General features: G+C 40.6%; 1 protein-coding gene across 1 annotated transcript; it reads right to left on the bottom strand.

Annotated features, from left to right (window-relative positions):
* Window positions 1-48,407: 48,407 nt before the first annotated feature.
* Window positions 48,408-94,151, bottom strand: MDFIC2 (MyoD family inhibitor domain containing 2). The gene is made up of 5 exons (XM_030501846.1): window positions 94,064-94,151; window positions 67,541-67,579; window positions 58,779-58,847; window positions 53,572-53,793; window positions 48,408-48,667 (listed from the first exon to the last, which is right to left on the bottom strand). The coding sequence occupies exons 1-5, from the start codon at window positions 94,149-94,151 to the stop codon at window positions 48,408-48,410; spliced, it is 678 nt and encodes a 225-aa protein (XP_030357706.1).
* Between the last annotated feature and the right edge of the window lie 12,138 nt (window positions 94,152-106,289).

The raw sequence follows: 106,289 nt of genomic DNA, 5'->3' as shown, positions 1-106,289 counted from the left end.
TCCATACATTGGCTAGCCATTATTGTGGTGAATTGCTATAATGGCTTCAGACTTGACATTCACCGCCACGTTGGAAGGTATGCATCTTGCTGACGTATCATCATCGTTATCATGGATAAAGTGCAAGAAGATACTCGTCTTCATTAAATTTTCTATTAGACCATTGATAATTAATACATATCTCATGTTTCATCTCGAGTCGTTTTTCTGGGGAGTGTTGCTGTTAAGCGACTCAGGGCTAGAGCTTTTTGGCTTGAAATCCCTGCCTTGTGTGCATGATCTAATTTATTGACAATGCTCTGCAAACTCACAGGCTTAAGGAGAGCTCAATTTTGGATAAATCTTCAAGAAAAACAGTTAAGGATTTAAGCGTTTTATTATTTTTTCTGGGCTCACAAAACCTTTTCTCTCCCAGCTCCCACACTTGCATCATTTTGTGTCATGCTCTGGAGGGCTCAGCGGAGTTCTCACATCCCTCTGGCTGGCTTTTCACCCAGAGGTTAATGTGCAAACATTGGTGAACTCATCAGGAGCCCTTCCAAGGGATCCTAGAGGGGCTTGTATACTATCGCTTGGACTGCTGGTGAACAGTTTGTTGCAGCTCCTACCTAAAGTGTAAAATAACAAACTTTAGTTAATTTGAAACATGAACTGCAGCTGGCACTGGGGCTATAACCAGTGTTCTCACTTTCTCTTTAGAAAGACAAAGGGCTGATCTGGCTGCTGAGGCTGAACTCGCTTTCCCTGTCTGGAGATGCTTGCAGGTTAGCACCAAAAGGCACTGGCAGGGCATTGCAGGAAGCTGAAGTTCATTGCCCTGGTACAGGGTGTTTTTGGGAAGAAGATCTTTCAGCCAGCAAGGGTCATGCTGTGACTTTCGCAAGCTTCAAATTAACTTTAAAAACAAAACATAGACAGGAAAAAAAAAACCCACCCAGACTAAAAAAAAAAAAAATAAAAACAATCTCTTAACTAAGTAGCCTTCAGTGTTTAGACTAGAGCTTGTCTCGCTGGGATCTGTTTGCCTCGAGGCTCTGCCTTTGAAAGGCTGAGCAGGCACAGCAGAGGAGTGAGTTTTCCGGCAAGGATGACGTGGGGCTTGGACCGTGTTTGTAGGTATGGCCATGTGCATGTGTGGACCCCGGCTCTGCCTCTTGTTGGCCTGAAGAGGCTGGTGGAAGAGGCTGTCTCCCACTCTGTGATACAGGAGAGGCTCAAGACTAAGCAGCCTAAGAGAGTAGGGCAGTCGCTGCCAAGTCTCCGGGGTTACAGGTGGACACCCTCATGGCACTTTTGGTTTGCATGGCATCCTCACTGACCAAAGAAATGAATCCTGGAGGATCGCAGGTGCCAGGAAGGAAATGCCTCTCCTGAATTAGGTGTGAGCTGGCCTGTCTCCTTCACACGACTGTATTCAGGGCTTCATCCATCCAAGGGCTCTGGCAATGGCATTGTGGCTCTTCATGGTCTGCCCTGTAATTTCCTGGAGGAAAAATTCCATTCAGAGGCAGGGCTGACCATACAGAGGTGCTTCTGTCTGATAGGACTAAGCTCTGCATTTGGGTTGTGATTTGTGCTTTGCTCCATGGCAGTGGCTCCCTGGGTGCTGGGTGCAGGATCGCATCCTGCCTGGTGCAGAAGGGGATGGTCATTGCTGTAGTCGTGGGGTCTCTTCTGGGCAAAACAGCCCTGAAGCAACTGGAAGAAGCAATTTCCCCTTGTAAGGGAAAAGCAAAGCTCAAAATGGATGCCCCATCCCTGGCAGCGTTCAAGGCCAGGCTGGACGGGGCTTGGAGCAACCTGGTCTAGTGGAAGGTGTCCCTGCCCGTGGCAGGGGGTTGGAACTGGATGAGCTTTAAGGTTTCTTCCAACCCAAACCATTCTATGATTGCATGATCCGATGATTCTGTGATTCAAGAGAGATGCAAAAAAAGCCTTTTCCCCCTCTAAGCACAGAAGACCTGAGGAAAAGGGAGGGGGGAAAAAAAAAGGAAACAATTTGGAAAACCGCATTTTTCCGAGGATTGCGGGTGTAGCTGTGAAACGGCAGCAGCTGTGTGTAGTGAGGTTGTTGAGGGCAGCATGTAGCGCTCAGCTGCGGGGAGATGCGGTGCGATGCGGTGCGGACGCGCAGGGCCGGCCGCGGGCGGAGGCGCCGTTCCCGGCGGTACCTCTAGGAGGAAACCTCAACCTGTGTTGTGTCTGCGGGAGCCGGGCTTCCCGGCGCTGCCGCTCAACTTTCCCATCGCAGCTAAGTTCGTACTTTTGATATTTCTAAGTTTTTTTCCTTTTTTCCTTTTCTTTTTTTTTTTTAAACATTTATGTAGAACACCACATAATTGCAGAAAAGATAATAGTCACATACCCTAGGGCTTGGTGTACACTTATGTTAAAAGTACAGCTTTTATTGGCAACTAAAGTAATAACCTTTCCATGTCAAATTGCTTTAAATTAAACTTAAAAAAAAAAAAAATATGCTGGCTGATACCCACACTTAGTAATTGTCAAACATTAGCATAATGTGGAATACTAAAGCTGCTTAAATCTTGGGTTTAAAAATAATTATTTACTTAGGTAAATTCTCTATTCAAAAGCATAATATTAGATTTTTTTTTAGCACAGCCTCCTCCATGTAGATGTTAAAATGCAGACCTAAGCTTGACATGGAAGTGGGACTGAACGTTATTGTGGCCTCTGAGAGGAAAAGAGGCGATTTTATACCTTTGGCTCATACATCCATCATTGGTTACCCTGAAAGAAAGGTTTTGAGGTGACACCTCTGAAGCCATAGGTGGTATGGGTGACATCTGGGGACCCCAGACCAATGACCTGGAATACCTGCACTCTGCAGCTCTGAAGTGCACACACAATTTTTCTCATGCTGGAGGACACCTGGGAGGTAGATGTCTCCAGTATGTGGGTGTGCAAAGCCAAGGGCAGCAGGGCAGAAAGGTTTTTCATTCAGGTGAGTTTTACCTGTTTCAGCACAGAACTGGGGCAAATGCACGGGGGGAACCAGTTAAATTTCCATTGTGAAGCAGGAGAGGAAACTCTGCGCTGTGAGATGTGGCTTTTGGGGCTCTCTACTGCACCTGGAGGAAACTGGACCTACCAGATGCAGTGAGGACACAAGTCCTCGTGGTTTTCTGCTTTTTGGGAGGCCCCAGCTCTGGCGTGTCCTGCTGAGGACTTCTATCCCTCTGGTAGGGCTTCCCTGTGGAGGCCACCACAGCACTGTGCGTTCTCCAGAAACATGCTATGTTTTGCTGGAAGTTCACCAAAACCCATTTTGGAACATTTTCTTAAAGAAATCAGCAGTCCCCTTAGGGCGAAAGGTTTTGTGGCAAATTCCTGCACCTTTGGCTAGCAAAGTAGAAAGGGATTGCCTTTCCCACTCCTTGAGGGAGCAAGAAGCTCTGGGCGGCTCTCGCTGCCTTTCTGGCCAGCCGATGGGGGAACAGAAGGGAGAGGTAGCACCTGGGAACAAGAGGTTTATAATCTTCAAGAGAGACTTAAAACAGTTGTTGGGAGGGGAAAAGAAAGAAGCTGAGGACTGAAAATTGGATACCTTTCCCAGCCTTTCCTAATACCATATGTGTTTTATGCTGTGATTATGAATCTGATTATATATTAATTTCCACACTGTTTTAATTCTTTAAAGAGGGAAGGAAAATACATGCTCTTCCTTGGAGAACCCCAATGCAGTCTTACAGCATATGCCTTCTCACCAGAACAGGTTGAAATTCTTCAAAACTCTCAGATCACAGTGAGTGTTTGCTGCTAGATTTTCACCTACCCTGTGCCTTTTCTCCATTCAGTGCCTCTTTCCTCTTTCTCTACAGCTCTCCCTTCCCCACCTGCCCTATCTGACCTCTGCTGCCAGCACTGCTGCTGTTGCCCCATCGCACCAAGGCAAATAGAGAAGGGCGGAAAGAGACCAAGCAGAGTACGTTGACAGTGCACATGTGCTACCCAGAAATACCTCTCAATACCCAGGCCTGGATTTTACTTGCTCCATCACAATCCATGAAGCTTCTGGTACCAGGACTTCACTGGTGATAGCAAATGCAGGAAGACTTTTGTTCATGGGTGAGTACAAGCAATCCCCACCTCAGTCCCTTCCCATCTGAATACGTGAACATGTTCTTGAATCCAGGGCTGGCCTGAAAATATACCCAGGCATAAGGAAAAGCTGTAGATCCCATTCCTAATTTTATTAGAGTCCTTTCCCGAAATGGGGCTCAATGAGGACTAATTCAGTCCTTGCTGGCTTGGGTGTGGGGACAATATGCCCTCCCCTGGAAGATGTCCTTTGGGACACAACCCCACACTGCAGCTTCAAATGCTTTCTGCCATGCTTTATTTGCTCTCCTTTCACCAGCATAGCATGCTGTGTGCAGACACAGTTTGTGTCTTTAGGAAGCCTCATTAATTCACAAGATACATATTCTTTTTGCCTGACAGTTTGTAACAGCTTCTTAAATGTGTAAACTAGCATTTTCAGATTTGTATTAGAATACCGACAAATAGATTTGTGTTTCCATAGGCTACTTCCTATGTCTGGACAGACTACTGACACTACCTTACATGTACAGTTGTGGCATAAATGATATGTTAACACATGAGAGAAGCCATTCATTTGAAACTGTTCAGGATGATTAAGGGCTTTAATTACAGCCCTGATTAAAACAAGGCTTTTGGTAAATAGCAAAATGGCAAAAACGGTGCTATTCCATTACAAACCTCTCTTGATGACAGTGTGGTTTGTCTCTGTTACTTCTCTTATTGCCATATCACTCACCCAATTCTGATGTTCAAATCCCACCTAAGAAATGCTAACAGGCTTTACTTCAACGCTTACCTGTGAATAAGGTGTTGGAACTGTTGATTTACTTTTGATATGCTGCACAGTGCCTGTGCTGGAACAGATGAAATAGTTGTGGGTCTAGGTTCACTACCATATATTACTTATTCCAGATCTGAGGTAGATGTACTCACCATCTTGAACGAAACCATGTTAATGCCTTTCAACAGGATTTCTCAGGGCAGTATGATCATCTGGGAGATCAGTTTTGTCCCCTTTTACAGGGGACTGTTGCCTCTGGTGGCAGAAATGCTGGTTATATTTAGAGCCTCCAAGCAGTACGACGCAGAACACAAGCTTCAATGAACTTCAGCATCTCTCTGCCCAAGCATTTTACGTGCTCCTTAATCTTCTACATAAGGGTTTTTCTTTATTTCTAATTTGAAATGGATCTTTCAATGCAGAAATGTTGAGAAGTCTCTTCTGAATGATAGAAATGGCTTGAGTGGGTCGCAAATGCTGGGAAGTTGTCCTCACTCCTTCTCTCCTCTTATACTTCCTAGAGTTAGTCTAGTGGTCCTGAATGAAGAAGCAAATGTTCCCTCTTCCGAAGCTCCTCATAAATGTGCTTGCAGTTAATATGAGTCCTTTTATATTCTCTCCCTTCAAATTCTTTGGATTAAAACAAATACCGTCTGGTTCTTTTAGCTCTTTTGATTATATATTCAGAACTATTGTGTATCCTGGAAAATGAGTTCTTTTCAGTTTTCACTTTTCTTGACAACAAGCTGAAAAATTTCCCCAAATGAAAATTTTCTGCAAAAGTCTTGGTTTGTTCCAAGACCCATTTTTCAAATAAGTAACGTTTTGATGAAAAAATGCCAACCTGTTCTACTTAACAACTGTTCGTAGAACTGACGAGAGAAAAACAAGGAATTGGAGAAAAAAATTACCGAGTCTTTTATGTAGAGTTAATCTTTGAATATTCCTGTTGTTTCAGTAACAGACAAGATGTTGGTACAAGTAGATGAATATTTAAACATTAGAGTTGACACTGACTTATCTTCTCGATAGCATATTGATCGCATTCTTTCTATAGAGATTATTATGGACTTCCCATAGAGTCAGTGAGCATCTCAATGAAGTCATAGCCTGGATGTTTATGTAGGTATTTCCTTAGAGGTTGCTTATACAATCTATGCACAAAATAAGCTCTCACAAATGCACCTCAAGTGTAAAACCAGTGCATATTTCTGCCTTTTTATCGCCGCTAGCATGTGTGATTAAGTAGAAAGGTTGGCACTGTGATGCAGTCTTAGCTTAGTATCTGTTATTCATTGCATTTAAAATGACCAATAGTTTTTCTCTTTACCAAAGCATATGGTAGCTGATTTAGGCTGTCTTCCCTATGGAAATGGATGTTTTTCAGGCATTAACATTGTGCCTGAGAAATGAGAAACCCAGCTCTTCCCATGGACACCTGTAAATCTGTGCCCATGGCTTCGGCAAGTCTCTGAAGTGTGTTGTGCTCACAAGGGTACCCCAACACACCCAAGGGACCACAGTCAGAGAGCTGGCTGCTGCCCCTGACACCAGGTGAGAGGATGACTGCCAGGCGGCTGTCACTGCTGCGGAATTTAGCAGTGATAGAAGTATGCTGCTTGGATTAATACAGGATCTGTGTTGTGTTAGTGGCACCAAATGAATTTTGCAGTGGATGGAGATGTATGGAAAGAGGGTTTTAAAATGAAAAACATGTTTAGTGCAGTAGAATATATGTTAGTGTCTTTCAAGAGAACTTTAAAAAAAATGAACAGTACTAGGAAGGAAAAACATAAGTACATAATAAATTATGACTCAGAGAAAAACTCACGTTGCCTTTAAGAGGAAGGCAGGATTTAATTTTCACTGTAGTTAAGAAATGCCTCTCACTGACATGAAGAGGAGAGGCAAAGAACACTGATCTGTGGGATAGTTTTTAATGTCATTAATATTTAAACTGGACAGTAGGTTTGGCATTATTCTTATAAATAGCTGCTTTTTGCAAGTCTTGCAGAGTCATATAAGTGCTCCAAGACTTTAAAAATCTTCAAAGAATAATTTGTCAGTCTTGCAGTTCCCAGCTTACGACTATCTCTGCACACCTGGATGAAGAAGAATGTCATGCAGGCAAGAGGATGTATTCTAAAAGGTGTTCAGGCCAGTAGCAGTTTTGGGTTGTTGAAACTGTTTTGGGTTGTTGAAATTATTTTTGCATGGAAGATGCCCCCATCTAGGTTGGAGGTTGTCAGTTCTTGGGGAGGTGGGCATCTCTCCATCAGTGCTCTGGAGAACAAGCAGGTGGGTTTTCTGAAGCTAGGCAGCATGGACATCCTTGGCCTGTAGAAATGTCTCCTTGCTGATGCCCTGTGCTGAGCATCATCAAAAAATGATATTGGAAACCAACTATTCCCCAGGGCATTTTTGTGCTTCTCTGAGGCATCAGCTTTGGGCAATAGGAGAGACTTCATGTCATGGGATTGCTCTAAATATAGTTAGCCAAATTATCATGCTTGGCTGGCTTCCATACAGGCATTTTTAGGTTTCAATCCATGTAGGTTTGCCCCTAATTCGAGCTCCAGCCTTGAATGAACCCTAGATGTGGAGTCAAACTGGAGATGTATGGTACAATTTTTGATAATACAAGGACCTGAAATTTGGACAGTGCCAGAATAAGTGCATATATCGATCCAGGGTTGTTTTAAATTAAACTGGGTTCGCTTAAAATATTCATGAACTGGAAGGGGTCAGTTAAAAGCTTCAAGCTGTGAGATTTATAACAGACTTTATCAAAGCAGATGCGTTTTGCATCATTTCTAACTTTTGACTGGTGAGAAGTTTAGATTTTTTTATAAATACATATACATTTTCTCTAGCAAATGTGTGTGTATATTTATATATATATATAATTTTTTTTCGAATACATCCCCATATGCACCCTCACTCTCAGAACATTTTGCTTTTACTCTCCCTGCGTTTCAGTAACTTGCCTCAGCTGTGCGCAGTGTTGCCTTCCAAATGCAATGCATCATAAAATCATGATGGTTTGCCAAGCAAAAGAGGGCATTGAGCTTCTTTATGAAGAGGATATTTTTGCAAACTGGACCTCATGTATATCCCAGCGGAATTTTCTGATGCTTCCATATTACTCCTATACAAAACTTTTAGAGAGTTATAGATCAGACATCAAAGCCAGTAATTAAAGTCCAACTTAGTCTTCTTCAATACCTGTCTATCCTTTTCATTAGAGAGCAGAGACATACCTTTCCTCTCCTATAACAGTCAGTTTAATGACCAGCCATCACTGCTTCTGCTTCTCAGCTTTCAAACCTTCTTGGTTGGAGAATATTGCTTATACTGCTACGTGCATCATTAGGTGTACATCATGTTAAGACCCATATACATAGCTAGGTATTACAAAATGTTTGCACACATACAATCATGTGCAAAAAGAAGTTACCAGGCGAACAGTTTGTTTTTGTGGTTGGAGCCTGGATGCCAGCAGTGGACATGGGTGTTGAAACTGCACTGGTACCCATTTACCGAGAGTAGTCACAAGGGACTGGGCATTTCTGAAATGTTAAAGCAAGCCTCGTCTCTTTAAGGGAAGCAATTTTTTATTCAAGCATATTTTGAAAGCTCACAGGGTGAAATAAACCTAAAGAGGGTGTGCATAGTACTGAGGTTTGATACTGGCAGTCATGGCATTGCTGCAGTCTGCATCACTATTTGTATCTGCTTTACTGTACCACTGTATACACTCCACACACGTCCTGATCCTGCAGAGTCTGCTCTCCTCTGCTCATGCTACCCGTGAACAACCTAATTAAAACAATAAGCATGAGAATGCAGCACAATTCTCTTGGCAAACACATGTCCCTGGTATTTTGGTAGTTTTGTTTGGGTTTTTTTCTGTATTTGGTTGGGTTTTTTGTGGGGTTTTTTTGTGGGGGATTGGGGGATTTTTTGGTGTTTGTTGTTGTTGTTTGGATTCTTTTGGTTTTTTGGGTGCTGGCAGAACCTCACTTTGATGACTGTAGCCAGGCACCCAGATGCTTCATCTGGTTTTGAGTCTGAAGAAGCCTCTGAGATGCATGGAAAGAGGAAAAACCCGCCCATAGCCAAGTGCTGGACCTTGTTGCTAGTACTGCTTCAGTGTCTTATGGAAGAAAAGCCATCCTGGGAAGGCAGTGCAGGTTTGGTAGACCTGATGTCACATACTGGAAGGATCTGGCTGTGTAAAGATCCCACAGACCACTTTTAGCTTTGGGAATGGGGCTGGGTAAACCCCATGCAATGCATCACTACAGTGTTACCTGCACTGGTCTCAGGAGGTGCATGATGCTCTGTGAAGACCCTGGGTCTCTCTACTTGAGGAGCCAAGAGAGCCTTTATCACCAGCAGATGAGAGCTCATGCAGGGTACAGCTGAGGAGTTTTCATTAGTTTGTGGCTTCTGCCTTAATGAGATCTGATTTAATGTCCTCAAGAGCACGGAAGATCCTGGAGCTCTTGCGGGGATGATGGGCCTTTGCAAAGATCTGGCTCCTCACTGCGATTCAAGCCTTAGAGGGGTAATTATGCCACAACTGACTCACAAGCAAGAGAAAGCTTGTAGGCTTTCAGCTGTCTTTAATTTTACATTAGACAAAAAGCAATAAAGAACTTGTTTTCTGTAATCTATGGCTTTAACTTTGAATAGCAGGTGGTAAATGTTCCAACAAATATGTATATATATATCAAATCTGTGAGTGCCCAAATATTTACATCTTCAGCCAAACAAAGGCTGGAGACTCACGTTGCCTGAGGGGAAGATTGTTTTAGAAGAACAGGTTGAAAGGAAATCAAGAATGGGAATTACAAATTTTCTTTCAGAGATGAATGGTTGTGGTAGGGAGGAATCACATTCCTGGTAGATCGCTGGCTTATCTCTCTAAGCCGGCTTGTAACAAGGGGTGTCCTGTTGTCTTTTTTGCCATGGTCTTGGTTCTTTGAGTACTGTGCACATCTGAAGTCTGTACAAGAAGCACACCAACAGTAGTGAAAGCTTGAGCCGGCTTTCCCAGCATGGGCTGTCAAGCTGGTTGTATGACAAGGGTATACGATCTGTAGCTAGATATATGGATCTGTGTTAGATGGCAACACTAGTAAGTCTATCAGTTCTCCATTGCTAGGGTGGGACTCAGTAAGAATATCAGTGGATTTATGGTGGTCCACAAGCCCCAAAATTCTGAGAACTCTAACAATTGTAATGTAAAACCCAACAACAGGGAGATACAAGCTTTTTGGTTTCCACCCTGGTCTGCCATTTCAAAATCTAAGAATGGATAAAATCATGATGTGTTTACCAGATGGCTGTTGAGAGAGCTAGAACTTCTCTGGATAGTGGAATCTTGCAAGGTTGTAGGCTTCAAGGACTTTCTGTTGCACTTGAGCAAATTGGGAAAATATGAGTAACCATCAGTTTTTAATTTCCCATATTTTAGTGCTCCCCTTACGTTTTGAGTCAGGGAGACCAGAAGATCGTAGTTGATCTCTACTATCCCACTTCTTTTGCATGCCCTTTTCTTTAGGGTGAACAATCCCGAGTCATTTCCAGCTCTTCATATAAGGATCTTTCCACGGCTTTGATTATTCTATCACTTGCCTATGAAATACTTCTGAAGTAACACTAGCGTATAACACAGCAGTTCTGGTCCATACACTGGAATTATAATTCACCAAGTTTTATGGTTTCTACTCCCAAAGACTGTGCATCAATATGTGAACTTCAGTTGGACTTACAGACCTCAGAAATGTAATGCAATGGTGTATTTTACCACTGGAAAACTCCCTGTTTTTTTCAGATAGTGTTGCATGTCTCTGTTTCTAGACTATTGTCAGCAGAGCACAAAAATGTTGTGTGTCTGTGCACTAGTGGGAAGTCTTAATCTTCTGGAAGATATTCTAGAGTGTCAATAAAAATACTCTTAGTACATAAGACACAAGGGCTAAAGACTTCTTTTGAACTTTGCTTGTGGGCTATTTACAACAAGCTGGAACCAGATTTGCAGTGCACTGCCTGAGCAGTGTCAAAACCAAGGCAAGGCCAGGATAAACGCCAGGACAAACAGGTATACTTTGTGATGCTTTTGATGTATTCAGTGACAGATGCAGAAGCTTGGGCTTTTGAATGGCTATGTGTCGCCTGTCAGGAGCTGCAGATAGATTTAGGCCTTCTTTAAAGAATTATGGAAATGCAGGCAGGTGCAGTGCTTTAAAGAAGAAGGAGAAAAAATGTTGTGCCTCCTCCCATTGTGGCTGATGCAGACATTCCTATCCATTACCAACACTTAAATCTCTCTCATCCAGACTTCTACCATATACGATCTCCTTTGCTGCTACATAGTTTAGTCTTGGACTAGATGTTCTTATTCAAGGCTCTTCTTGTTCTATCTTGAAATACGTATTTATCTGTGAAATTTTACCATCCTTTCTCCAGTAGAGATGGAGATTTTTGTGGCAACTTAGTGTAGTGGTCTAAAGGCTTTCTGGCTGAACGCTTCGTAACAATGTCCAAACCTCATTTTCTTCCTCCAGCTCCTTCCCTTCCTTCCATACTTGCAAGAATAGTTATGGCTGGAGTTAGATGTTACTCACCCATTTCCAAACAGGAATAGTTGACACAACATTTAACAGTACTGATACCTGGTGCTTCTTGACCAGTATGGCTGAGGGAAAGTATTAGTGATGGAGACATAAAAGTAGGAGTTTGCATTGTACAAAAATAAACTTGGACATCATTTACAGGCCATGTCACATGGGCAGGACTCTGCATAGCTTAGTAGAATAGTAGATGGAAAAATGAAATGACTAATTGTATATATCTGAAGCACAGTAAGTAGAAAATAACTGTGAAGTTAAAGGGACTCTTTTTTTTTTTTTTTAATTAGATTCTGATGTATCTGTAACTTCATGAAACGAAAGATAGAAACATTCTGGAATTCAGCTTTTCAGTTTGTTATATTTTACCATATGATTGAGTTTAAACGTATTGATGTATTGGATATGTTTTTCCATTTAAAAAGCTCTTGTAAATGAACTATTTATTTACATGAAAGAAAAGGATTCCCAGTGCAGCCCACAATACTTTTCCCTCCAAGCCTGCCTTGAAAGAAGGTTGCCTTTTCATATTTGGCTCTAGCTTTCAATGTTCTCAAAATTAGAAAAAAGTATTCTTTAAACTAAAGAAAACATATATATCAGTATTTCTGGCTGAATGAATGAGCACTTCCCCTGAATAGACTTATTTGAATGGCTACTCAGTGTTTTGTTAGAAAAGTATATTAAAAAGTTGAAACAGGCTGCTGGATAAAGGTGAGGGATAGAAACAAAATCTAAAATGTGTCCTGTGAAAAAAAAGAGCCCGTTATCCAAGAAGATCTTGGTAAAACTTTAAATGGAAAAGTGACACTCATCAAATGATTTCTATATCATCTGCACTGAATAATTTACTTTTGGGTGAGATTCACTAACATCATTGCAGAGGAAGTGTAATTGAAAATTATGAAAGCTATATCTTTATTGTGTATTACAGCACATGCCTTTGATATGGCGTTATGTCTGCCACAGCGGGAAGTGTTTTTCAGAAAAAAGTAAAATCTCAGGGACAGACTCTTGCTGGTGTAAATCAGTGTTACTCTACTGAGAGCATCCCATGTGAGCAAGCTTCCGCCTCTACACTCAGAGACCCATATCTCTGTAATCACATGCACAAATTACTGATTAATGCCAGAGAAAGTTTACATGGGCAGAGCTGAAGAAGAGCTCTGCTATTTTGTTTACAATGGACAGCTCCAGTGTGATTTTAAAATTCTCACGTCTTCTGCTCAAAGTTTATATGTTTTCTCCAAGTGCGATTTAAGTAAATCTTGTTAACAATCACTATATAATACCACAGGTCCCCGTGGCACTGCGTACATCCTCAATCTAAGCAGCCTGTTATATGAGGCCTTGACCATGCGCTGGCTTTGATACCACAGACCCTTCAGCTTCAAAAGGTGCTTCAGAAGTAGGAGTCCGAGTAGGGGCCGATCTGAACACAGAACTGATGAAGATATGCTGGCTTGCTAAATGTCTTTTACAGCATACATGGCAAGTCCAATGCACTTTTTTAATTCCTCCAAGAGTATCTGAATGGCTAAGGCCCCATCCCCAGGTGATTTATAGAAACCCACCCCTTGCCAAGGGCTGGCAAAAGGGGGCAATGCTGGTTTAAGGCTCTTAAATAATGTTTGAGCAAAGTGTTTTAGCCTGGCTGTGTGTGCTGGGGTGAGCTCTGGCTGGGCAGAGCCCCAGTGCCCCAGGAGAACGACCACCAGCCACTCCAAACTCAGCCGTTTCCCAGATGACTTGTGCTGGTGGAGAAAGTCTGCCCAAAGTAGAACACCATGAGTGACATTAGCATTCGGAGAGCATCTGTTCAGCCATCCCCAGTTAGCGTATGACTGTCAAACTGAGACACACGTCTATTCCCAATCCAACTCCTTAACCCCTGCTTTGCCTAACCCACTGCCACATCTCCCAGGGCCGTTTCTCATGAGAGAGGCAGGCCAGTGCTCTGTTCATCGGTAGGCACATGAATTAATTATGAAGGCCTGAGTAGCTTATTAGCAAGTATCTTGCTTGCCAGTGCAAAGAAAGTGTGCATGAACCCCCTCTGGACAGTTCTTTGATGTACCCTATATATGCCTTTCTTGGACATGTGCCCTATCCTGTTCAGAGACATGGTTTTACTCTGCTGGAAAGAGAGGTAGAAATGTTGGCAGCCTCAGTAGCTAGGAGGTATTAACCATCGTGAGTGAAAACATAGGTGTGGTACAAGGAGCTAGACCCAGTGAAGTGCATATTTTTTCCTGATTTCTTCAGGTGAACCTTGGCTAAAAAAGGTCAACAACCACCCTGGTAGTCTGCATGAAACAGTGCCTGAAATAGCCCAGGATGCAGAATAGCACACCAGCATCTCCAGGATTTACTGGTACTTTTCCACAAAGGGAAATGGCACAAAGCAGTTTTTTACATGGGTTTCCATGACTCCTTAGTGAAACTTCCATGTCCGTCTCTGACAGAAAGCCTCATCTGTCCTGCCCTCCCAAAGTATGTGTCTGCAGGTGAGTAGAATTTGAAAGTTAATCAAGACTTGCATAGTACTTCTGAGCTCTTTTTGCAGCAATTGCCTCTTTGGAAGAAAGGACAGTATTTTTGTTACTTTCAAAGAGAGACTGATGGAAAAAAACTTGTCTTACTGGCTCTGTGCTGGAGATATCTCCAGACTCTGCACTATTAAACAGTCACCATTTGCCAAGAGATACCATACAGTAACCATGTGTTTTGTGGTGTTACCCGCCAGGAAGTGCTGGTTCTCACAAGGAGCTCAGTGCAGGACAAAGAACCATGATCCAGAAAGGCTTTTGGCTTGTAATATCCTTTCAATGGCAGTCACTGCCAGTCCTGTGAGATATGTATCACCCTAGTTCACATCATCATAACACGTGCTTCATCTCTAGGCGAGCAAGGATGTTTGATTAGAGGCTGGCCTTGTGGTTGAGTATTGGATTGAAACCCTGGGGGCTGCAGATTAGACCGTCCAAAGGCCACCTTCTGTGACCTTGGGCAAATGCCTTAATTCCTCTGCTCATGTGGCCATCCGCATCCTACCCAGATGTTTGGGGAGTTTCTGGTATACTTGTGCCTTGATCTTGTTTTAAGCTCTTGTGGTGCAACTCTAACATGAATATCAGGATTTACCAAGATGAATCATGTGCTTTGCTTCTGTTTTAAATGAAAGAGATTTTGAACTTTCTGTGAGTTCATTTGATTATTACCACAGAATGGTTTTTAATCAAGTTTGCTACTTAAAACTTTGCAGGCAATTAGGTAGGTTTGCTCAACAATGACAAATTATTGTTTTCCAAAACTTGGGAAACATGCTACTGTGCTTATATTGCAGTCCCTGAACTGTTAAAAAACCACATTCTTATAGGTGTTTTAAATGTAATGCATTTTCTGATACCATTTATAAATGTCCAGTGGATAGAATTTTATTATTTTTTTTAATTTCCTTCATCTGATCTAGGTCTTTGATAAATACTACAGACAAACTGAGTGCTGTAGGATCAATCTTGACAGTTCTTCAATAAAAGGCTGTGTGGTTCTTCGTCAGTGTCTTCCTTTCAGTGACAGCTGCTTTGTTCTTTTTCAGTCAGATTTTCTAGTTAACACATCAAAAGTGTATCTGTGTACATGAAGTACTGAGAAAACAGTTCAAAGAGGCAGGAGATTCACTTTTAACTCTTCACTGCATCTCCTTGCACTTGTCACAGAAGATAGCTTATATAGAAAGCTTCAGAACAGGGTGAGGAGTTCACCAAAGAGCACTGTGAAGTACAGCACATGTGGATTAGTCTTAAAACACAAATTGGTCAGTCAATCCACTTACCATCCCAAATTAGCTTTCTTTCATGCCAAGCTATTAAGTGATAAGAAGTTTTCAGGTTTAGGCAGCAAAAGCCTCTCATTGGACACAGATAAAGCCATATGCCTGATCAAGTGCTGAAGTTCTGTCTGATGGTTCTTGCTGTGGCGTCAATACCTCAAAACTAATTAAACTGAGTTCAGTGTTCAGTTTAAACTCATTTCTTTGGAGGATTGCCATTAACTTCGAAACTAAGGTAAATAGTAAGGACAAGCAACTGCTTTGAATATCACTTCTCTTAACTCTTGTAGCTGAAAACTTATTTCTGACTATATTTTTAATTGCCCATGCTTCATCCACCAGCTCAGCAACATAGCACACAACTTGGAATGCTTTCATGCTTCCTTACAGCTATTAAGCATTGCTCAGGTAAGAAGCCAGGTCAGCACACCAAAGTGCTAGCTCAGGAGAGCATATTACAAGCATCACCTCCTAGTCTGAGCAAGGTTTCAAACCTGTGCTAAAATCTGGTAATGTTAAGCCTTACAGGAAGGTCTATTTTTGAGTGCTTGTCCTCCTGAGCTATCTCCTCAACAAGACCAAGGAAAATGGTTGTGATTAGCAGTGATGTAAGCTTTCTCCAGGATTTCTATTAGCCTTACAGCACTACAGCAGTCACAGTTACGAACTGTTGCTTGTACCCCCAGGTAGCCTTGGCTAGCTGGAGAGCCTGTTTGGATGTGGGGCTTCAGTGGAGGCAGCATGACTGCTGTCAATAGCTGGGGAGCAAGTGCATTCCCTCCCAGCTTGAGCTTCTCTTTTCTCTTTTTATTTTTTCCTTCATTTGTCTTATTTCACGGTTTCTTTCTTGTTTTAATTGCACAGCAGTCCGGAGCATCCATGTGCCTCCATAACCAAAAGCTACACTCCACTTCTTAAGCTCTGGTGGGAGGCAAGAGGAGATCTCATTATCTCAGCAGTGCCAAGATGCAGGAGGTGAGCAGTGACCTTGTCCTTCCCTCCTTCCATTCTTTACCCAGTGCTACTCCAACCCTTGTGTGGTCTACGTCTGCAGGTACAGCATCTGGCAGTGAAGTTTCCTGTGTTATCCAGACCTTGCCTGTGAAGCGTAAGTTGTTAAAGGCACACAGGACCTGTATTTGTTCAGAGGCGGCTGTGTTCTCCTTAAGTCAGCACTACCCATCAGCTCACACTGACACGTCCTCTGTTTGACTTCTGCAGATAATGGAGACCAGAAATACACATCTTCCTGGAACGAGCCCCACCAGACAAGCTCTCCTCAGGCTGCCATTGTTGTACCCTCCTGCGGTATGTACAGCCTCAGACATGAGGCGACAGAGCATGTGGGAAGATAACATCAAAGCCAATGCTTGTAACAGACCCTTCCTCTGGTCCTGTCATCTCAGGAGTGGGCTGGATACCCCGGTGGCAAAATCACCGCATTTCCACAGAAGGGGATTTGTACAATCTGGGGATGTTGTGTAGCAATCCTGGTAGAAACCATCAAAGGGAGGACAGCTGGTTACAGGAACAGATAAGGAGGTATGTACCACAGAATGAGGATTCTTCCAAGAAAACAAGGGGGAGCTGGTGATTTATGTGTGGTGGAAATTAGTCATCATTAAAACAGATGAGTTAGAGGAATGAGAAGGGGAGCTCAGTCCTAGGGTAGACTCCTGGGAGGTGGAGAATGAGTCCAGCAGACGTTCTCCAGGAGAAATACAAAACTATGCTAGGTTTCTCTTGGGTACAAAGGAAGCAGAAACATGTGCTTCTGGACTGTAGCACATGGGAACTTCCAATTGCTCTGCAAACACCAGTGAACAAAGCAGCATTGCTTGGCAAGAATCTTGGTCTCTGTTTCTGCCCCTTTTTAGAGCTGTAAATGAGGAGGCATCATTGGAGTGATTGGAAAATAGAGATGGACACATCTGGAATTTTGTGTGGACATGCGTTGGTTAGAGAGGATGAGTAACACAGTGAAAATGGGTATCATTAAAGTCAAGAGGTAAAGAAAACGCTAATGAATGGGAGCCTCTAGTACAGAGGATATGTTTTCCATTAAAGAGATAATTTCTGACGTAATGTTTCTGGAATGCATTCTAGTAGGTGACCAGTAATCATTATTTTGGGAAAAATAGACTTTTCTCTCTCATCTATACTGTATCATCAAATGTTACATGAAATTTGCCTAAACCCAACAAAATAAAAAGTACTACAAGTATAATTTAGGGTGGAAAATTAGGCATTGAGCAGGTGTTATAACTGGAACTGTTAAATATTAAAACCACCCAATAGAATGCTTCCTTCGGGTAGCTGGATATATGTTTATGTATATTTGTTTTGCAGAAAGGTGGCTTTGCAGCTAGCTGGTGAAGGAGGCAGAGTATAGGACAGCTCCCTCCCAGAGAAGGTGTGTTGGTGCATGAGAGAGGTGCTGGAGCAACCAGGTCTATCACTTTGTCCTCTCCTGATCGTTCCTGTGGGATCACGTTTCCAAAACACTGGACATTGTGCAGCAAGTTTGCATCTCCTTCGTTGGTTTCTTGCACTTCCGCCCCTGTCTTCCCTTCCTCACACTGCATCAGCTGAGCTAGAAAATCTTCAGTGCTGGCCCCATTTTAGCCAAATTCCTGAATTCTTTTTCCATGCTGGAAAACATCAGTGGGAATAGTCCCAGTAATTTCAGTCCTCTGCCATCAACTGGCAGTAGTGAGTGAAGGATCTGGAAAAATGTGTTTTATATACTGTCAGCCAGGTAGAAAGGTGGCAAAAGGAGTGCATTAAAAAAAATCTGCATTTATTTGTCAATATCAGAGTGTGCACTGTCAGTAACCTCTGGCTTACATTGTTTTATCATGTCAATATTTCATTCTACGGCTGACTAATGGGAATGGCTATTAGCAGTGTTGATGTAGTTTGAAAATAGCAATCCATATTTTATGGACCAGAAAGAGACCAAGCCTTTACCTTAGACCTTAGCAAGCATAAAAAGGGAGATAATGTAAATGAAATTTACCTTCTCATTTCCATCTTCTCCCAATTAGTTCATAATTCACATATTGTCCATCTGCTTTCATGCTTTGAATGTGCTTACACAAATTAAAATATCCTGAGGAGGTCTGTTGAAAATTCAACCTTTTCTAGCTTGAGGTAACACAGACAGCTATGTCTCAGACTGAAAGCCTTACTAAATCACAGCTGTCCTTTATACTGTGGGCTAGGCAGTATTTTGAATGATTTACTTAAGTTAGTAGATAAGTATATGGACCATTGCTGTGGGGTCTCTTGGCAGGGAGGAACAGGAGACTGACTCCGCAAGGTCTCAGTCACTGACCATAATATCTATGACCACAACTAGCCTTGGTGCAGATGGAATAGTTAAATTGTGAATGCACATGACCCAGACCTTACTGTGGGGGAATACATGATGGACTGATCTATAATGGGCTTGGCTTGAACCCTGGCCTCAGCACCCGCCTGGTCTGAAATCCAGGGCTGCAAGCACAGACTCTTCCCCTTAGTGCTTGCTGCAGCACTGGACCTGCTCATGCTGCTCCATCCCCTCTGCTCAGAACATGGGTGGCAGATGAACTGTGCCAGTCCCTGAGCACAAGCAGAAGCTTGCACGAAGATATCAGGAGGAAGCACAGTCTTTTGACCCAGTGGGATGCAGAATTGGAGCTGTACAATTCATGGACAAGTACGCCCTTGGCTATGACCCTAACTGAAGCTGAGACAGGAATACAAGAGAGCCGTAACATATTGCATATTGTATTGGATGGAAAGTCCTCCTGCGGTGGATGGGACTCTGTAAGTTCCATGAACACTAGGTTTAAAGACACTGGCCCTGTTTACCTGCCTGGGTATCCAAATATATTAAACAGTTGTGTGCCTAGCATAGCTCTGCCTGAAATCCCAGTTCCTTGTACCCAAAATGCAGCTCCCCTTTACCTTCAAGGCCAGGAGGAGGCAGACGATCTCTGCTGTGAATCTAACACATGCTGTGGAGGGGCCAAGAAAAAAACCTATTAGGCTGTAATCGTCAATCTAACCTGCTCTAGACCTTCATGAAGTTGAGTCTATGACATTAAAGAGAGAAGACTAATGAAAATTGCAAATGGCCTGTGAATAGCCTGACTCTGAAAAGCTGCCATAATGCGGTTTTACACAGGCCAACTTTAATAGTTAGGTTACTTTAATAGTAACCTAATGGTGGAGCTAGAAATTAAATAGATTGTGTGTTAATTAGGTATTGGTTAATGCTATTATTTCACTTCATTATTCCATATTCCACCCCTGAAAACTGGAAATCCACCCTTGTGCTGAGAGGCTGAAGTTCTCCCAGGCAGCGCAGACCTGAAGAAGATCCTATACATGTATCACTCACACCCTGCTGAAGCTTTCGATGTGCTACATAAGCACATTTACTCAGTGAGAACAGCTGGAATAACACACCTGAACTTTGCTACTTCAACAATTAGCAGCATATTATTAGTACATTATGAACTTGTTTCTCAGAAAAAAAATAATCTCCCCAAGCTAGAAGATTATCAGTAAAGTATTTAGAGAAGGTGATGGGAAGCTTTCATCAAGACATCCCATTAAGGTGTTTTACATTTCTTACCTTGGCCTTTATTGTCCTCATTACACAGTATGCATTATTTATTAAAAATGCTGTCCACACAGCAGTTGGAAGCAAATTGCCCTTTAAGCTAAGTGTTAATGAACAAGTGTGAAAACTTCCTGAGAAGGGGAAGATTTGGAAATCCAGTGCTCAGCCTGCTGCATCCTAGAGAGCCAGATGTTCTGTCAAAGGTCATTGTACAGTTATGGACATGATGTCAACACTTCATGTGAATGCAGTGCACGGTCAGTGCTGAGGTAAGCTTGCTGAAAAGAGTGGTAAAGTAGCTTAAACTAGTGAAAGCTGATTTTATCCCAAGGTTTCTTAAAACTTCTTTGTTATTTGTGTTCCCCTTTGGATCAAGGCACTAAACATACGTGACATTTTCTTTTGGCACAGTCATTGATGATCCAGCAGTGGGCGAGAGTTACACTACATTGTGGCAATAGTCAATTGTAGAATGAAAAAGAGAGGAATATAAAAGATAATTAGGTTAAAAAAAAAGTCTAATGTATTTGAGTCACCATTATAGGTGCTTAAAAATTACATAATTTTCCAGTGGGATTTTGAAAAAAAATCCATATTTTCTCCCCCTCCCCTCCCCTCCCCCCCCCCAATTCAGGTATTTTTTATTGTGCTGGTTATGAACAAAACTTGTTTCTGTTTTCTTTTTTTTTCTTTCTTTGGTAGTCATGTCATGTTTAAGAGCCTACACTTTCAGAAACAATTGGCATGCCTTCACCTGTCCTTTGGGACATTTTATTAGCTCCTGATTTACAATGAACCCAAGCCTTTGCTCTCTGGCAATCAATTCTCTTGGGCAGCCACCCAAAAAGAGCAACTAACCCAGCAATCATTTTCTGAGATTCAGAGCAATGTGCAGTTCATACCATCAACTGTGATAGGATGGACTTTAGCATTCCCCTAATGACTGCGTGGAGGTGCTGGATCCCCCCAGGAAGTAACATGGGGTCCCACACAAGGAGACAGGACTTTATGAGTTCACTGACATGATTCTTCACCCCTCTGGGATCTTATCCAGTCTGAACACTTGCGGATGTAGGTTTACAGGGTAGGCAGATGGCATTATTTTCTCCCTTGACTGTTTTACTGTTAGCCTCACTTAAGCATTGTGTCCTATGGAATCTATGTGACTGGAGTCTATATCCTTCCTAAAATTTATAAAAACATCCTCTGCATACTTTAAACTTTTAGTACCATGACACTTGCCCAGTTAATTTTCAGTTTCGTCTTTGTTACTCCTGTCTTAACGTTTCCCAGCCCCTGCCCTGACACAGCTATAAATCCTCTGATTCAAAGTCTGTGCTATTAGAGACCAACAGCAGCTCATCCGAGCAAGAAGGGAAGAACCCGGTCTTCAGTAATTAATGTAGGAAGCATCAGATCATACAAGACCCCAGGCTATGGAGGCCTAATTTTGTAAGTAAAAATGACCTGTAAGAGCTGCCCTGGAGCTACATGCAGTAATCTTTACAGTAGGTCAAACCAAAAAAGCAGGCCAAACGAAACGCCTCCTCCTTGCTCATGTTCTTTACAGGCTGGCGCATGTCTTATATTTTAAGACATTTCAAGCACTTTCTGCTCTAATTATGTACAATGGTCTCTTCCTCCCACCTCTCTTTTAAAATAATTTGCTAAGATCTTTCTTTCAGGGATGTCTTTTGGCAATGGGCTTTGTCAGCTGCCTACTGTGCAGCATTTCTGTTTTATTCCAAACTAGTGTTGCTCTATTAACACAACAATATTGCTTTTCCTCCCTCTCAACTAACTGGGTTGGAATGCTGCTGGAAAAGCATCCTCATCATTGAGTGAGGTTTAAAAGCATATGATTTAGTCTAGGAAATTCGAATGGAAATATTTTAGGGCAATGTTTTCACTTTTCTGGTAGATAAAATGAAATGGGAAGTGTTAGCTTGGAGAACAGAGCGCAAATCGAGCATTTGATCAACACAGACAAATTATTACCACTCCAGTTCAGTGAAACAGAAATCATAAGTTGGGTCTTCTTTTGGTTTTGTTTTGTTTTTCTTTATAAGGAAATTTTAAATACGAATTTGTAATCCAATTTTTACTGGCCTCGGTTTCTTCAAAATATATAGTTTCCAAATCTGAATTCAAACATTTATGCAGTAGCACATATTCCTGTTATAGCTAATATAAGTAATATATTTATCTTTCAAAGCAGCAATATTTTTTCACTCAACCTTGACTTGTAGGTTGAAATATGCGGATAGGAAGTGGTGTTATCTTGAAGTTGTTGACACTTATTTCTATGTACAAATCAAGATAATTCAAACTGCCCTTTTAAGAGGTAGCATTTTTATTTCTGTATTCCAGCTGATCAAGCAGATTATGACGGTTTATTGTCAGTTTTCATTTTTCTTCCTTGAATTAGACACATTTCCATGCTTACCTTCCAAAATGAGGAAGTGAATTTCCAGAGCTGGTGGAACTGGTGAGAAAAAGTTTAATGATAGATTATACATTTCTGTGTAAAAATCCAGGATAAGATTTTCATATACGTGAAGCATCATTGCTTGCATCATTTGCACACTTTAAGGGGCATATGATGGCTATATGTTTAGAAGAGCATGAGAGGGATTTAGGGTAACTGAGACTCTTGTCCTTATCTCTGAGTAGGTGGAAACATCTGTTTCTGTAGCACATTTTTGATAGATCCCTGACATATTCTTGTCTAGTACTAAATCCAGTGCAGTTACAGCTGTTTAGTCCTGCCGAGGAAGTGATCCCAAGACCCTTCCAGTTCTTACTTCTTGTGTTTCTAATCCTCAGCTTTGCTTTGGCACTGAATTTTATTTTCTTCAGACAGAATCCCTAGATGCAAGAAGTTTTACTTTATTGTCCTAGTGCTCAAGGGATGACTTCTCCCCTCAAGAAGCCTTTCCTCTATCAGTTTTTCTTCCTTTTCTTTGTTTTTCAGACAGTTGTATAGCAAAAGCAGCTGGCAATGAAGTATTTATTCCCCTCTGGAATAGGCCACTTGTGCCTGCATTGGCATCTTATTCAATGAGCCCCTGCCAGGGCCCATGAGTTCACTGCCTGGGGAAGGGACAGGTCAGTGCTACAGCAGATGAATAGCTGGGTATGTGAGGGGGAAACATGCCACATGGCACCTTTCTCCTGGGAAGCAGTTTTGTCCTCTTTTGGGAATGGCAATGTTGGTTTCCTTACATCCTGCTGAGGAGGTTTGAGCCGGCTCTGGGAAACAGCATTATCAGCTCCTAAAGGGGTTCCAAAATTGATCCTTGGCCTTATTGTCCCAGTAACAGAATACATATAAAGTCTCATTTTCTGAGGTGCTGGTTTGTAGAGGCAGCTGCCACTGGTTTTCACTGAAGTTTTGAGTCTTTATCCCACCAGTTAGTCCAAAAAGAATTTCATGGGCTGCAGACTCTGTAGTTGCACCTTAATCACTGTATCTTAAGCTTTTTGTCCAGGAGGACAGCAGGGGAATAGTCCTCCATTCTGCCTTCTCAAAAAGGAAAGTCTCTCATAAACCAGAATTGCAAAAGAACTATGATTCTGCCAATAAAATGGCTTTTGGGATGACAATGGAAAAAGTTAAAAAAACTTGAAGTTGAGAGAAAAGCTTAATACAGTTGCACTGGCTTTGCATATACTTTGAATGAGCCATCACTGTGTCAATCAAGTGTCTAAGATCGAGCAATCTCACAACGTCAATGCAAGCTCTGTGAAAAAATCAATGACTGAGTTCCTATTAATATTTGGAATTTCTATTTTCTTAGCCTCTTAACACTATTTTCATATCTTTTGAATATTCAATAATGCATGTGAGAAATATTGCTGCTCTTCTGCAGTCTTGTTTTCTGCATTAGAAGTTGTGCGACAGTAACGGTTTTTTATGAACCCACTTGCTGTCTCCTTTTTGCACAAGGATGCCTTGAAAAGATCTCTGATCAGCTCTGTGCACATATACTAAAAGAACAAAATGTTCCCTATGTGATGAAACTCCCTGTGGTTTCTGAACTTGTCATCACTGCCTCTTGCTTGCTTTGGCCTAGCAGAAGAAGCCAAGCAACTTTGGACCGATTTGCAAAGGCTGGAGTGTTGGTGCAGGCAGACTTCTTTCTGCTCCTGCACAGACGACAGCCCTGACCTAAATGCCTGCAAGAACTTAATGCATAAACCCAATCACCTGGAATTATCTGACTTCTCCCATAATTTTGTAAACTATAAGGGGACTTATCAATGGCTTTAAAATCATTATCCAATGCCCCATTAATTCTCCCTGCAGCTGAGTTATAAGATGGGAAATAAGAGTCGGCGAGCAGAGAATATCATTCCTCGGCGTGGTATAGCCACCTACTGTACCAAGAGAGCAGAAGGTGAAGCAACAGCGGGTTTCTGGAGATAATGTCTGCACATCAGCATTAGGCAATAATGGAGAATGTATTTCTCATCCTTCTTCTTCCCCAGACAGCTAGAGGTGATATATCTTTTGGCACTGTCAGCCTAATCTAGGTCAGTCCCATTGTCAGGCTCCTCAAATAGTACCTGTCCACAGTTAAAATTTATGTTGGAAAAGCATTAATGCAAGCTTTTAATAAGATGAAGAATTTAACAGTATGCTGTTATCTGGAGATGATAAATTTTATATACAGGAGACATTTAATTAGCTTTGGAATAGTCAAAGTGGTTCATGCACAGGCAGGCATAGCTGTACCTCTACTCCTTCCCTCTTGTAATTACAGACAGCAAATGCAAAGCACATATTAACTTTTCTGGTGGCTGAGCTGCTTTGCGTAGACCTTCATACACACTGCTGCTCAAATATAAATTAGCCCTTGCAAAGCACGCCTGGTGGATAAATAAAAAGGAGGAAAAGGACTTCTTGAAGCTTTGCTGTTAGGTACCCGTACCAAGGGAGAAGGTACCAAGCTGCACGACCTGTGAATGGCTCGGGTCTGCAGGGAGGATGATGACCCAAAGAGGTGGGTGCGATGCTCCAGCTTCATTCAAGGCCTTCCCTGCACTCGGGCTCACCTCTACTGCCAAACCTTTCTCAGATATCACTTGATGTTGTGGGCCCAGTGGGAATGCAGGGAGCTGGGTTGTGCCCACCCTTGGGGAACCCTCCATTTCCTCCTGTTCAATCTGTTTCAGAGTAATGATGTTCAGGCACCTGTCAGAAGTGAGTGGGTCACCTCCCTCCTGCCTGAGGGATGCTCTAGAGTCAACAATGTGGGTGAAGTTAATGACACCGTTGACTGGAGTTACTGTTGATGATTCTGTGCAGGTCATTACAAACAACACTTCAGCTGATCCTGTTTCTCTCTCAGCCCTCATCTCTTTCTTTCTGTGCGTGCCAGAGCCTGTCAGGAAAACACACATTTCACTGCCGTGTGCCTCTGGAGACTCCATGCAGAGCAGTGGCCAAGGACGTCCTTGAAACCCTGCGAGCCTTTCTGCTCTTCAGGTACAGCACATTCAAAGTCTTTACTTTGGATTATGGCTCACCTGTGCACCCAAGTGTAAGTCCACAAGAGTAAGAAGGTTGCAGGAGTATGGTGCTAAATGATACTATGCTTGGTTTCTCCTCCCTTACCTTTTTCTGCTCAGGAGGTGGTAGATACTTTTTGCTAACAAAATGACATTTCTTTGAGCCATGTTCAGCCTGCTCACCCCATGTGCATAGCCCAGGTGCCAGGGCGCTCTGTGCCACCATGGATGGGGTCACGTCTGTCAGATGATGCCTTAGAGACTATTCCATTGGAACCCTATAGCAGTGTGACAGCCAAGGCAAGCACAGCTCTGCTGTGACCTTTGTCTTTGGACAGCTTCCTGAGAAGACTTTAAACACTCTGCGGGAAGAACTTATTTGGTTTTTCATGCCAAAACAAGTTTTAAGGATTGGTGATAAACAGCAAGTCTGCTTCAGAGGAGTCACATTTATTAATGCATAGCAATGAAATAGCTGTGAAAAGAAAAGTCAGGAAAAATGCTTTAGTCTTCTCATAATGATGATACATCTGAGGTTAAATAGACAAACATGTTTTATAAATACAGTCTTCAAGGCTATTAAGGCTTTTCTCCTGGCTGAAAAGATACAAGAAATCACCATAAACTAACTAAATTTAAACGTCTTCTGTTCGAAAAAACAGTTCACTATTAATAAGTTGTTGAATAACAGGCATTTAAAGAAAGACATAACTATGATATTAAATAGATAAATGTAAAATAATCTGTGTGCATTTAAATGTGAAGATCACATTAGGAGTAGAAAATTACAAAAATTTAAATACTGTAGGAGGTTGTTATGTAGGTAGTCTATAAAAAACAGGCAATTTGGAATTCCTCTAAAGAACATAAACCCTAGATAGAGCTGCTAGTTACTTTGATAAAGACAGGTCTCAAGCTGAAGGTTTGATGTTTAAAACCCCCAAAAGGTGTCTGATCTATCTTTTTCTAAGGGATTACATAAGATAAAAGCTTGCACTGTAAGTCCCTATTTTAAGAAACAGAGTTGCTAGGAAGTTGCTAATACGGAAAGGCTAATTGTGCGTGCAATGAAAGTACCACTCCATTCACAAAATAAAGTGCTAACGTTTTAATAAGGGTTGAAAATTGTCTGCTCAGGACCTGTTGGAGGATATATGTCACTCAGGGGCTGCTGCCTCATCCCCCCAGCACTGTGGCTGCTTCTAGTCCAGCTTTAGCACCAGGATGTCCCATGGACATCATGGAAGTGCTGTTGTCACTTATAGTGATGTTGAGGGAGTAAGAGGGTGACATATCTAGGATTTGTACAGTTCAGTCTTCCCAAACTGTTCACATCTCAATTACTTCTTTCTGTTATTCAGTTCATCCTGTTTTCTTCCCGTTCCAGCCTCCAGTTTCTCCCCCAGACTTCCCATTTGCCTGCATCAAATAGCTTGTTTGCCCTGGGATATTGCCTCTTTCAGATGTTGGGATGCAGATGTCCAAGATACAATGCAGTTGCTCAACACTTCCTTTGCTGTCAGTGAAATGAGGCTTGCACCTCTCATTTAAGACACATTTCACATCTTAAAAGGGTTGCATCCCCTTTTGGTTGTGCCTACCTCTTTCTGTGGATTAGAAGTGTAGACCTGGACTGCTAATTTAAGCATTGCAATTGGTTGAATTTCTACAGTTTGGTGATCTTATTTGAAGTTTCGGGGGCTGAATCCAAAGCTGTGATATGTCACTCCACCATTGGATTTGCTGATTTATGTGAGCTAGATCCAGGAGGAGACATGTATTTTAATGTGCAATGTAGGAAAAGAGCGCTGAGCACCACCAAGACAGTGGGGACCCTATACCCAGCACTACCACTTGGCCTCGTGGCACAGGGTGGACTCCTCTCCTTTCCTCTCCTCTTCCTGGTCTGATGAAGGCATCTCACTCATACCATGCAGTCATGCGTTCCCACCCATGGCATTTCAAGTGCTCATTTTAATCATCAAGGTCTTGTATTCCTGGCTATGCAGCAAGTTATGTCTTTGTATAAGAACCTGTACCAGTATTAGGAACCAGATCCTCAGCTGATGTGAATCAGCATCACTTCATTAATGTAGCTACCCTGGTGCTATCAGTGTAGCTGGGCTGATTTACAGCAGGTGAGCTACTTTTTATTAAAACGTTCTTGATCTGTAAAATAAAGTTGCGAATAAGATGATGGTGACAGAAGGGGATAACCTGCTTTGTAGTACCTCGTTCGCTAACATTATAAATGATATGGAAATTCAGTTGATGTTTTGCCTTAAAAATATTAGTTAAATCATTGTGTCAACACATATTTTTTAATACACATCCTCCCTGTCAGATTTTACACTTAATCTTGGAGTCTATAGACAGCTCAAGAGCATCACTTTCTGCAGTGACTACTGCATCAAGGTCTCCTTTGCTGTTACATTCAGCTTGCATCTGTTTAAACACAAGGTAGGAGATAAATGATAGTGCGAAGCTTAAACATACATCATCAGGACTCTGATGTGAGGCTCTGGAAATGGCAGGCCAGATGGTGTAACACAAAACTCAGACATCACAGTTTGCCATGCCGTGCTCCAGTCCACCATACTAAAAATGGACTTCCCTGTGCACTTAGTCAATCATCTCTCTGGTGACCAGAAAGCAGGGGTCAAAACTAGAGGTGTCATGAAACAAAGGTTGTGGTCCTGCTCGGCAGCTGTTCAGCTCTCCAAATCTGGACATCGTCCTTGCTAGCTACAGAGATGAAATTAATAGTGGAAGGAGAGGATTCCAGATGATATTACAGGGTCAGAACAATCACTCTAACTTTTTATTTTTATTAACATAAAAGAAAATGTGTTTGCTAATCTTGTAGAAAAAAGTCAAGAATATAAACACCCATCTGGAATAATGTAGTATTAAAGAACTGGGTTTTTTGGAGGACATCAGAAAGATCAATACATACATAAGTTCCTGTGATGTTTGCTCTATGGAAACTATGTAAACACCATCCAGAGAAAAAAGTTAGCAACTACCTCACTTTATTTATGGGAGAAGAGTTAATCAGATAGAAGAGAGGAGTGGCAGAGCCAGAAGATACTGATTTGGATGAAAGGTTTTGACATTAATTTTGATTTATGATATACAACTGCATTTGAAATATGGCCACACTTCACATTTTTTACATGCTGACCTGAAGGCTATATTTAGCAACTAGTCCTGCTGCTGTACAGGACTCAAGATTGTATATAAGCAACTGTTAGGAGTAATTGTAGCTCATATTCATAATCATCAAATTAATCAATGTATCAATCAAAATTGATTTTATTTTACCAATTATTGATTAATAATCAAAGTATTTATATTTGGAGGACAGTTCATCACTTGAGTTTTCTGTGTGTGCAATTTCAGTGCAACCTGACAGTTTAATTCTTTTGAAATAATTTGAAAGCAGCCCTCAGTAAGGGTCCTTTGCTCCACTTGTAGCAGTGCAAACGCTGCAATAACACAGTAGTGAACTGAGTTTTCTGGTGCTAAAGGCAAGCAAGGAAAAGAAAAGAACCGCAGCTTGCATCAGCAGATCAAACACCTCACAAACCCACTGAATTTGAAATGTTGCTCCTAGTTATCAGAAGAATGTTTGTTATATTATGCAGGGCAGGTTTGTTTGCTAAACTCTGCCAACTGGGGAAAAACATTGTATGCGGAATTTGTTTTGATTTAGCAAGGTAAGTTATTCCTTGCACTGATACACTTGACTTTGCAGTAGAAGAAAAGGTTTCTTCACTCATAAAATGCTCATCCCTATGACATTTTGTTTTATCAAGCAGCAACTTCGGCTTGTGTGTGAAGAGTGGAAAAGATTCAAGTAAAACATACTATCATTTTTTTAAATTTGCTTCGATTTACTATTCTTTCTCTATTTTCAAACTGCCCTGAGCACAGATAGGGCTGAGTAAGAGGCCAATCACAGAATCATAGAGTCATAGAATAGTTAGGGTTGGAAAGGACCTTAAGATCATCTAGTTCCAACCCCCCTGCCATGGGCAGGGACACCTTGCCCTAAACCATGTGGTCCAAGGCTCTGTCCAACCTGGCCTTGAACACCGCCAGGGATGTACTTTAAAGCTCGTTTACCAACACTGATCTGTGCACTATGAAATCCAGTTTAACCTGAAATCGGACTACAAGAAACTTTAATAATTTCCCTACTATCTCCATGCAGAGGTTATACTTGCTCAGCTGGGTACGTTCTTTCAACAACGTGATGGATACACTGGCACAGACTAATGCTGTCCCACTTCAAACAGATTCAGAGTTGTTTCCTGAATACAGGTAAGTGGAACTGGTTTTAATTCTTTACTTTACAAGGAATAGACGATTATTTGTTGTCTAAAAAGAGATTTTTGGAAGCACATGTTGACAGTACAGTTATTGGAGTAGGCCAGCAAATGTAGAATCAGCCTGCTTTGGAAGTGTAGAGTTAAGCTGAATTTTATTTACGGGAGCAAAACACCACAAGCCCATTGGTATTTTATAGAGCTTTGTTTTGATAGATTATTGATTTTGGCTACAGGGGATATAGCCCCTGTTGAGAAAGCACCAAACTCGCACTGAATAAAATTGTCAAAAGCCTTAAAACCAGTACTGAGGGACTGGCTAGCTCTAACTGCAGTGCTTCAAATGGAGTGGGGAAGATATGCCTTATTGCCTTCAGACCTCTGGAAACAGTTATGTGTATTAAATACTGGAATAACTTGATATTTTAAAAGCTTATATGCTCATCCAAGTAAAATGGGTTTAGAAGACTGCTGGGAGTTTCATTATTTTATGACTAAATCGATACCCAGATTTATGTCTTTTGGACATAGAAACTTGAATTTAATTGAGAAAATGGATCTAATGAGGATAGACTTTTTTTATGCAGGTGCCCTTGTTTAAAAACACACATGCACACAATTCTATACCACATGGAAAAAAAAAGGAGCAGCTTAGTTTTAAGGGTTGAATATACCCACTCAAGAGGGTAACACCTCTAAAATACTGAGGAACAGACGACGACAGAGAAATGGTGGTATTTCTGAACACCTGAGAAACCAAAGAACTTCTTTTTTTTCTCCTGAATATGAAATTAATTCGTTAACACAGAAATGCATATTGTTTTCCAACCTATCAGTGAAAGTAATGGCCACATGGCAATAACCTGACCATCAAAATCAGCGCTACTACTGATTCAAGTGCAGCATCAGTATTTATTTCCTACTTTCCCATTCTCTGGCAAATGTGTGATATTTATGGTATGCTTTTTCTAATACAAGCTATTATCTATAGTGAAGAAAATCAGAAGGAATCTGTATTTAATATATTTAGCTGAATTCTGTTCCCTGTACGGAATCAATTTTAAAAAAAGCCCCAGACAAGTATGTATGCATGTGCTTAATTTTATTCCCATCTTCAAGACCAACTTTAGACCACATGCTTTGCCAAATCGAAAGCAAAATGCAGAGTAACCCCATTGACTTCAGTGAAATAACTTGTGATTCAGTCCAATATATTTGTCTCAGTATGTGTTTCATTGGCTATAATAGGCAGAAACTATTTATGACACAAATTTCCTGGACTTTTACAGGCACAGTTAGCGCTCTGAAGGGCAGAAGAAAACTAGTAGGAAAAGCTAACAAGTATAGAAACATAGATGGAGAAGTCATTAACATTTCATTTCTTCTATACATATACTCACACACACACACAAATGACTCTCCGCTGGGAACGTACACATCTTGAAAATTTAAATTACACACTGAGAATAGGTTTATGTTGCAATGTACTGCAAGAAATTTTCAAGTTTATAGTTGGCAAGAAATTAGCATTTACTATATAGAGAGACAACATGATGGAGTATATTTTGCTTTTTATGCTAAACTTCCATTGATTGCCATGGGAATATTCTGTGTGGAAAGGCGGTAGGAGCTGTGCCTTTAACAGTAAACAACAGTGATAGTCAGTGATGTTTCTGTCTGCACTGAAATAAAGTGCTAATAAAAAAAATCTGTGTTCTTATTGTTTAAAAGCCACCGTCGGTAGAGTTTTGTTTTCCCTACTGACTTGAACAGTAAACTTCTGTAAACAAAGTCTGACGTGCCTATTTTATTAAATGTAATTTAAACGAGCACTCTGAAAAAAACCCCAAAGACGCCTTCAGTGAAAAGATGCAAGGGATGGGAATCAGAAAGTCTCAGACAGCACTGCTTTTCCCATGTAATTTCAGGCATAGTCGTTGAGTTTTCTATTCCTTGCAGAAATATCATGGAGCCACGTTCACATGAGGTGCTTGGGACAGGGTGAGGACAAGTTGTGATGGTGCTCGGCATCATGCTCACCAGAGCTGCTGTGGTTGTGGGTCCCATGCTTTTGTGAGCTGTACCCAAACCCCTGCAACACCTCCCAGCAGATCAGGAGACTAAGCAAGAGCTGCACATTTCTCCAGTGCCTCCTCCCTCCCTCTGAACTCTCCTGCATACCAGTCAATGTCTATTTTCCTTCCAATGCCAGCCAGGAATTTTAATGACTGTTAATGTGATTTATGCATAGGCTTCAAGGATAACACAGACCCTGCAGTGGCACACGGTGTCTACTCCACCTATCCAGCCAAACGGACCAAACATCACTTTTATTGGGCAGTCAGATTTGTCCCTGAAATTAATGGCAGATTGGGGTGCAGGTATAAGCCTGCACATAGCGTGCAGAGCATCGACTGCAGCAGATAATGACGGGGAGAGGAGCCAGCAGTGTGCCTCTGCTGCTCTCAGGATCATGTCTAGGGAAACACTCCATGGTCCAGGCTGGCCGGAGCATCCGCAATTGTGCAGCTGCAGATACTTCTGTAAATAGCTCCCAATAAAAATAAGTCTCCAGAATGAATAACTGCAGGCTGTACACTTTGTATCTATTACTGCTCACTGTGCTGATAGAAATTCCCCGGCAAGTCTGTCTTGTTTTATTCAGGCGAGCAGATTTCTATTGGAGTTAAGGGCATGACCGTCATGTACAGTGAGTGGGATTTGTGCATTGCTTTGCCCCGAGTAATCTTATAGGGAAGTGACTCCTGTGACGAGCCTATCGGATGTCCTGCACAACGCAAACTGTATAATATTGTCCTGTGACTCCTGAGTGAAGTCTGACTGTTGCTAACTAATTCTGCAAGTGGCGTGCTCAGGAGGAATTAGCTGCTTTTTAAAAATAGATTACTTCCCATCACATTCCAGTATTTTTACTGAGTGTTTTTCGCACGAATTTTCTGTCTCACTGATACCAACATTTCTGAAGATTTATTTTTTTTTTTTTATAAACAACATATGATTAAAAAAAAAGAAACCCTGAAAGAAAATCTGTACAGATAGTGCCAGGAACTGTGGAGCACTGGAAGTAGGAACACTTTTCTGCATTGATGCAGGTTCAAAATGGATCCTATTTTCCTGAAATGTGTGCATGAAGGAGGAACACAGACTGAAATCACTGTAATGGCTATCAATATCTTTCAGGTCAGTTGTGCCCATAAGATGTGCTGCAAGGACCAGTTCAGCATCTTCATGTCAGGGACAGTTCTGAGGCAGAGAGCAGCACTGTCCAGCAAGGGCACATCTCTGTGCAGGGGATACAGGACCAGACCAAAGCTTAAACTTCTGCCATAACATCACCTTAATGAACCCACTCACAGCCTTTCTTAGAGTGGTAATAGGATGTAAAATATACATTGGAAGACAAAGGATACATTTTTGGCTGTTAGTAGCAGTTTGTAATGGGATAGTCAGCATGACTCGAATGGTCCCATCCTTCTCACCCCTACAAAGAATACCCAAGAGAGGGCAATTCATTTGGCCTCTCTTCAGAGAAGAAGGAGTCTTTCAGCATCGTGATTAAATCTACCCAAACTGCTTAAAAAAGAGTCTGCACTTTCATGCTAGAGCAATTTGCATTAGGTTTTTGCCAAGATGTCTTTTTTTTTTTTCAGGCGTGTTTTTTTGCTTTATTCTGTACATGAATAGAGTCCAGGTAAAATATTTTTAATTCATTTCAGGCTGGATTAGTTATTGGAAAAAAAGAGATATTTTTTTTCCTTGTTGTTACTTGATTTAATTAGTGCTCTGTTTTTAAAGTGGCAAGCCAAGTTTTGCCAAGTCTGGCTCTCTGACTCATGCTAACAGGGTTTTATAGCCCCACCTGCATCTGAGAGAAGGAAAAAAGCCCCAAAGCTTTATTTTTAACTCCATGTACATACCTCGTCCATTCCATTACAACACACAAATCCCAGTTCACACTGTCCATGGGGCACTGGTGAGCCATGGGGTCTGCAGGATACCACTGCTGCAGGCAGGGACGGTGCAGGCACACACAGGCACACAGGATGCTCACTGTTGTACCTTGTTTGCTATAGACTGTGTGCAAACGACCTTGAGGGACAGAGAGCTTTTAATTTTGTATTGTTAATATTCTTCTTCTCTTATAGGAATTTGTGCCTCTGCATCCCTCCAGCGGTTGAGTACCATGCAAGTGGATCCGGGGCTGCCTGCAGTGGGTGACCGAAAATCTCTCTTATTTACCCAACCTCCACATGAGGTCTGTGAATAGAAAACACGTAACTGTGATTCTTTTGGCTTTATCTTTTTTCCTTTTCTTTTTCCTCTTTTCCTACTTTCTTTTCCCTTTCTTAAGCCAAAGGCCCATGGCTGAAGCTGTGCTCTGCACTCCTGGATTATGTGGAGATGTTGATGGAGGCTGCGGGGCTGAGCATGTGAATGTGCATGTGTGTGCAGAGCTGGCCCCAGCTGACAGCCCCCTTCCCACCTCACAGACCCCGAGGCAGGTCTCCCTCTGTTGGCTAGCCTGGAAAATTGGTACGAACCTTTAATCCACTTGGAAAAATCTCATATTTACCATTGCTGAGGCTTTTTGCAGGATGGGGACTGTCATGGTGAGTCTCTACAGTTCAAAAAGGTTTTGAGTAAAAAAGGTTTTTTTCTTTTTTAATTAGGAAAACTGTCCAGGTTTTGACATTTTAAAATTTTCCTTTTGCTTTAAAATTTTGATTTTTTTATTCTTTGTGCTCACAATAATCGAAATTCTGTAAGGTAAAATCTTCTTTTTTATGAAATTAAGATTTCAAAATGAAATGAGTGATTTGCTTTAACTCTGCTTTTTTCCCAAAGGTCAGCTCAAAAATGATTGAATTTTTTTTAATGTCTCCTTTCTTTATCCTGAACAGAGGCAGAAATGAACACCGAGATGTCACAACCTCTGACAAGTCGGGACAACTCCATCTTCCCAGGCTCTGCACTGAACAATCCTCCTGTGAAGGTGTTTGGGTCTCCTCTCATCCTCCCTCCCTCTGTGGGTACAAAACCTCCATGCTGGAGGATGGGGGATGGAGATGAGTGCTCCCAGAGGTGGCTGATTTCCTCCTCCTGTACCTCTCAGGGCCAGGATAACCTGGCATGGGGGTTGCTCGTCAGCTCTCCCACCACCTTGCCTCATTCCATTGGCCTGCGAGGGTCCTGATCCCATTCTTCCCAATGCCGCTGGCAACCTCCCCGCTGGCTTTGGCAGGAACAGGCCTTTCGCTGTTGATTTTTTGCCTGTCAATCAGTTACTTTGACATCTAAATGTCAAATGACACCACATGGCATTTTCTTTTTCTTTTCTTTCTTTTTTTTTTTTCTTTGCTTGTAATTTAATTGCAAGCACAAAATGGTGGGTGCAGCGCGAAGGGTTTTGAGAGAATGTATCATTAGCAAATTCAATTAGCTGGCACTTGTTCTTGCTGGCATGGAGGGCTCTGACGGTGCCAGGGAGGCTGCTGCCATGCAGAGGGGGCCACGGCGGAGCAGCAGCTCTCCCAGGCTTTCTGCCTCACCTTTTCTTCCTATCCTTTGGGAGCAGGAGATCTGTCCTTCCTAAACAGCTCAGGAGAAGAGCCTGTGCAGTCAAATTCTTCCTCTGCAACGATAATAATACAAGGGTCTGTCCTGCTTCCAGGAATTGTCTTACTGTACCAGCAAATCAGCATTTCTTCAATTGTAACATCATTCCTGGAAATAGTGTTACATGACATGCCCTCGCTGCCTGTCTCGTTGTGAATGAGAATACAGCAAAGCTCATGTTTTCCATTGTTGAAATACTAGCATAAATCTTTCACTAATGCACTGCTGTCTTTTATTATAACAGTCACTGCAGCATAGAAAAGTACGTCAAATCTCTCCTTGTTGGTACAGTCAGTTGTTGGCATCGCCCTGACATGTTGTTTCTTTCCTTAAAATGGCTTTGTAAAGGGACTAAAATGAGTTGCTCAGCCTCTGGCAGCACCTTTGCGTGTTTTGACAAATCTGAGGCTTCAATGTTGTACGTAAGAAGGTTCAAAACAGTGGGAAAACAGAGTTCTAATGATAGGTTTTGACAAAAGTCAGCCCCATGTCAGAAGTGGCGGTCCCGGATCTCATTATTGGGGCAGATTCTGCTCTGGTGCCTGGATAGCGAGAGGGAGGTGATGTGAGGGGTGAGGGCAGGCTCCTGGGGAGGGATGTCCCTTTGGTGGTGGGGTGGCTGGGAGCATCCATCCTGTGCCTTCAGGATGCTTGTGCATCCTCTGCAACACGCATGGATGAGTCCTCCCCGGCAGCAGTCAGCAGAGACCCTCACTCCAATGTGTGGATGACAGCTTGCAGGAGCAGACGATAAGGCACAGCTGTGCTTAAGTCAAAATCAGCTGTCCTTTGCAAAGGATAGATTTAGGTTGACCTATGAGAGCAGCAATTTGGGACCTGCCTTTGCCTCTGTTTTCTAATGGGAGGCTAAGGTCGCTCGGAGATATGAAGGTACCTTTGTGCTTTATGCTTCCCCTTCAAAACAGTATTTCTGTTGTGTTGGAAGGGGACCTAACAGTTGGAGACTTGAGGCTGGTTAAGCAAATAGTTATATAGAGAAATAGTAAAGCCACACTGAAGGAGTCAATGACTGGCCACCTGAACCCTGTATCCCTCTGTTTGTGCCTTCTCCCATCATTTCTCTTGTGTTGATTTTGTTGCCTTCATATGTTGTAAGCTCTTCAAACAGGCTTATGCCTTCTTGGATGTCTGTGTGGCCCCTGTGGCTTTTGAATGCTTCCCCAGTTGAAGAAATCACTCTTTTTCATGATGAAAGGCTTCAACGCAGCTTCCAGCAGCACCAGGAGCTGGGCCTGCCCTGCTGCCAGGGGCAGGGCTGCTGAGGCAAAAGGACCCGGTGCTTCACCCCAGGCTGACAGGACCAGCCAGTGGGGAATGACCATGAGTAAAGGAAACAAAACACAGAGGGAGGGAAAGTTAACTGGGGTAAAGCCTGTTCATCTGCAAAGTGCTTATCCTCACCACCCTTCCTCTGACCAGTGCTTGGCTGGTGCCTTGCTGTCTCCATTGCTCCACGTGCAGTACAGGGAGCTCCCGTCACCATTCCAGCCAGTACACTGGCTTTTCCCTACTGCTTAAAAATCGCTGTATTTAAAACTGTTTCTTCTCTCTCTGCAACAGGTGAATGCAGCTCCTTTCAAATAAGCAAAGGGCACAGCCTGATGCAGCTCTCCCCTTGGTTCACTTTCTCTCCAAGCTTTGCTTCTTCTGGGCAAGAAGGAACTTCTTACCTCTAAGACCCTCCTCCTACACTCTGGATTGGGAAAAGCTGCTTCTCCTGAAGGCAAAGATTCTTGCTAGGTGTGGAGAATGGCTTGTCTCATAGGTCCCTACAGTAGTGTGGGCAGCAATGCCAAACTGCTGCAAAGCTCCAGTCCTCTTCAAAATGAGGCTAGCTCATATCCTGTGTTTTCCTGTTTCTCTGCTTCTTGGTTTTCAAACTACGTAATTCAGAAGTGGATGTCCCTTCAGTGCCCAAGACAGCTGTGTAAAGGACACATTAACATTTTTTCCAGATGGGGAAACTGAGGCACGAGTCATGTGTGTGTCAGCAGGATTGCAAATAGATTCTGTAGCAGGACTGGAATTAAATTGTGCCTCAGATGAAAGTTTTCTCCCTTAGGGCATCAGACAGCCTAATCTCATCTCCTTGAGATGCAGCCATCTCAAAACTACTGCAGTTCATTGGGAGGACAAGCTCTGCTCCAGCCCTTCTCCAAGGGCACTGGCAGAAGGGAGATCCCTGCCTCCCAGGACTGCTTCTGATGCCCCCTGCAAAAGACTGCAGAGCATTTGGCATAGATGCAAACAAGCAGAAAGTGTTTGGCAAAGCTCCTTGGCATTTTTTGTTTCTTTTTTTCCTACTCTGCACAAGATGTTTTACAGCCTTTGTGAGCCCATGTAGATGCTGGTTTCTGACATGTGGAGTGCTTGAGAATGCAGGCTGTTGCTGAAGCCTTGGGAGAGCAGCTGGCCTTTAAACCCAGCTTTATAGGAAGGAAACCTCTCTGGTCCCGCTGGAGGGAGGTACAATCTTGTGACACTTAGTGGAGATACATCAGGTTTCGTTTGGTCAAAGGGAGAGTATTTCCAAGGAAACAAGAGGGGTTTAGGAGTGTTCCAAAGCCAAGGCAAGGCAAAAAATTTTCAGTCCAATTGTCTGTCTTTCCCAGGCTAGTTTTATGAGGAGGCCCTAAGATGTGAAAGAGGAGTGATCTTGTTCAGCCCGAAAAATAAAATTAACACCAGTATGAAAAGGACCGAAGCCCAGAGAACCTCAAGTGTCTTATGTATTTTTAATTGAAGGATGCAAAGGCTCAGCCCAAGATGTAACTGAGGTCCATTTGGAATAATGTATTTCGTACTTTCCTATGAGAAGAAAGTAGAGTAAGATCCCTTTGGATTGAGGCAAGCCCTTTTTAAGTGCAATAAAGGAGAAAAGGGATGTTCTTTCTCTTCCTTCGCTTGCAGCACTTTATACCCCGTTCTAGGTCTTTTCCCCTCAGTCCTGTGATTTCTCTTTTAGGCAGGTAACTCCATCCTCACAAGTCAGACTGCCCTTCCTTTTCTTTCTGTTTCAGTGCTTAGCACCATTACAGTTCCCAGACAAAGTTCAACAAAAAACTGTATCCCACTAGCCAGGAACAAGCCTGGATTTTACCACCTCCTTCCTTGAAACTGATGCTCATGTTTCTGTTTCTTGCCAGCAACTTTGAAGTTCATTTTGAGTCTCTGTACGTTTGTTTTGTGCCTTGTGTGCATTTTGATCCCCTCTCTTTCTCTCTCCCACTCCAGCCCTGCACACCAGCTCACCCTCTTGCTGTTGGCATCCCTGGTACATTACCTCTGGAGTTTCAGAGGGGTTGTTAGAGAGCACTGAATGACAAAACCTGGCTAACCTGGGTTGTAATGGATGGCTGCAGCATCTGCCAGCAGTGGCTGCTGTAGGTAAACCAGAGCACTGACATTTATACCACTTAAGTTGCCTCACTTTCCTGAGTGAATCTCCATAGAGTTGTTTCTCTAGGTGTGACTGTTTAGAGTACAGTCCTCCCTGTAAGTTAGATATTCCGCAATAAAATAGACTTCAGCAACTTCATTACTATATATAAAGTTTCCCTCAAACCTTTTTCGAACGAAGTCCTGTCTCCTCCCTAGGAAGCATCTGCTTCCCATTGCCAAATTCTTCTGCGTTCCTGTCCCTTTGGTCGTGTTTTCTCTGAATCCTTTAAAAAATGTGCATTTTGGCTGCGCGGTCATGCCAAGGAGTGTGAGAGTTTGCACATTTCAAGCAAGGATTGGCCCGTCTCGAATTGGTGCATCCAGAGAACCTGTCACAAGTTCCTTGAAGCACTTCTGCCTTCTGTTGTGCTGGCACTGAGCTGACGGGCGCTCATTTTGCATGTCTCGGCTCTGCTCTTGGCTGGTGAGGATATTTGCAAGGCTGGATATTTCTGGTTCTACTCCACAGAAGCCTTAAATGGAGTATTTGCTGTGCCCTGCCTTACAAAAAGGAGCCTAGTAATAAAACTTTGAAGGCTCCTGCTCAAAACCCTCATGTCAGACCTGCCTGGGTGGTGGTATGTCTCTCTCCCTGTTTGCTGATGGAGTTTCTGAATTTTTTGGCTGTCACCGCACTCCCTTAGCTCCCCTGCAGAACTTCTCCCTTTGCCTTACCAATGGGTTTCATAGGGTTTATTAATGCCACTTCTTCTTATACCGTTCAAGTCATCTTCTACACATGGATTCAAAGATTTGGAAGTGGCTTGAAAGGCAGTTCAAACCATGTGCTCTTGTGCAGGTCTGCGCTGATGCTGTTCCTTACACCCTGAAACACCCCATAGGGCTGACAGCAGAAAGTGCTTATGGTCTCAAACTCAAGAGTAGGTCCTTTTCCATGAAATGATGTCTTTGGAGCCTTAAAAGCTACATTTCTGCTCAGCCCCTTAGGACTTTCCCTTCTAGTGGTGGCAGTAGGAGCCTGTGCTGACCGATCAGCAAACACCAGCAGCTGTATAGATCAGTATCATGCAGAATGAGCCACATCCCTTGAGGTTACCAAACTTGAGGTGATAGCATATGGATGCAGGTCTATCATCTGCCTCATCTGTCAGTGGTGACTTAATTATCTGGCACCTAGAATCCTCTTACTGCCCAAACAGAAGTAAGAGGAATGACTGATTTAAAACCTCCTTTCTCCAAGTAGATGCCGATCTTGGGTTGCCAGGTAATTTTAATGGTGCCTTCTGACCTTAAGGGGGATGAATCTAAGCTAAATATCAGACATTTGGATCTCAGCAAAGTTCAGATTTCCAAAATGAAGAAATACAAATAGCTAGAAAGGCGATGCTGTGCCTTCTCTGGATGGCTGAACAAGTGCCATTAGCGCTTGAGTGTATTCCCAACTAGATATAAAAGGAATCAGGAGTGTTAAGGAAAAACAGAGTAAAGTGAATGCCTATTACAGCTGTCGCAATAGGAAAGTTGCAACATTTGCTTGTAGGAAAAGATGCAGAAGCACACAGAGTACCTGTTAGTGTGAGCGAAGCCAGACTTGGGCAGGATTTCAAGTGTTACAGACACAATCCTGAAGGCTATATGCAGAGCAGCGTGACTTTTCCATGATGTTGGTTAAGAAGACGTGCCATTGCAAATTCTTTCTTTTCTTTTTTTCTTTTTCTTTTTTTTTTCTTCTTTTAAGGCTGCTTAAATTTTCTTGGGCCTTTATAGATTAGACACAGTTTAGGAGTGTTCAGTATGCTGGGGGACTGAACCGAGGGAACAGAGTCTTTGTCTGTGTTATAAGCACAGCTTGTCCCTTGTCCCCTGCCCCCCACTGCAGATTATATTTCTAGCTGGGAAGTAAAGTTCTCGGAAGAAAAAAATCCACCCTTGTTCCCTTTGTTCTGCTTTCCTGTTTGCCGGATGTATAGTCTTATACTTCTCCCTCTTTTGTCTTTAAAATTAGGAGTTCTCTGAGTCAGAAATAGTCTCCTCCCATGCCTATAAAACACTGGTTGTGACAGAGCCATTACAGACAAAGACTGGGGGGGTTTATTCCACCAGATATTCTGGAGTTTGGGGAAAAATACCATTTCGGATAGATGTTAGAAAATGAAAGAACTCGTGTAGAAGGATTGTCAAAGAAAATTAATTCTTAAAAAAACAAATAAATGTAAGGTTTCTGTTCTAGTTCTTATTTTAATGAAATGGAACAGATGGTCGACCTGAATCTCAAGGACTTCCCAGGCTCCCAGACAAGTTCCTGGGTCATTCTTCTTTCTGTGGGCTGCAAAAGCCCCATGAAGCCCTCCATGGAAATGAGCAGTTCCCAGCACTGCCTTGCCTGTGATGCTGCAAGGTCTGCTTTAGCGAATGATCACTCTGACATGAACAACAGTGTTACTGGAAAATTTCTGCTTAACTTTAGCTCTAATAATTATTCATCTTCTAAAGGTGTTAACAAATAACATTGGTTCTGGCTTTGTCTTAAGGAGGTATCAACCACAATTACTCTTTGCCCACTCTCCATCCTTTCTTGCTTCTTGGAACATAGAGGCATTGCTATAAACATCTGTGAGTCTAAATGTGGATTTCTACATACACATAGATACTCAAGTGCACAAATGGACATTTTGTCACATCATACCATAATGTGTCATATAACTTCATATGATGTTGCATGTCTCCAATGAGAAGACACAATCTTCCACCCTTATTAATCAAAGTGAAGCATCAAAGGTTAACTTCTTTCTGTCTGAAATTTGCACGGAATATGTTAGATCTGACTTTACTGTGCCATGATAAACTTTGCTTAGTGTATCTCGTATAAAGGTAAAATACATTTTCCATGACTTCAACCTTTGTGGATCAGTGCTATGCTAAGGGCAATTAGATTTAACATCCCTGGAAGCTCCAAAGGCATTTTAAAGGACTCGCTCTTTTGTTCCAACTCTAGTGCTCAGAGAGGCTGAGACATTTTTGGAATAGGTTTTGATGGACTTACATGAAAATTTATATGACTAAGAATTGGATTTGTTCCTCTGGAATATTATGGATTATTTTTATGTTGGAATTACATAAGTGTGCAGAGCTGCATACAGTTGGCTTAATGCAGCTAAAAATATATCTCCTGATTTCCATTTGGAAAGGTAGCTGGATTTTTCCAGCTTCCCCTCTCAGTGGTGACTTTATAGTGTGTATGGGTTATAGATTATAGGAAAAATTGAAACACATACTAAAATCAAGGGGTTTAAAATGAATTAATATTTGATTATATCTTTGAGACGATTAATATTGATGCATGTCCTTCTCCACTCCTCATTTTGAACTGTATTGAAATCCCTTACAAATGAAACTTATTTCAGCAAGACCATCTGGATGTAAATGAGGACAGGAGTGGGCAGAGTGTGATAAGGCAGAAATCTCCAGGAGCTGGGGCAAAGGCCCACTGGTGCTTGTCCTGCTTTCCTACTGTGGCTCAAGTGCCTCTAGCACAGCAGAAATCACAAAGATTACCATGACTGTTGTAGGGAGCCATTGAAGATCACTAGCTAGTAACAACCGCCATCAGTTACATTACCCAAAGTTATCCCATCTCTTTCTGCTTCTTAGTCCTTTACCTATCCCTCTCTATAGTAGACTTTTTAGGACACTATACTATCAAAAAAACACTTAATGGAGAGAGATTTTTCTGCTATATTTTTGATGAAAAGGCTCTTGAAGTGCAGGGTGAGCTCTCTTGTTCCAAAAGACAACAGATTAGAAAAGCGTGGTCCCTTTATTGTAAACAATTGACCATCCCATCTAACATCAGCCTTCGGCATCTTTTGGTTCACTCAACACATTACAACACACCCTAAAGGTTTTTAGGACCTGAAACTGTGGTTCTGTGGGCAGTTTTGCTGTTTCCTGAGTAGAAGAGCTTGTGTGTATGATGACTGTATCAAGTGATAAGGCACATTGTCTCTCTGAGGGGATGAATGATGCAAATATACTGCAATAAAGATGAAAAAAGGGTGTCCCTGGAAATGAACTGCACACTTGTTATTTACCTAGAACAAGTACAGTGTAAAATTGAGAAGTTAATAGGGTGCTTCCATCAGGTTTTTAAATGCTGTGTAAGATGGAATATGTTTCACAGCATAAAACCAACATTCTACTTTTGTTTTCCTTCTTCTGTCCCTACCCAGTATGTTTTCTAAAATGGACATGTCACTTTGGGTGTATAATCTCATCATGTTTAGATTTGATTTAAATCCTGTCTTTTCTCAGCTGTGCTTGCTAATGGAATCACTCATGCTTTTTATACAGTTGATCTAATAATATTTTCTTCACTGCTCTCTGGCATTATTTTTTACCTATAGAAATCATGACAAAACTGGCAATATAAATTGAGTCTGCATTTTAATGATATTAATGGTGATTTTCTTTTGCTCTTGCATAAGGTGGGTTTTTATTTTCCTCTTTTTGTGCCATGGTCATTTTAATGTACTGTGGCATGAGCATGTGAATGACTTTTCAGTTGCAAGATTCTGTAAGAAGGAAGCAGACTTTCCCAATACACTTTGTCACTTAAACTGCCATCAACAGAATGTCCATCAGACATCTTCATTTTTTGCTTTTTATGTTATTAGTAAGATGGTCTAGTGGCCTGTGAACTGGCCACTCTCAATGCAAAGAGAATGGGGGCTCATCACTGAAAGCACCAGGTCAGGGACTTTCACCATTTTCTGATTTGTTGATTTCTTATATTTCAAATGGGAATTGATGAATAGACAATTTTTATTTAGTGACAATAGATCATTTTTTTTTTCTTGGATATAGCCAGAAAGAAGACAAATAATATACTGTAACACCTACTGGTTCTGTTTCATTTTATACTTGCACAACTTCTATCATTACTTTAATGGGTGTGGAGGCTGAGAGGCAAAATGAGCGTGTCCCTTAAGATTGAGTTTTCTCCTTATTTTAAAGGAGATACGAGATGCCAGCTGCTACCTCAGGAGAGTGAAGCCCTTTATAGAGGCAGCAGATGCAATTCAGCATTGCTCTATTGTGCTTCAACTTTGACCATGGAAGAGCTAGCTCTTGGGACAGAAAGTGCTCTGCTTCTACTCAGACCTTGGCACTTTTCCTAAAGGTACCGATTATAATGGTGTTTTTTGTGATATGGGCACACATCCATTATGAATTGGCTTGCACCCACCAACTCATTTTGTGCAGGCCATGGAACATGCATCAGATGGCAACAATTCCCATTGATGTGCAATGTTAGGGAAGTCTAGATTGTTACCAGCAGAACAATGAGCTCCATAGAACTGTTCCATTGTGCAATTATATGAAGTATGCTAAGAGAAAGTGCAGTTTCTCAATAATTCCCTCCTTTTTTTTTTTTTTCCCAAACCACAGGAATGATAGATTATTAATCATGATTAATACTCAGTTAGTTACTGTGAATTATAGGGGAGCGGTGCCTGGAAATCCCAGTCTGTTTGGTAAACTTCTTTTCTTGCATAATAGGAAACTTTCTTTGCATTTAAGACACCTAATATATGTCTTGACATAGATGAAGATTAAAGCAACGAAACCACCCATTTCATGTAATTAAAAGAAAAATTTAATGGATACGTACATTCTTAGTCCATTACTACTGAACATTTTTTGGTACTGTACAAGCATAACAATATGAGAAATACAATTGCAAACATCTTAATTGTTCCCATATTTTGCTTTCTTCCTGAGAACCAAACTTCTAGAGCTCAGCTTAGCACTCATCCTGAATCCCTAAGCACTGGAGTTAAGGCAGAGCTGTATGTCATCTTGACATTTGGAAGATATTGGTCATTCTGGTTGTGATTGCTTAAGAGAGTATGAATTAAAATGCACTAGGAAGCAGAGGAAAGTCAAAGGAGGTAACGTAATATGCTCCATCCCTGTATTTGGGGGTGTACATGGGCTATTTTTTGTCAGCCCTATATCTAAAGTGACTCATAATGTGCATGGAGTGTAAGGCACCAGAACAACATTATGGAAGGGCTCATGTTCAGTCGGAGAATTTAATTTCCTTTGACATAACTGGTCTTTAAACTTTTGGAAGCACCCTGAGGCCATTCACATTCAGTCCTGTGTGTGCAGTACAATATTTAGCAAATGACAATTTCTGCTGCAAAGAGTTTATGTCCTAATCTGTCCTGTGTCCTGAGAACCCAGTGAAAGGAGGTAAAGAGACATTTTCTTCTCAAGGATGAGACTGCTGGGTCGTTTCCAAGAGGAGATCCTTAGAGAGCATCCCATGGTCCCTTCCTGTAAAAGGTAGCAATGTAGCTCTTAGTTATGATCTCCGTCTCTCTCTTCCCCCAGCCAATCTGTCAGCGCATTTATGGTGCTGAGGAGAGGCGTCGTGTCGGAGTGATGTTCCCGTTTGCAAAATGGTAACTTCTATTTGTTGTTCTGGGGAGCTGGTTTCACACGCTGCGGAGCTGACATCTCTCCGGGAGCACAGCTGAGTCCAACATGTTCAGAACAGCCATCCACCCAAACGCCTCCTACTCAAGTGCTCAGACCTTCCTTCCTTCCCGATGAATAGAAAATACAGAGACAGACTTGAATTGTTCCAAATTATTTCTGTTTCACTGGAATGTCTACCCATGTTCAAATCTGATAAGTGGGTATTTATCTGGCCCAGGAAGTCAGTTTAGTGTGGGAATAGGATGGCTTTACAAAGAGGAAACCAAGTTTCTGCAACAGTTAATGGAAAGGTCTGACTGACTTTCTCTGGAGTCAATGTATTAAAGGGTTCCTGTGTGCCATGAAAATGCAATGTTGCAATCGATGATTTTATGACAGAAAACAAAATCATCATAAGCTCTGCTTCTACTACATTGTATGGAGTAACATGCTTTTCAAGGCTTCATTGCTCATACAGAAGGCCTCTCAAAATGTACTTCCTAAAACAGGAAACCGAGCAATGTGCCATTGTACACTTTAAGCAAGGAGATATTGCTGCATTATTTAGAATACCATCATTCCCTACCACAGCAGCTCTCAATATATCCCACTGAGTGATTCCATTCGTATTGTTGGGACATCCTGTCTAGCCATGTGGCTATGGCCGCAACCATTGTAATTCTGTTTTTGACCTGATCCATGCCCTAGAGTAGACATGACCTCAGTTTGCCAACCTATGGATTACAACATGGGAAAAAGCTCTTTTGAATAATGGTTCCTAGGAAAAAAGTTGAAAAAAACCCCAACCAAACCCCCAAACGTTTATGCCAGTATTGCTTAATTCAGCTTCATAGCTATTACATGGAGACCTCACTTGCCGTGGGTGATCCCAGTATGGTCAGTGTTTATTATTTTGCAGCCTCAGAGGTGGAACAAGACATTCTGGCTTGCAAGACAAGTTACCCATCTCTGTGTCCCTCACTGGCAGCATTTTGAGGTATGCCACTCTCTGGTTTCCTCTGTTAGGCTCCTTCCAGCCATTGCATGTGAAATCTGCCCTTTTGGACAGCAGTATCAAGAGCAAGGACTGCCAATGTGCATGTCTATTGGTATTTCTCTAAGAAACGGTATGTGGGGCAGATATCTCCCTTATCTGACTCTTAAATGCTTTGGGTCAGTGTCTTTATTCCTACATGCCCAGTTGCCACTCTGTTGAGGACAAGCTATGGTGGAAAGTGGAATGATCCAAGCCTCTGTGGCCGAAGAAGTTGCACTGAGAGTTTAGTTGTGAGGCTCACTATTTGGAGACTTCATGTCAAAAATCTGTGGGCGAGTACAAACCGGAGCATTAAAATTCAGCAGGGTGTGCAAAAACAGGTCTTCTGGGATAGGAATGTTTAGTGCTGTTTGGGGCTACGTCCAGACCCAGATGATCAGCTAGCACAGGTGTGGCAATTAAGGATTAATGACTTTGTTCCTTCAGGTGACTACAACTCATAATGTGATATCTCAATTAAAAGGAACCCTCTTTACTCCCCATCGATGTTCTGGAAGGAGCACAGAAACAAGGTGTGCTGGGCTTCTCACTGCATTTCTAAGGTTTGTTGTCCTTGGGTCACTAAGCTTTGTAAGATACCTGTACAAAGATCATCCACAGTTCTACCTACTTCTTATTTCCTGATTTTTTTGAAAAAATGAATTTTCCAGAACTAGGGGAAAAAAAAAGGAAATTCACACAAATTTCTGTTTCCATTAAATATTTGTGTGTTAGGAATACAGATTTGAAACTCAGATTATTAAACAGATTATTATTGTTTAATAATCATGGCTTTAATGATTTCAGCAATGCTGAGTATCCCACCATCTCATTCAGGATTCTTGTTTGGGATTCCCCAGGCACTTCTGCACTGAGATCATTGGGGTTTGCAGAGAAGTTTCAGTGCCTATACAAAGCAAACACTGTCTTTGATGTTAGTCTACAAATACCTAATGTGAGCAACCAACTCTGTGTCTTCCTCTGTGCTTAATACGTGCATTCTGCACCCTCAGGCAGCTGAATTTACATGCTTTTGTTGTCATATGTGTAATGTGCAATATGTATTTCCTTTTTATTAATCAGACCTGCCATCAGAAAAGAGATAGAGGGAGTTTGAAAGCACAGCCAGGATAGATACTGTCATTTTGCAATCTTTTGTGCACAGGTGGAGATGCCTGTTTCCACTAGAATGGGTGGCAATATTCTGCTGCTTGCAGAAATCTTACAAATGAAAACCAGGCAAAGGAGTTACTGGCTATCCGCGGGGTAATTCTCCTCTGGAAGTGTGCAGTCAATTCCCATTTAGGCTAATTACACTTAAGGAGCCCTTTCCTATAACTAATGAACAATAGGCATAACCTGTTATTACATAACCATAGGCACGCACATTAATACACTGTCGAATTGCACTACCCTGTTAAAATGCTTCCTCTACAAAATTCACTGGAGATTTTTAGAGACATTTGCTGTAATTACCGCTAGCATGGTTTCTAATTCATTTAATTTTCTTTTCTACCTAAACTGAGCATATAAGTGTGTTTTAAGCGATTGAATAAATAAATTTTTAATTATAAAATGATGCTATATCATACATTATTAATAATAACCAACAATGTGTAATATATGTTTAGGTACGAATCCATTAGGAAGATGAACTAATATATATCAGTCCTAAAATAATGTCCTAATTTGTCCTGTGTTTATGAATGGGGAAATCCATGTTTAAAGCAATTAGAGGTTTATAAAAGCCTTGGATTGACAGTGGGTAAAGCATTGAGCACGCTTGGCACTTAGGAATTCTGTTGTTGTCTACGGCAATGTAGAAGACCCTTTTTGCCCTTTATTGGTTTCAGCAGTTTGTGAAATCACACAACCAGGATGCTACAGATATACAGACCTTCAGAGTGAGAGCAGCATGATGCACATAGTCCTGATTGGCAAACACTCTGGTTATTATTGTTATCTCTAAAAAAACCCAACGAACCCTCCTTTGTACTCTGTCAGTTTACTTTCAGGTAGTTTTGAGGGATTTTGTCAATTATTTCCCTATTAGCGATAGCAGACTTCAGAAATCTCCATGGCAAGTTCCAGGCATTCACCAGTCTCATGGCAGGACTCAAAAAGACTGCAATCAATGTCACAGTCACAGTTGCAGTCATTGTTGGCGTGGTCTTCATTGGAGGTCTGGTAGTATCTATTGGATGGACAACAGGTATCTGTCAGCCAATGTTCACAGGTATCAGGCAGCATTATAAGAAAGTCCCAAAATTGGCAGAACAAGCAGGCCAGGATAAGTGTCGCACATTCATCTAAGAGAAAGGAAAAGCAGCAAGACATAAGAAAAAGGGCGTGCTTGATTACCTAGGCTTAGGCTAGTGGGACTACACAGAAATGAGATGTGAGGCAGCACACAGGGTAGACAAAAAATACAGTGATGACAAGTACTTCCATTGAGTCAAATGAAAGGATTTATTTTCTATGTCGTTTGTCTGGAAAAACAACAGTGGCATAAAATTGATTTGAATGAAAGTATTCTGTGGCAGTGAAGTTCAGAGGAACAAGTACTCTGACCAACTTTATGGTTGGACTTGATGTTCTTAAAGGCCTTTTCCTGCCTACATGATTCTATGGCTCTAGATTCTTAAAGTGGGCTATAAATTTCAGTACAGGAGTGACCTGCATGTGCAGGGATGCTCTGCAGGGGCGTTTGCAGCCTTGCAGGAGTGCAGAAGTGCTGCTGTTTTGTGGTGCCACATGTGCTACCTGACCAGTTGTCCTGGTTTCAGCTGGGAGAGAGTTAATTTGCTTCCTAGTAGCTGGTACAGTGCTGTGTTTTGGATTTAGTATGAGAAAAATGTTGATAACACACCGATGTTTTTAGTTGTTGCTAAGTAGTGTTTATACCAAGTCAAGGACTTTTCAGCTTCTCATGCCCTGCCAGAAAGAAGGCTGGAGGGGCACAAGAAGTTGGGAAGGGACACAGCTGGGACAGCTGACCCCAACTGACCCAGGGATATTCCAAACCGTATGACATCATGCTCAGTATATAAATGAGGGGGAAAGCTAGCTGGGGCTGCTGCTCGGGGACCGGCTGGACATCGGCCAGCCAGTGGTGAGCAATTGCATTGTGCATCACTAGTTATGTATATTCTAATGCTTTTATCATTATTATTATTTTTTTTCTTTTCTATCCTGTTACACTGTCTTTGTCTTAACCCACGAGTTTTCTCAGTTTTACTCTTCCAATTCTCTCCCCCATTCTGCTGTGTGGTGTTTAGTTGCTAGCTGGGGTTAAACCAGGACGCTAATGCACATGACACTGGAGTTTACTTTCTTTTCACAAAAATTTGCAATTAAAGATAATAATCACTGGGATGGTCATGTTATTCTAGGAAGGAAAAAAAAAAAAATCAGCAGAAAAAACCCCAAACAACTTTTAGGGGCATTTTTGCCTGCACACAGCATGCAGAACTGAATCCTTCTTATTTAAACATTTAAAATTTCTGTGCTGTAAGTCTGTTCCAGTCTGGATCAATCCTTGCTGGAAGTCAGTGCGCAAAAACCCAAAGCTTTTGTGGAGAGTGGGTCGGGCCCTCATGTTTCTAATGACATGAGTATCGTCTACATGACAGGTAGGTTGCCTAGCCAAAGACAGGGAGGAGAAGCAAGTCAGGAGAAGAGCATTTACAGTGGGCAGCGTGCTGACCGATTCTCAGCCCGGAGTCCTTCCACTTCTTCACCAAAGTGGGTTTCTCACCTCTTCATTCACAGACTTGTGAATTTTTGAAAGGAGAGAAAAGTTTGGAAACCAGAATCATCCTGGATGTGTGTCTAGAGCCAGTAAATATTCCTGAAAACTTGCTCACTGTGACAAAAACTTTGTGTTATATTTGTTCCCCTCAAAAATCAACTAATTAACTCCCAACCGTTCGAATTACAGCATCTGGGGAAGCTGCCTCCGGGTGCAGCAGGGCTCGGAGCAGGTGTGAGATTCTGACTGTGTGAATCCAGTTGGAGTGCAAAGACCCAGACCTTTCAATTTGTGTTTTTTTTCCCTTCTTGTTTTTGGAAAGGAAAAATGCCTTCAACAATATGAATGCCTTTTCATTGGTTCTTTCAGGAAAGCATATGGTTATAACCACATTTCTTGCCCTAGGATGACTAACTGTGAACTCATTCAACTGCATTGGTTCTGTTGTGGCATTTTCTATCTCACGTAACATAAAGTTCACTGCCAGGAACTTTCCAGAATTAAGCTTTTTTTTTTTTTTTTCTTTTGAAGAAAGCTTTCTTCATGAAAAACAAAATTAAAAAATCATTCCAGCTTCTTCATATATATATAAAAAAGAAGCAGTGAAAGCAGGTAGCAAGAATAAATAGCAGGTGGTTGAACTTGTTTCTAAGTAGCATATCATCACCAATGTTATCAGTTTTAATACTTATTTAAATATGTCAGAATCTATTTAAGTTCAGACAAGCACAACTAACTTCTAAGTCAGTTCTGTAGAATAAGAATGACTAGATTTTGGTGATACTTAGTAAATTCATGCTTATATTTTTTCCTAACTAAATGAACTGAAATGATTATAAAATTGAAACATTTAATAAGGTGATACTGCTGCATTTAATTGTATGAAATTTACACTGTAGAAAATGTAATCATTTTACCCAGTAGTCCTTGGTGTAATTAAGACTATTCTTCTTGGATATCTTATGTTTATGACATTTCCTTCCTATACATAGGTGTGAGGGATGAAACTCAAAATTATATATCAGTTAAGGATCTTTCAATATGTTTTCCCTCTCCAAAGATCTGTTTTCTAATAACATATTTTTCTCCTGAGTGTATTAACCATAATGGTGCTTATGTAATCTGAAGAGAATAGATCTGATTCGTAGGGCTTCATCCAGGAAAGAGAGCACACAAAAAGCACAAGATTTTAATAATAAAGTAATGTTTCAGCACAGAGTCTGTGATGTGCAGTAAAGATGCTTTTAAACTCCCATCAGAGCACACACCATGAACTGTGATAATGGATGTAACACATTTCGAAAAATCTGCATGTGCGAGGCTTTTTTGTCCTGTTTTAAGTGGGGTAATGTATATAAATAATAGATATTAGCAATTAAACATCCGTTCCTATGCATTCATTTATATATTTGAAAATAAATTAGCCACAAACTGCATAAAAGAAGATGCAATCTCCTGTTTTCTCTCGGTTTTCCCTGCTGTTTGTGAAACGGCATTACTGCATTTATCTCAGTGAGAACAATGACCTCAGCTCTCATTCTCTACATTAGTAGATTAATTAGCACAAAAGAAGAACTTCTAATAATTTTGCTTGCCTGCCTCATCTCTCAGTTTTCCTGCTCTTATTTGATGGCTGTCAGCTTACCCTCTGCTCATGCAGAGGATGCCCTGAACAAACCTGGCCCAAAGCTCACTGAACCCAGGATGGTCACCCTTGGTGAATCTGTGAGCTTTGGATCTGCTCCTCTCTGAGTGCAGAGAACAAAATAATTGCAGATTTCTTTAGCTATCTCTCTGCCTTCAGAGGTTTTCCATGCACCAGCAAACAGGATTTGGCCTCGTGTATGGGAACAAGCAGTAACTTGTCAGAGTAGAGTGAGCAGAGTATGCAGTGACAACCACAAATCTGGCTTCCTTTGGTTTCCTTGGCTTCCTTCCAGCCTTTAACATTATTAATTGAGCACAGATTGTTTGGGGTTTTTTTGTTAATTTCCTTCACTTTTAGCTTTTTTAAGGAGTATGAAATCTGTTATTTGCATCACATGGTACACACCTGTGTGCTAGTAATGGTTGAGGGCCTGATCAGATAGTCAGCAAACTGAGAAAATCGTGAGTGTCTGGACTAGAAGACAAGTTCCCTAATTGAAATAAATATTTCAGATCCTTCACTGAAATTAAATGTATTCTAATAGATGTATCAGAGACATCCCTTTTATTACAGGATCAGTAATATAATAGAGATGGTAATGGTTCCTGGAGAGCATGGTGGTTTATTGTGATGATCTGTATTTAGAAATTCTTTATTTAGGAATTGTTAAATGGTATACATGATAAATCCCAACTCCATTGGGTATAACACACTAATCCATTATTGTAAAAGGCACACATAAAAAACTTCAAAAACGCTTCGCAGAAGCCGCTTTTATCACATCCACTGGAATAACCAGGAATAGCTGGTTCCTAGCGTAAATCCACTAAAATCAAGGCTGTTATACAATTTAGCTTAACAGGAGTCATGCCCGTTGGTCTGTAATGACTGTCCACAGCCCATTCTACTCCTTAACTCTTGGTTATACTCTTGTTTCTGAAACTCTTTCAAAAAATAGTGCAGGTATTGAGCTCTGACTTGTGCTTTTACATGATAAAACAGGTCAGCTCCTTTACAGAAAGGTAAGACAGCTCTGATCATTAGCCCCAGAGCACATTATGTTTTAGCAATGTTGATTTGTGAAAATGCACTTGAACTATTTCGTGTCTGCTGCAGTTATGGTTTGTAATTACCTTTCACAGTGCTTTGTTTTCAAATATGCTTTTTCAAAATGCAGAGCATACTGAACTAACTAGAAGTCCTATCCATATGTATCCACCTGGTCCAGTCATCAGAGTTTTCTGCAGAAGCAGGGCAGATTATGAAGAGAGCTCCTCGTCATGACTCATGTGAGTTTTGCAGTGTAGTCAGCAGAGGGAGGATTTGGTGATGGGTCAGCAGAATAGCAGGGTTGCATGTAATGGTCCATACAAGAACTGCATGTACAAGTCTGTAGAAGTAATATGCTGACCACCAAATGCAGTATCTGTTCAGCAACCACAGCAGCTGCTGTACTACCAATGGCAAAAGCAACAACTTCTGCTATTGGGGAGAAATGTGTCCATCTGTTTATCTGATACAGACACTAGTACCTCTGTGTAAACACTCATTACAAAAGTACAAATGCACTGTTGCTCAATTGGCTTTAAGCTCCTCTTCTATGACTTTAATATCACTGATAATTGAAAGTCCTCTTCTGCAGATTCTCATCAATCACAAAAATGTTGCAGGGCAACTTAGTGCTGCTTTTGGCTATGTTCTTGAACCTCTTGTTCAGCACGTAAGCAATTATTTCAAGCTAGATAGACAAAGTGCTTTTGCAATGGGCATTATTTAGACATCAGCTTAAATGTGATCTGTTTTATAAAACATACCGTCGCTGTCTCTCTGATGTACTGATGCGTCATCTTCAATGTAAGCGAATTCTGTGCATTTCTCCAGGGAAGCAATGGACGATGTGCTCGCATTTGAGAATTTCTTCTCATTTTTGGTAACCTTTGATGAAGTGTCTGTGATGCTGAATTCTGTGACAGAACTCATAACCATGCCTTTCATAGGCTTTTCATCTGTATGTTTTTCATTTGCAAGCTGGTTATCTGGTGGGATTAGGGAAAAAAAGAAAAGACTTGTTTGTGATACTAAGACAGAGATCTGAAAGAACAACATAGGCAGAATCTCCAAGCCTACAGTTGTTTACTTCCAAGGCCTAACCTTACTTACCTAAGGATTTCAGTCTCTTTATGCAAGTAAAGTTAATTCATAGCATAGGTATTTGTGAACTTGCATTCTATGGTTTTCTTTTAATCCCAGTGGATTTAGAGGCAAAGTAATAATTCACTTCCACTGGGTAGGATCAGGTTGGAGAGAGAACAGAACTATTGCCTCAGTTGACATCTCTTTTGAGTGTGATATCCTAACTTCAGTTTGCGATATGAAAGAAGGCAAAACAATTATCTTGTTATTTTTCAACAGCAGCTCTGTTTCCCTAAATTTACAGCCAACAGTGTGCGTGTAGGTGGTACCTAGATGCAGATGTGCCAGCACTCCATGGCTCATAAGCTTGTAGCAAAGAACGCCAGATGGTCTCTGTTTAACATCCAGATTCATTATTTCGTAACTTCATCCACACTTGTGTTGCTGGCCTGGAAGTCAACTAGAAGATGGGATACTTCACATGCTGTCAGCGTGCCAGAGAGGCAGCTCGAAAACCAGATGGAGAGCTTAATTTTAAGCCCCAACTAGGGGAAAGGTTAAGAAGAGTTCTGAGCTCAATTTATTCTTGAAGAACTTCTCAGGCACAGATAAACACGAACTGATATATAGTTTCACTTACTCTCTGAAGTGATCAAGAGGCCAAGAAACACAGTCATTCTCTCTATGGGTGGGATGAGAAAACCTCTTCAGTTCTTATCTACAGCTGATTAACTCCTGTACCTCACACCAAGCACAGCCTCACTTTTTATCTTAGTTAAATCTTGTGATATGCTTCCTCTTGAGCTATGTACAGAAAATCAATCTTTACAAACATCTCAGTTTTGCAAACATTATTTTCTGAGAGGAATAGCAAGTGCTCTAAGATAGTTAGTGTGCTCTCTCCTGCAAGGAGCCAGAAGAGAGACCCTGAATCTCTCTTGTTTTTCAGGTATCTTTGAACCCTGATATATATTAAAGGAAAGCCAAGAAAAGAGAGTTAGAGAGTGAAATCTTGATGATACTGCAGTTATGTCCTTAGTATCCTTGATGGGAAAAGGAGGAAACGTCGATGAGACGGGTGGATTCCAAGATAGGTGAAAAAACACTGCGATCATGGGGCTCATAGTGGGGGGAGGCGAGGATTTGAGGTTTAACTGGTGTCCAGTGAAGACCACCAAGATAGTGAGGGGTCTTGGGGCATATGATCTACCAGGAGAGGCTGAGGGCACTAGGCTTGGTTGGCCTGGAGAAGAGAAGGCAAAGAGCGATGCTGGGTGCTGTCTTCCACTTCATAGCCAGGGTAGTGGAGAAACCAGACCCCGGCTCTTTCCAGCAGTGCAGAGAAGTAAAAGGACAAGAGGCTGCTGTCATAAGCTGTGCCCAGGGCAACTGGGATTGCATTGCATTTTGTATGGGTACAAAATCTTCATCATGGTAAGTATAAAGTACCTGGGCAGCCCCCAGCAAGGCTGAGGGAGTGTGGAGAGCTCAGCTGGGTACAGATCCCAGTAACTGCTCTTTCTGCAGTTAGCCATGCTTTGAATCAAAGGCCAGATGAGGTCCCTTCCAAGCAAATTTCTTTATAATTTTTATGATTCTATTTACTTACACAGTGAGTCAGCAATTCATTTAAATTTTTACTCATAGTCAGATTTCATGCCGTTTTAGATCATCTTCGTGTGGTGAAATATGTAGAAGCAGAAAAGCTGCTTAAAAGTTAGCAGAGTAAGATCTTGGGAGAGGATAATAAGAAATACTAAGCTATCATATTCATTTTAACTTGAAATCACTGCTTTAAAAATGTGCATTGGCAGAGGTTTGGGCTTGAATTTGAACTTGTAATACTGACAAAGTCTACTATGAGGGAAATGTGTATCTTCCCTGTCCTGGAGACTTTACAGGTTGGCCTTAGGCAGAGAACGACCAGTGAGATAAAGAAGTGGAAGGAAGGAAATGGTAAGACAGCAGTGGCACAGAGAGGGGTCTTAGAAACTTATACCTGTCAGGTTTTGTTAACATTACGATGAAGGAAAGCCACAGGCAAGACTTGAGAACAGCAGGAGAAGAGGTGGTTGCTCTGGGTGTGAACCAGCAGTGCAAAGCGCAGTGGTGCTTACCTGCAGATTGTACACTGGGTTGTAGGAAACCAGCATCCTGGGCAAGCTAAGTCTGATTTTACCCATTTGTGATAACTTGTTGATGATTTTCCCCCCAGAGTAAGTAAATGCAGCTTTTTTCCACCCACTCCCCCTTCTTGACCATCCTTTTGAGACCAAAATGAAAATTCATGTATTTCGGATGTACTTACATGCACAGTAACCACTGTGTGTTTTCCAGTGTTTCTAAGTCAATGACGTACCACAATTTTTCCTGCACTTTCATTCACCAACATAGTGTCTCCAAGAAAAGTTGTGCTAATTGAAGTAGCAGAGCTCTGGAGGAAGCAATGTCCTATTTACGCATTGGATTTGTTTGATAATAATTGATTTGTGAGCCCAAAAGACACATACCCCACCTGTTATTCAGGTGCCAATCTTACAAATGGATCTTGCTTGTCCAGGTTGAGAGCTACGCACAGGCTGAGCAGTTGAATACAACAGATCAGATTGAAAGGCCTAGGCAAGAATGACGATTTCTGTAATTTTCCACTTTCAAAATTGGCCCAAAGGTCTAAACTGGATATATTTTAAATTACAATGTATCTGTTGATTTCCCCATTTCTGCAACAATACAATGGCCCACAGAATGCATTTAAGCATTCAACAAACGAGACTGAAAAAAAATCAGACAGAAGAAATCAGTAAATGCCAGACTAACATTTACTGTATCCACTGACTTCTACTATTCATGCTTCCAGTCAATTTTTATTCTTGAAGTGCTGTTGAAGAGAAATCAAAACCAGAAATAGAAAGGCATAGACATAACCTGAATTTTTCAATACAGCACCATCAAACAAAAGGGTAACAAAAGCTGTCATTCAAGGACTCTTCTGTTTGTTAAAGCATACTACATCTTTGAAAATACAGTACATTTTAGTGTCAGACTCTTAGTTTGAAAAGCTCCCTTTCAGTAATGTTATACTTGTCTTGCACAGCTAGATCAAGTCTTCATGCAATCACTGTAACAACCAACTTGCTATGACAAGCGAGATCCTTGCTTCCAGAAAACAGTGCGATAGAGGCTAAAGCAGTGTACAATTATAGGTCTCCGTTTCATTTTTATGCAATTACCTTCAGTTCAGCTGTGGGTCCATCTACATTATGTCTTTTATCAATTTTATGTTTGCACAAAGTGTCTAAAGAAATAAAAATTATGCTAGACGAGCATTAAGAAAAGGTAGTTAGCACTTTTTTTTCCTTTTATAGTTTGTTTCTGCATGGAACATGTAGGTTGAGGGTTTGAAACAAATAAATGGAGCAAAATAGGATTTAAGAATATATTATGCACAACTGATATTATTTAAGATTACTGCTAAATGAGAATGTAAACCAAAAAATATTAAATTAGAATCAGAGATGGGCAGAGGGTCAAACTTTGTTACTGTCATTTAAGAGCCTGTGTTCAGCTCCAGCTATGCACAAATATCTGTGTTTGTAACATGTAAAAACCATCCGCTGAAGTGAATTAGAAAGGAAAAAGACGTGTATCATGATGAAGAAAGCTCAGATTATTCAGTGTTAGACTGTTAGGCAAAAGCAACTAGAGGTAAACCCCCACAATGTGCCATTTTTAAATGGTATCATGAAGTAGCAGCTTTCTCATACAGGGAAGCTGGGGCTTGCCCTGGCTGTTGCAGTAGGACTGGGATCATTCACCCATGTTTGTATTAAAGATAGAGATAGTCTCAAGACTCACATTAAATTCTATTTTTTTTTAGTTGGATGACTCAGGTGGCTGACTACAGAGTCTAAATTCATGAAAGCACAAAGTAAATCACTTACTTTCCACTGATGCCTGCCTCAGATCCCTCTGGTTAATAGTGAGGAGCAGTGATATGAGGACCGGTATTTACAGTAGGGCCCCTGACCTCTGTTTCTCTTCATTGGCTTAGGCACAAACCAGGGTCTTGCAGCCCTTGAGAATAGGAGACTAGAGTTTCCTAGCAAACTTTTGAAAGTAGCTTTTATATAGTGGCATATAAGAGCTCTAAGTCTGGTTTTGGCAAGGAACGGGGGATGAGAGGTGCTCTGTTCTGCTGAAAGGGGACTGCAGCAACATAGATAATGCTAAAGATCTGTTCAGAGCAACTAGTTAGGGAGAGTTGCCACTAAAAGAGAACTGGTTTATCACCCTATGTAGGGCTCATGGGCATCTTAGAAGCAAAGGAGAAGGGAGCCTGTGGCTGTACTTGCTGGTGTCATTTGTTCCAAATCCATCCTGGCACCTCAGTGGCAAGGAGTCCCAAGGTCTAATGGTGAACTGTGGAAAACTCTAGCAGCCTAGAATGTGTAACTTGTTCATTTCAGCGTGAGCCATCTTCATGTAGCAGTGCAGTGGAAGAACCAAAGGAATGCCTGGCTGATCTCCCTGCCATTCGTTATCCCATGCACTGCTGTCGCTACCTGTCTATTTAATATATCACATAGCCATCACTGAAAGACCTGTGTGCCATGCCCATTCAGTCCTAAGATGAAGCAGGCAGAGCTACATCAGACCTGATGGATGATAACTTGTAAGTATAAAGGCTTGAACTGAACTCATTTGGTTTGAAAATGAAACCCAAACCCCAGGTTTCAATAGCCATGTTTCAAAGAAGAAAAAGTGAAAAGAAAACCAAAAAAATTTTTCTTGACACTCTAAAGGACACAATTGTCTCCCAGCAGCAATGTGAAGGGATGTCACGGTTATCTCTGCATGGTGTGAAACATGCATGGGGCCAGCATCTTACCTGGCTGGTCCTCGCTGCTCGGAGTCACCCCAGGGAGCACCGGGAGAGGCAGGGAGCTGGTGCAGCTGTCTTGGTTGGAAGAACAAAACAACATTGCAGAGAGACACTGTAAATAAGTGTGGTTTGGCATGTGTATCACCCCCAGACACTTCATCATTGACTTCAAGAGTTGTTGCTTTATGGGTGCAAATAGAAACAAGTGTGACTCCTGGCAGATAGAAGTCACATGGGATGGTGCACTGTTTCTGTTACCCTCTGTCTTATTTCCGGAAAAGAAGCCAAAAGTAAAACAAAGTCCTAAGAAAGTTTCATCTGAGAAGAGGGGAAGAGGATCACTGGCAAACACAGAAGTTCCTGTTTCAGGTAGGTACAGAAAATGTGAGAGCTGGGAGGTCTGTGATGAAATGTGGGGCATTATCCACACCCAAACACCACAGAAAGCTTAGATGAGGTTCCCAAATCATCAGCAAAAGAGGAGAGAGGAAATTGCAGCCCAAGCTCCAACTTCTGTGGCTTAGCCACCTTGACAGACAAGATGCCCAAGGTCCTCATGGAGGCAAGCCCAGGTCCTCACATGGTTGCTGAGCTCCTGCACTTCTGCTGTGCTTGCCAGGCCATCCACTCCATGCATAGGGTTGGAGGCTTAAACCTTCCTTCTGTGTCCCAAGGTCAGGGAGGCAAAGTAGGAGGGGCTGTAGGACTATCCCTGCAGCTAGTGCAGCGGATGGAGCAAACTCCATGAGAACTGCTCTCATCCGCATAGGAGAGGCCAGAGGGAGAGTGGGCGTCACAGCCGACCTGAAGCAAGCTGCCCTAGGCTAATATATCATGGATGCTTTCATAGTTTCGTGCCCATTACGTTTTGCTGAGCTCAGGCATAAGGATACAGGGGATTTAGAGACTTTATTTTTGTCGTAAGGAAACAGGAAATAGTACACAAGACTATAAATATATATTTGGCTTCATATGACATCATGAACTTGTGCAAGTGCTTCTCTTCTGATTTATGATGATGGACTGCTAATTCACAGGAGCTTTGGGTTTATTTTCTTTTGCTGTTGCAGTAACAAATCTAATGGTGCAATCCCGGGAGGGGGTATTTTATCAATAGTGAATTTTTGACCTCATTGCATGCATTTTAACTTTATGAATTAGTGACCCAGCTGACTGTAAAGCCTTCTATATGCTTATTATAAATCTATCACAGGACTGGCAAAAAATTTTGGCCCAGATCCTAAACTCTGACAAGCATGTGTTGATGGACTGCATAGCAAACACTTCCACTAATATTTCTCACTAATTATACCATATATTAAGAAAAATGAATGAAGCCAATGTTTATACGCAGCTTTAACTGCTTTTGATATAAGAAAGAAACAAAATCCCTAATAAATTTTCACCTTCAACATTTCTATTCATTATGATTTTTACCATGATGAATGAAGTTAGAACTGGAGAGGGAGGGGGTTCATCTTGAAATCTGTTCAGTGAATGACTGAATTTACTTCCCTTCCCCAACTTGTGTTGAGGAAGGAGGGAACAGATGGACACAGGAAGAAGAGGGAGGCAAGTGCGGAACGAAGGAGATGGGTGAGGAACAGATGGAGTCGGGGGAAAGTGAAGAGGAGAGTCAGCAAGGATGGTAGGAAAGTTTTCCACTTGACCTTGAGTCAAAATGAAGATTTGCATACACCACGGGGAAGCTAGATTTGGGGATGCAGCCTTTTTCCTGCCTGTGACACTTCTGCCTCAAAGTCCTGTGGGCCATCCCAGCAGTCCAGTCCATCCCATGGGGATGTGCAGAGCCAGAATGGAGGTTTTCTCAAGAGTATGGCTGCTGCAGAAGGGTGCCTGCACTTTGCTTAAGTCCCATAATGGTAATGTCGGGGGAGAAATGTGTGCAAATGAAGTACCCAAAATGTGTCGGGACGTGGTAAGTCTAACTGGCATCCCAGCCAACCCAGAAATTGAAGCTTATGGTTTTGAAGAGGTATCCTACGCCCTGTTTGTTAGGATCCAATAGCCAAAATACTCAAAGTGATTTATGATTTTACCTGCTTAAACTAAGACATTTGAGATAGCCTGACTTTCACGAATATGCTGAGCATCTGTGCTTTGAGGTGTATTGAATTATATAGCCCAAATCACTAGTAAGTCCTGGAAAATCTTGATTATATTCTTAATTCTATTAAATTGCCTGCGTATAGTCCATTGATTCTGGCTTTGCTAGCTGAAGAATGGGAGAGGTGAAAGTTAAATATTGGCCATGTGTGTCATTCCCTTTGAAGAAAATGGGAGCCATGTGCACTCACCTAGCAGCAAAGTTTGGCCCCAACTATGATTTCACAGCTGGGCCCTAACTTCAGGAATGCCAAAGCACTAAATGACTCAATTGGAGTAATCTGATCAATGCTGTATTTTCACTGTGGATTTAAATTGCACACACAGCAAGAGCAGAGTTAGTTTCCTTCTCTCTCAAAATCACTTTTCTCTGCAGATTTGATAGCATAAATATGAAGTTTTGCTCTCATCACAGGAATAAGTGAAATGGCAGAAAGCGTGTGTCAAATAAAATGCACAACATTATGTCCTTTTTACTTTTTGGAGGATGTTTAAGAAAATGGCTTCATTAATTTTGACTGAATAAACGGTTCCTTTAAGGGATTTCAATAGGTGACATGAAAAATGTTAATACGAATGATCAAGACAATGGAGGTTAAAACTGTTTTGAAAATATGTTTCTTTTATAGATCTCAGCTGTTGGAAGAGTTACAGAATAAATATACGGTAGTGCTGACATTCAGTGCTGTTTCATCTTAGCAAAAGAGTTTTTAATAAAGACAATTCTTTTCCAGGAATGCTTTCTGTAGCCAGTCTTCAAAAAGAGGTTTTCCCCCCTCCTAGTTTAATAAAATCAAAGTAATTTATGTCATATTGATATGTCGATATGTTTTTCAATAAACTTTTTCACAGAGATTTTTTTCTTTAAATTCTCTTCACTTTAAAAATTATAATTATATGTCTTCCTCCCACTTTGAAAATGGCACAAGGTGCTCATTTGCAGAGCTCTACTGTTCAAATCTTCACTGAGAATAGAAATGTCATGACTCAGTTAACAATGCTTTATTATTCACATTGATCTTTTTTTATAGTGTTCTTTATCTCAAAAACATTGTAAATCAGATATCTTCCTCCCACTCTTTTGTTCATTTGCAAATTTTTATTATTCTACTTTAAGAAAGCAATGGAGTGTCAAGAGTCAGTGTATATTGTTTATGTTCTTTTTGCTTTAAAATTACTTTTAACTATAAAAAGTAAGATGTACAGCAGAAAAAAAAAAAACCAACTCTGGGTTTATGGATACTTGAAAAAGAATTGAAAGGATCGGTGTGAATTTTGTGTTGTCACTTACTTCCACTTTAGAGTTGCAATGGACTTTGCAAAAAGTGGGACCAAACACTTTATGAAAAGGTTTTCATGTGCTAATTCTAAAGTCCCTATTGCATCAGACATCATCATCTGCATTAGACACTGCATATAATTCATGCTCTCAATGAACACAATAGCAAAATTCACAAGTGCTTTTGTAGCATGTTCAGTGGATGTTAGGTTTACAGGTGCCTGTCCAGAGACCTGCACTCCCCATTGCTCCGTGTCAGACCTTGACGCCTCGTCCTCGGGAGCCCTTCGCTGATAAGCACCAAGATAAATCACCAGATTTCCACAGGAACATCACAGCTTTGGTATCAAGTGTTAACTGCAGCAGAAACATAACCTCATCTGGTCAACAGGCAATGCAATCACTGAAATCTATGGGTCAGGTGCAGGATATGACTGTGCATCCTCTGGGAAATCCACACTGGAGCCCCCGTGGTTTGTTTCTAGGTCACATCTTCCAAATTCTCCTTCACCCACTAGTTTCTTTCCTCAAAGTTTTTATTCAGGTCTGTATTTCTGTCCTGTCTGTTGTGACTGTATGAAATGGCCTCCATGAAATAAATTCACTGTAGTAATTGGGGTTAGTCCAGAGAGCAGCAGGCTCCCATGGCATTTCACATATTGCTTGCTGACAGGTAAATTTTTTATCTTTTGCCTGTTTTGAATTAATTTCCTCCAGGGCATCCTGGCACCCTGTTGTTACTCCAGCAGCTCTTAAAAGAGATCATCCTCTCTGGATTTCTGAAGTTGAATTTAAGGCCCAGATTGGATTTTTGGATGTCTCAGGTGGTGTGGCAGCTCTATCACATGAGACAACCCTGAAAAGCTTTTGTAAAGAAAAATAAAGTTCCATATTCTTTTGTTTCTTTCTTTCTGATTCAAATCTGCACTCTCCTGACATTTTGTTAAGAGATAATTAAACTCAAAAAAAGTAATTCTCAAACTGAACCTGAACTGACAACACACAGCCCTGTCCTCCCTCCTCCAAGTGGAAAGCTAAGCATCTGTTTTTATCAATGTCAGTAGGCCACTTCAGCCACCACAGAGCTGTGCCAGTCCCTGTCTCCTCCCTGGCTGTGGGGATTTGGGATGCACAACCCCACACAGAGCTGCTGGGACTGCATGGACACCTTGCACCATGTGCTGAGGCAGGTCCATCTCAACACTCACAGGCAGCTGCTTGTTGTAGTGCAGCGATAACTCAAACCTCTCAAATTTTCTTTATCCCTCACTACAGAGTGTGAAGCTGGAGATGCATTTTGATGCATTATCTTTCCTGATTTGATTGTGTTGTTTTCAAATTAAAGAAAAAACAAACCTTATTATTATTATTATTATTATAGTCCTTGCCTCGACAGCCCTGCCACATTAATTCAGTCTTCCTTCCTCTCACAGTTAATTGCTCACCCCATCACTGAGTTAAGACTGTCTGCCAATATGATCATTTCAGAAACAAAATCCTAATCAGAACGGAGTAGCCAGAAGCGGACAGGGCTTTATGTAAGATGCTGGCACAGTAACTGATGGTAGGTCTCACCCATGGACAGGCTTGTGTGTGTAATTCCTCACTGCTCAGTTTGGGAATTTTATAGGTAATGTAAACCAGAAAATACTGAGTTTATTACAAAAGAATTTTTTTTCCACATAAAACTCTCTCATTAAATTTGGAAGGCACTTAAAATTCTGTTTTATTTTTGGTAAGTACTATCTATTGAAAAGTGAAAATATCAGAGGGATCACTAGGCAGAATTTGTGAACTTTCCAATGAAAAGACAGCACAATGTCTTCCTTTCATGTTCCAAGGTCTTTGGCAATTGTGCTACTTTCTGACTGACACTGAAGTTATGCCAAGAGTTTATTCCCAAAGCAGGTATTACACATGGTTATGGTCACAAATATATCCTTGCACAGCATTAATGCCAGAGGAGCTCTGAGGCTGTCAGAATTTTGATTTGGTGGGGGGAAACACCATCAAAACCACATATATTCTTAAAATATGTCCAAACATTTTAAACGCTGTCAAATAGAGCTGCAAATCACAGAAGATGCAGCATTTCTCATAGATGGTCCTTAAAGCTCTACTCGTGGTAAATTGGCATATGATAATGTATGACTGCAAAACCTCATGTCTTCTAATAAGTTATGAAAGCTTTTCTTTGATCCAAATCCAACGATGAGTGGCAATCTGTGAATCTTACATCTTCTAGAGACCTTTCAAATAAACACTTCGATTTTTTAATCTCTCCTCTGCATGCCATACTGGAACACAACTGTGAGCTGGACTTGTCCTCTATAGCAAACATTAGGAATCTTATTACCATCTGAGCACCACCCGAGGTGCAGCTGAGCAGCCTTTGCTGGACCTTGATGGGAAACCATTTATTTAGCTCTGCAAGGGCCTGATCCAGTATCACCAGACATCAACGAAAAGACTTCCAGGGAGCTCAGCAGATCAGGCTCCAAACCAACCCGCAATAACCTCCAATACGGTAGCCTTCTCTGGGTTTCTTTGCTCTTTTTCTCAAAAAGTCATAGACAAAGCAATCAGCAATATCTGAAGCAGAAGATGTATCATGCTATACATCTTTTCACAAAATATTTCTTTTTTCCCAGGGGACACCAAAGATGCAGAACATCTATTCTGGGGGCACACAGATGACATCCACTGTTTCTTGATTACGTAACAAGTACTTTTAGGACAGTGTAGTCCTGCCAGCTCTGGCAAAGGCAAGCATGGTAACTGTTCTGCTCACAGTATTAAATACACTTTTCTTGCTGTGCAGTGGAAGGATGTGTTTAAACTCACAGTCTATCACTATTCCTGGATAGTGTAGGAGAGTCCAGGAACACTCAAGATGTCTTTTCCTGTGTATATTAACTTGTTCAGAACAAAATAGTGTTCTTAGAAAACATGAATCTTATGGCAGAAGAAAGTTTCTTTCATGACTGTGCTACAAACGCTTCCAAACCGCTGCTTGTTCATTTGAGTGCATGAAATATTAGGTTCAGCCTGCTCACAAGCACAAACACTTAATTTCTTCTCACCGTGGCACCTTCACTGTGGTCATTTCCACCTGGTTTTGTGATGCTGGCAAGCGCAGTACTAGCACAATGTCTTCATTGTATGAACTTTCAGAGGAGAGCTGCAGAGTTCCTGCAACCTCAGTGAAACACCAGCCTCTCCCCAGCGTTGGCTGTTTGTCCTGCTTTGCAAAGAACTGCACTCCCAAGGAGTTGTGCTAGTGTCTGATGTGAACGGCGGAGGTTTCAGGTGTTGCTAGATGGTTGGTCAACACATTCCCACCTGTCTGTGGACCATGCACAAGGATCAGAGGGTTGGTTGGGCAACCTTCAGCACCCTGGGCTCACCAAAGCCCTAGAAGCGTCCTGGGCACGAGGGCAGGTGAGAGCTCAATCCTTTCCTCAACACTTCCTCACATCGAAACTTTCACTGAAGCCCTTGCTCAAGGCTTAGGTATATAACCCTTTCCAAGCAAGGAGGTCACAGCCCAGGCCCTGAGAGGAAAAACTGGGTGTCAGCGAAATGGAAGAGGTGCCACTGTTTTAACAGAGATTAGGCAAAATCTAGCCCCCATTAATCCTTCAGAGCAGGGCCTCTGGTTTGTTCTTTTTTGCAATCTATTCTGTATTCAAAGCAAGTACATTTTTTCTGTCACTATACCACTATTGTTAACAACTATAAATGTATTAAAAACACAGGGGCATTTTAGTATGTGTATTGTGCATAAGAAATATTGTTACATGACAAGCTCCAATTGGCAAGTGAAAAGAGGTTTTATTGAAGGAAATAGCAGTAGCAAACAGTGAACTATGCAGAATAATGGTAATTGTTCCTTTAACATTGGCAGCGCTCGTTCACTTAATATGACTGCTCCTCTGTCTCTGCCTCATCCAGACCCAGAGGACCTGTTAGACAAGCAGGCAGCCACCTCTCTCTGGGATCAAGCTGTCAATGCAAACTTGCTTTCTTTCTATTTCTTGAAGCTAAGCTATACCCCCAGAGCTCCCAAAGCTTTTCCTGAGTGAAAGCTTTAAAAAAGCTCCATTCTAAATTACATCACACGAGCTGTTCTCTTCAGACTGACAGAACAAAAGCAGGAGGGGTGGGGGGGGGAAATGCCAAAAGTACCATCTGAATGACTTCTGAGTTGCATGGAATGATTTACCTCCTCATGCTTTATCAGAGCAGACTAATGTTGTCTACCTTGCCTACCAAAGCCCCAGTTTTGGTAGCAAGAGAAACTAGCAGAGAAAGTTTGCATGGTGTGTGTTTGCAATACAAATAAATGCAGAGCTGTTGGGTGCAGGCTTTTTGCTTGCAACAACAGGGTCTTGGGCGCCCCATGAAGAAAGGTCATAACGGGGGCATGGTGGTTTCTAAACTTTCATAGGTGATGTGGCCTCTAACACAGCCAGCTCACCATTACTGGAAGAGCCCAACCTGTGAATGCTGCACAGCGGGTTGGATGCACTCATCTTCTAATCAATGACATCTCAGTTAGTGGTCATGGTGAGGACTGCTGAGGGCCACTACCAACGTCCAAGAAGTTCCTCAGATTGGCTTCAGCTGGCTCCAATTAAAGGTCATCAATCAGAAGTCAAGGGAGCAGATAAGCATTACCCACCTCCACTGTGGCTGAGTGGGAAGCAGATAAATTGGTGCCTCTCCCCCTTCTAGAGGCTTCCAGGTAGCACAGATTGGTTTGAGGGCCCTCACTTGGGGAAAACAGCCCCAGCTGCAAAGGGAGGGGCCCATGGGCCGTCCACCTTCTTCAGAGGATAAATACAGGTAAGAGAAAGAGAAGAAAGTCATGGATGATCTCTAGGTAAGGTGTGGAACCAGCAGCCTTTGTAAGGTGGTTAGGTGTCAGTTTAGGGGGTGCATGATCCCAAAGTAATCTACTGAAATCCTAAAAACTGAGTCAGGCAGGTTTTGTGTGCCTCATAAGCTGACCCTTTTGGGGGTCTTACTCAATTTTGAGAAGAATATGGTCATGGGGTTAGGAGTTTGTTATCCCCATACTCAAAAGCTTGCAGGCTTAGCTCACAGCACTTCTAGGCTTGTTCTTCTGTTTTGAGTAAACCTTAAAATGTCTAAGCCATTAATACAAATAATAGTCCCATTTTAAAGATGGGCTGAAACAGATGATGAGTCAGTATTAAGGCAAAGAATGTTGCTCACATCTCCCATGGAGTTAGAATAATAGAGTTAATTTTCTTGCATGAAATGTACCACTTCAGTAGCTGCACAGATGTAGTGTCATGCCTTACAGGGCAGTGCGGGGAGAAGGTAGGGGACTTACCTGAGTCTCCAAGGGGCTGTAGGATGGGGCTGTCCGGTTCTGGAAAACAAGAATGGGAAAGGAAGGCTTCACTAAGCAGGAAAAGATTCTCAGCTGGTGAGATGGCTTTGTTATCCCCCATAGGTGCTGGTGTTGTTATCAAAGCAAAGAGAAAAGTGACCAGGGCTGGAGTCTTAATCTCCTGATTGGCTTCACAAGTATAGATAAAACATCTCTTAGTAGAAGCTGGGAGATACCCCTTCCCTTTAAGGATCCCGTGTCCTCTGGCCTCTCACTGAGATGACTTTTTTTTTTTTTTTTTTTTCCCAGGGGACACAGTTTTCATATGATCAACACAACTTGTTTTACCCAGAGGAGCAGAGACCTGACTCACTAATGCTGTGTTCATCCCTGAACTTCTGAGTGAGTAAACTTTGTTTTATGTTCTTTCTTTTTGGTGGCTCATGTCTGAGTTGTCTTCATGCATCTGACCAGTGAAATGGCTCTGCCTTGATCCATAAGGCACCATCCTAATGCCTATTAAAGCTGAGGGAAATATTTAGCTTCAAGACATACATTTATCTGGTGGTGTATCTGCTTCCTATGCCAAACCATGAATGTCTTAATTAGTCAAAATATGCATTAAAATGATCACAACTGAGGAAAACACTGGTAATGAACCTGAATACAGACCTCATTGCTGTGTGCTTTGCAACATCCCTGTCCCTGCCAATGGTACATATGAAGATGCTGGACTTTCAGTTTTTGAAGCTAACAGAACAAGTTATTAAACATAACCACTGTAATACATGTAGTTTAGTTTACTGAACCATGGTTTTAGGATGTGGTGGAGGTTCAAGTTCAGCACATCTGTCTTTATTTTTCTGTTTCAGCATGGCAATGTTTCCTATGCTTTTAGGTATATTAAGGTTTTGCACTGCCTTTCGCCACCATGGTTATCTGAGTATCTCAAAATCAGTAATGATGGCAAAGTAAAAACTTCATGGCATTTACAGCACTGTGCATTTCTCCTCTCCTTGGAGGGGAAGACATAGATCTTACCTAAATGACTGAGTACTTGGGTGACATTGTGATCCCACTGGATGTGGGATTTTTTGCCACACAGGGGTCATGCAAAGAAATAATGTTCTGCAGTTTTTTCAGTACATCTGGATCTGAATGCAAATGGAGATTTACACAGTAGGCACAAGTTGTGCTTGTAATAGTGGCAACTAGAAGCTTGTTTGCTTATAAAATGAGGAAATTATCATCTGGAAATAGTTTTCAGACAACAGACAGGGTGCCATGGACTTATTTCTATGCTCCTGATTCAAGCGTAGCTGGCCTTTCAGCAGAAGAGCAGTGAACGCCTCGTGGCATGGGGGACAAGTGTGTTTGTAGGTGAGGGCTTTTTTCTCTTCACACTACACCACAAGCAAGATCTGGAGTGCCTGGAGCACTGTGTGGCTGAGAAGGGATCAATTTGCTTATGCCACCATGCACACCACCCTCTGCCTCTACCCTGCAATGATTGGCACACTGTAGTGCTCTGGTAGGCTGCTAGCTACATGCTTTAGGGTCATACATTGTGAGTTACTTGTTCTCATCTGGACCAAGGTCCAGAAAGTTTACTTAGAAATTTGTAGATGGCTTCTGTCCTTTTTCTTGTACAAGTATGTGTAAGTGAAACTTTATGCTTTCTTTGAGCTTTACTAAAAAGAGAACAGAAATTTATGCCTTTTTCCATGTGTTTATTTCAAGCCACGATTTTTCTGGGAAGTGTGATTTGTTTGCGTGTTTCCATAACAAATTAAAATGGTTAAGGCTGCATCTCTGACAACCTCTTTCTAAGTAGTTTCAAATAGTTTACTTAAAGAGGGATTATTTCATCTGCCACAGAATATGAGGCAGCTCTGAGGTAGTGTCCAGCTTACACAGGACAAGTCCCCTGAATGCTAACTTAAGGCAGGAAAATTAAAGTCCCATAGACAGTAGGATACCAAGAGCACGTAGTAATAATTTGGAGAGTGTGCTGCATCTGAAGAGAAAAAGAAACTTTTTGGCTTTTCCTTTCCTGATGTTACCGGAAAGACTGGGGAAGGCTAGAAACACCAACTGCCTATTGGAGGTGGTGATGCTTAAATCCTGCCTGTCCCTCAATCAGTGCTTGCTCTAACCACTTAATTCTTCTTCGCCTCAATCCCCTTTAAAGTGGGGACATGTATAGTTCCTAATCATATATGATTGTTTCTGTGCTGAATTCAGGTCTGTAAGTTAATATGCACTCTGTAAATGCAATTGTCAATGTCTTATGGTCACCTTCAGCTTCAGGAAAAGTCTTAAATGTTCATGCAGCAAACTTCTACAGCTGTTACAGCTTTAGAAGTTGTTAGTAGCTACACTAGTAGCTACAGCAGGAGGGTCAAACTTTGAAGATTGTAGTTTCTTTCCAGCCTATAGGTTTCCCCCCTTACCATGTCTGTTTTCTGCTCTTGCCAGTACCTTGCCTTCTGTTTAAAGGCATTATGCCTTTAAAAGTAATACCAATTACTTTTTTACAATGCCTTTAAAAGTAATACCAATTACAAAAAGTAATACCAAATAAAGCTAAAGATCCTGGTTATAACAAGCAAGTTGTTTATTTTTCAATCAGAGCACATGCTTATTCCAGGTTTGGCATGAAGAATCTGTGTATGTGTCTGATTAGGGCACACTAAGCTGATCATTTGTTAGTGCATTACATACATATTTGCTTTCAGTTATACAATTTACTGGGATGTTGGTTACAAGCATTGATAATCCAATTTTCATTTGTTTGGAGGTGGTGGAAATATCAACAGTGGGAAATAAGGCTGTTGCCATGTGTGTTGAATTGTGGTTTGGTAGCAGCTGTTGTCTTGTAGTTAAGTGGCCATCAAAACCTTTTTCGGGGTGGTAATAAATTAAAACAAATCTTCAGAAAATATCAGTTTTCAAAGCATAAAGAAAGATGCAGCAATTATTGTGACACAGGTTTGCAGTCTGTTTCTGATTATCCTTTTGGCTGGAGAGTCAGGGTTTCTAATTGTAAGGTTAAGGAATCCTTTTTATCTATCTCTTGCCTCCTAATCCTATGCTAGACAGTATTGTTTTCTGTGCCTTTTGTCTTCTGGGGAAGGAGACAATCTCTGGCTCATGCGAACATCTTGTTAAAGTCTGCTGAGGATTAGGGGGTGTGACAGTTTTCTTGCTGAGCCTTTTTATTGGGGATTTTTATGCCTGCTTTTCTGGGAGGTCTTTGAAATGTCTTTTATGTAGCAATCATTTCACTCTTTCTTTGTTGCCTCAAATGTTGAGGCTGTACTCTTCTCATCTGTTCCTGTTTATATTCCATACTAGCTGGTCACAACAGTTTAGCTTGAAACTATCATCATGCCGTGTGCTTCTGAACCGCAGGAGTGTTGCAAACTGCTCTAGGACAACTGCGAATTTGAGCTTTATTTTAGGGCATCTGAAGCTTTAGCATGGTTGCTTAGTATGAAATACAGTTAAAGAGGTTCCAGATGAAAAACGGTAATCTAGGAGTTGGACATTTCAAGTTTCCACGTCTAGGTATAAGCATTTAAAAATGCTCCATTTATAATAAGATAAGTCCCCCTTAGGGTGGTCATCATACCAGCCGTAGCCAGTATGATAGCTGTTCAGTCTGGCCTAAACTCCTACAGTAATCAATGAAAGAGATAAGCCTGTCCTGCCGGCAAGCCAACCCATCTTGACAGAAGAGTTTAAGCCAGGAAAAAATTGTTCTATGGATGATGTGTTCTGTTCCTGCTCACACCCCACTCCCTGCCTGTGGCTACAGACAAAATATAGATAATTACCCAGACCAGAAATCAAACTTGTAGGTGACTAAAGTTAGATAACATAAAGACTAATCCTCACCAAAAAAAATTGAAAGAACTTCACTTTTCACAAGAAATTTGGAAAAGCTGGTAATTTCACAGTTCAGTTTCAGAAAACAATGGGATTGATCAGTGTACTTGAATACAGGTAAAACACAAGCTTTTGTTGCCTAAATTTTTTAGTAAACCAGTGCTTCTGTTTTGAGTGCCTATCTTAGGACACATGGACTTCTCATATCTTTTTATGAGATGGTAAGCACATGATTATTGATTTCCCACAGTGCTTATTTCCGACACTGTGTTAGCTCAGGACCTAGCTGGGGAGATCCCAGGTTCAGTGTTAAGCAGGGAGCCAGGGTTATGTAATCTTGTTGATAATGAAGGTATCAGAGGCAGGTTTGGAGAAACTGGTTGCATCACCTTCCCCTTTGAGAAGATGGAGGTAAAAAAATGTGTTTTCATTAAATAATTATCAAAACTAAAGTGCACAGGATGCTGTTATAATTTTTAAATCTAGTTAAACTCATTTATTTCACTAAACAGTGTATCATATTTTTACAGAAGAAACTGGCTGCTTAGATGTGTATCTCTTGCTCCAATAAATACCTTCCTAAAAGCTGGGGTTTGTGTCCCTATCAAAAATTTGCCCATGTAACAGCATTTCCACCAGCCTTTGCTTGCAGGCTCTCTAGCCGTATTTTTAGTGTCTAAAGCCATATATAATATCATTCCATTTCACACTTAACCACAAACCCCATTCTTCCAGATATGACCTCAGCTTATTTTATATTGCATGTCTTTTCCTTAAAGTATTTTATACATAGCATAATATGCAATGATACGGCACTGATGTTTATCAAAATTGTTTCACACTGTACTTCTTTCTATTCCTGTTTTTTGGATCAAGTACAATACAGCTGCAGATTAATACCACCTTTTAAAATAGGTTTCCTGTATTTATTTTCTTACCATATTCACTTCATCCACTAACTTGTTATATGGATTATATTTAATGGGAATTTGTGGGACTATCAAAGAGCATTTATTTTCTATTGAAATAACAATTAAGATAACACGCAAACTAATATAGTAATCAAATAAACCTGACAAATAACAAAAACTTTTTTAAAGCTGCAGAGGCACGCTAACAAATCTATTTGATCAATATATGGGATGTGAAAAAAGAGGAGACAAGATTGACTGATGAATAAAATGGAACTGACACAAATAGGCTGACAGCCAGTCGCAAGTCTCTTTAGGGCAAATGCAATTAACTTAGAATAATAGACTCAAATTTGATGGTTAGAAATGCATTTTTATTAACAATCACAGCCTGAATCATTATGCACTCTTATGAATAAAATTGTAGTTATACTGAAAGTCTGTGTATACATGTATGCATGTACATACAAAAAAGCCTTGTTGGAGAGCTTTATTTTTCTGACAGAATAGCTGTATGAGACTTATACTTGCGCATGCTTTATATTTTAAATCTAAATATTCAAACCAGTGATATAAAAATCACATATATGGTATGCTAGTATTAATGATAAAGGCAATAAGCATCGGTCCCAGGACTGCTCGTTCTTTTGGGATGTGAAATTGCAATCAGGGATTTACAGATTTCATTCTGAGGCAGAGAAGTCATTACTAGAAACATAAGCTCATTCTCTTTACTTTAATAGCTATTTTAAATCATTCATTTAGAAAATACATTAACTATTTATTGTATAGACAGTGCATTTCTATTGGCATTCCATTTTCATGCTTTTTTTAATCCTTTTTAACAAATTATTTTATTAAAAGAAGATTAGAATTAGCAAAAGGATCCTAACAATTTTTGAAAATGCTACTCTTGAGAAAGGATATTTCCCATTATTAGCAGGTATGCAGCATTAAAACTTTAAAGGGAGGGAAGATATTCAATTGCTAATGTGTCCTTTTTCTTTTGACCTTCATTGCAGAGGCTGATTGCTATTTGTAAATTACTTTCAAAATTATTAATCTCATTTAATTTCTGAATAAATACATAATCTTTTTTTTGCCCCCAAATCCTTGGGATTTAGATATGAAAGAGCTGCATATAGGATACATTATAGTGCAGACATCTCTCATTTGTGGGAAAAGATAAATTACACCACTTGATGCAGAGAAACTCTACATGGTATTAGCAAAGTATAACATGAATATGAAACCATGATACCTGAAACGCTGCTTAAATATCTTGAGAAAAAGGTGTAATGGTAGGAAGTAAAACTGCACTGGAAATTAATTAAATCCAGTGTTCTCCAGCTCAGTGTCCTTGATGGGACAAATACCTTGGTGGGTAGCAGCAAAACATAATGCTCTGCAGTTGCATATGCATGAAGGAAGCTGGTGTAAAGCATCGTTGTGGTTCTCAGTTTCTGGGGTTGCTGAGCTGCATCCAAGAAGCAACCACACTTGGGTTTTCTCCGCTTCGAAGGTGGTTTTAATCCCCTCCATTTCCCAGAAGTGAGATATTGTGCACATGTACTGGGAAGGCAGAAGGAAGAAGCCCGAGGAAACCACTGAGAACAGGGACAGTGTGTGGCTGGGGAACAGATTTTTCTGGTAAACACCTGGTGTCTAGGGAATTTTTAGGCTGCCGTTTTGGTTTTCTGCCTCTACTTAGCCTTAAAGTCATTGCCATGAGGGAAAAACTTCCCAGGAACTCCAAAGGTTGCTGGAGACATTCCAGCTCCCCCCACCACCCCCTAATCTGTTCTAGATACAGCAGCTCACCACAACATTTCCTGAGCAAGCTTCTTTAATAGCTGGTATTGCCTATTCTTAGAAGAAGAGGGATGGATCACATGTTGTTCTAGCACCACCAAACCTGTTGTGTGCCTAAAAGCGGAATGTTACTGTCAGGTCTGGCATAGTTGTTTTACTTTAAGCATTTTGCAACAATTTCTGTCAGACTTGAACTGCTAAAGATTTCTCACAGAACTGCATTTGGTGTAGAGGGAGTCTGAGCAGTCAAATTGACATTATCTGTTCAATTTCTCCTTACCATCTCTGTAGATGTGTCACTGGAGACCAATGGAAGAAAAGTTACTCCTTGAATGTGATGCCAGGAAAAGAATATGTGCTCTTTTATGACCACAGTTACTTAATATTTTAAATGAGAAACAGGTCTTAAAATAACTTGTATGAAAGCTTTAGTAGGTAAGCAGACCAGGGAAGAAAGACCAGATGATCTGCTGATTTAAACGGGAACAACTTCTTTGTAGCTGATGCACAACTAGTTCAGGGGACTGGGTCTATGGGCTCAGTTCTTCCATCTTGTTGGTTTTAGGCTAGTGAAATATTGATGAGCTCCACACAATGTTTCTTGATGTATGGTGATATAAGAAAAAGGAGGCTTGGGCCCTGAATGGTGAAATTCTCCACTGATGTAATCACCTGACCAGAACAGGAATGATCCTTTCCATCCTTAAATATCTTGGGGCCTGTGTCTGATCACATTTAAATTTGTTCACACCAACCTCATCTCATTCGTTTGAATGGCTTACTCCTGAGTTAGAATGATACATGCAAAAGAAAATCCAGGCCCTCAAAAATCAAATCATAATCAGTTTCTCTTAATCGCTTCTGTATTAACAAAAAAACAAAAAAAAACCCCAAAAACATTAGAAAGCAAAAGAAGATGCTTGTAAGTGCATCAGTTTTTTTCTTAACCCAGCAACGATAGACTTGTTGGTGATGTATCATACTTACAATATGTTTCTATTGGCACTCAGGTTCCTTATTTTTATTTTTATATTCTCTTTTCAGAAGTTATTTCACTAAAAGATTAGAACTTACAAAATGTAACTACTAAGTCTTGAAAATGCTTATCCTGAAAAGGCTATTTCTCCCAGCACCTGCCAGTTTTATTCCACTCCATCTTAAGCCTGTTCAAGTTCAGAACTCTGATTTTACTATTTCATGCTCCCAAAATATAAAGATTCCAGTCCCATTGGTTTACATTTTTCTCAGTTTTTATCTTCTACAAAAAGGGCTTGGCCAAGATGTTCTCGATGAAATAAAAATACTTTTACTTTCCATTCATCCCATCCTCAAGCAGGTGCCAGGCAATCTGCAGTAGCTGTTCTGTTACCTGAGAAACATTCGTATATAGAAACACCAGGCCAGCCTCTGTTTTCGTGATATGGAAAGCCAAAAATAGATGACATGAGAATGCATTTATTCCCATGAAGATTTCTGCAGCTACGTGAAGTCTTCAGATAAGCAGGTTTTAATGTTAGAAAGGAATAGTGTTGGAATGAAGAATCTAAACTATATTTATAGTATAAAAATAGTCTAATGTGTATATTTGATTAGATAAGGATAGACAGACATATCTGAATATTCCTTCTTCCCCCAGTGATGAAGACATGTGCCAGCAACTAGTTCTCCATGTTAGGCGTATGCTGTTTCCTTCTTTTAGTGTGGTTGGAAAGCTACAAAAAAAGTAAATTGCTTACAAAAGCCACATTTGTAGCTTAGTTAATTGCGCAGCACTAGTTTGCTGTGTGATTCAAGGCTATCCTGAAGGCTCACTTGCACTAGATATCATGTTGTGTTAGTGCCGCTAGCATGGGGGAAGATGGAATGTTTTAAAGCCAAGGGATGGTGCCAGAAAGGATTACAGATGATGCATCTGGAAAGGACCTCCTAGTTCAGCTAGTCCCAGCCTGCATGACAAGAATATCTCTGTAGGCTAATCCCTTAGGTGTTTTTCCTCTCGTTTCTTCATAGACACCATCAAGTGACAGTGCCTGAAACGCTTCCTGAGGCAGAGCTTTGCCTAATCATCCTTGCTTGGAAGATATTTCTCTACCATCCAAGTTACACTGTTTTTTCTTTTTCCAAATAAGTATGAGGGCAGGTGTCCTGCTGTCAAAGCAGAAGGACATGTAATGGGGTAAGTAATTCCAAGTGAAGTAAAGCAGTCAGCATTGCAGGTTCTTCAAAACCTGATTTTTGTGGAATAATTTGTTTCCTACCCAATCTTGGTGGTGCTGTTTATTTATGCTTTTCTTCACAGTAAAGGGTCACATTTCATTCTCCCATGTGTTTTTTTTAAACCAAATTGCTCTTAAAGACACCACAGTAATTGCCATTTCAGTTATGATCTGAATTTGCTAAGGTTTGATAGACATTTTATTTATAATAGGCAGTGTCAGTGATAGAACAAGGGATTGATTCTGCTTTAGCTTTCATGACAGTGCTAATAAAGTTCTCAGACTCCCAGATAACATCTAACAGGCCCTATACTGCAGTACAATTAAGGTTAAGACTCAGCTGGTGGTTATTGTCCAGTAAATGTTCAATGTAGTTTAGTAGCGTGTTAGTCAAAAGTTAACTGTAGTGAATGGTGATTTCTGTCATGGCCAGAAATCTGTCAAAATAGATGCTCAGTGTAGATGGAGTTGAAATGCTCCTGTCCCTGAAAACTTGAGCTGAATTGTGATGATTTTACAGATAAGCTGCTGTATGGATATGGTTTTTTGTTTTGTTTTTCTTGAAGAAAGAGCCTAGGAATAGCCAGATACAGAAGCTTGTTCTTGTGAGAGTTAAATGGATAGTAAACCCCCTATTTTTCTCCAGTTTTAAATAGTCCCAGTTATAACCTTTATCTCTTATATTTCTTAAAAATCCTTGTTTTGTTTTCTTCTGTAATCAGGTAGATGACTGCATTGATTCACTTTCTAGATGGCTTTCCAGCTGTGTATAGTGTATCTCTTTAATTCCTTTAGATTCAGTTGAAATTGTTCATGGAAGAACACTTATGTAATTTTAGTGAAACTTCTCATATTCTCCCAAGAGAAGGTGAATTTGTGAGGGTTGCCATTATGCTTCTCTTCAAACAATATCTCCCAAAATATTAAGCAAGAAAAACCACAAAATTTCACTAAAATGGTAAAAACTGCCTATATAAAATGTTGCTTTCTCGTGAAAGTAAGCAGAAGGATTGTAACTACTTTGGTATTCAGAATAGTCTATAGAGTTTTGTAATTTTGGAGAACAGGCTAGTCCAGTACAATTATCCTGTCTGACTGGAGCTCATAGAACAGCCGTCAGTAATTTTTCTTTCAGAGGGATTTATTCTTTGCTGCATTAGTGAATGCAGTCAAACCCCACTGCGTATCAGGAGAGGCCCCCCGTCTTTAAAGCTATGTGCTGCTCCCTGAAAGCTAAAGGGAGTTTTGCCACCGACTTTGATGAAAGTAGGAACAAGCCCTTTTTTGCAACCTAAAGCAAGTAGGTTAGAATTATGAAGAATTATTATTTAAAATAGCAATGATGTAATATCAGTGTCAATTCCATTATTTTAACAGATGTAAATTTGCTCTGCTCTTGAACTCTGGTGAATTTTAATGGCAATATTAAAGAGATACTATTAAGACTACTTAAAAGAACTATTTGTAAAAAATGTCTCCAGTTGGGGGGGAGAAAGTTTAAATTGCTTTTTTATTCAGTCTGCACGATTATTTATTTGAATGGGTTTGTATAATACAAATTAATATGCATTAGAAGCTGAAAGATCACAAGATAATTCCAATAGGCATTGGATATGGGAGAGCTGTCACTATTTAGGCAAAACAAATAGACTTCTTATCCAGCCATAGTTTAGGTAATCTTCACAACAGGGCAAAGAAGAATTTTATTATGTACATTATGGACAATGTAGATAAAGAAATTAGCTGAAAATAAGTTGTCTAAATAACTTCAGGGTAAATTTACATACATTCCAAGGCCAGTTCTATGTTCATATCTCAAGTGTTGTACGTGGCTGGTGATGACTACAATCACTTTCCTGGCAGTTAAAGCGAATTGAGGATTCAGAGATACTTGCAGGATCCAGTTCAAATTTTACATGCAACCTGCATTCCAGTGGGACATCAATGGGAGGAGGAGGTTAGTGCGGCCAAAAGGACCTCTTAAATCTCCTGTACAAGGCTGTAAGCATCTGCTGTCTCAAAAAAGTTGTATTTTCTGGAGGGAAAGTTCAGTTGTTTTAAAGCCAAGTCTAGGGCCACAGTCCAGAGCTCATAAAATTAAATGGAAGATTTTGAACAGACTGGCATTGTACAAACTAGGTTATCACAGGCCAAAAAAAAGGTGCTGCCACTTGTGTTTTTTTGTAAGAGAATTGGAGGAGTAATAAAACAAATACTAGAAAATGAGACTGAGAATCAGGGAAAGCCAGATTCCAATAATTCAGTACTGGCATTTTTATTAAGGGCTCAACCTTTCTGTCATTAAAATCAATGGCAGTTCTTTGTGATCTTTATCTCATCTACAGCTACTAATTTTGGGTGCTACAATTACTTCTGTTTATTTCTTGGAAACCTGCAGATCTTATCTTCATTAAGTGCTGGGCACTGGCAACTGCAGTCAAGGGTCTCAGCTAGTGGGAAAGCTGGATATCTGAGCATAACGTATATCTAATGTGTATATCTAATTTAGCATTGGGTATAGAAGTTTGCTTTGTTACTGACTCAGTCTGCCTCGGTTCCTCAAAGTAGGTGATGGCATAGGGGAAGATGAAGCAAACCTGCAAAGTTGGGATCTGAACTGTTCTGAAGCTTAAAAATGACCTTCATGGAGTAAATAGGCTCCAATTTAGTGGTTAATGGCTGAAAGGGATTTGAGATTCTCAAATGAAAAGTAAAAATTGTCAGGTATTTTTTAACCCAATAAGGAAAAATGAAGTGCCTGAGCTGAGCTGGATGTTGCAAATCATTTGATCTGGCAACTGTTTCTTCTAAGTATTTGAGTAGAGTCTGAGAATGCATTCTTGGAAGTATTCAGCTTTGATCCAAGAAGAATTGTCTCTTTCCATTAGTTTTTATTTCCTCCTCTTGCTGCAGACAGACCAGAATATTACAAAGGGCAAATCCATGAAACTTTCTCCAACTTTCCCTCAGGGAGTAAAGCAGGCTTTTTCATCTTAAAATGACAGTCGTTCAGTTGTGCAAAAATGCCTTTCATTTCTATAAAAGCCACCACATTGAAAAATCTAGTCTGACTTATTGCAGCAGGGGAGAAGGTGAGGGTGTATTTAGCTGTAGCATACTTGTGTAAACTCACATACAGATAGATTTAGACATCATTGTTTATAAATATGATCTCCATGGGTGGAGAGAGCTTTTGTCTGTCTATGGAAGCACACCCTAACGCTTCTTGCTGTTATGTCCGGATACAGCAGTGTTTTCTGTATTATGCAACAAACCACAGTGGTCAGCTGCTCAAAACACATCTCCTTGGCTGCTAGGTCACTTAGTTTTGACATGACTGACCCAGAGCAGAGTGCTCAATGCAGCCTGTTTGTAGCACAATTTGGCAAAGCAACTATAGCTCAGCATAAAGTTTTAAAGCATAGCCGAATGCAGTCTAACAAGCAAGTTTGGAAGAGATCTCCTGCCAGAATTCAAACCCTGTTCTGCCAGTCTGCTTGTAACTTACTGGTACAGTCTACATAGTGCTTTTGAGATTAATAAATATATAATCCCATATCCCACAGTCCATTACCACACAGTGTTTGAAACATTTCCCATTAACAAAACACGGTACATGAAGGTAAAAATATCAGTGCATCTCATTAAAAGGAGGGGGGGAATGGAAAATATGTATCATATTAAAGCCAAGTTTTGGGCTTTTGTGCAAAGTTTGAGGGGAAAAATGTATTTCTCCAGGTGGTGTCTCAAGTGGTGGGAAGGATATAATTTCTTGGCTACACTAGCAATTAGAAGCCAGGCAACACTATATCCAAGATGTGTCCTCTAATCTAGGTCAAGGCATTCTTCATCTTCCTCTTCTATCAGATGCAGATTCAGCAATATGCCTAAGCACAAGACTAACTTCAAGCATATGAGTGATTCTAGTGACTTTGTTCTTGAAATTTTGGACAGAAGAATCATATCCAACGTTTCTCTTTTGTCAGTGTTGCACAGGTTGTTTCAGGCTGCACAGCAACACATAAAGTCCTGTGCTCTGATTTTCTTCAGCAATAATGAAGAACTTGTGTGTGACAAAGAGATGAAGGTGGGGCTAAAGTATGGGGGGGTTGAACCCTTGGGAAAAATAATACAGGAAAACTGTAGGTGATGAATACATGCGCTACAGACCCATGACATGAAAAGCAAACAGGCCAAACCGCTCGAACCTTTGTGCGATAAAATCTTTTCTTACCAATTTATAGGAAAGCTTGAGAGTGGAATCAGTACTGCAAAATACTGTTGGTGCAAATGGAAGAGAAACACTGGCATTGTTGATTTCAGTGAGCAGCTTATGTTCTCTAGATCTTCAGTGTTGACCCTCTGTTGAACCATCTTATGCTTGGGCACAGAAAAGCAGATGTTCAGTTTGTATACCGGGTCTGGGAGGGAGCTTGGTAGTTGCTATACACTCTGCCTGAAAGAGGAGATTCAAGCGGACCAAAGTCTTTTCATTCTTGTGAGTAAATAAACAGCTTTTATCTACTCTTTCACTCCTTGAGTTGGAGTAATCAAACCCATCATTCAGTGGGAGTTTTTTATGGAAGCAGCTCTACTGGGTGTAGACTTACGGAACTGTATACACTGTATTTTTGATAAATGAAAGCATGTAGAGGATCCAAGCAGGTTTCCTACCATGCATTCTACCCAGGATCTTTCTACCTCACTATTAATGTAGTGTTTCTGGAAAGTTCTTTAATCTGTGGAAAAAAATAGCCAAAGAAATTATACACTTGGAATGGGAGGTCTGTTGGTTTTCTGTTCACATAAATTACCTGCAAAACACACTTGGCCCTTAAAGGGCTGCATTGCGGGAATAATTCCCCTGACAATGCAGCACCACATGTTTCTGCTAGCCCATGCTCTCTGTGCAGCTGCACAACGTATCACATAACACTGTCAACTGCAAACACACTAGCTTGCCATTCCAGTGGGGCCCCCAAAACTGTAAATAGCAATAGGCAAGAAAACGCCCTGAGACACAGCACTCTCTGTGGGACCATGAATGCTGGAGCCAACTGCCTAAGCCTTGTACTCAATGCAGGAAACTTGACAGGTGGCCATGCCTGGCCCAAGGCACTTAGTTTGTCTCAGGCTTTTGCCGTGGTTGCATACCCTGGCCTTGAGCTGAGAGCCTGAATGTCTGCCAGCATGGCTAAGAAGTTGCTGTGGCTTACTTGGGGGCTGAAGAAGTGCCGTGACCTGCAGACCTAAGGCCAGGCTCTTTGCAATGTGCTGAGAATAATTGGGGTTCCCAAATCCTCTTGCTGGCATTACGCTGAAAAATCTCTCTATAGGCTGAAGGGACACACCGTGTGCACAGCAAAGATTTAACTGTCAGTCCAGATAAAGTTTTAACCGCCCAAAATCTTTAATTGAGAAAAGCCTTGACTACATAGTCAGAACTACTGTAGTTGTACAATCCATGCCCCCAACCTTCCCAGTATCCCTCTTACGCGGTGGTGTGTGCCCACCCTTCCCACATGTGATGTCTAATTCCATGTGACATCCTGAAGCTCCTGGTGCATTTCTACCTCGTCTATCTTACCCTGCCACCAGGTAGCCCAGGTAATGCCTACTCCCAGGGATGAAAAACAGATGAAGGTGTTTCTATACAGCCAGGAGAGCTATCTCTGGGAGGTGTAACCTTGAGTAACGCTTCTGTAAAGTTCACCAGGTTATGCAGCAGGAGAGCATGAAGAAGAAATGTTGGACACGGATGTAACAGTACAAGGATGTGAATAAGGGTGTGTTCTCCTGTCTCTTTGCCTCTGTCCTCCCTCAAACTCAGCTTCAGGAAGTTAGACGTGAATCACTGCAGTGTTCCCAGTAATAGTTGTCTTAGCCAATGGTAGGCCAAAATCTTCATCCTGAACCTTCTCTGGTGACTGCACACTGGCCAGTGTCATTCAAGATATTCAAAGATGAGAAATGGCAAATGGTAGTGACTTGGTCTATGCAGCTTTAAAGAGGACTTGCTGTAGTATTGCTGGGTGGCAGCAAGGAATGTGGGGAAGAGGAAATCCTATGTATCCAGTGTCTGCCCTGCATACAATAGAGAGCACAGGTCTCTTTCTGGACACTCCTGTTCACATCCAAGTGGGCAGGAGGTGGGTAGAGTACAGCTGAGAGCTGCCAGAGCCTTGGCTCTTCTCCCTTGAGCTTCTTGCAAGAGTAACTGGCCAGGTATGAGACAAGACAAATTACACCTTTCTAGCTGTATAGGAAAATATCTTCTTTGGTGAAAAAGTAGGGGAGTGGTGCTGTACTTGCTAGGGCTTCTGGCAGGCAGGATGGAAACCAAGGGAAGTCTAGGTTAGATCCTGGCCCAAAAGGAACTACCAAGACACGCACATTTTGTTTTCAAAAAGCTGATCAGGATCTACCATTGTAGTTTAGTCAGTCATTGCTCAGTTATCTGACAAGTTTTCATTTTATGAAAATGTTCACAGATTAAAAGAAAAACAACTTGGGAAAACTATGACATTTTATGTATAAAACTGTTTTATTTTGTGTGAAATTTAACTGAAATGATCTTAATGATTTCTGTAAAGTGAAATGTTGGGGTTTCCTTTTTCTTTCTCTTTTAGCCCTGGTCTCACACAGGCATATTAATGATTATTTGTCAAAGTCACACTGTTTGCTTACAAGGTACGAAGGCTTTTTAGACACTATAATGACAGCCTTTGATTCACTTGATAATATTTAGAATAAGCCATAAAAGCCAATCTCTGAACGAACAGACCGCTTTTATTGGCTTTTAGTGCTATTACTGCTATCATAAGTGGTAAATTGGCCTAATGCAAGTAATACTGCTGTGTCATACTGTAAAAACTGCTGCTTAGTTTTATATTTATTTTTCGTGAAAAAAAAATTTAAGGCATGGAGACTGTTCTATCCTTCTACAACTGTTGGTGATTCCTCCAAGTGAGAGCCGGGGCAGCTTCCACTGCAGTTTGGACTATCTTGGCTCAGTGATTACCATCTCTGATGGAACAGGACTGATCATAAGGTTAGGACCAAGTGTGTGAATCAAGTGAATACCTACCTGAAGCTCATAGACTATTAAATAAACTAGAAAAAAATATCACTGCTCACTGAATACTGAAATGGATATATATCAAACACCTTATGCTAGATTTTTTTTTTTGTGTGTCTCATAATAGCAAGAGTATTTTTTTTAAATAGTAAGCATTTAAAATATCTGAAGACAATACATTTGGTAACAATTTCATCTAATCAGAATGACTACCAGGTGCCATAATTGCTTTTCCTATGATTTTATTGACTTTTGCCTCTCACTACCTCCTCAATTGTTTTGCCTGGAATATAAGCATTTATTTCAGAGATTTAAAATTCCAGTAACATACAACTTCTTTTTCTTTTATTAGGGGAGAAACGTTTATCGTATAATTTTATTTAGCTTTGTAGTGTTTGTATATGAGGGAAATTGAGAAGCAAAGTGAAACTGAAGAGGATCCAATTGACTTCTGAATTTCCATTCTTTTATCTTCCCCTTTCTTTCCCTTTGCCTGTGAACTCTTTTCTGTCATGAATATAGACTGATTTATCAGCCATGATGTAAGCTTAGGGCCAGCAGTCAACATAGGTGATATGTCTATATGACAGTCCTAAAAAGCATTAAGCTTCAGCTTGGTTTGAGTCAAATTCAGAATTGATATACATGTAATAGCATGGATTGCCCAGAGTATTAAGCTTCTGTTAACCAGCAAGAGAGAAGCGGTGATTTGGTTTAGTATTGACTACTTTGGATTCAGCGAGTGTGCAGAGCCAATGCAGCTTACAAGGTGGAAAGCTGAAAGAAGTTTGACATCTGACAGAAGTTTGTTACATGAAGCAGCCCTACAAAATTGTAATTACCTGAGGACACACTTTCTTTTTTTTCAGACTCCTGAACTTATTTCTAAAGTCTATATAGTAAGAGTGAGTCTCACGCAGAAAGCCAGCATGAAGCGTGGGTTAAGAGAGTTAAGTTAAACTTGAAGACCCTTTTTCTGACTGTCAACGCGCAACTTGGAAACCCTAGGAAGGCTAGAGATTGGAAATACCAGTCTGAATTTAGCTTTAGTGATACATAATAAGAACATGTGGTTGGGGCTTCTTTATCTGAGAACCAACAGTGAGTCAACAAAGATAAATGATTCCTGTTTGGGGGGGAAAGTGTAGTATGTTAAAATTTAGCTGAAACTTGATTATTCCAAAGCCAAATATAACTTCATTATGCCATACTATATGGCCATTAAAAAAATTAGTCTAATGAAAAAGAAAAGTTTGAGAAATAATTACTAATTTAACTGAATGCATGCTTGAAATAATATTTACTTTCAATACGCTGTGGAAATAGGAAAAATCATAATCCAACTCTAATTTTGGCATCAAGGTATTTGTGGATACATGATAGCATTTTGACACATTAGTTGCCATGGTCGTGTAACAAAACAGACGATTAGGTGTTAAAAGGGCTTAACCCCTTTTTACAGACAACTATCTTTACGATCACACAGCTGAAAACTCTTCTCTGTAAATCTGATGTCTGATGAGTTTGCTTCAGTAGGAAGATGTTGATTTGACCTGTATTTGAAAAACTCAAGTGATCTTATTTACCCAAAATATATGCTTCTGCTTTTAAATTGCAGGTGCAGTGGTATAGGCAAATTGTGTTCCTATCTGCATCTCTGCTGCAATAACATTTTCGTTCTTTCAATACTGAATACAAACATATTTCAACAAGAAGAACATAATTTGTCAGTAATCAGTTCTCGGATGTCTCAACACTATGATGGCAATGTTTGTGTTTTTCTGTAGAGCACAACAGTCAGCAATGCATCTATTTCTCTATCTCTGGAGCCTACTGACGTTTTCAGGCAGAATTTTTTCCTGCACATATTTCTGTACTGTGTATATTCATTTATGTGTGAGAGAAGAAAACATTATCATGTTTAACTGCTGCAATCATAAGCACATTAAGTAGACAGATAATAAACAATCCATCTGAATTTATGATTAAGTTAATTGTGTCTGTGTTTTTCTAATGTGTTTATTCAGATTAAGGACTGAAATTAGAATGAGCCTATGTAATTAAGAGACCTTAAGAGACTGTGTGACTCCTATAAAATAAAAATTAATTTAGTTTAGGGGGATAGCAAAGATCTCTGTGACGCTTAAATCTCACTTGGATGGTAAAGAAGCCTCGTCGAATTCTCTTCAAAGAGATGAATCTCAGTTGTAGTAAGAGCTATCAAGAAACTCATCTGACACAGAGGGTTTAGCACCTAACTTTTGCATATGCCTTTCTGCCCAGCAGGCACCAGAGTCCCACACTCAACTTTCTGTACAGCACATGCAGAGGATTGGGTAACTGGGAGCAATAAGCTGATGGGAGAGGTGAGGAAACAGGAGGAATTAAAGTGAAAACTACTGGAAGGAATGGGGAGAAAAGACCATCCCACTGTGCTTGCAGCTTTTCCACTTGCATTGGGCACCTCCACCTGCTGCTCCTGAGGCAGAGCAGGAGATGCTTTAGCCCTTTCTTACCTATGAGCAAGATACTTGCTAGTGTGAGCAGCTGGTGGATAGGGCATAACCCAGGCTCAAATCCCCCTCTGCCTGCTCTCAGCAGTGTGTTGAGACCACCTGTCAAGGGGTTTCTACTTTTTACTAGATAGTTGAATCTCTAGCAGGAACTAGAGCCAATTTCCTGCCCTTCATGCGGGTGTCCTTCCTGCTGGGCTGTAGTGTCCTTTCCTCTCTCCTGGAGCAAAGAGCTTGAAGTAGTCGACCCATAAACACTTAGAAATCTCCAAATCATGCTATTACATAGAGTATCTGATATCTGGGGATGACAGTTTCCTTCTGGAAAGGTGTGAATTGGAGTCTTTTCATGCAATCATATGCTCTCAGCTCAGAGCTGAAGTCACAAGAACTGTTTACTAATCACTAAGCTGTTCTGATAAGGTGTTTATGTCCAGTATCTTATTATTGGACGTTTAGAGCAGTCACTCCTAATGTCTAAGTATCTTTCCATTTGGATTTAGTTCTAAATACTTATTCAAAAAAATAGATGGAAAAATAATTCTTTCGAAGCTCGGCTAACAATGAATATTTAAACTAATTCCACTTTTGGTCTGCCTCTCAACTTTTCTTGTAATATCTTTCATCAGCAATAGGTAACCAGCATGCCCAGGCTTTAGCTTATCTACTGCATTTTGTTTCGAGTACTTAGATGTAGTTGTATTTTGGAGAATGATGGCAAATATTCAGAGAGATGAGGGGAGACCTATTTCTTTCATAATCTAATTATCTTTAGTTTAAATATTTAATTGAACCCCTTCAATATTAAGGACTTTCTCACACCTCTATGACTGTCAGTCTGGCTCTAGGTTTCAGTGTATATATAATCTTACAGGCCTATAAAACACCTGAAAGTGGCATGAAAATGGCACTGATCTGCTTACATCCATACTTATCCTACCTTCAAGCTCAGGGTAAATCAGGCCTGCACAGTGGTGGTTTTGATGGGATTTCTATCATGGAATTAAGTTTTATAAGTGAACTAAATGCTCATTAATGGGTTTTTAATGTCTGTTTTTCATAGCTTTTAAACATCTAATACAAAATTAGATTCAAAGGTCTTACTGTCTCCCTCCAGGAGAAACTGGTAATCACCCTGAGGACATTTACATTACTACTCCAGATTAGAAGGAATACAAATAATAACTGATTTTTTGAGCTTTCAGAAATGTAGGGTAAAGTTCACTAAAGAAACCAACGTTGAGCTCCGCTTTCACCTTGAAGAGAGGTAAACCACTCTTCCACTCTGAGAAAGGAATACATTTATTGGAATCTAAGGCCAACAACAACCTTAATATGGAGCAGTTATACAATCAAACACTAAAAACTATGGAGCTTCTGAAATACTTATTGCTTTTATTAGTACTGATTTTTCTTTACCACCTAGGTTACTTATTTCTTTTCAGTACAGGCAACTTTCTAGCTTTTATTGCCTTAGATCTAGGAGACCAATTTGGCATTTGACCCTTCCCTCTATGAATTGAAGTGGTTAAAAAGAGGCATGTTGTTTCATTCCTCCTGCCTCATTGATGCCCTAAAATGATTACAGGTATCTCTCTTAAGCATAATGGGACAAACGAAATTTTTTGCAAGCCAATGCAGCTCTCTTAATTAAGCTTTAATGGAATTAATCATTGCTTTGATACTGACCCTTAAGCCAAGATTTTCTGTGCACCACAGTTTGCTATCATAAGTAGGAAGAGCTATGGAAGCCCCTGGATATGTATATTCTACTCTAATATGTATATTGCTGAGAAAATTAACTACTAATGAGTGTCTATATTATTGTTCCATCTTTTGCTCTACTGACGCAACGGAGGGCAAAATTCTGAATTTTTGCCCAACTGCGGTAAAGAATAGAATTGGTCTGGAAAGCTTCCAGGGGTGAATGAAACAATATCTTCAGGTCTTCCCCAGCATTGGCAGTTGAATGAAATAGACTTTCCTCTTCCTTTGTGGAACAAATTTACTTAAGGCAATCAAAGCTAAATAAACCTTCACTTAAATTTTTACAGTCGATATCCAGCAGAGGAGCGTAACTTTAAACTTAACCCTATCACCCAGAGAAGTACCAATGTCTTTACTGTACTTTCATTCCACTTTTGTGGCAGTATTCGAAGTCTTACATCTCCAAGGGCCCTCCAGTTCAAAGATCAAGGACAACTCAGCTTATAAAACTATAATTAGGAGTGGTGAGCTGGGACCATTGCAGATTTCATATACTCCCTCTCCATTGGAAGAGAGTCTTTAAATCTGCTGGTTTACAACTTAAAGGAAGGGTTGTCTTGATTAATTCATTTGGTCATAGTCCTGAAGCTGACAAGGCATCTTCCAGGAATTTGAGTCCCCTGGGATCTTTGTCATCAGTTTTTAAATGCTTTTTTTTTTGTGTGTGTGTGTGTGTGTGGTGTTCTTATCTGGAAGCAATCTGCTTGGATTACAGCATTCATCTTATAAGCATTTTGGCATTTTCTGTTACATGAAACTGAGAGGTATTTCTTTGCTATCAGTCTTCTGTAAAGCATTTCAATCCAATGGCTTAATTCAGGCTGGAAGAAGAGAGTGAAAAAAGCTTCTGGACCCAAGTCAGCAAAATTCAGGAAGCAAGTGTCCAAATGTGTATGTAAAACTGCATTCCCTGTCTTCTGAGATTTTAGAAAGAAATTCTAAAAATGGCATTTAGTGCCCTTAATGCAGGGCTGAAAGGTGGATCAGAAGGCTCTCCTGAGAACAATCTCAGCAGAAGTACAAGCCTTGTACTTTTACACCAGCACCTGCAAAACAGGTAAAAAACCTGGAAGGTTGTGAAAACCGGGAAATTCCCTGAGTGTCTCCAGGACAACTCTCCTTCTGCAAAACTAGTCTCATGGCATTATGTCCTTTCTGCTTTATTACTACTTGTTAAAGTCTCTTAAAGCCCCTGGGTAACCAGTGAGAGGGGCGTGCTGGGGAAAAGGCATTTCTGAGTGCTGAAGTATAGGAAGGTTTTGCCATTACCCCTGAGAATATTAACTGAAGAACCAGGCTGTGGGATGTTTTGGTATAGTACAGTTAGGAATAGTCTCCTGTATTGGATTTCTGGGATGCACCGCTAAGAAATGTGGCACAATCTCACCCAATGGGATTACTTCTGGAATGAGATATTATTTGAGTAATGTGAATAATGTCACTACTGCCAGGTCTATGATACAAGTAAATCTTCCCTTTCATATGAACTGCAGCCCTTTTAAGGGGTGAAATATAATCTTGAACAGAGGCTCTATTTACCACTTAAGCCCTATTTTATGGTTTAAGTGCTGACCTTGTACTGACCCTCAGTACAGGGCTGAATTTCACCCTACAGCAAAAATCTGCTGGCTAGAGCAGTGGATTAAAGAAATTGGGGCTAGACTTTTTACTATTTTCAAGACAATGAAAACAGGCTTATTTTAGACAAAAATATTTCTGATTTATGAGAATTTTAGTGCAGAAAGGGGCTGTTTTGGAGAAAGTCTTGAGATTAGAATTTCAGTTATATTTTTGGCAGGAGAGCAAGGAAGCCATTTCATTAACTTTTCACTGGAAGTTATATACGGAGGGCATTTGTGTACACAGCTGGGCAGCATAAAACAGGAGGGCTTTGTGTGAAAATATCCTGAAATGAAATTTCATTTCTGCGCAACTTGGATCTGTGGTTCCTGTGCTGCCGTGGCGGGTTTTGGATGAAGCCGTAGGAGGGCAGTATTAGGCCCTGACACGTTTTCCTTTGCATTTGCAGTGGATGCAGAAATAGTGAACAGACCACTGCTGATCCCTGTGCAAAATCAGCGTCACCTTTTACAGCTTTATGTCAGTCAGATAAGCTCCTGCCTGCTCCCACATATCCATATGGCTGTAATCATCAAGTGATATCAAGAGATCCGTTTGTAAGGAACTCCAAAAGCCACATGCTGAGGCTGGTGTGAATTTAGCTCTGCTTTGACCTCTCTTCCCTCCAGATGGCTGCTAATCTGGCACTGCATCACCACCATGGCGGAAAGAGGCCCTGGTCCATGTGGAAGAGGCAGCTTTGTGCTGGTAGCTGTGGTGTGTAAGGTGGGAGCATCCCTGAGTCAGCCTCTGTGAGTGTTACTCAACCCACAGTTCTGCATTTCTGAAGGTTTGACTTGTGTAGCTTCCAGATTTCACAGGGCCCTCTTAATAATTGTGCTTGATTAGGAGTCTGAAAAGATGCTTCTTGCTTGGCATGTGATGGTCTGCTTTTGTACATCTTGTGGGTGCATGAAACAAGTGGGGACACAGGCCCATGCAGAGGACATTTCTTTACTACCTTCAAGCTACGTTGGTCGTTCTTTACTTATACGTGCATATTCATATTTTATACACTTTGTCATTTAAGTCATGTTGTGCATGTCAGCAAAAGGTATACAAGTGGCAATAGTGTGTGTGCTGAGGATTCCTGCTTTAGTTTTTTTAGGGCAGAAGTGAAGATTCTGCGTCATCATCTGCAAGGTTCGCTTTGCAAAATGTTTTGTAAACATTGGCATGGGGAGCTTTCTATTTCCATCTAAAACTGCCTTCCATCTCCAAAGACAAGCTCTTTCCCATGGGAAGAAACAAGCTGAGACAACTGGCTCCACTCCTACACAAAATAGGAGTCATTGTCTGGCTCCTATGTCCCAGGGTTTTCTTGAGTTGGTTCTTGTCAGTGCTAAGATCAGACAAACAGAATTACCTTTTCTTAGTGCTCATTCATACCAGTTCTGGTTCATTTGCATGTGATGGTCTGATGCACACCCTCCAAACACAGGTTTTCTCTTCTGTTGTCTGATCTTCAGAAATAATAGTCCTGAGGAACATCCTATACTATGAGAAAAGATTGCTGGTATATATCCTTCACCCTGACACATCTTGGGATAGGACTGTGATTATTTCACCATCCTCATTCACAGTCTCAACCCAGGGACCCTCTCATGTTGTCCACATCTAGGCTTAAGTGCTAAGTGCCTTAGGAGGTACAGAGATGTTTTAGGACTTAAAGTCTAGCAAACCTAGAGCATGCATTTACTAGTCTGCTTCCCTGCTTACATTTCATTTATCTCATTGTAGTTCTACAATCTGCTAGGTGCTGTGGAGGACCTCAGGCCTGTCACACAAAAAAAAAAAAAAAAGCTTGTAGGATAAGCAAGAAATAAAAGGAGAGAGCAAATATGCTGTTGTTAATTTAAAAAAATGTACAGTTTAGGGCCATGATTATGTAATGTTTCTCTCCAAGATTGTACTGGCTTATGCAACATTATTTTTCTTCCCCCTTTTCCTTTAACACTCATCAGTCTTCTGGTGCCCTCATGGGAGGGGTGTGGGAGCACAGCAGTGGGTGCAAATGACTTACTGAGAGGTAGAGGCATGAGTAGGACCATTTATGCTCTTCCTGCTGATACAATAAGATACTATCCTATATACACAGCCTAGAGTTTTTCTGTGATACTTATGACAAGGCTGATTTGTTTTCTGTTTTGTTTTGTTGGAGAAGTCTTCCCTCAGAATGAGGCTTTGATTTCTGGTTTTAGAGGCTTCAAGACAGAAGCAAAACATCTTCTTCCAAAAGATAAATAACTGGCAGACAGATTAAAATCCCTTCTCTCTGCCATGATTAAACAGCTTCTACCATTGAAAGCCAACAAAAAAGTAATAGGTACTTTATTTTGATAAATTTATTTTGACCCATTGCACTACCAGTCCATGACCTGTTACTTAGCACAGCATTAGTTAAAAAAACGAAGTCTAGGAAAGATACTAAAGCCACAGCCTAGTCTATATTTTTTTGTTTATTTCTGATACTATGTGGTTCATCATTGTTTCTTTTAGAAGGAACAAATAATCAATATAAAACCATGAATAAAAATAACTTTTCTTTAACACTGGATGCTAAAAGAACATATAGTCTTCTTACTGTGCCTGATGGAAACAGTACAAGTCTGTTCTCCACAATTCGTTGTTTATTGGAATGCCTGAAATCTATACATGAGGTATTTTTAAAATATTTAAACATAGAAGTTAAGCTTCTGTTCCAGACAATTTGGTTCACCATATTCTAAAAACCCACTGGGTACCACAGAAGTGCTTCAAGCAAAGAAACAATAACAAATTTTTTTAAAAGCAAACTTCAATATAAGATAAAATAATGTCAATATTCTTATCTCAAGGAAAATATACTTATGAGACACATTCAGCTATTTATTGACTCAGCTGCCGTACAAGACCTTCAAGGCCTAATTCTGCTCTGTGGCACTTTAGAGAGAAGAGATGCCAACAGGCAATGTTTACCTCTTTCTGAAAGAGATTATAGCTTCTCTAAGATGAAAATGATAAAAACATTACTAATGATCTAGAAACTCTGGATGGTGTCTCCCCTTAGAAAGGAGAGAAAGAAAACATTGTGGATTAGCATCACTAATTGAGAAGACCTCAAGAACTTAAAGGTGTGAGAGATGCCACCTGGCTACTGGAGTAGGTCTGGACCAGAGGATAAATAACCATATGGGACTCTGAGGGCCCATGTCATTGGTCTTATCCTGCTCAGAGACATGGACCATTTAAAATCCTCTGTACCTTTATACCCCTTTTGTAAGGCACAAATCTCTTCTGCCCTACTCTCTTCCAATGGAATAAAGATTCAATTCAGCTATATGTTTTCTGTTTACAAGCTAAAGTGCATTGCTATCTGGTAGGATCAGACGCAAATCTCGCTCAGTTTTATCACACTCTGTAATGCTAAAACTGCAAATCATCTGCTTGCAGAGTTTTTACTGAGGTGAGCTGACACCTTGCAAGCAGAGGATTTTGGGTGTCCAGCCAAACAAAGTCTGCATGTTGGCCAGTCAGGTCTGCTCGAGTGTGATTTTCATTTTACGGAAGTGCTGCATAAACAATGAAGACTGCAAGGCAGAGACATTAATTTAGGTCTACTTTATTGCAAACTCTCTTGCAACTAGAAGGTCTAACGTACTATTAACTACATGAGCTTAAAATAGTGATGTACGTTTTACAGATGACATAATAGTAGCTATAAATGAGCCTCTTCTGCAATACCCCTCTACCGAATGTTTTCATAATATGAGGTCACTTGTTGAATCTTCCCAAAATACTTTTGTTAGGATTAGAATACAACTGTTCTCATTAAAAACCATAATTTGCATCTAACCACAGATATTTAATTTTCATCATGTGCATTTTGGAAGTCTCTGCTTTAAGACTCTATTCAATTCCTGTTGTTCTTTTGTGTGTGTGTACGAAATCCAATAAAGTGACTCTGCTATGAAAAGCAAATATAAAGGTGTAATAAGCTGTGTACTAATGCATCAAATGATTTTTTTCAGAGAGAAATATATCTAAGAACCTTCCCTTTTTATGTGTACAGGGATATGCAATAAAAAAAACCTTTACTATCATCTATCTTTTTCTTCTAAAATAGTTTAACAAATAGAATACAGTATTTGAAATATCAGTATTTTGTTGCAAATGAGTTACTTAATATCTGTCATTTTTCAGCCTTTAGAACTGGAAAGGTTATCTGTACCTGTTTTTTTAGAACTTCTCTACTTCTGAAAGCCTGTATTTCATAAACCACTGAACTGATGCTACTTTATTCTAGGATAACACACTACCAAATCCAAAGATTCAGGGCTGATCTTTATTTGTGTTTGAGAAAACCAAACAAATAATCCAATTCAGTAATAGCTTGAGTTAACAAAAACTTTTCATCAAAACTAAGATGATGATGCATACTTTCTAGTGGTTTATAGTTCAGGTCACATAAAACTTACCCGGGAATGCAAGGATATTAGAAAAATGAGCTTTCAAGTTACTTTAAAATTTGGTAATTTAGGCCTTTCTGCACCGTAAGCAAATGTACATGCATGTTTCATAGAAGTCAAGCTATGGAATTTGTGCGGTAGAAATTCCTGGCCATATTTAAGCTTATAAGGTATTCTTATGCCTTTTTCTTCAAGTAAGAATTTTTAATAAATGAAAAATATCTCTGAACGCAAAACAGTAACTAGTAACCAAGGAATGCAACTTACCTTTCTTCAGCCAAGAAACATTTTGCTTGTCATGTTCAAAACTTTCTGCTGGTTTGATTTGTACCTTGTCTGTCTTGGCTTCTGACATCTATGGGGGAGAAAAGAATTTTGGGATGTCAAGTTCTTGTCAAGAAAGTTTATGACAAAGAAATATATTCTCTCTTTAGTTTCCTGTTATTATAAATTGTCCTTACTTACAGAGACACATTTTTTTCTGCAGATTATTGGTACAAGGTAATATTTGAGTCATTAAATTTATGTTCTGTTCCTAAATGCTTTATCAATATTACGTTGTTGCTGTTTGCAGACGGATTCTTTTGTAATGTAACTATAAATTACATTATGAAATGAAAGAGTGATATGCTTATAGCATGCTGGTAATAGATGTACATGTAACACATAGATTCAGTCTGGATAAAAAAGAGGCATCCAGGCTGCCTGTTTGTTGTGGTTCAAAGTTGCTGTAAAGCCTGCTGTCAGAGATGTATAATTATGTAAATAATGATAAATATTTATAAAGGTAACTTGAACAAAGCGTATCCAAAAAAAAAAAATCTTTACTGCCACTTGCGACAATTTATTTGCTGTAAAGCAAAGAATCACATGCAAGTTGCAGTTACCTGAGGGTATTATGTATACAGTAGCTATCAGCCCGTACACTGTGGTTTGCTTCTATTGCCTGCTAGGAATAAGATTAGGCTGTCCAGGCTTCTTCTAACTGCTTTATATTTTCACCGAATCCAGTAGCTAAAGCATTTCTCTATTTTTACCTGTATCTCCCAACCGGGGGTGAAAGCAGCAGGGATCAGACGCCGAGGAGGAGTGCTTTCGGCCGAATCCCTAGCTGTGTGTTGATGTCCAGCATTGCCATACACTGACAAAACCGAAAGGATGAGCAGTGCACTCTCTGCCTGCCTGCTGTGTGGTGCTAGATTTGTCTTGCTGCCAGAATCAGACAACTTATTGCTGAGGGTTTTCTTTTTTTTTTTCTCTTTTTTTGTTTGCATGCCTCCTAGAGCTGGGTCGGGTAGAGAAGGAGGGGGATAATCAGCATCCTAGCACTAGTGGAGTGATTAAAAAAACCCAACGCTTTGCAGTAAGAGAAATTATCAGAGAGGTTATTACTGCAGTTCATAACCCAGTGAATCTGCAAGAAGAGGAAGAATAAAAAGGGAACCAGGAAATTAATAGCAACAAATCAGTTAAATGTGTCAATGTTTTGGCTAAATCTAAGTTTAAAATACTGAAGGATGTAGAAATTAGTCCCTAAATGTCTATTTACAACTGGCACTTTGGCAAAGAAATGGTCTCATCCTGGGGAGAGCTCAGTGCTGTGATGCTCCTGAGCTCAGGAGAGTGAAATTCATCATCACCCAGGAGGGCAGGTCTGCAGAGATGAACAGTCATTACCTCCCTTGCAACAAGGCTGCGTGTTCCCTAGTGGGGATAAGCCTTTGTGCTGGGTTGGGCTTGTCAGTGAGCAGCACAGAGGGCAGGTGGACAGTCCAGACTACTCTGTACCTTGAAGGTGCTAAAAACTTAAGCTTCTTAGTTGGCATTAAAAATTCTCTTGTCGTAGTTACCAGCAGTATTGCTCCAGTGTTAGTAGTGGTAGGGTAAAGCCTAAAGCAAACAGGATTTTAGGGTGCTCAAATGTTGCATCTTTTTCTATAGGACAAGAAGAAAATGTCACTCTGTTTCCCAGAACTGGATTTTGAAAATGGTGGTTGCAGAGCACATTCAGAATTACTCAGTTATCTTACTTTTTAAGCAATATTTACAAAATTTCAAGCAGCATTTGTCACTAGATACTATAATCCAAGATCCCAGTGCTTAAGTGTGGCCAATAAATAATAACATATTCCCTCTGTTATGACAATTATCTTCCTCTACTCTCCCATCACATGTCATTCTTGCAAGAAAGAAATGTTTTCTTTCTTTTTTTTAAATCTCCTGTGCCAACATGACTGAGATTCTTCTACCATCTTTAGCTAATTGTGAATTGCATGGTAAGTGCCTACTTATATCTCCAAATTGCAATGATTAGTCTTGCATGGTTTGAAAACCTATTTTAAGCAGGGTACTTTGGGAATAATTGCAACCACAGGGGGAAAATGTCTAGGGGTAATATTTTAAGATCTTTGTTCCATTCCCCTTGGATGCAGCTTTGAGAATCATGTATTTTCAATTGCAGTTGCTGTCGTTCTCCCAGAAACACCTATTTTTTTTCCATGTTTTTGCACCTGCAATGCTTTAATCTTTGGTGTTGGTTCTTCAGCTGGATTTGTCAGGGCAGGCTATAGAGCTCTTGTTGAGTCCTAATAAAATCAGCTGGGCTCCACACAGATCCATCTAGACCTATATGATTGCAACTTGGACCTGATGCTACTGTGCACTTCCGAAGCACCGTTTAAAATGCAGATACAGGTTGTTTTCAAAACAAACTAGAGAGAAAATTCTTTCTCTAGTCCATTTGGCACCATCTCCCTGTTTTTCTAGGGATTTTGTCAGAATCCTAATGTGTCCCAAAGAAAGTAAAATAAACAAGAAGAAGTCCCTCCAAACCCACAGGCCTGAAAGCTGCTGTTGCTTGAAATAACAGCTCCTTAAGCTTAGTCAATAAGGGTTTTTCTCACTTAAGCTCTCCTTGAAACCCGAAAGAGCTAGGAATGAGCTAGACTAGGCCTCAAGGAGCGTAAGAAACCAGCTTTGCCGGCAGCCCATTGCTAAATGTATCCCCAAAACCAAGCAAACACAAGCCTGACTTTATATCTGTGCTTCAACAAAGAAAATGCAGATTACTATTCTGAGATGACTACTTCATCTGCTGTTCTCAGCTGAGATGCCCTGTAGGACCCCTCAGCGCGTTGGTAGGATGCCTATCTGCAGAAGTTATCTAACCTCAACCTCAGGAAATAGCTCACCAGTGAGTTAAGAACACAATAAATAACTTTCCTAGTTGGAGTATTCATCATTGCATGCTATTCAGTTAACGGTCCTAATGTTTTAAATCCAGGAACATTAAATGTAACCTTTCTTATCTTGATCAACTTCAGTTTTCTACTGGGACGTGTTCCCATGTGCTATTTTTTGCCTCTTTTAATTAAGTTATTTTGGATAAATGAATCAATATTTCTGTTTCTTAATCAATCTTAAAGTAGTTAAAGGAAAGGCAGGCTTCCCTTGCATTCTTAGTAATGCCAGGTGTTGCAAAGCAGAGCAGGAAAAAATGTTATGAGAGAAGGTCATTAAAATATTGAGTAAACTTGTTTCTATTAAAGCTATAATTGAATTTTTAAAGCCCTGGCCCGTTTTAAACATCGAACTTTAGTTTATGGTTTGATAATTCGTTTCACTTCTATTTTATAGGTTTTATTTTATAGCTATTAAACAGCTATGGGCTATCACTTGTTCCTTTTCCTTCCAGATCATGAAATAGGGCATTTATATGGAGGATAACAAAAAATAATCATAATGCCAAAATCGATGTGTTATCAATCAGTTGCCAGATAAATGTACTGTATCAAGTGCTTGTTGAGATTCAAGAGTATATTTTTCTGGTCTGCTCAACTGGGAGTGCATTCAAGTCTTTGCAGTGTTGGAGAATACAAAACATTAATAGGCTGAAATAACCATCAAAGCAGGGGAAAAAAATAATTGTTGGTCCTAGCAAGCATCAAAACTGTCAAGGTTTCCTTTTGTACTTCATGTTAGGTCAGGAGTCCAGAATCAGAACCTCTCCTGTTTCTAAAGGAGGATGTGTAGCCATAGCAAGGAGAGATTTTTGGGTACATCCATGGGTACAGCATTTACAACATGACACTTCACTACCCAAAGCGACTTCTTACTTGAGGATGTGAACTGTGTGCCTAAAAGTTGAATTTTTGAGCATGAATTTTCCACAGCACAGCATTACATTAGGCAGTTCGTTCTTTCTTGAACAATCCAGGTAAAATGTAGCCACTTGTCCACTGGCAAGTGGCGCTCTGTAGCTTTGGAATACCCCACACTGCAGTAAATGTGACTTAAGAAAAAAATAATCCTCTGATGAAACTATGTCTTTGCTCCATTTCTCACCCTGGGGTGATCATTTCCAATAATAAAATGAGTATAATGTGATGTGCCCTGTCAAAGTTAAGGAATATCTTCTTGATCATGTATCTGTAGGTAGAATATAAAGTTGTGGGAACACAATATACAGCCAAATTATTCTGGTGATTACATGTAAAATGCACGGTTTTTTTAGCCGAACCATCATGTCCTGTGAGTGCTTCAAATGCAAAATAGTCTGTTTATAGAGACTACCTCAAACTGGCACTGACAAATGATCTATATGCTGCAGAGGCTCTGAGCAGTACTAAGACAGTAGGATTTTATTCCCCATTGCTCTGCCTCTTAGGCACTTTAGATAATTTTTCAGTGACTGTGTCCTGCAAAGACATACATGGGGCTTTATTTTGCTTTTCCACTCAGTGCCACTGTAGGTCAGTGAATGTCTGGGAATATGGTTAGACTGGAGAATGGAATAAAGCTTGAAATGAGTTGCAACGGTGGATTAGAATAGAGCTCACTAATAACGTAGAGGAATCACAAACCAGAAAGATTAAGAATGCTCCTTATTTCCACTGAACAGTGAAGAGGGAGACTGCATGTCTTTAATCTTCTAAGAGGGCAAGAGGGAGGTTACTTGGTGTCTGTGCTAAAAAGTGATGATGGGGACAATGTTAGGAGAAGAGGATGAAGGGTAAGTGTGAAAAAAAGTTGGAAGGATGATAGCATGGCGCTGGGATGGGGAAGGCATAAAGACCCAGCCTCTAACCCTGGAGCCGCAAAAGCCTCATCCAAGCTGGGAAAGGGCCTCTGAATGCAGCAGTATGCTTTGGCCATCTTCCCTCCTACTAGCAGAAAACATAGAGGCCCCAGTCAAAATTAAAGCCCAGACTTTATAATGGTTTTACAGTAACTTATAAACTATGTGTGCCTTCATAAATTCTGGCTTCAAGCAGAAAATCCTCCCATGCTGTTTCATTTCATCCATCACAGGCCAAGTTCTCCATTACCTCTGTGTGTGCTGTCTTTATAGATGCTTCCGTATTTCCTTTGCCATTTAGGTGGGTACATTTGGGTGGAAAGCACCTTAAACCCAAGAGCTTTTTAAGAAGTTGGTATATAGTATGTTATAGGACAATTTGCCTTTATAAAGTCTGTTTGATGCATTTGGAAAGGTGGATTAAAGAGGTCCCGTGAGTGGACTCCTCCAGGCACTTGCTACAGGAGATGTTCCTGGACAAATATTTAAAATCTCTTGGGCAGTACAGCAAAAATCAGGAAAGAGTTCATGCATGGAAAATAGCAGAATAATTGCTTCAATATCACAGTGTATACTGGCATAAGGGAGACGGGAATGTGAACGTCTCATAGAAAGGATGTTTCCTTTGGCACATGGGTGTAACCAACAGTAGTTATAGACTTTTACGGGAGTTTACAGGACTTTGTGTAACAGGTGTAAAAAAATTGTATCTTCGTTGCAACATTCATTACTACATTCTAGAGACTGGCATCTTGGCTTATTATAAGGCCCCTAGTTCAATATTTTTACAGGAATATTAGAGAATATCAGGAGACTATTTATTCCTTGTTTAGCTCAATGCATGGTTGACTTGCTTGTTATCCTTGCTGATGCTTGAGCAACCTGCTCTTGAAGTCCCATGAAGATACCCAGGTACATGCCCTGTCCAGGCAGTCTACTCCAGCACTCTTCTATCCTGATAACAAATACAAAAACTTTTCTTGGTCTAACCTAACTCTTCCTTTGCTGTACATTCAACTGATTACTTCTTGTCCTTTCCATTATGCTTGTGCAAAGCAGAATTTTCTATTGCTTTGTGACAATCCTTTCAGCAGAAAAGGGAATGTTATCACATGTTCCCTCAGTTTTTTTTCAACACTTTTATTTAGATCACATTCATTAGCCTATGGTCAATCTTACACTTTGTTGAAGCTGAATCTTTCTGATAATGTGGTATTTAAAATGGTCACATTCCTTCTAAGACTTTGCCCACAGGGATTAGAGCAGTGAGGTTATTGGAACATCTTACAAGCTTTCTTCCTGTTTATACATCCCAGTATGATTGCCTTATTTCATGTGAGCATAAAACTGTTAACTTATATTTGGTTTATAATCTGTCCCATTCTCCAGATTCTGTTGTGCTGCACAGAAAGGTAACACATTTTCTTTTTTTTTATGCTACTGATTATTCCTACCTAAGCATAGGAGTGTGCAGCTGTGCTTCCTGAACTTTATCCCAATCTTCTCCATACGATTTCCCTGGTGTACGAACATCTGAACATGCTGTCTTTAACATTATTTGCAAGCCAGGTAGGTGCAATAGTGATTTGCTTCATCTTCCATCACATGTAAAAAGCTGTTGGCAAGTATTTTTTAATGAAGAGGAACCTGAGCATTTACGGACTTCTTTGCTGACTGGCAAAGCTTGACAGCACCTCCCTAAACAGCACTATCCCAGACAAGATGTCAGTGAAAGCACTGCACTTTTTAAACAGAGAAAACTGACTTAAGTGTTTTCCCCTCATGCTTTTAAGTAAGCTGCTTCCCAACAGTGGTTGAGATGTGGCTGCCTTCTCGGAGGTGAAAGGGAGGCGTTTTGTCTAAATTACTCTTATAAGAAAAAGATGAAATTAGACCTCTACCTTCAGGAAGATGTCAAAGGAACTTGTAGCTGCCTTGAGCTCAGCACTGCTGTTTCTCAGCTACCACTACTGAAACGAGTGTCTCGTTCCTTTGCTAAGTTTGTTTGCCTTTGTTTAAATCCTTACCAGGCCAGAGAGAAGGCAGCAGTAGAGAGAAAACAGCAGTTTGTGAACTCTTAGGTAGGGTATCCCTGGGGTACAAGAAATGTCAGGTCAAGCTCCTTCTGAGTGATTGTTAGCTTCCAGCTGGAGCAAACCAGGTCCAACAGGAGAGGTTAAGAACTTACCCTAAATGAACTGATAGGTTGGTGGTTGTGGGAGTTACTTGGGATCTTTCTTGCTAATGCTTCTATGAGATGCTCTGTAAGGTCTGTGATTTGGACTAGCGAAACAAGAAAAATTGAGAAGTGTTAAAGTTTGTGGAGGAGGAAATATGTTTCCTTCCTGAGCACATACAACTGCAACTGAAGTCAATGTGATCTCTTGGAGTTCAGTACCCTGAAAGTAGGGCCTGATGTTTAAATGAAATTGAACTTCAAAAAGAAAAGAAGTTTTCTGACCCTTTTGGACCCAAAACAAAGTAGTATTTATTCTATTTGATCAGCTATTCACAAATGATGCCTTTGTATCTTAAAAATAACTACAAACCAGATTTAAAACTGGAAGCTCTCATCTTTGATGTTATCTGCAGATAAGATAGAGCTTTGAAGCACTAACAGAGACTAATTGGAACAGAATACCAATACAACTGAAAATTAATGGAAAACACAAGAACTGTTTGGAGCGCTATCACTCTAAACTGGGACCATTTCTTTTCAAATGTTATAGAATTTCAGGAAAAAAGCACAGTTCTCTGCACTGTAGATGAAAGAGGAGAATTGCTTGACTCTGCAGCACAATACTTCAAAAACAATCATAGGGCTTGAAGTTATTTGTATTTATTGTATTTTTAAGTATCAAATTCTTTCAAATGTGTTATAGGCTGGAGGAGGATGGGGAAGGCATGTCACAGGTGAAAGAGTATCAAATTCATATTTTCATTTGAAACAGGCTGTTTTTACCTGTTTTGAGGACATTTCTTTCCATCCTGAGCTTGAAAAGAATTTGTCAAAGTTGCCGGAAGGAAAGAAATATAGTAGTGCTATATATAGAAACCATATAGATGAGAATAGAGCAAAATTATATCTGCAATCAACCCTAGACCTGAGCACAGATAATAAATTGTCACGAGTATGCAAATGATACAAAGGACACTAAAATTTGTGCTGGAGTTTCAACTCATCTCTCATAGGCCAAACCTGCTCTGATGCTCTACAAGGTTTTATTGGCTCATGGTGGGACAAACCAACAAAGGGCAAGAGCAGAGTGGAAATGTACTTTGGAGATATCTGGGGAATAACTTGCCCTGGTGCAAGTTCAGGCAGTGCTTTGGACATGCTGCTTTGCACTGTGGACAACCTCAAACCCTAAACTGGGATAATCCTTTGCAAGTCTGCTGAGGTAGCAGAATTGAGATGTGTATGTTTGTATCTGTCCTTCTAGTAGTGTATGAAGGCAATGTGCTCTGTAGATCTATGCAAGATCTACAGATCTGTGTACTCTTGATAGTGAACGAAAATTATTCTGGTTGTTTAGCCAAGTACTCTGATATTAAGCAATGCCAGAACTGGGGTTGCTTAGGCAACCTTATTTCTACTCCCTCATTCATTAGCATACTAGGTGATCATATAATTGAAGCTACTAATTTTTAGTTCAGGACGTATCTTAGTTTTAGATCAGGGGTTGTGCAAGACAGCGTGTCCAACCATGGAAAGCCCAGGGACAGGGTTTCAGAGTTTTTAAAATACTGTGCATGCTCTGCTGAAAATGAGAGGCAGCAGGTATGTGGCCATTCTGAGCAAATAACCTGTCAAATGGGAGTGAAATCTCCTTTGAAGAGAACTGCTTGTGTGTGAGGTCCCAGCATGGACACCCTCTGACTTCTTGGGACAACACTTCACCCTCGCAAGGGTTACCCAGGCAGCCCAGTTTCTTTACTCTTGGTCCCTCAGAAGTGTTTCTTTAGGTGGGATTCTCAAACTGGTCAGCATCTCTCTGACAAAACAGGTGTCCACTGACTTCTGGGGAGTCTTAAACTCTTTATCTTAGTTTACTTGTAAAGCACCATCTATCATTGTCAAAATTGCAATTGAAAACACTGTTGATGTCATTGTCTAAAATGTTTCTCTTTTCTCAACTCCTTTGTTACCTAATTAACAAACCAGTTTGGTTTTAGCTAATCCAGTAGTGACTGCATTTTCACATATTACCTAGATGGTAAAACATGAGCTTTGTCTGAGATTTGGTTTGGTTTTGCTTTTGGTTGGTTGGTTGGGTTTTTTTATTCCTTAAAAGTCTCCTTCTGTGCAGCTTGGATAAAAAGCAGTCTAACACTTACTCAACTGTGCATTGTTTTCTTCTTGAAAGCAAAAGATATCTCTGTTACCTGTAACACTAAAAAGTAGTACAGTATCAGCAGCTTTTGTTTTAATGCCTTTTGCTTTTTCTTCTTGAGAACCTGAAATTTTGCAATCCTGTTAAGTGCTTATTTTCTCCAATAAATATTCTGTGCTGTTGCTATATTTCAGTTGTTAGGTTTCTCAGGGGACAAATGCAGTAAAGAAAGAAAATGAATAAATAAACCGCTCAGTCTTGAGTGTCCAAAAATATTGCAGTATCTTGATTTGAATAATCGCAAATTGAGACACTTTATTTGGGTACATTTCATCACATTGAAAGCTTTACATGCACATCTAAAGTCTGCCATTCCCTCCAATTCCATTGAATGTTTTCATTGCTGATTTTTTCTGTTTTGTCTATTCTGACAAAAGGACAATTCTACATGTTATTTACAAAAAGTTAACAACTCTGGTACTTAATGTAAAAAAAATGACCACACAATAGAATTGGGGGATTATCTTCCCATGTTTTTGCAATGATTAAATAAGATCCTGTGAGTTTTCTTCTTTTGTTTTACCGCAGGAATATGAGAAATATCTACCTTTGTAAATCTGTTTCAGTATTTTAAGCTACACTTTTCTTAGTCTTAGCTGGAAATACTGAAAATAATCTAATTAAAACCAGCAACAAGGCTCCTGTTCCTAGTACTTTTTTGTGAAGTTGAACTTGAGTGCTTAAAGCAGTCATCCCAAATGGGAGTACTTTAGTGGACTTCTGTTTCTAATTAAACTCCAAAACAAAGCCAAGGGTCAGTGAAGTCTGACTTATCTTGACATTGAGAATGCCAAAGGGTTTGTTTAATTTACATCTTTGGTCCAGATCTGTTTCTTTCCATGTCTGATCACAAAACCAAGGAAAACATCACCAGCAAACTTGAAGAATGAGGGCAAGAACCTCATTGTTACCATCCATCCAGGTCTTGGTTCTTCTCACAAGCTGCTCTCCACAGCCTCCGTGTGCCCAATCCTTTATTTCACATCCCCATTTCCTCTAGCTTGTGTCATGATCTAAACCCCTGCTGATACCAAGTACATTGAAGAACCCAGGAACACTTCTGAACATGCTCAGATACAACTGTATCACCAGGTCTGTCCCAAATACATGGAAAAGACACCCAAGCCCATTGGTTGGATAGGGTGCTGACGTGAATGGAGGATGCTGGCTGGGTCTGGGGCTGCACTGTGCATTAACAGGTAGCCTGACGCAGCCCTTGGAGATGATGATGAGTGACATGAGTACACTGTAATGGGGGCCTCCGAAGGCTCCCATTGCCTGGCCCAGCTTGTTCAACAGTACTTAATTTTTAACATGTGGAAATTTCTGAAATATGCATCTTAGAATATCTGCTTTGCTTGCCTAGAAAGCTTTAATAATTAATGGAAATTCAGAGTTGAGGTATAGTAATGATTTATATGGGGAGCTGTCTTTACACAGTCTTCTCTCAAAGCTTTCTAGAGTATTACTCTTAGTGTCTAATTAACTTCCGAAGAGTGATACCGCTCCTTTCACTACACTGATTGATCAAGGGCTTAACTGCAAGTCATATTTTCCGAGTGATTCCCCAGTGTCCTCTCAGCTCTTATGAGTTCTTGCTGAGGAACAAAACTGTCTTGGACATCAAGAACTACTTTCAACTTTTCAGATATAGTATTTTAGACGTCAGGGTGTTCCTGTTGTTGTTTAGCTCATATAGTCACAGCACAGAAATTTCTAGTCTTTAGATATGACTGTGTATGACGTGATCTAAATGTTTTTCCCCAGTAGCAAGTCTTCCCGGATCATCTTTCAGGGCATGTTACTTTCACTCTTTGGGATTCATGGTGATAAAGATACAGTAATATATGTTAATAAAAATGCAAGTAACTAATGATGATTTACAGCTAAGATGTGGTATCACAAGTACCAGCTACTAGTTAAGGACTTCGAAAATACAGGGTCGTTTCCTTGTTCTGTCATATGCATGGATAAATCACTGTCATTTTCCTTACCTATAAGAGAGACCGGTCTAGCTAGTTAAAAAAAAAAATCAATCTATGGAGACCTTAGGACTACTGTAATTAGTATCATATCTGTTTTTAGACTGTTGGGCATTTTACTGTTTTAAATAAAAACTGTGTTAGAGTGAAAAGTCAGTCAACAGCAGCAGAGAAGGTTTCATGCACCTCCATTTGTTCTTACTGCCACTAAATTTTGGTTGTTGCAAGGAATGCAAAGTCCATGGACAGCACAACTCTTTCAGAGCTTTCACTCTCTTTTGAAGACCACATCAGTCCCTTCATAGAATCCGGTTTAGAGTCATCAGAGGATTCTGGGCAAAAATGTCCATTTTCTCAGTATTTATTTCTCCATTTCTCCTGTTTGTCCCATCACTTCCCTGTCCTTTGCTCATGATCTCAATGGATCTCTTAGTTTTTGGCTCAAGTTGCCTTGTGGTAAGTAACCAATGCATTTTATAAGTATTTGCCCACCTATAACTATGTTTACAGTTGATACTTGCAGCTCATTATCAGGTAGTGAAGAGAGGCAGCTCTTCACAAGCAGTCCCATTCCTCTTGGGCTGCAGGCAGGCTATCCTGACCCCAGATCATACTACCACTGATACCTTTCTTCAAATATACCAGGTTCTAAAACCTGCTGTTTTCTTGACCAGTTCCTTCACTGTTTATGGTGATGAAAGAGTTGCTCTTAGACTAGTGCTGGGTGTGCCGCGTCTTCCCAGGATAACTTTTTATCCTTTACACAATGACTGTGCCTTCACCTTGCACCTGTGGGCTTTGCAGTGATGGCACTGGCTTTGGAGACTGTGTGCTCAGGCTCATCTCTAACTGACAGCTACCAGCTTGAGAGTTTCTACTTCTTTAAGATCCAAATATTCCTTTGACAATATTAATGGCTCCACCTTTTAAGAAATTAGCTGTATCTCCATTTCCTCTTTCCATCCAAACAGCATTTCTGATGATAATAACATCAGCCAGAGCAAAAGAGGAGATAAAAGCACTGGTGGCAGAGTTTCAAG

The sequence above is a fragment of the Strigops habroptila genome, chromosome 11 (assembly GCF_004027225.2).
Source record: "Strigops habroptila isolate Jane chromosome 11, bStrHab1.2.pri, whole genome shotgun sequence".
Lineage (NCBI taxonomy): Eukaryota > Metazoa > Chordata > Aves > Psittaciformes > Psittacidae > Strigops > Strigops habroptila.
This window is presented reverse-complemented; position numbering and strand designations above follow the sequence as displayed.

What these genes read in the sequence shown, in the direction of transcription:
- MDFIC2 (XM_030501846.1), bottom strand. Translation starts at nt 94,151, where the DNA reads ATGTCAGAAGCCAAGACAGACAAGGTACAAATCAAACCAGCAGAAAGT. An exon ending in TGTTTCTTGGCTGAAGAAAG is followed by an intron (nt 67,580 to 94,063) that starts GTAAGTTGCATT and finishes CTTGTTTTCCAG; the next exon opens with AACCGGACAGCCCCATCCTA. An exon ending in ACATCAGAGAGACAGCGACG is followed by an intron (nt 48,668 to 53,571) that starts GTATGTTTTATA and finishes CCTTTCTCTTAG; the next exon opens with ATGAATGTGCGACACTTATC.